Source organism: Hyla sarda, chromosome 4 (genome assembly GCF_029499605.1).
Source record: "Hyla sarda isolate aHylSar1 chromosome 4, aHylSar1.hap1, whole genome shotgun sequence".
In the NCBI taxonomy this organism is placed as follows: Eukaryota; Metazoa; Chordata; class Amphibia; order Anura; family Hylidae; genus Hyla; species Hyla sarda.
In genome coordinates, this window is record NC_079192.1 from 94,026,562 (window position 1) to 94,150,235 (window position 123,674).

Sequence of the window (123,674 nt, forward strand, 5' to 3'; positions counted from 1 at the left end):
AGATCACAGGCATAGCCACCGTAACCAGGAAGTAACTGGAATTTATGAGCTGAATAGCCGGTGAATGGGGGCCGGAAAAAAAATCACAAACATGTCAGAGAGGTGGTAGGTGAATATACTATGGAATGGCTAGGTTTTTTTTCTTTTCTTTGCTGCATAGGATATCTTCTTTAAGGTGAAAAAGGGCTCAGTCCTTAAGGGGTTAAGGACCGAGGGTTTTTCCGTTTTTGCATTTTCGTTTTTTCCTCCTTGCCTTTAAAAAATCATAACTCTTTCAATTTTGCACCTAAAAATCCATATGATGGCTTATTTTTTGCGACACCAATTCTACTTTGTAATGACGTCAGTCATTTTGCCCAAAAATCTATGGCGAAACGGAAAAAAAAATCATTGTGAGACAAAATTGAAAAAAAAAACAGCTGTTTTGTAACTTTTGGGGGCTTCCATTTCTACGTAGTACATTTCTCGGTAAAAATGACACCTTATCTTTATTCTGTAGGTCCATACAATTAAAATGATACCCTATTTATATAGGATTGATTTTGTCGTACTTCTGGAAAAAATCATAACTACATGCAGGAAAATTAATACGTTTAAAATTGTCATCTTCTGACCCCTATAACTTTTTTATTTTTGTGCGTATGGCGCGGTATGAGGGCTCATTTTTTGTGCCGTGATCTGAAGTTTTTAGCGTTACCATTTTTGAATTGATAGGACTTATTGATTTTTTCATGATATAAAAAGTGACCAAAAATGCACTATTTTGGACTTTGGAATTTTTTTGCGCATACGCCATTGACCGTGTGGTTTAATTAACAATATATTTTTATAATTCGGACATTTCCGCACGTGGCGATACCATATATGTTTATTTTTATTTTTATTTACACTGTGGTTTTTTTTAATGGGAAAAGGGGGGTGATTCAAACTTTTAATAGGGAAGGGGTTAAATGATCTTTATTCACTTTTTTTTCACTTTTTTTTTTGCAGTGTTATAGCTCCCATAGGGACCTATAACACTGCACACACTGATCTTTTACATTGATCACTGGTTTCTCATAGGAAACCAGTGATCAACGATTCTGCCGCATGACTGCTCATGCCTGGATCTCAGGCACTGAGCAGTCATTCGGCGATCGGACAGCGAGGAGGCAGGTAGGGACCCTCCTGCTGTCCTGTAAGCTGTTCGGTCTCGAACAGCCCACTGAGCGGCATACTTTCACTTTAGACGCGGCGTTCAACTTTGAACGCCGCATCTAAACGGTTAATAGTGCACAGCACCGCGATCAATGCCGCGCGCTGGGTCCCACGGGTCCCGGCCGTTGTTAGAGCCGCTATAACGTGCCGTGGCCCCGCATTATAGATCGGGAGCGGACACATAACATTCCAGTACGTCATGTGTCCTTAAGGGGTTAACCTCATCAGTCCACAGAACTTGTTTACAAAATTCATCAGGCTTGTCTATATGTTCATTTGTAAAGTTCAAACGCTGATTTTTGTAGTGAGGACATGGTGAGGTTTTCTTCTGTTGACTCTTCCATGAAGACCATATTTGTACAAGTATCTCTTTATAGTGGAATAGTGTACCACAACTCCAGTGTCTGCCAGATCTTTCTGGAGGGATTGTGCAGTCAAACATGGGTTTTGAATTGTTTTTTCTCACAATCCTGCGAGCTGTTCTGTCTGATATTTTTCTTGGTCTTCCAGATCTTGCTTTAACCTCCACTGTTCCTGATGACTGCCATTTCTTAATTACATTCCGAACAGAGGATATTGACATCTGAAAACATTTTGCTATCTTCTTAAAGCCTTCTCCAGCTTTGTGAGCATCAACTATTTTCAGTTTCAGATTTCTAGACAACTGTTTAGAAGAACCCATGGTGCTGATTGTTGGGGCAAGGTCAGATGATTTTGGGCATTTAAAACCTTTGAGATTGACATCACCTGGTCTTCCCAGATGATGATTGAGAACAATCCATGACACTGGCAGGTATGAGCTTTGCAAAGGGGGCAGTGCATGCTATACATTCTGCAGGGTGCCCAAACTTTTGCAGACACCATTTTTTGGTTTTCTGTTATTTTGAAAGTGTAAATGATGGAAATAAAATCTAACTTTTGTTGACATATTATAAGAATGTCTAATCTGTAATTTGATGCCTTTTGGAGATTTTTCCATCTTTCCTTGGCTTCTTTATGCACATTAATTCAAATTTTTACCTGGGGTGCCCAAACTTTTGATTCCCACTGTATACTATAACAGTTATTTTCTCACTGCTGCCCATCAGTAATGACACCCACACATACTATAACAGTGATCTTCTCAATGCTACCTATCAGTAATAGTGCCCACATATACTATAACAGTGATCTTCTCAGTGGTGCCCATCAGTAATGGCACCCACACATACTATAACAGTGATCTTCTCAATGCTACCTATCAGTAATAGTGCCCACATATACTATAGCAGTGATCTTCTCAGTACTGCCTGTCAGTCTTAGCGCCCACCTATACTATAACAGTGATCTTCTCAGTGCTGCCCATCAGTAATAGCACCCATACATACTTTAGCAGTGATCTTCTCAATGCTACCTATTAGTAATAGTGCCCACATATACTATTACAGTGATCTATTCATTGCTGCCTGCTCATTTATTCTTTACACAGTAATAGTTTTGCTCTTAATGCCCCAAACTGTATAAATGCCCCTTTTGTGCCCCTTACAGTGTAATAATGCCCAAGTTCATGCTCCTTACTGTACTACAGATCATGGTGCAAAAAAACGAGCCCTCATACAGCCCTGTATAAGAAAAAATGAGAGTTAACTTATTTTGTTAACCCCTTCCTGCTATAGGACGTATGCATACGTCCAATCATCCAACACGTACGCGCAATTGGACATATGCATACATCATAGCGATCTCCGGCACTGCCGCCGCAGATACCGGAGCCTTGATCGCGCCGGTCCCGGCAGCATTAACCCCATAGATCCCATGATCAATCCTGATCACGGAATCTATGGTGTTGACAGGGGGAGCGCTCTCCCCCTGTTCTCCAACGGCGGCGCCGCGATACAATTGCGGGTCGCTGTTGGTTGCTATGGCAGCAGGAGGTCAGATCATGACCTCCTGTCTGCCTGCTATGGAAGCTTGTGAGATCCAGCCAGAGGCTGGATCGCACAGACTGTAGTGTCTGCAGCTCATCAGGTTATACTGTGCTGCAGTACAAATGTATTGTAGCATAGTATAACCTGTAAAAAGTGTAAAAAAATAAAATAAAACGTTTTTCAATAAAAGTATGAAGTGTAAAAAAAATAATTAAAAATGCCCCTTTCCCAATAAAAGCCCTGTCCCTGTATTATCACCAAAAACACAAATCATATACATAATAGGTATTTCCATGTCCGTAATGATGTGTACTATAAAACTATAATGTCAATTATTCTGTAAGGTGAACGCCGTAAAAAATAACAATAAAAAAAGCGCAAAATTTGCCAATTTTGGTACAAATAGCGCAATAAAAAAGATCAAAAGGTAGCACGTAGCACAAAAATGATGCCATTAAAAAGTACAGCTCATCCCGCAAAAAATAAGCCCCTACTTAATGGCGTCGGACGAAAAGTTGGAAAATGAATGTCAGAAAAAGAATTTTGCTCAGAAAAGTAAAAAGAACATAGAAAGCCATATAAAATGGGTATCGCTATAATCGTACTGACCCACAGAATAAATATAACATCACTTTTACCGCACAGTGTACACCATAAAAAAAATTTTAAAAGCCAGAAATTTTCCATTTTTTCACAATATTTTGACGTTTTTCACAAAAAATGCTTCATGTGTCAACAAAAATGCACCAGTTATATGAAGTACAATGGCTCAGATTTATCAAACTTTGTGAGAGAGAAACTGGAGTGAATTTTCAACAGCAACCAATTAGAGTTCAGCTTTCACTTTACCACAGCTCGCTAACTGAACTACAATTGGCTGCTGTGGGAAAATCACTGCAGTTTCTCTCTCACAAAGTTTCATAAATCTGGGCCAATATGTCACAAAAAAACTATCTCAGAATCGCTCTGCTCAGAAAAAGTGTTCTAAAGTTATTACCATTTAAAGAGATACATGTAAAAATAAAATAAAAAAGAGCCTGGTCATAGAGGTAAAAAAAATGGGTCGGTCCTTAAGGGGTTAAAAAGCCTGAATTTTTTAAAAGCAGTAAAATAATATAAAAGCATATAACATGAGGATTATTTTAATTGTATTGACCTACAGAATAAAGAGAACCTGTCAGTTTTACCATAAAGTGCACAGCATAAAAACTAAAATGCACCAAAATTTGCAAAATTGCAGGTTTTTTTTCAATTTCCCCACAAAATAAAATTCTTTTAAATGAAAAGTGTTATTACAAAATACAATTGATGGTACAAAAAAAGAAGCCATATATGGGTCTGTGGATGGAAAAATATAAGAGTTATGGCAAAAATCTAAATAAGCTGTGTCCTCAAGGGGTTAAAATCTTAAATCAGCCCCCACAATATCTGTTATTGGTTCCACACTGGGTAGGCAGCCATATATGTGATGTAATTGAATATTTAATTACGCAGGAGCTGGATATAAGACAACAACCCAAAACACTGCTCAAAATCTACTCTGGCATTTATGCAGAGGAATGAGTACAATGTTCTGGCCATCCCAATCCCCAGACCTAAATATCGTTGACAATTTGTGGTGTGATGCAAAGCGACCATCAAACCTAACTGCAGTGAAGGGAGGAACGGTCCAAAATACCATGAGGGGTTATTTCTGTTATGGTGCCAAAATTGATGCACCCGTCTACTTTTGTTTTGATGCAGATTGCACATTTTCTGTTCATCAAATAAACCTAATTTCACTACTTAAATATTTCTGTGTATTTCAGATATTTAATTCAAAAATAAATTACTGATCCAAACACCAAATATACATATCACTGTATGTAGGTTAGCCAAGTAGGTAGCTACGTAGGTAGGTACAATAGAGAAAACAGCAGCACTCCAAAGTTTCTGTGTATAACGTGTGGCTTTATTCACCAAACATCACAGGATGCGGCGTTTCAGCCGTCTCACACGGCCTTTTTCAAGCAGTGACTACTACAAAATGCTGAGTATATATAGGATACAAGTGATACGGGATTGGTGGAAATTAATTAGTGATAATTAACATACAAATATTACAAATCATAAGATCATATGTTACATTCGAGTGCAGGTAGGTAGCTATGCAAGTTGGTAGCCATGTAGGTAGCTTTGCAGATTGGTAGCTAGCGCACATCACCCCCGCAACACCAACCCACCTTCCCCTCATACAGATAGAATAAAAATAACAATACTCACTTAGTCCAGGTTCCAATGATGCATCCAGAGGCTCTCCCTTTCCTCAGGTCTGTAGCTTGAGCTACAGTGATGTAATCCTTGGGCCGACATGATGATGTCATGATGACATCATTACGCTGGCCTGCTGGGGGATCGTGTCACTGTGGTTCTTGTGCCTGCAGCGTTTTAGAGTGATAAGTGGTTGGGGTGACACCATTGTAGGATCACTTCTCGCTTAGTGGAGTCACCCTTCTTGGGGGTGTCACCCGATGCTGTCTGCAACTCCCCCCCCCCCCCCCCACATTCCTAGAAATGCTACTGCAAGCTCTGCCAAGTCGCATGGGAGCCATCGGTGGAAGCAATTTTCATGTCTCTTCTGAGATGTTCGATTGGGTCAGGGCTCTGGCTGGGCCACTCAAGGACATTAAAAGTGTTATCATGGCTGTGTGCTTAGGATCATTGTATTCATGGAAGATAAACCTTCAACCCAGTCTGAGGTCCAGAGCACTCTGGATCAGGGTTTTTTTTAATTACGACTATCCCTGTACTTAACTCAATTTTGCTTTTCCTCAATCTTGACCAGTCTCCGTATCTGACCTGCTAAAAAATAGCCCACAGTATGATGCTGCCCCCACCATGCTTCACTGTAAAGATGAAAAATAAACACGAAAAAAACTGGAAGCGGCTACAGTTCACATCCAAAAAAAATACTGAAAAGCTTCAACAGCACAATTTAGGTTTCCAAACTTACACTCTGTGAGTGGCCGATTAGGACCACTCACAACTGTAACGGACATCTTCGATAACAAAATGGAGGAATCTTCGGTTGCTGCTACACTCCTCTCTGGTGGAGATTTTCCACCCAAAAATGTACAAGACTAAAAAAAAAAGGAAAAAATTGGAGGAGCGGACACACCTTTTCCCACAGCAGCTGAAAGCACAGAAAAATTAGTAAGTCAATCCACTTACTTCACTGAGGGGAGCCGAAATTCATTATGCTCCCCTTGTGACGGCAAGCCTGGAGTTCACTTTTTTTCTCAGAAATATATCTCAGGACAGGCTTCACTTTGCATAAGATTGTCGTGCTAATTATGCCCCAAAAATGAATCACTATGTTTAATATGTTTCATAGCATAATAGCATGATGTCGGCCATTTTGTGTATAATCTAAGTAGGCCACAATTCTCAAGTTCTCCCCTAAAAATGTGCCAGTCTGAGGAAAGAATACTTAGATGTCTCCTTAGTTATTTATGGCTGTTTAGATAAAAGGTCTTGTGAATGTTATTCTGACTAACAGTTAATTACCCATTTGACTGGACACATAGACATTTACACATCTGTGTTGGAGAATCATCCATTGTATTATTAACTTTCCCATAAATTTGATAGTGTTGAGAATGTCTAGTTGGTGACTCTATGTCTGGAGAAACCATGGTTTGATTACTTATATGTGTCACACCTATTAATATAGTGCTCCATTCGTCAAGTGTGGAATGTGGGTTTAAGACCAATTATTGACAGTTAACCATTAATGATAATGATGCTAATTATTTATGCAATAGCACCCCCTAGCGTATGAGTAGTTGACATTACACCCACAGGAAAGGCAATATGGGTGATATGCTCAATGCATTCTGGGTATTATGGTGATGTCTTAGTCATTACCATAAGTACACACCCAACCTACATTCATTGGGGAATTCCAATTTAGGAGGGTGTGTCTAACTAATTAAAAAGTCTGGTAAACCAGATGTTAACTGGAGACTGTGCTGTAGACTGAGGGACTGGAGAGAACACAAAGACACAAAGGAAAGAGGTCCACAAGATGGAAGCCATGAAAGCCATGTGAGATCCCAGCAGTCGGACTGATCACACGGTACCAGAGCAATGGCTATCCATGACAATGAGATGGACCGTTCAGTGTTCCTAAGAGCCGAAGCGAGGTTCTTACATAGACTTGGTAAGAGACACAAAAATGGTATTCCATTTAATTAAGACCAATTTGGATAATGTGGATGGAATTATACAATTTGGATTGGCGAATAAATAAATTAAATAAAATAATTAATTATCTCCATATTGAGATTATAGTTTAAGGATAAATAGCAACACTCCTATATTCAGCTCGGAATACTTCCTGGCACTACCTAAATGGTTAACTCCTGGTCGGTGCTAATTTAACTTTCACAGTCCCAGAACCGGCTTTCACTCCTCGTCTCTTGCATTGATGGTGCTACAAGGCATTGATCATCGCTATAGAAGATAGGAAGAACGGAGCACTCACCACGTTTGCAGGCAAATCACGGAGGGTTCTTTATTTGCGGGTTTCATAGGACAACAAAGGGAGGTGCAGACAAGATGTAATGTGCGTGTGACTGTTGAACCCCCCGCACATTCCATCTTGTCTGCACCTCCCTTTGTTGTCCTGTAAAACCTGCAAATAAAGAACCCTCCATGATTTACCTGCAAACGTGGTGAGTGCTCCGTTCTTCCTATCTTCTATAGCGATGATAGTTTAAGGATATTGTGAGACTTCATTCTTCCTGTAGAAGAATCAAGACTCATAATCTATCAAAGCATTACATAATTGCTTAGATATTGATAGAATTCTTACTTGCCAAGCTAAGTGTTATAAGTATATTTCCCACACTGGAAATATACTTATAATAGAGAGATCATAAAACTCTGCTATTTGTCTAAATGTCTTACCAAGATCATGTATAGAAAATAGTCCAGAATGGGGTGGAAGTATTCTTCCATGTTTATATCCTTATGGATTTGCCCATTCTTGGAATCATGTGATGTGTAGTTGGTTAGAAGGGGGCAGGGAGTGTATTTAGCATACCATATTGATGTCTATGATTAGATATTGCCAATCTTGATATCATGAGGTTCCTCTGGATAGAGTGATATGTAACCTTTTTCTTATATGATATTCTTATATGATATTCCTAACCTAGTAGCTTTTGTTTCATTGTTTCAAGTTACTTACTACTCACATGTATTATTCTACTGTATGTAGTCAATTAACAAGTTTATAACGTTTACTAATATATCTAATTGATATTCATTTGCATATATCATTGTGTTTGTTACTCATTTATGTTTATAACCTTATAACCAATAAATCTGCATACTTTATAATACCTGTGTATTATTGTATATTGCAAAACTACATCTTTAAGCATTAATGTCATCCTGTCATAAAAAGAACTTGTTGATATCTGAGGAAAGTCGGACTCAGATGTGAATTGTATTGATTGGCTTTGTCTACAATTCACCAGGTCATAATTTTGATATTTTTAATAATTTTCCTAATTGTTTATTTTTCATAATTAATAATTTTGAAGACCATAATTCATAATTGAGTTATTACCGCACAAAAAGATAAAGACATTTATTGCACATAATACATCCGACGCATTGCGGAGTTGCCTCTTCCTCAGAAGATACCCTGAGGAAGGAGGCAACTCTGCAACATGTCGGATGTATTATTATGTGCAATAAATGTCTTTATCTTATACAAAGTGAAGCCTGTCCTGAGATATATTTCCTAGAAAAAAAGTGAACTCCAGGCACAATACCAACTTTGAAGTATCGGCTGAGAGAACAGTTGGAGGAAGGAGAGTGGAAAAGATAGGCTTGCCGGCACGAGGGGAGCATATGAACGTCGGCTCCCCTCTGTGAAGTAAGTGGATTGACTTACTAATTTTTCTGTGCTTTCAGCTGCTGTGGGGAAAGGTGTGTCCGCTCCTCCAATTTTTTCCTGTTTTTCTAGTCACTGTAAAGTTGGTACTGGGCAGGGGCAGGTGATGAGTAGTGCCTGGTTTCCTCCAGACATGATGCTTTGAATTGAGGCCAAAATGGTCAATCTTGTGTTATCAGACCAGAGAATCTGGTTTCTCAGTCTGAGAGTCGGGTGTTGTTTTGCAAACGTCTGGTGAGCTTTCATGTCTCTTACTGAGGAGAGGCTTTTTTTGGCCACTCTGCCATAAAGCTCAGATTGGTGGAGAAACTTCTAGAATTTTCTCCTACCTGCACACTCAGGACCTTTGAAACCCAGCCAGTGTGGTCACATCTCTTAGGGTGCTTCACACCACGTTTTGGGTATACGGCAGCCGGAATCAGCAGATTTTCAAAACCGTTCAATGGCGTATCCCCGCCGTTCGACATTTACTTCAATGAGCCGGACTGAATGAGCTAGTGACTCCGGTTGGCTCATTTATGAACCATATCAGTTTTGTTGTTGGACATTACGCACATTTTACTACCATGTGAACATACCGTTAGTGGGAAACTATTATCATTTATTCTAGTATTTAGCTTTTTTGGGGGGGAAGGGAGGTCATTTGGCAAAAATTGCCAATGTCAGATGTTTGTTGTCGATACGAAGTTGTTAAACATTCAACAATGCTTTTTCTATTTTTTTTAGATGTTTGTGTATTTTTACTCTTTTTGGCATGTTTGTGAAAACATGGCATGCTCTAGTTATAGAGTTATATTAGGCATGTTTCCATAGAATATATAATATTGCTCTCCTCAGTAAAATACACACTTGCAATAAACCAAGACTGCGAGAAACAAAAAGCCTCCAAGAAGAATATGTAAAAATGTAATATATAAACTCTACAAAAAAAATCTATGATAAAAAAAAGCCTTAGGAGGGTTTTACACAATGCTTTTTGGGAAAATGCTAATGCTTACTGTGTACACAGTTTTTTTGCTCCAACTCCAGAAGTGGATCCATGATTAGGGTAAAAAAAAAAAAAAAAAAAAGATCAAAAACAAAACAAAGAAATAATAGGAATTTTCATATCTAAAGAGAACCTGTCACATTAAAAGCATAGTTCAAGCATCTTGTTATAGAGCCGGAGAAGCAGAGCAGATTGATAGGAAAGTTTGTGGGAATAGTTTCAGGATAACTTGTCATTTGTTCATAACCCCTTAAATGGGCACTGTCAGATATAAAAACTTTTGATATGTTATAAAGCATTGCAAAACAATATGTTTTGCAATTGCTTTCATCAGAAGATTTTTAGAATTTCATGTAGAAAAAGCCAGTCAAAAAACTGGCCACTAGGTGGTTCCTCCTGCCTTCTGGGACACATACCATTCTGCTACGTCCTGCTCATCACTTGAGGGTGCGTTCACACTGACGAATTCAAGAGGAATTCATGAGGAATAATTTCGGTCAGGAAAGTGTTGCCTTCTCCATCAAGCAGAATTTGAGCGGAATTTCCATGCGGAAATGAAGAGGGAGGAGGCTATTTAATTTACATTTCTGAATTCCGCTTGAAACCGATGTCGCGAGGAGCAGCGCGCACATACACATCAGCAGCATCAGAAGCATCCTGAGCAGCAACCTAAGACCAGGAAAGTTGTTGGTATGTGTATGTTGTAGGGCTGCAATGGCTAGGCTGCGCCTCACTAACACTCCTGCAGCTGCTGCTTCTCCCCTCCCCAGCACACTTCAAACTGTAAAATTCAAACTCTGTTCTTGATGAGTGCAGGAGATTGCACCTGTGTAGTGTAACCATGGTGACCATACCTGTGTATGTGGAGGTAGGCTGTTTGGTCTATGTTTATGTTTGATTGTGTGTATGCAGCAGAGTTAAGTGTGTGATTGTGTGTATGTAACAGTGTTGAGTGTGTGTGTGTATCTAGCAGAGCCGAGTGTGTGTATGCACAAGAGTTGAGTGTGTGTAGCAGAGCTGTGTGAATGAGTATATGTAGCAGAGTTGAGTATGTGTATGTAGCAGAGCTGAGTGTGTGGATGTATGTATGTAGCAGAGTTGAGTGTGTGTGTATGTAGTAGAGCTGAGTGTGTGTATGCAGCAGAGTTGGGTGTGTTATGTGTGTATGTAGCAGAGCTGAGTATGTGAGTATGTAGCAGAGCTGAGTGTGTGTGTGTGTATGCAGCAGAGTTAAGTGTGAGATTGTGTGTATGTAGCAGAGGTGAGTCTGTGTATGTAGCAGAGCCGAGTGTGTGTATGCAGCAGAGTTGAGTGTGTGAATGTGTGTATGTAGCAGAGCTGAGTGTGTGAATGTGTATGTAGCAGAGCTGAGTATGTGTATGTAGCAGAGCTGAGTGTGTGAGTGTTTATGCAGCAGAGCTGAGTGTGTGTGTGTGTATGCAGCAGAGTTAGTGAGTGATATATATATCAACGTATATAAGTATATAAATGGCCCATACAAAAAATATGGAGAAAAACTGTTCCAGGTTAAACCCCCCCAAAGGACGAGGGGGCACTCCCTCTGTCTGGAGAAGAAAAGGTTTAGTCTAAAGGGGCGACACGCCTTCTTTACCGTGAGGACTGTGAATTTATGGAACGGTCTACCTCAGGAACTGGTCACAGCAGGAACAATTAACAGCTTTAAAACAGGGTTAGATACATTCCTGGAACAAAATAACATTAATGCTTATGCAGAATTATAAAACTACATCCCTTCCCCTTATCCCCTTACACCCTTCCCTTCAATCCCTTGGTTGGACTTGATGGACGTATGTCTTTTTCAACCATACTAACTATGTAACTAAGAGTGTGTTGTGTGTATGTAGCAGTGTTGAGTGTGCGTATGTAGCAGAGCGGAGTGTGTGTGTGTGTAGCAGAGCCAAGTGTGTGTATGCAGCAGAGCTGAGTGTGTATGCAGCAGAGCCGAGTGTGTTATGTGTGTATGTAGCAGTGCTGAGTGTGTATGTAGCAGAGCTGAGTGTGTGTATGTATACATGTAGCAGAGTTGAGTGTGTGTATGTAGCAGAACTGAGTGTGTGTATGTAGCAGAGCCGAGTGTGTGTATGCAGAAGAGCCGAGTGTGTGTATGCAGCAGAGTTGAGTGTGTTATGTGTGTATGTAGCAGAGCTGAGTGTGTGATTGTGTGTATGCAGCAGAGTTGAGTGTATGTATGTATCAGGGCTGAGTGTGTGATTGTGTGTATGCAGCAGAGCTGAGTGTGTGTGTAAATGCAGTAGAGCTGAGTGTGTATCTAGCAGTGCTGAGTGTGTGTGTGATCATGCTTGCACATAATCACACATTCAGCTCTTCTCCATACCTATGTTGCACACTAATTTCTGCTACCAGGGTGCCTCCAGCTTTTGCAAAACTGCAACTTGCAGCATGCCAAGTTTTGCAACACTTGGAGGCATTCTGGTTGGTAAACACTGATATAGAGGTAAGGGGATAGATTGTCCAGCAAAATTACATATTTTTTAAACCCAGACATTGCTCTGCACATACCCCCATGAGTATAGCAGTGTGTGTGTGTGTGTGTGTGTGTGTGTGTATATATATATATATATATATATATACACACACACACTGCTTTACCCATGGGGGAATGTGCAGAGCATTGCACCCTTGTGTCTGTAGTACAGACACTAGGATGCAATGCTCTGCACATGCCCCAGTGGGTAAAGCAGTGTGTATGTAGTACATATACACTGTTATGCACATGGGGGGGGGGGGTGTGCACAGCATTTGCACCCTAGTGTTTGTAGTACTACAGAGTCTGTACTACAGACATGGGTCAGGTGCAATGATCTGCAGTCTGCACATACCCCCATGTGTATAGAAGTGCTATATAAAAAGTGTAAAGTTAAAAAATAAATTCTCCCAATAAATTCTCCCAGTCTCCCAATAAAAATTAGGTCTCCCTTTTCTTGTTGCTACACAAAAAAAGTAAAAAAAATAATGTTTTTACATATCCGATACTGCCACATGGGTAACTGTCTGGACTATTAAAATATTAGTAAATCATTAACATTTTAATTTAATAGTTCAGACAGTTACCCATGTGGCAATATCAAATTTACGCTGGTTTCTGTACAGGATCATCAATAATGATCCTGTACAGCAAGCGGTGTAAACGTAAAATAAAAAAATTAAAAAAGTCAAAAATTCCTGCTGTTTGGTCACATCACATGCTAGAAACTTTTAATATGGCCACTGTACATAATTTTTCAAGTTGAACCCCTTTTTTGGCATTTTGACGTTTTTTTCAGATTAATCGATTAAATAATCGGCAACTAATCGATTATTAAAATAATGGTTAGCTGCAGCCCTAGTATGTTGCGGTCCCCCGGCAGTGTTGCAGTCCCCTGGCAGTCTTGCGGTCCTCGGCAGTGTTGCGGTCCCCCGGCAGTGTTGTGGTCCCCCGGCAGTGTTGCGGTCCCCCGGCAGTGTTGCAGTCCCCTGGCAGTGTTGCAGTCCCCCGGCAGTGTTGCAGTCCCCCGGCAGTGTTGCAGTCCCCCGGCAGTGTTGCAGGATGGAAAGGCAGCCTAGAGTGCTGCCCACAGGAACTGTCGACCCCCGGACATCGCCGCTTGCGAGAACCCGGAGTAGCGGGGCAGGCATTGTGGGCGGACGTTTAGGGTACAGTAAACTCTCAAACTATAACTCCTAACATGTCCTGACAGCCTGTATATCTGTCAGGGCATGATGGGAGTTGCAGTTTTGAAACAGCTGGAGGCACCCTGGCTGGGAAACAGTGCTCTCCATAACCTGTCACTCTCTGAAACTACAACTCCCATCGTGCCCTGACAGATATACAGGCTGTAAAGACATGTTAGGAGTTGTAGTTTTAGAGCGACTGCAGATTGACTGTGGAGGGATCATATAAAACTACAACTCCTTTCATGCTCTGACAGATATACAGGCTGTCAGGGCATGATAGGAGTTGCAGTTTTATAGCGGCTGCAGAGTGACTGTATGTGGAGGGATCATATAAAACTACAATCCCATCATGCCCTGACAGATATACGGGTTGTGAGGACATGATAGGAGTTGTAATTTTATATGATCCTTCCACATAAATTCAATCTGAAGTCGCTCTAAAACTACAGCTCCTGACATGTCCTGACAGTCTGTATATAGCATAAAACCAGTAAAACCAGAGAAGAAAGGGTTACAGATGAGACTTCTGTACTTGGCTGACTGCCAGGCTCACTCCCAGACCAGTGACTCAAAGCAGAGAGAGGGAGGGGGAGGAGGGGGCGTGGTTATCACACTGAGGAGAAGAGGGACACTCCCCCTACTTTTTCTGAACACATTTTACAGTGAGCAGCATATAAAAGGTAATTATAAGAGAAATAAAGGCCGTATACTCATAAAAATTACATGTACATGATCAGGATGAGGTACTGAGCAATATAGAACAGTTGTTTTTTTTTTTGGCTGATATGACAGGTACGCTTTAAGGACACAGCCCATTTTGACCTTGCATTTTGGTTTTTTTCTCCTCGCTTTCAAAAAATCATTGTTTTGTGCGTGACCAATTGTCCTTTGTAATGACATCACACATTTTACCATAAAATGTATGGCGCAACCAAAAAAATGTTAACTGGTGCCAGAAAGTTAAACAGATTTGTAAATTACTTCTATTTAAAAATCTTAATCCCTCCAGTACTTATGAGCTGCTGTATGCTTCGCAGGAAGTTGCATTACTTTCTGGAATTCTTTTCAGTCTGACTACAGTGCTCTCTGACACCTCTGTCCATGTCAGGAACTGTCCAGAGTACAAGAAAATCCCCATAGAAAACCTCTCCTGCTCTGGACAGCTCCTGATACAGACAGAGGTGTCAGCAGAGAGCACTGTGGTCAGACAGAAAATAACTATACAACTTCTTCAGTAGTATACAGCAGCTGATAAGTACTGGAAGGATTAAGATTTTTAAATAGAAGTCATTTACAAATCTGTTTAACTTTGTGGCACCAGTTGAAAAAAAAATTCCACCAGAGTACCCCTTTAAGGACTCTAAGGGTCTATTCACACTAAGGGTATGTTCACACTGAGGAATTGGGGCGGAAATCACGCTGAAGATTTCCACCCCAAAATACTTTTTTTATTTTTCCGCTCAGAATTAGCAGCGATTTTGCACGGAAATCGCGCGGAATTCCGCGCAGAAATGCAGGTTTCATGCGGAGGAGGAGAAGAGGAGGAGTATCAAGAGTGGGAGGAAGAGTGGGAGGAGTTCCAGTGGCCATTTCCACAGACTGATGTTCAGGGGCGTTTCCACTAATTTTTGGTGAAAATTTTTCCTCAGAGAGAGAGATTATTCACAGACTCTGAATACAATAACAGAATCAGAAATGAGAATCTCAAAATGTCTGCTGAATAAAAAGTGAGTGGAGAGTGGGCGTAATATATATATTTTTTTTATTCATAAATACTCCTTTTTTTTCATACGGAAATTCGGGGGGAATTCCGCGTGGAAATGCTTCTGACTGAAAAAAAAAAAACATTGGTCTCTATGGGTCAAGTGGAACATACTTCCTCGTCAGAATTCTGCTTGAGGAAATTCCTCAGTGTGAACTGAGGGGCAGAAATTCTGTACAACTCTATGGGGGTTTTCACTGCTGAATGATTTGGAGAGGAAAAAGCGAGCAGAATTACTCGTGGAAATTCCTCTCCAATTCCTCAGTGTGAACATACCCGTACAGTATTCAGCACAGATTTGATGTACAGGATTTCATGCTGTGTTCAGTCATTCAGTTTACATTGTAATCTGCAGCAGAAAATCCTACACATCAAATCTGCGCAGAATACTTTACAGTGGGGATCAAAAGTTTGGGCACCACAGGTAAAAATTAGTATTAATGTGCATAAAGAAGCCAAGGAAAGATGGAAAAATCTCCAAAAGGCATCAAATTACAGATTAGACATTCTTATAATATGTCAACAAAAGTTAGATTTTATTTCCATCATTTACACTTTCAAAATAACAGAAAACAAAAAAATGAGTCTGCAAAAGTTTGGGCACCCTGCAGAATTTATAGCTTGCACTGCCCCCTTTGCAAAGCTCATACCTGCCAGTGTCATGGATTGTTCTCAATCATCATCTGGGAAGACCAGGTGAGGTCAATCTCAAAGGCTTTAAATGCCCAGACTCATCTGACCTTGCCCCAACAATCAGCACCATGGGTTCTTCTAAGCAGTTATCTAGAAATCTGAAACTGAAAATAATTGACGCTCACAAAGCTGGAGAAGGCTATAAGAAGATAGCAAAACGTTTTCAGATGTCAATATCCTCTGTTCGGAATGTAATTAAGAAATGGCAGTCATCAGGAACAGTGGAAGTTAAAGCAAGAACTGGAAGACCAAAAAGAATATGAGACAGAACAGCTCGCAGGATTGTGAGAAAAACTATTCAAAACCCACGTTTGACTGCACAATCCCTCCAGAAAGATCTAGCAGACACTGGAGTTGTGGTACACTATTCCACTATAAAGAGATACTTGTACAAATATGGTCTTCATGGAAGAGTCATCAGAAGAAAACCTCTTCTACGTCCTCACCACAAAAATCAGTTTTTGACCTTTGCAAATGAACATATAGAGAAGCCTGATGCATTTTGGAAACAAGTTCTGTGGACCAATGAGGTTAAAATTGTACTTTTTGGCCGGAATGAGCAAAGGTACGTTTGGAGAAGAAGGGGAACAGAATTTAATGAAAAGAACCTCTGTCCAACTGTTAAGCATGGGGGTGGATCATTTGGGGTTGTATTGCAGCCAGTGGCACAGGGAACATCTCACGAGTAGAAGGAAAAATGGATTCAATAACATTTCAGCAAATTTTGGATGCTAACTTGATGCCATCTGTGAAAAAGCAGAAGTTAAAGAGAGGGTGGCTTCTACAAATGGATAATGATCCTAAATACACCTCGAAATCCACTGGGGATTACATCAAGAGGCGTAAACTGAAGGTTTTGCCATGGCCTTCACAATCTCCTGACCTCAACATAATTGAAAATCTATGGATAGACCTTAAAAGAGCAGTGCGTGACAGACAGCCCAGAAGTCTCAAAGAACTGGAAGACTTTTGTAAGGATGAATGGGCAAAGATACCTCAAACAAGAATTGAAAGACTCTTGGCTGTCTACAAAAAGCATTTATAAGCTGTGATAATTGCCAAAGGGGGCAGTACAAGATATTAACTCTGCATGGTGCCCAAACTTTTGCAAACTTTTTTGTTTTCTGTCATTTTGAAAGTGTAAATGATGGAAATAAAATCTAACTTTTGTTGACATATTATAAGAATGTCTAATCTGTAATTTCATGCCTCTTGGGAGATTTTTCCATCTTTCCTTGGCTTCTTTATGCACATTAATACAAATTTTTACCAGGGGCTTAATTTTACCAATCTGTTTAACTTTCTGGCACCAGTTGATTGGGAAACCTTTGTTTTCTACTTGTTTCCACCGGAGTTCCCCTTTAAGGATTCTGTCTGACCACAGTGCTCTCTGCTGACAGCTCTGTCCATGTCAGGAAATATCCAGAGTAGGAGTAAATCCCCATAGCAAACCTCTTTTGCTCCAGACAGTTCCTGACATGGACAGAGGTGTCAGCAGAGAGCACAGTGGTCAGACTGAAAAAAAAAAAGAAAATAACTTTCTCTGTAGTATACAGCAGCTGATAAGTACTGGAAGGATTAAGATTTTTAAATAGAAGGAAGTTACAAATCTGTTTAATCTGTTCTTTCTGGCACCAGTTGATTTAAAAAAAAAAAAAAAAATTATTTTCCACCGGAGTACCCCCTAAGTGATTTTAAATACAACAGTATTGTCTGCATACCATTTGATGACTGCAGCCTCAATAATACTGATCACATTATATATGTGGATAATCCCTCCACCAATATATTTATGTGCGGCAATACACTTGATTTTAAACAATTTGTTGTCACAATTTAATAATAGAATAAAAGTTACGTTTTAGGGGAGTTTCTCTAAAGGATTTTCTGTGTCTTGGGCTGCGGCTTAAGGTTATTGTAATTGGTGATTAATCAGAACTTTGGCTCATCCACTTTTGTTTTGTTTTTTGCAGCTGTCAGTCACACTTCAGGCCAGTCACAATTCAGCTCTCAATTACACTTTAGCCCCACCTCCATACAGTTGTCAATCACATTATTGCCCCCCCTACATTCAGCTGTCAATCACACTACAGCCCCACCTACATACAGCTGTTAATCACACTACAACCCCACCTACATACAGCTGTCAGACTACAGCCTCACCTACATACAGCTGTCAATCACACTACAGCCTCACCTACATACAGCTGTCAATCACACTACATCCCCACCTACATACAGCTGTCAATCACACTACAGCCCCACCTACAGAAAGCTGTCAATCACACTACAGCCTCACCTACATACAGCTGTCAATCACACTACAACCTCACCTACATACAGCTGTCAATCACACTACAGCCACGCCTATATTCCACTGTCAATCACACTACAGCGCCACCTACATACAGCTGTCAATCACACTACAACCTCACCTACATACAGCTGTCAATCACACTACAGCCACGCCTATATTCCACTGTCAATCACACTACAGCGCCACCTACATACAGCTGTCAATCACATTACAGCCCCACCTACATACAGCTGTCAATCACACTACATCCCCACCTACATACAGCTGTCAATCACACTACAGCCCCACCTACATACAGATGTCAATCACACTACAGCCCCACCTACAAAAAGCTGTCAATCACACTACATCCCCATCTATATTCCGCTGTCAATCACACTACGGCCCCACCTACATACAGCTGTCAATCACACTACAGCCCCACCTACATACAGCTGTCAATCACACTACAGCCACGCCTACATTCCGTTGTCAATCACACTACAGCCACGCCTACATTCCGCTGTCAATCACACTACAGCCACACCTACATTCTGCTGTCAATCACACTACAGCCACGCCTACATTCAGCTGTCAATCACACTATAGCCCGCCTACATTCAACTACTTGCAATTGTAAACATTAGGAGAAACAACGCTGTACTTTTTCTTTCACCCCCGTCGCCTTTCTTTGAATAATAAAAGTCAATAAAACAAGTGAATTGCATCAGAGGATCTATATAGCAATTAGGCCACGTTCACACAAAATACCGCACTCGACTGACAAAGACGCACACCGCGGCCTCATCGATCCTAACACGTGCTATTAAGTCGAAGGGCTCGAAAGCGCCTTTTTTTTTTTCTTACGAGACAACCACGTGACTCTCACGTGTTCTCCCCAAGATGGCGGAGCGCAGTTGCCACACTGCCGGTGCACTGTTCCCGCCCTCCGCCCTGTCATGCACAGGAAGTGCTTCCTGACACCGATCCCAGCAGCTGTAGATTCCCAAGCCACTACTCCACCGAGCAGACGCCTGTGTACATCTATATAGACTATTTTGGGAGTAGCAAGATGGCGCCTGCGGCCGCTGCGCTGGGTGGAGTGACGCACTTCCTGCGAGGGGCCCACTAGTCCTGAGAGTACTGCGCGGTGAGTCAGTGAGAGCCGGAGCGGCAGCGGGAAGACATGGCGGAGACCGATAGCTGGGGTGAGAACACAGAGACTTTCCTGTATATTCCCCCTGCCTGGCACACCTCATGGTATCAGCCGCTCTCCGGGGCCGGATGGACGCACGGTGCACACCAGTCCTCCGGCTCCTCCATATGGCCCCTTATCTCCTCGTGGATGGGGCCGCCCATCACCGGGTCAATTCTAGAAGCTTCTATGGGGTGAATGTGGGTAGAGCTGTGCTGTATGGAGGGAGACAACTTATCTATAGTGAGGCCTCACCTACAGAGGGGTGATCTGCCATCCCAACCTGAGTGCCTCCAGCTGTTGCAAAACTACAACTTCCAGCATGCTGAGTTGTAGTTTTTCAACAGCTGGAGGCACCTGGGTTGTGACTGATATATTCATGAGATCAGTGATAGGCGGTGTAGAAGTGTGTTCAACCGTAATCCCAGTCCTTGTGATCTGCCCTTGATCTACATGTTGTTCTGTCATTAATATGTCAGGACCAAGGCCCAGTGTCACATGGACTTATACATTTATTATCTTTTTTTTTTTTTTTGCAGATCAGGAATAGTTAGGATTCGTTCACATTACGTAATTTCTATGGCGGAATTATGCGCGGTGAACTTTAACATCAGCGTGAATGAGACCCGTTCACACTGAGCAATTTCAGTGGTGGAAAATTCTGCCGCTGAAATAGTTCCATGCAAAGAATTAGGGATCGACTGATTATCAGTTTGAGCGATATTCACAATATTTTTGAAGTTATCGGTATTGGCAATTACATTGCCGATAATCTGATAATGCCCCTTGCCTCCACCATCCCCGCTTTTATAATTACCTGTTCCCGGGGTCCACGCTACTCCTGCTGCGTCCTGCGCAACGACGAGTGACGTCCTCAACGTGACGTCACTGTCAGTGCACACAGTGACCGCTCAGGAGGACCCCGGGAACAGGTAATTATAAAACCGGGGATGGGGGAGGCAATGGGGCGGTCTCTGGCCTGGGCGGCGCGGTGCGGTGGCAGTGAGAGGACTCAGGACCCTCGGACAGGCAGGGGGAGAGAAGCGGGTGGCGGTCTCTGGCACCGCAAAAGCCGCTGCAGTTCATTGATTTAAAGTGCCCTCTTTAAATCAATGATGTGCAGCGGGCGGGGGGGGGGGGGAAATAAATAGCCGATAATTTATACCGGAATATCGGTATAAGTTATCGGCCCTAACCTCCACAGAATATCGGTATGGGCCCTAAAAAAATCGATATCGGTCGATCCCTACAAAGAATGAATATGTTCATTATTTGAGCGGAATTCCGCAAGCTCTGCATAGCAGTCTATGGTGACAGCGCTGTGCCGTGTGGTCCTACCGACACATTTCAGCGCCAGCTGCCAGACTGAATCTCCGCTCGCTGAATTTCGCAAGTGGAGAATCAGCGAGTGTTACTCATTGTGAAGGCACAAGTAGAAGTGTGTTTCAGGGGGAAAAAGATGTTTTCAAACCAGCTTGAACCGGAAGGTCACATATTTGTAATTTACTTCTATATAAAAATCTTAAATGGGTTATCCGGTGTGTTTTTATCAACTGGTGCCAGAAAGTTAAACAGATTTGTAAATTACTTCTATTCAAAAATCTTTACCCTTCCAGTACTTTTTAGCAGCTGTATGCTACAGAGGAAATTCTTTGCTTTTTTTTAAATTTCTTTTTTTCTTGTCCACAGTGCTCTCTGCTGACATCTGATGCCCGTATCAGGAACTGTCCAGAGCAGGAGAAAATCCTCCTAGCACCTATGCTGCTCTGGGCAGTTCCTGACACGGACAGAGGTGTCAGCAGAGAGCACTGTGGACAAGACAAAAAAGAAATTCAAAAAGCAAAGAATTTCCTCTGTAGCATACAGCTGCTAATAAGTACTGGAAGGATAAAGATTTTTTAATAGAAGTAATTTACAAATCTGTTAACCTTTCTGGCACCAGTTCATTAAAAAAAAAAAAAAACATTTTCCACCATAGTACCCCTTTAATCCCTCCAGTACTTATCAGCTGCTGTATGCTACAGTAGAAGTTGTGTTGATAATATAGGGTTTAATTGGGAAAGAGGCATTTATTTATTTTTACACTTTGAGAACTTAGATTTTTATATTTTTACAGGTTTCTACTATGCGTCAGTAAATCTGTACTGCAGCACAGTATAACTGTCAGTATACACTGACATGCAGCCGATATATCGCTGTGGAACAGGGGGTGCCCTCTACCCCTGTCAATAGCATAGATGCTGTGATCAGGACTGATCACTGCATCTAGGGGATTAATGCTGCCGAGACTGCCTTGATCCCGGTCTCAGCAGCTGCGGGAGGACCCTGGCTGTGATTGACAGCTGGGTCCTGCCTGCGTCCTCCTGCTTTGCATTGCGCTGAGCAGGATATCGCCAAGACATATGCATGCAACCTGGGGCGGGAAGGAGTTAAAGGGGCCGCAGCGCTCCTGTGCACTCTGCCGGGTCAGTGTTTACTAGTGCTTATGCCTGTTCCACCATACTATTAGCACCGGTGCAAGTTACTTCAGCATTGTCCTGTTCATTTGAATTGGACAGAAAATGCTGTAGTACTGTGCGTTCCGCCACTACTAAAAGTACGTCAGTTCAGGTACAAGCGCTGGTAAACATTGAAGAGGCTGCACCACTCCCACAAGCATGGTGGACCCTGTGAATGTCTGACTTGTAGGGGTGTCAGGAGTCCGATCCTGGAAGTATAAGTTGATCACTTATAGCAGTGTTTCCCAACCAAAGTGCCTCCACCTATTGCAAAACTACAACTCCCTGCTTCGGCTGTCCGGGCATGCTGGGAGTTGTAGTTTTGCAGCAGCTTGAGATGCCTGGGTTTTAGCTGTCTGACATGCTGAGATCGGCCCACACCTTTAGTGTGTGGCCAGTTTTCTAATGAATTGAAGTGCTGAACTTACCCCACCACAGAACCATATGGTGGCCTACACTTGGTAGCACCATGCTGATTCTGGGGTTGGTGCATCACAGGTTATTTGCTATGTGAATGACAAGTCTGGTAACACCTGACACACAGCTGATCTTACTGGTGAAAGTGTATGTAGTTGTCTACTAATGTCCTCTGCAGCGGCCACTAGAGGGAAGATATGGTATTACACGGTGGGCATTCAAACGAATGGTTAAATGGGTACTCCGGAGTAGAGCTGGGTGGTATGACCAAAAATGTATTTTTGTAAATTATGGTGGTTCCACGGTATTTCCCCCCCCCCCCCCCCCCCCCGGTTTATCAACCCACAACTGCGCTGTCCCCCACATCAGGGGGCTAATCATATGCACCCGCTGCGCTGTACTGTACTCTGTATTCCTGTGCCCGGGCTGCAAATATTACAAAACAAACTTTAACTTACCTTCTTCCTACGTTCCCCCGTTGCTCCGGAAACGGCCTCAGTCCCTCCGCTGCTCTTGCTTCTTCCTGGGGATGGTAACGTCACAGAGCCGTTAGCCTATCACCGGCAGCAGCCCTGTCCTGCCTCGGCTGGTGATGGGCTGAGTGCATTGTCATGTAAGAAGCCGGCTGGCTCCTTACATGACAGTACGCTCAGCCTATCACCGGCCGAGGCAGGACAGGGCTGCTGCCGGTGATAGGCTGACGGCTCTGTGACGTTGCCATCCCCAGGAAGAAGCAAGAGGATTGTGAGGCTGGTACCAGAGCAACCGGGGAACATAAGAAGAAGGTGAGTTAAAGTTTATTTTGTTTGTTTTTGAACCCCGGGCTAAGGATATGGGGAGAGAAGCGCTGGTGGGTGACACATGATTAGTTGCCCGATGTGGGGGACAGCGCACTGCGGCTGATAATTCATTAATTTGAGGAGGGAGGGGCCCAACTGGTATTGCGGTATGGGAAAAATTCATATCGTGCAGGAAAAAAAATTCGGTATTCTGTATGAACTTGTATACTGCCCTGCACTACTCCGGAGGAAAACATTTTTTTTTTTTTTTTTCATTTTTTATTATTTATTTATTTTTTTTAGATCAACTGGTGCCAGATTTGTAAATTACTTCTATTAAAAAATCTTTACCGTTCCAGTACTTTTTAGCAGCTGTATACTACAGAGGAAATTCTTTTCTTTTTGAATTTCTTTTTTGTCTTGTCCACAGTGCTCTCTGCTGACACCTGATGCCCGTATCAGAAACCGTCCAGAGCAGGAGAAAATCCCCATTGCAAACCTCTCCTGCTCTGGAAAGTTCCTGACAGGGACAGAGGTGTCAGCAGAGAGCACTGTGGTCAAGACAAAAAATAAATTATACGTCTTTATTTACACAGCGGAATACAGCAAAAAAAAATTCCACTTAAAAATGGAAATTTCATAGCAGCAGAGTGTCACTGTTTTCAATGGGATTTTGCTTTACCGTGCACATGGCAAAATTTGTGCGTAAATTTTGGTTCCAGCCTCCACAGAAAGAATTTGCATGTAAATTCTTTTTATAGAATCTCCTCGGAAATCATTGCCTTCTATAAAGATGGCACATTTCTGATTGGTCCTTGGGCCGGCATGTTCTGCCAGCGTCCACTGTCTGCGGAATTTTTAGGCGAGCATTCCACTGTCTGAACAAGACAACTTAGTAAATGAGGGCCAATGGGCAAATTTTTCACGAGTGTTGGGTTTGTCTTAGTGTGAATTGTTGATTCCACTTTATTTACTATGGGGATTCACTAGTCGGGGAAAGTTTTCTTACCTGCTGCTTCTTCTTGGTGGAAATTACCAGCCACTGTGAATCCAATAGTACTGTAAATCAGTCGGGTTGTGATACCACGCCCTCTTTTTGTGTTTGTAGGTTTATTTTGGTGCAATGTGTCCAAAAATCTGGCGCAGACACAATTTGTATCGCACTGCACCACATTTTGGCGCACAACCCGACAAATCGTGTTGGGTTTGCGATAGTAAATGAGGGCCAATGTGTAATGCTGGAGCTGTGGCTCTGCAGAACGGTGGGGAGGCTGGGTGTCGGCACCTCACAGATTAGACATAGATGGCCTATCCTGAAAATAGCATTTTCCTCCATAAAAAAATGATATTGAAGTTTAATAGTTTCTTGAAGCATGCAAAAGTTATTGAGGGGAGAAAAAAAATACACTAAACTTAAACCATTTTTTTTTTTTTTTGCTGAAATGGGGAATTCTTTGAAACCCACCCTGCATGTATTGTCCATGTTGCCATTGTTTTGCAGGACAATGTAGTGGGAGGTCACCTTACATAAGGGAGTGCCTGTCATTCATAATGCCTATAACAAGCTTGTAATAGAGTGCTGCTTCAAAGCAGAGCCCTAAACTAGACTCATCCAGGTCTGAGACCTGCTACACTGAGGCCGGGTTCACACTACAGATTTCTGCCAGAGATCCTGCGGGCAGTGCTAGGACGGCATTGCTGTCCTCATAGACAGAAATGAGTTTCTGAGCTGACCTGCCGAAAGATCTGCTTCAGAAATGCATTGCAGTCTATGGGGAGTTCTGTCCGGAGATTCCGCAGTGTGAACCCGGTGACTTGAAGAAAACAGCCTTACTTGGGGCTTAGAACTAGGTTCCACCTTTTTTTTTTTTTTTTTTTCTATTCATTTATATATTTATCAGTGGTCTTGTCGTCTTTTCTTAATGTTTACAGAGGTAGACGACTTTGAACCAGAAGAACCTGTTCTAAAGGGTGGTCCGATAACTGTAAAGGATCGCTGGGAAGGCGAGGATGAAGAGGAGGATGTTAAGGTCTGAAGAAGTTTAAAATAAACCTGTTTATTACAGTTATGTATGTGACATGGACTTTCTTGCAGAGGTGTTTGTATATACCAGTGTTTTCCAACCAGGGTGCCTCCAGCTGTTGCAAAACTACAACTCACAGCATGCCCAGACAGCCAATGGACAGAGTTGCCCTAAAGCGACTTAGTCAAGATATTCAAAGCATTAGGGGGGATTTTTCACTTTTTTCAATTATTATTATTTTTTTTTTTTTACACTTTACTATGTACAGAAATTATTTGATTGCTAATACTGTTCAGTGCTATGCATAGGACATAGCGCTGATCAGTATTATCGGCTATCTCCTTCTCTGGTCTGCTCGATCTCAGACCAGAGCAGGAGACGCCGGGAGGTGTCCGGAGGCAGGTGAGGGGACCTCAGTCCGCCATTACAGATGATCGGATCGCCATGGCAGCGCTGCGGGCGATCCGATCATCTATTTTATCATGCGCATTGCAGCAGTTGCTGTGATCTGTACAGATCACAGCATCTGAGGGGTTAATAGTGGACATCTGCATGATTGCGGATGTTGGCCATTACGGCTGGTCCCCGGCTGCTGATAGCAGCTGGAACCTGCCGCGTATGATACGAGCACTGCTCCGATGCTCGCAGTCATATACAGGGCGTAAATGTACGTCCTGGTGCGCGAAGTACCGCCAGACCAGGACGTACATTTACGTCCGTGGTCGTTAAAGGGTTAAAAAATGTTTTAACTATCTTAGAAATGCTTTTTTGTCTACCTGGTAGTGTTCTCACTTACCAGGCAGACTTCCCAGACAGGCGCGACGTCACTGATGCCTGCAGGGGGCTGACTTCCGCCCTTAGGTCATCTATACAGGATGCCTCCAGCTGTTTCACCACTACAACTCCCAGCTTGCCCTGACATCTATTGGCTGTCAGGGCATGCTGTGAGTTGTAATGGTGAAACTGGAGGCACCCTGTGTTGAAAACTATCTTTGTTACGGTCGTGGCCGCCACAAAGCCCTCTACCCGGCCGCACATCAGGCAGGGAGCGAGTGCAGGCTGACTGAATTAGGACCAATTGCCTGTCCGGCATCGGTCCTAATTCAGTCATGACGTCACGGCAGGCTGCAGCCGGCCACTAGGAGGGAGACCCCTAGTGGCCGATTTTCAAATATAAAATACAATATTTTAATAAAAAAATAATAATAATGAAAGTATATTAGAGAGATGTTGTAGTACATCATATATAAAAAAAGTTGGTGACAGTGCCCATTTAAATATGCCTTTCTGAATGTTTAAGCAAACTGATTCCGTGAAGAAGAGAGCTGTTAAGAGATTATGCGTACTTTTCAGGCAATGTCTTGTCGTCAGATTTAGAAGTGTCTTTTCTCTTAGGATAACTGGGATGATGAGGAGGAAACGGAAAATAAGGAACTTGAAAAAACAGGTAAGAAATAGCATCAAAGTGTGTCAGTATCCAGGATAATTGGCTTGACTCAAGTGCCGTCACTAATAGCTAGCACATGGTGATCTTCACTGCCGACTGTTAACCTTCTAGATTCCGCTGTCATAGCTGATAGCACAATTTAAACGCCCTTTATTCACTTCCTTGTTGGTGCAGTGATTCAGATCCGCTCCCTGCATTGTGTTTATGTGGGAGCTGATCTGTTGTAACAGCAGCCCATGGCTTTTGCTACCACTTAACTTTTTAGTGGTATAAACAGGTCTGACTAAAGATCTATTAGATCTAGTCCCAGAATTAACCTGTTGGGGGCAGAGGGCATACCTGTACGCCCTCCGTATTTCCGATCACCGCCACTCTCCGGATGGTGATCGGAACAGGATGCCTGCTGAAATCATTCAGCAGGCATCCTGAGACATGCCGGGGGGGGGGTCCTGAGCAGCGATATCTGTGATTGGACGGTCAATAACAGCTTTTCCGGGCTGATTGGGTCTCTGGTGACCCGATTGTCTGGAAAATAAGAGTGATCGAGGCTGTCAGAGACAGCCCCTATCACCCTGATGAATAGGAGTGCCACCTCCTCCTATCCCCTGCTATTAGTCAGTTGAGAGCAACCGACCAATAGCAGGCAGGGGCGGAACTTTTGTTTAGAAAGGCCCCTCAAATCCACTTCAAACTGAACTGGTCCCTTTAAAAAGTTTTGATTTTGAATTGGAAAATTGCTGCTAAAGCCCTCGAATGTCTTCAAAAAGTAAAAATGTCAACCTTATGATGCAAACATAAAGTAGACATATTGTATATGTGAATCAATACTGTATATCATTTATCTGGCATGTCTATTTTCCTTACAAGCAGAGTTTCAAAGTTAGATAAATGCTTAATTTCTAAATTTTTATGAAATTGTGGAATTTTTCACCTAGAAATTATGCAGGTATCGATGAAAATTTACCACGGACATAAAGTAGAATGTCATGAAAAAACAATCTCAGAATCAAATTTATAAGTAAAAGCATCCCAGAGGTATTAAAGCATAAAGTGACAGAGGTTGGATTTGCAAAAAATGCTTTCGTCCTTAGGGAGAAAATGGGCTTCGTCCCCATGGGGTTTTTAAAAGTAAGCAAAACTATTCTGAACTACGGAGTCTAATATTGCAGGCATCCTTAGCTGGTCACATCTGCTTTACATTCACTTAATAAAAACTCCCAGGCAATAATTTATCTATGTCATCTTCTATACTGTTTGAACCAACTAAAAATGTGCTCACTCAGAGGTAGATAATTTTTTTTTTTTTTTTTTTTTTTTTTGGACCCCCACAGTAGAACAGAAAGTCCCTGAAAAGAAAAAATTATTGGAAAAAATAAAAGAAAAAGAGAGAATATCTAAAAAGAAACAAGAGGAACTGAAAAAGAGGGTAAGTAATCCAGAACCCTATTATGTGAACACTTTGTGGAATACCACATTACATTTTGCGTTATTTTTTTTGTGAAGTTAGAGGAACCTGAAGAACCTGTAAATTTGTCACCAGAAGAACAATTAGCAGAGAAACTTCGACTAAAAAAATTGCAAGAAGATGCAGACTTAGAGTTAGCTAAAGAAGCTTTCGGTAAGTCCTTGCTTTGTACTCCATAGATATGTGTAACATCAGTACGCCTTTCCTTATTAACTGTATGGTTACCATTGGCTTGTCAGTACAGTTTGTTTTTACAAATTGTTTCCATTACACCCTCTTCCCTTTCACATAGGTGTAGGCAGTGTTACAGGAATTGATGCCATGAATCCATCATCACGAGATGACTTTACAGAGTTTGGCAAGTTGCTGAAGGAGAAGATCACACAATTTGAGAAATCACTTTATTACCCCACCTTCCTAGAAACACTTGTGCGAGATATATGTATCTCATGTGAGTTAAGACTGTGGTAATGTATTGGAGAATATATATGTATAACATTTATGTGACCGTGTGTGTGTGTGTATATGTATTTATTATTTATAAAATCAAGTTTGACATAGGAAGTTTTTTTGCTTTCGTCTTGTAGTGGAGCTTGAGGACTTAAAGAAGGTATCAAATTCCCTAACAGTTCTCTGCAGTGAAAAACAAAAGCAAGAGAAGGTGAGACTGAGTTTTAAGAGCCATACGTTAACATAACATTGAGCACTCTTTTAAAAGTGTTTTATTTATTTATTTATTTTTTGGGGGGGGGGGGGGAGGATACTCATGATCAATGGGGTTCAGCCACTGGGATCCCTGCTGTCCACAAGAATGGGGATACTTTTCTTTGTATTAAGCAGTGGTTGGACATGTGTGCTGCCATGCTATTGGGGCTGACAAAGATAGACAGCTGTACTATACCTTTTACATCAGTCCTGTAGACTTTGAAAGCAGAGGACCGTGCATGCTCAACCATCACTTTATTCATAGTCAACCTCTCTTAATATTATTTTTTAAATTATAATTCACAAAACTCTAAATTCCGTTCACTATCAAACATTTGCTTAAACAGCCCTGCCCCTCTTTCTCGGTCGCTCTTCATTGGGGGATACCTTACAGATTGGTATATGCTCTTGCCACTAGGAGGCGCTGACACTAGGAAAAAGTCTGCTCCTCTCTGGCAGAATATACCCGCCCACTGGAAGTGAGGTAACCAGTTTTAGCTAGTGTCAGCAAGGAGGCAAGACACAGGTCTGGGTGCTCCCCAGACCATGTCTTTTTTGCTTTTCTTCCTAGTTTGTCTAAAGTTTAGTTTTTCTCTCCTTTTTTTGTTTTTTCTAGCGTGGGGCGACTGGAGCATGGCGCTGCCTGATCCCCCAACTTCGAGCTAGGGGCACGGTGCATTGCTGGATGGGCCGTTAACCCCTCCTCGCCAACAACCAGCGCCTGGCAGTGTACCCTGGGTCCGGGTCCCCCATTTGGCTGCTGAGCTGGCTTAAGGCAGGTGGCCCTAGCTGGTCGAAGTCTTCGAGGGTGAGTATGTGGCAGCTGGGTGAGTATACAAACTCAGTTTCTGCCGATGCCGCGGCTGCAGTCCTTTGTCTCTCTTCCAGCTGACCTTCCGTAAAGTTTATCTTTGTGAGTTCATGGGACCTTTTCTACCTGTAAGGTCCAACGGTGTCTGCATGTTTCCTGCTCCGCATGCATTCTTTCTCTTGATTCTGCAGTCTTGGTGTGTGGCACCATTAGTAAATCAGTTATGTTTTTTTTTTTTTTTCTGCAGGCTCCAGGGACTTTCTCAGCCACAGCAGCATCACTCTGTTTCCCTTCCTAGGGTTGCAATGTTGGTCTGCTAGAGGCATACCTCCCTTCCTGCAGGTCCCTTGGATGTCTGCGGTTTCTTTCATTTCGGCAGTCTTGGTACCCCACTTCTATCGTGCGGTACCCATGTCTGTGTCCCTCCATATGATAAGGCCACTCTGTCAGTGTAGAGCCCATCTTTCCTTCTGTTCGGTGGGGTGTGCCTCTGGGCTTCCTGGGATTTTGTTTCCACAGTTCTGTTGAGCACTTCGGTCCTGGCATGGTGCCTGCTGGGGCGACAGTCAGTTCAGCCCCTCCCTGTACTCCCTCTCCTCTGTTGCAGTTTATCTTGTATGGCCGTCGACAGCTGGTCTAGCCACAGTCTGTTGTTCGGGTCCTGCCATTGCTTTTCTCCTCCCTGCGCACTCTCTCTCTGGAAGGGTGTGTTCTTCCTTCCTATCTGTCTGTCAGTTGTACTGCACTGTCACCATAGTCTTCTGGAATAACTTTCCTGTGCCCAGAACCTGAGGGTCCTGGCTGGGTCCTCCTTTTGTTTCCTCCTCTGTTCCCGCTCTGGCAGAACGTTTCTTCAGAGGGCTCTAGTCCGCTCGGACCACTGGGATCCAAGACCGGTTAGTCCTTGGCTTGGTCTCTGTCCTAGGATGCTGTGGCGTGCCTTCCTTTCTGGCGGCTCTTCCGGCCCTTGGGCCTTGTTTATGGTTGAGCTCTCGGGCATGTGTAGTGCTTCAGCCCGGGCTCCTCCACGATCCCTTTTTGTGGTGTGATCGTTCTGTACTTCACTTCTTCGCTCCTTCATTTCCTACAGGGAAGTTTGTCGTCAGAGTTTTTGCGGGATGTCTGATTTCTTTACTTTTCACGTATGAGTCTTCCAGGTGACTCAGGATCCACAATTTCCCATATCGGCCACTCCTTTGTTCAGGGATGTTCGCTATTGGGGTGTTCCGCTTGTTCCTTGGCTGTTTTAAGAGTTCGTCCTCCGGGTCAATCAGACTTCTATAGTTTCCATGTCGTCTCTCTGGTGCCCGGGATGCCCCTTTTCTGGGTGATTCGCTCTTTCTTCGTTCGGGATTCATTCCTCCCGAGTTTGAGGGCGTTCCTGTCATCTGGATTACACCAGCCCGGCTACTGTCTCCTTCCGGGTACTCATGGTGGGCCCCCTGGGACAGGGTTTTGAGTCTGCAGCCGTTTAGGTCTTTGTTCTCATGCACCAGACCTTTTCTTGTCTCTTTTTCTGGCCCGTGGATGGGGGCTCTTCCGGGAGCCCAATTTCTGGGCCTAGTTTGTCTCTGGCCTTGGGACTTGTCCGCAAACCTTGTGGACACGTGGGTTATGTCTCGACACTGATTCCTTTTCTCTGGTGGTTGTTTTTCCCACCCTAGGGGACTGCTTTGGTACATCCCATCAGTAAGGTGTCCCCCAGGGAGGAGCAGATTTTTTTTTTTTTTTTTTTCCTAGTGTCAGCGACTCTCAGTGGTAAGAGCATATACCCCCATCAGTAAGGTGTCCCCCAATGAAGGTTACGAGAGAGAGATTTTACAGTGAGTACAAAAAAAATCTCCTTTTTCCTGGATTCATAAACATGCCTGTACAACACTTTCCCAACCGGGGTGCCTCCAGCTGTTGCAAAACTACAACTCTCAGCATGCCCAAACAACCAAAGGCTGTCCAGGCATGCTGGGAGTTGTAGTTTTGCAACACCTTGAGGCACCCCAGTTGGGAAACACTGCTGTACACAGTAGGAGTAGGTTTGTATGGACAGTAGCATAGCTGCAATGTCCTTAGCTGTTCCCTGTGCTCTAATAGTTGCTCAACCTGGGATAAAGTCCTGGGTGTGTTGGCTCCTGTATATGGTCATGCATGGCTGAGATATTGGGTTTAGCAGTGCATGAAAACCACACAATGCTTTTCAAGAAGAAGCACATGGGAAAATCTAAAACATTTTTTTTTCTTTCTGTTAGCAAAATAAAGCCAAGAAGAAGAAAAAAGGAGTGGTTCCTGGAGGTGGTCTAAAGGCCAATATGAAGAATGATCTGGCTGATTATGGAGGCATCGATGAGTCATATGGAAGAGAGTTTGAGGACTTCATGTGACACTCATTCAATACTCACGACTCTGAATGTGAGTGCCCTCTCCCCTCTTCAGGACTCTGCCAAATGCTACAGTCAAAGAATTTACGCCCTTCACCCTGCCTGAACATCAGGACGGGTACATCTGGATACAACAGGGTTAATAAACCCATATTACACCCTGCTTACATGCACTATATTTCCTGGCCTGTGATCTCTACCGCTCTGTTTGTGGCATACATGTAAACTTGTGCCATGTTACAAACAGAGTGGTCTGTGCTTCCCACCCACTTTCCTACCCACTTAAAAGTGCTGGTCTCCTAGTAAGCATCCTCTCTCCTCATTGAATATTTGCTTATATGGTTCTGCCCCATTAGGTTCTACATGGCAGTTACTGAGCCTTGTACTTAGCTCTGGCTTGTGCTAAGACTCTCACTCTTGACGCAGCACAGTGCTTTTTTTCATATGTTCAAAATAAAGACTTAAAACCACATGGAATTATCTTGAACTCTGCTACCATGAACATACAGGAACCACAGATGCCTCCAATTCTGGGGTCATTTACTGGTCCTCGGAGAGAGACTTAAGCTACCATAGTGAATCTGCGTGCCACGTGTGATGCCCATGCTGAGAGATCACAAATTGATGGGTCTTTTAACTTTTCGTTTTTTTTTTAATTTTTTTTTGGGGTGGCTTGATATTTATTTAGTAGCTGAATATTGCCGTGGTTTCAATATTGGTTAGATGCTTTCTGACTCTCGCTCAGAGGTGCAGGGTCCGACCCTTTCTCTCAAATTCTGCTCACTTAATGGATGATGCTTTGCAAGCAGGTCCTTCCATGGGAGAATTGTTATATTAACAATGAGACTGCAATGTTTGTTTTATAAGACAACTAATTTAATAAATTCATCCTTGTGACAAGGTGGCTGCTGTACTTTCTGGTTTAGTTACTGGGAAGGCTGTCCCATATGTTAAAGGGGTATATCTAAAATTACATTGGTGGCTCATTGGCTGCTAATAGGGGAAAAAAATGCTCAAATACATTACATTAGCAATACTCCAAATGTAAATTATATGAGGCAATGAAACATTATACTCCCCTTTTTATACATGCTTTTCATTACTACTTTAGACTACCTTCAGAAGTTCTTCTCTTGCTGTTAGTGACCAGAATCAATCTTGTTTTGTCTTTTTAGCTCCGAGAATCTGTGCCTGTGTGGTGGTCTTGGAGATGACCTTGCCAAACATTCACAGGGAGCAGGTCAGCGCTCTCCTAGCTTAGCCTGTCAGTTTGTAAAGCACTTGGTTCCTGCATCCACAACAGAGCGGCCCATAGACAGAAGTCTACACGAGTTAAGCCTTGTGAGCAGAGCTTGTGAGCTTCCCATCTTAGATTATGTGCTGCTTGGCTGTCGGAGCAGAAGCTTAGCAGCGATTAGTCTTAACAGATTGTAGTTTCAGTAGGGCTTCATACTAAGAGCATACTTGCACTCTTGGGGCTTAACTACCTAGTGGGAGAAATTCCTATGTACTTGGGGTACCTATCATTCCTCCCCCCCACTATGTGGGGATCAAAAGAGGAGGCTCTGTTCCGGTTTGCAATTCTCTTTGCTGTTCCAAACATAGCACTCACCCTTCCATTTGGTCGAAGAAGCTTTATTGAAGAATAAACACTACTGCACATGGATCCACATCATGGGAAGAGAACAAACAGCCCCCCTGCTTGCAGTGGTAAATATCTTTGTTTCCTCACATAGGCCCTTCGTGATGTCATGCCCTCCATTCATGTCTATGGGAGGGGGCATGACTGCTAGTACACAGCTGCCACATCCCCTCCATTCATGTCTGTTGGAGGAGGCATGATGGCTTTGTACTAACTGTCACGCTTCCTCCAATAGACATGAATGGAGGGGATGTGGTGGCTGTGGAGGGGGCGTACAGTCGACACTACACGCATTAGCCGCTCTCACAGAGCGGCAGTGCCAGGGCCCATTAGGGAGATCGCGGGGGGGGGGGGGGGGGGGGGGCGAGCGATCCAACACTTATTCCCTATCCTGTCCTGCCAATGTTATTTTTTTTTTTTTTTTTTTTAAAGTAGCCATTTCTTTGATGGTAGACTTACTAATAGACAGGTGTTTTTGTAAAGCAGTCAACCTGCACCCTGGCTTGTTTGGTGAGAAAACTTGAAGGGGTGCTCCAGTGTTCTGAACATTCTTGTCACGACCATAACTCTTGTGACGTCGTGCCACGCCCCCTCCATTCATGTCTATTGGGTGGAGCATGTCTGCTATCACAACTCCTCCCAAAGACATGAATGGAGGGGGTTTGGCGTGACCTCACGACCACTGCCACCGGAACCCAGCATTTTAGAACGCCAGGTGCTGCAGGAGATCACGGGGGACCCCAGCAGCGTGACCTTTGGATATGGGATAAGATGTTGAACAGCGGAGTACCCCATAAAGTGAAAATAACCTTTTTTAAATCAACTAATGCCAGAAAGTTAAAAAGATTTGTGAATTACTTCAATTTAACTCCTTAACGACCACGGACTTATTTATGTCCGTGGCCGGCTCCTGCTATCAGCAACCAGGACCGATGGCTAATACTGACATCACTGATCGGGCTAACGTATATCCGGGACCGCCGCTGTGAAATCGCGGCAACCCAAACAGCTGAGAGGACACTTACCTTCCTCCTCGCCATCCGATCGGTGTCCTATTGCTCCAAGTCTGCCATGCAGGCTGAAGCAGCAGAGCACCGATTACACTGATCAATGCTATGGAATAGCATTGATCAGTGTATGCAATTTAAGGATTGGATGTAATAGTCCCCTATGGGAACAAAAAGTGTAAAATAAACAAAATACTAAATGTGATTTAACCCCTTAAGTAATAAGTTTGAATTACCCCCCCCTTTCCCATTTAAAAAAAATTTAAACTAAACGTATTATCGCTGCGTCCGAACTATAAAATGTCAGAACTATAAAAATAACAATAATTAAACTCGTGGTCAATAGCGTATATATGAAAGTGTCCAAAATTGCGTATTTTGGTCACTTTGTGTACCCTAAAAAACTGTATAAAAAGCAATAAAAACTTTAGATCACAGCGCCAAAAAAGAGCCCTCAACATTAACGTTTTAATTTTGGTGCATGTATTTATAATTTTAACCCCTTAAGGACCAAGCCCATTTTCACCTTAAGGACCAGGCCAATTTTCATTTTTGCACTTTGTTTTTTTTTTCCCTCCTCCCTTCTAAAAATCATACCGCTTTCAATTTTGCACCTACAGACCTAGGGCTTGTTTTTTGTGCCACCAAGTGTACTTTGGAATGACATCAATCATTTAATAACAAAATATACCGCAAAACTCCAAATTATATATTTGTGGGGTGAAATTGAAGAAAAAATGCAATTTTGTAACTTTTGGGGGCTTCCGTCTCTACGCAGTGCAATTTTCGGTAAAAATGACACCTTTTATCTTAATTCTGTAGGTCCATATGGTTACAAGTAGAGATGAGCCAACTTACAGTAAATTCGATTCGTCATAAAATTCTCAGCTCGGCGGTTGCTGACTTTTCCTGCATAAATTAGTTCAGCTTTCCGGTGGCCTGGAAAAGGTGGATAAAGTCCTAGGAAAGAGTATCCTAGGACTGTATCCACCTTTTCCAGCCCACGGGAGCACCTGAAAGCTGAACTAATTTATGCAGGAAAAGTCATCAACTGCTGAGCCGAGAAGTTCGTGACGAATCGAATTTACTGTAAGTTCGCTCCTCTCTAGTTACAAGGATACCCAATTTACGATACCCAGTTTTATTTTACTACTTAAAAATAAAAATAAAAATCCTAACTCCATGCACCAAAATTAGTATGTGTAAAATAAAAATCTATAACTTTATTTTTCCCCCCATACGGGGCTATAGGAGGGCTAATTTTTTGTGCTGTGGTCTGTAGTTTTTATCGGTACCATTTTTGATGGGACTCTGTTTGCTTTTTATTTTTATGGTATATGAAGTGACCAAAAAATGCACAATTTTGGACTTTGGTATTTTTTACGTGTACGCCATTAACCGTGCGGTTTAGCTAACCTTTATATTTTAATAGTTCGGACATTTACGCATACATAAATTTATGTAGGAAAATTGAAAAGAGAACCACAATTTAGCAAGTTTTGGAAGGTTTTGTTTTCACGCTGTACACTTTTTACGGTAAAAATGACATGTTTTCTTCTGTGGGTCAATACGATTAAAATGATACTCATGTAACATAGTAACATAGTTCATAAGGTTGAAAAAAGACTAGAGTCCATAAGGTTCAACCTATAACCCTTAAGTCCCTGTTGAGTTGAGTTGATACAGAGGAAGGCAAAAAACCCTCATACTAAAGGTAAAAATTATTTCTCGACTCCAAATATGGCATCAGAATAAATCCCTGGATCAACCTTCTGTCCCTATAAATCTAGTATACATAACCAGTAATGTTGTTGCACTCCAAAAATGAATCCAGACCCTTTTTGAACTCATGAGAGAATTCCAGTGTCACTGCTCTTAAAGTAAAGAACCCCCGTCTGTGCTGGTGTAGGAACCTTCTTTCCTCTAGACGCAGAGGATGCTCCCCTTGTTATTGATACAGTCCTGGGTATAAATAGATCATGGGAGAGATCTCTGTACTGTCCTTTGATATATTTATACATAGTTATTAGGTCTCCCCTAAGCCTTCTTTTTTCAAAACTAAATAACCCTAATTCTGATAATCTTTCTGGGTACTGTAGTCCTCCCATTCTCCGTATTACTCTGGTTGCCCGTCTTTGAATCCTCTCCACCTCCACTATATCTTTCTTGTACACTGGTTCCCAGTACTGTACACAGTATTCTATGTGTGGTCTGACTAGTGATTTGTATAGCGGTAGAATTATTTCCTTGTCATGGGCATCTATGCCCCTATTGATGCACCCCATGATTTTATTAGCCTTGGCAGCAGCTGCCCGACACTGGTCACTACAGCTAAATTTACTGTTAACGAAGACTCCTATGTCCTTTTCCATGTCAGTCGTCCCAAGCGTTCTCCCATTTAATACATAATCCCAGCCCGGATTTTTCTTCCCCATGTGCATTACCTTACATTTATCAGTGTTGATAAATCTGCCTCATCTGCCACTTCCCAGCCCAAACCTCCAACCTATCCAGATCCATTTGTAACAGTGCACTGTCCTCTCTAGTGTTTACCGCTTTACAGAGTTTAGTGTCATCTGCAAAGATTGATACTTTACTATTCAACCCCTCTGCAAGGTCATTAATGAATATATTAAATAGGACAGGACCCAAGACGGACCCCTGTGGTACCCCACTAGTAAGTCACCCAAAAAGAATAAGTACCATTAATAACCACCCTCTGTTTCCTATCATTGAGCCAGTTACTTACCCACTTACACACATTCTCCCCCAGCCCAAAACTTCTCATTTTATGCACCAACCTTTTATGTGGAACCGTATCAAATGCTTTGGAAAAATCCAGATATGCGACATCCAGCGATTGCCCCTGGTCCAGTCTGGAGCTCACCTCCTCATAAAAGCTGATCAGGTTAGTTTGACAGGATCGATCCCTCATAAATCCATGCTGATACGGAGTCATACATTTATTTTCATCAAGATATTACAAAATAGCATCTCTTAGGAAACCCTCAAACAATTTACATACAACCGAGGTTAAACGAACAGGTCTATAATTCCCAGGGTCACCTTTTGACCCCTTCTTAAATATTGGCACCTCATTTGCCATACGCCAGTCCTGGGGGACAGTCCCTGTCACTATAGAGTCCCTGAATATTAAAAATAGGGTCTGTCTATTACATTACTTAATTCCTTTAGAACACGGGGGTGAATGCCATCTGGACCTGGTGATTTGTCTATTTTGATTTTTTTGTAGGCGGCACTGTACTTCTTCCTGGGTTAGACAGGTGACATGTAACACATGTATCACACTGTATTTCACCTGGCATTTCATTTTCCTCAGTGAATACAGTGGAGATGAATTTGTTTAATAGATTTGCTTTTTCCTGATCCCCGTTTATAATTTCTTCCTCATCATTTTTTAAATCCTTAAGGACGCAGGACGTAAATGTACGTCCTGGTGCGGTGGTACTTAACGCACCAGGATGTATATTTACGTCCTGTGCATAACCGCGGGCATCGGAGCGATGCCCGTGTCATGCCCAGCTGATCCCGGCTGCTAATCGCAGCCAGGGACCCGCCGGCAATGGCCGACGCCCACGATCTCTCGGGCGTCCGCCATTAACCCCTCAGGTGCCGGGATCAATACAGATCCCGGCATCTGCGGCAGTGCGCGATTTAAATGAACGATCTGATCGCCTGCAGCGCTGCTGCGGGGATCCGATCATTCAGAACGCCGCACGGAGGTCCCCTCACCTTCCGGCTCCCGGCGTCTTCTGCTCTGGTTTGTGATCGAGCAGACCAGAACAGAAGATAGCCGATAACACTGATCTGTTCTATGTCCTATACATAGAACAGATCAGTATTAGCAATCACGGTATTGCTATGAATAGTCCCCTATGGGGACTATTCAAGTGTAAAAAAAAAAAAAAGTGAAAGCCTCTCCCCCAATAAAAAAGTAAAACGTCCGTTTTTTCCTATTTTACCCCCAAAAAGCGTAAAAAAATTTATAGACGTATTTGGTATCGCCGCGTGCGTAAATGTCCGATCTATTAAAATAAAATGTTAATGATCCCGTACAGTGAACGTTAAAAAAAGTCCCAAATTGCTACTTTTTTTAATACATTTTATAAAAAAAAAATTATTAAATGGATTAAAAGTTTTTTATATGCCAATGTGGTATCAAAAAAAAGTACAGATCATGGTGCAAAAAATGAGCCCTCACACCGCCGCTTATACGGAAAAATAAAGTTATAGGTCATCAAAATAAAGGGATTATAAACGTACTAATTTGGTTAAAAAGTTTGTGATTTTTTTTTAAGCACAACAATAATATAAAAGTATCATTTTAATCGTATTGACCCTCAGAATAAAAAACACACATCATTTTTACCGTAAATTGTACGGTGTGAAAACGAAACCTTCCAAAATTAGCAAAATTGCGTTTTTCTTTTTAATTTCCCCACAAAAAGTGTTTTTTGGTTGCGCCATACATTTTATGATATAATGAGTTATGTCATTACAAAGGACAACTGGTCGCGCAAAAAACAAGCCCTCATACTAGTCTGTGGATGAAAATATGAGTTATGATTTTTAGAAGGCGAGGAGGAAAAAATGAAAGCGTAAAAATTTAATTGTCTGAGTCCTTAAGGGGTTAAAGGGCCAACACTTAAATTTTTGACCTTTTTGTTATTTATATAGTTAAAGAACATTTTGGGGTTAGTTTTACTCTCTTTGGCAATGAGTCTTTCTGTCTCTATTTTTGCGGCTTTTATCTGTTTTTTACATATTTTACATTTTTCTCTATAGCTTTTTAATGCTTCTTCGCTTCTCATGTTATATGCTTTTCTATATCTTGTACCACTTAAAAAAAATCTCAAACAATTTTAACAAAATTAGTATGTTTGAAATTGCCCTATTTTGACCACGTATAACTTTCAAATTTTTCCGTATATAGGGTGGTATGAGGGCTAATTTTTTGCGCAGTGATCTGTAGTTTTTATGGTTATCACTTTCTTGTTCAGCTCCATTGGGGGACACAGGAACCGTGGGTATATCTTGCTGACACTAGGCATAACAAAAAAGAAGTCTGCTCCTCCCAGCAGGATATACCCGCCTACTGACTCACTTAGTTTTAGCTTAGTGTCCTAGGAAGCAGGCACAGGTCTGGGTTTCTCCAGACCTGTTCTAATTTTTATTATTTTCTGGCTGTTAGAGTTTAGTTTTTCTCCTTTTTTATTTTCTAGGTAGGGGCGACAGGAGCATGGCGCTGCCTGATTTCCCCACATGCGACTGAAGGGCACGGTCCATAGAGTATGGTCCGTTAACCCTTCCTCGCCAACGACCAGCACCAGGTTGTACCTTGGGTCCGGGTCACCTATTGCCTCTGCTCGCCCCACTTATTGAAGCCTGGTATGATGCAGTTGGCACAGACTGGTTGAAGACTTCTGGGGGGAAGACTTCCAGGGAGGTAAGTATAACATCCTTTAAGGTGAGAATATTAACCCCCTTTTCCCATTTCCCTTTTTCTCCTCACCCCCCCCCCCCCCCCTCACCCTTTTTCTCCTCTCCCCCCTCTCTCTGAAGGGGGCACTCAGGGACATGTGAAGAGGGCATGCGTAGTTTCCTTGTAGGAGAGGGCACCTTTTTGGGTTCTGCAGCTGTTGCAGCAGCTGCACCGGCTGTAACTAGCTGGGGGGGGGTGCCACTGCGGGACAACTTCTGCATAGTTTTACTCCCGGCAGCCGTCCCCACCGTCCTTTCCTACCTCCGTGCGCCCGGCGGTGTTCACGGCCGTCGGGCCCGGGTTCGGCCGCAACTTTAGTCCGCGGCTTTGGCCTGGTCCTGGCCGTGCGTTAGCTCCGCCCCCTTTTTGTTCGCGCTTGACTGCACTCCGATCCCCACATGGTGCGCTGCGGGGGTCCTCAGTCTCCTCACTTTGTCCAGATCATGTGACGCGCCTCTGCTCCGGAGTCCAGCACTGCTACCACACAAGCTGCTGCTGCAATCTGCTCCTGTGGCTCTCCTTCTCCGGTCTCGGCTGCTCCATATCTGCTGCAGCAGCTTGGAACTTCTGCTACCTGGTGCTGCAAGCTGTTCCTGTGATCCTAGCAAGACTTCAGCGACTGCAAGACACAGGAACCTGGGTGAGCTTGTTCCTTTTTCTTTCTGTCTTGGGTAGCTGACTTCTGCGTAATTTTTGCAATGTTTGCCCCCAGCTTTGAACCTTCTCTCAGACAGGCGACCGCTTCGGTCACTTACTATTAGAGATGAGCGAACTTACAGTAAATTCGATTCGTCACGAACTTCTCAGCTCGGCAGTTGACTTATCCTGCATAAATTAGTTCAGCTTTCAGGTACTCCGGTGGGCTGGAAAAGGTGGATACGTTCCTAGGAAAGAGTCTCCTAGGACTGTAGCCACCTTTTCCAGCCCACCGGAGCACCTAAAAGCTGAACTAATTTATGCAGGATAAGACATCAATTGCCGAGCCGAGAAGTTTGTGAGGAATCGAATTTACTGTAAGTTCGCTCATCTCTACTTACTATGCTTGCACGGGGTGTAAAGTTAAAATGCCAGGGGGTTCGGCTGAACCCACCTGTTCTGCCTGTTCTTCCTCCTGCCCTAAACCCCTCACCCAGGATAGCCCCCCGCAGCGCGTGGCCCCTGACCCTGCCCCGGTTTGGGTGTCTTCTCTCTCCCAAACGATCTCTGAGCTGGCGCAGGTTTCCAGGGAAGTGGCTACGGCCTTAAAGCTGTCCTCCTTGCGTCCTCCTCGGGAGACGAGCTAGGCGTCTTTGGACCGTCGACGCTCTCACGGACGTCCCAGGGTGATTTATTCTGACTCCTCCCCTGAGCAAAAGGTCTTCCCGCCGCTCGCGCTCCAGGTCCCCTCCTTCTAGGCAGCTCCCTTGGTCACGTGGTCGCTCTCCTAGGGGCCGTTCCCTATCCCCGGCCCACCATACCAGATCCGTGTCGCCTAGATCCAGAGCTTCCACTGCCCGGTCTCCAGGGGAACTGATGGACTCAGACTCGGCTCCGCAATCGGATTCTGAAGAGCTGTCATCCATGTCAGACTTGGTGGACAACTTGGTGTCAGCTGTCAGGGACACCTTCCATCTACAGGACCCTGGAACTCTGGACCCTACTCCTGGAGTTTCCTTTACACGGACTCATTACTCCCCCAAGGTCTTCCATCCTCATAAGAAGTTTGATGATCTTCTGGAGAACGCCTGGAAGCTTCCGGAGAAGCGCTTCCAAGGCACTATCTGTCCGTTTTCTCAGGAGCTTGTCTCTAAATGGACCGTTCCACTGTTGGTGGACCCCCCCAGTCTCCCATTTATCAAAATCCACCAACTTGCTGTTGGCGGATGCCGCTTCCTTTAAGTATCCCGCGGACAAGCGGGTGGAAAATCTGGTGAAGTACACCTTCGAGGCGGTTGGGTCCTCCTTGCTTCCGGCTTTTGCATCGACTTGGGTCTCAAAGGCCTTATCAGTTTGGGCTTCTTGGCTCCGCCAAGGGGTGCTGTCCGGGGCCCCTTCTGATGATCTGGCTGATATTGCTCTCCAGATCTCCAAAGCAGGTGACTATATATGCCACGTTTCCTTAGAGTCGGCACGCAGAGTGCTCTTCTGTCGGGTGTCCGCCTCTTGAGACGCCAACATCATGTGTCCATTCGCTCCTGCATGGCAGTTCTGGGCAGCATGGTGGCAGCCATGGCGGCGGTTCCGTTTGCACAGTTTTGTTGCCGCCGTCCCCACAGGAGCCCAGTCTTCCCATCAATGTCCTGGAGATCCGGGCCATCTTCCTGTGTCTCCTGCACTGGGAGTCCCTTCTCCGGGGGCCGCCCGGTCCGCATTCAGACTGACAACGCCACGGCCGTAGCGTATGTCAACCGTCAAGGGGGCACTCGCAGCCGTGCTGCCATGGCCGAGGTGTCCAGGATCTTGGTCTGGGCGGAGCGCCTGGTTCCCTCCACATCCCAGGGGTGGAAAATTGGGAAGTGGACTTTCTAAGTTGCTCCTCTCCCGACCCCGGGGAGTGGTCTCTTCACCCGGAGGTGTTAGTCCATTTGCGATCACTGGGGGATTCCGGACGTGGACCTCTTTGCGTCCCGCCTGAACCGGCAGGTTCCGACCTTCGTGGCAAAGTCCCGAGATCCTCTGGCACTGGCCGCGGACGCTCTCGTCATTCCTTGGTCTCGCGTCGCTCTCCCTCTTCTGTTCCCGCCACTTCCTCTTCTGTCCGAGTGGTGAGGAAACTCAAGGCGGAAGGCGTCTCGGCCATTCTGGTGGCTCCGGATTGGCCCCGACGCTCTTGGTATGCCGACGTAGTTCGGCTCGTGGCGGATGTTCCTTTTCGGCTGCCAGATCGCCTCGATCTTCTTTCTCAGGGTCCACTTTGCCACCCGAATTCTCTGCCGCTACGTTTGACGGCGTGGCGGTTGAAACTGCGGTATTGAAGGTCCATGGTTTTCCCTCCGGGGTTATTCACACCATGCTCAAGGCGCGTAAGCAGTTCTCGGCTAGGATTTATCACAGGACTTGGCGGGCCTACTTTCGGTGGTGTGAGGCCCGCTCTCTCTCCGGTTCGTTTCTCTCATCCAAACCTCCTGGCGTTTTTGCAGTCAGGTCTTCAAACGCGTTTGGCTCTTAGCGCCGACACTTGACCCTTGAGGGAACTGTGTATTCTTTTTCAGCCACCTCTGGCCTCCGACTTCGGTTCGCACTTCCTTCAAGGGGTGGCTCATGAGTCCTCCTTACTGGTCTCCTACTTCCCCTTGGGACCTGACTTGGTCCTGAGCGACATCTACCTTTGTTTCCTTTCTTGGAATTTGGCCTTTCTGTTTGCCATGACCTCCATCTGAAGGGTGTCGGAATTGGCTGCTCTATCTTGTCAACCCCCCCTTCCTGATTCTTCATCAGGATAAGGCTGTGCTGCGGCCAGTACCTTCTTTTCAGCCAAATGTGGTTTCTTCATTTCATCTGAACGAGGATATCGTTCTTCCCTCCTTCGTCTCATCCTAAGGAGCATTCCCTCCACAACCTGGATGTGATCAGAGCATTGCGGGTTTACCTTTCGGCCACGTCTTCTTTCAGACTGTCTGATTCGCTGTTCGTCCCTCAGGAGGGCCGACTCAAGGGTCTGCCGGCTTCTAAGGCCACCATCTCCAGATGGATCCGGTCTGCTATTTCTGAGGCGTATCGTTCTGAGGGGAAGAATCCCCCCCCCTTCTGGGTTACGGCTCACTCCACTCGCTCGGTGGGGGCCTCTTGGGCGGTCTTTAACATGATTTCCGTCCTACAGGTGTGTAAGGCATCCACTTGGTCTTCGGTGCACACGTTCACGAAATTCTACCAAGTGCACACTTCTGCTTTAGCCGACGCCAGTTTGGGGCGTAATGTTTTGCCTGCAGCGGTGGCTCTGCCGTCCGCTTGATTCCGGGTTACTTTGGTTTCCCACCCCCAGGGACTGCTTTGGTACGTCCCACGGTTCCCGTGTCCCCCAATGGAGCTGAACGAGAAAAGGAGATTTTTTTCCACTTACCGTAAAATCTTTCTCGGAAGATCCATTGGGGGGACACAGCTCCCACCCCCTTGGTTTTTAGTTTGTTGTCTGAGGGTCGGTCGCCTATCAGTCTGTTGGTTCCATATTTTGACTGGGCTCCCTTCGGACTCTGTAGTTTTTCAGTTCCTCCTATTGCTCTGGGACTCAGTAGGCGGGTATATCCTGCTGGGAGGAGCCGACTTTTTTTTGTTATGCCAAGTGGCAGCAAGATATACCCACGGTTCCTGTGTCCCCCAATGGATCTTCAGAGAAAGATTTTACGGTAAGTGAAAAAAAAATCTCCTTTTTGCTTACGTTGTACTTTTTTTTTTTTTTATAAAATGTGAAAGCAACAATTTTGGACTTAATTTTTTTTACGTTTACACCATTCATCGTAGGGGATAACAATATATTTTGATAGTTCAGACTTTATACGCACATGGCGATACCAAATATGTTAATTTTATACACTTTTTTGGGGGTAAAATGGGAAAAACGGATGATAAAATTTTTTATTGGGGGGATTTTTAAAACTTTTTTTTTAACACTTTAATAGTCCAGCAATCATTTGATTGCTAATACTGTTCATTGCTATGCATAGGGCATCGATCTCAGACCAGAGCAGAAGACCCCTGGAGTTGGCAGGTGAGGGGACGTCTGGCTGCCATGCTGGATGATCGGATTCCCGTGGCAGAGCTGCGGGCGATCAGATCATCCATTCAAAACACCGCAGATGCCATGATCTGTATTGATCATGGCATCTGAGGGGTTAATGGCGGACATCCGCGTGATCGCACATGTCTGCCATTACTGACGGGTCCCTGGCTGCTGATAGCAACCAGGACCTGCCGTGAGCAATGGTCCAGTGCTCGAGGTCATGGCGGAGCGTAAATGAACGTCATGATGCCGTAAGTACCACGGCACTATGACGTACATTTACTTCAATTTGTCGTTAAAAAAATTCGAAAAGGGGGTTGATTTTATTTATATTTTCTTTTTAGGCTAAAACATGCAATGTTATGCCATAGCATTGATCAGTGCTACCGGTGCTCTGGGGCTCTAGCCTGCTACGCAGGAATGAAACGGCAGATTGCCAAACGGATGACGAAGAGGCAGGTGAAGGCCCTCTCGTCGTCCGGTAAGCTGATCAGGACATTGTGATTATGTCGCGATAGTCCCGATCAGCCCAGCTGAGCTGCTGGGACAGCGTCACTCATTTTAGACGCCATGATCAACTTTAATTGCGTCATCTTAAGGGTTAATGCCTGGTATTGGCCCGATCAGCAGTGCCTGGCATCAGCTGTGTGTGTCCTGGCTGCCCATAGCAACCGGGACCCAAGGGGTTTAACCCGCAAACAAGGAAAAAGGGCATACCTGTATGCTCTCGTCCTAAGTATCAGGACTAGAGATAAGCAAAGTTACAGTACTTCAATTCTGCACGAACCTCGCAGCTCGCTCGTTGCTGACTTTAGCCTACATAAATTAGTTCAGCTTTCAGGTGCTCCGGTGGGCTGGAAAAGGTGGATACAGTACTAGAAGAGTCTCCTAGGACTATTGACCTTTTCAGGCCCACTGGAGCACCTAAAAGCTGAACAAATTTATGCAGGCTAAAGTCCTCAACCACCGATCTGCAAGGTTCGTGCAGAATTGAAGTACTGTAACTTTGCTCAGGATTTCAGGGTGTACCTGTACTCCCTGTGTCCTAAAGGGGTTATGTAATAAAATAAAATCTATAAAAATTTCCTTGTAACCATATGGAGCTACAGAATGAAGATAAGGTGTCATTTCTTTTTTTACTGAAAAGTGCACTGCGTAGAATCAGTTGCCCCCAAAAGTTAAAAAGTTTTTTTTTTTTTATCCAGTTTTTGCCCAGGTTTTTCCCCCCCTGGTTTCTCTGTAAATTTTGTGGTGAAATGGTTGAAGTCATTACAAAGTAGAATTGGTGGTACAAAAAAAAGCCCTCATTTGGGTCTGTAGATGTAAAATTGAAAGTGTTCTGATTTTTAGAAGGTGAGGTGGAAAAAGTGGATTTTTATACTGTAAAATGGGTGATATATGCTGCTTGCCGCTAGGAGGCTGACACTAGGCAAAAAACAAAAAGTCTGCTTCTTCTGGCAGGATATACCCGCCTCTTGGCTCTGAGACACAGTTTAGTCCCAAAGGAGAACTGACCAAGAAGGGAACCGACCGACCACACACTCACACTCAAACCAATGGGCAGGTGCTGACAAAGGAGAGAAATTCTAACTAAACGCTGAAACTATGAAACAAACAAAAGAAATAAGACCAGGTCTGGAGCACTCCAGATCTGTGCCTACCTCCTGCAGGTTTTATCCTGCCGGGAGGAGCCAGCAAACCGCGCAACCCCCCCCCGACATGGACATAGGTGTAAGCAGAGAGCACTGTGGTCATACTAGAAAGAATTCCAGAAATAAAACTTCCTCTGGAGTATACAGCAGCTGATAAGTACTGGAAGGATTAAGATTTTTAAATAAGTAATTTACAAATCTGTTTAACTTTCTGGCACCAGTTGATTTATAAAAAAAATAATAATAAATTCCAGCAGAGTAGCCCTTTAAGTGCTTAATTGATTTATTGCTAATTTATTTGATCGTTAGGAGCATGACCCATTTATTTTTAATTTTTATTATTGTTGCCTACAGACAAGAATTATCATTGATTATTTCGTATCTTCTGCCTGGTTACTCAATTGTTTTTCTGTGCTTCCTACGGACTTATGGAAAAAAAAAATTCACAGCAAGTAAATTTGGTCTACATACAGATGTTGCAAGAACAACAAAAAAAAATCACCAACCTCATCTGCTGAGATGGGAAAAGGGATGATTTCTGCCAGCTGCCAACAGAATGTCAATTGTTATCTTTAGGCTAAAAAGGTAATTTTTTTTTTTTTTTTTTTTTTTTTTTTTTTTTTTTTAGGTAGAGGGCCAAAGGCATCCAGGTATGGGATCACAATGAATCCCATGGCTGGAAGGAGCACCTTAACCCCTTAAGGACACATGACGTTCTCATACGTCTCCATTTCCGAGTCCTTAAGGACACATGACGTATGAGAACGTCATGTGTTTTACCGGCCCCCCGCAACCATCTGGAGCGGAGCCGGTCCCCGATGCCTACTGAAATCGTTCAGCAGGCATCGGGGCATATCGCCCAGGGGGGGGGTCATTATGACCCCCCATGTCGGCGATGGCCGCAGATCGCTGGACAATTCAGTCCAGCGATCTGCGGCGGATTCCGGGTCAATCGGGTCTCCAGTGACCTGGTGACCCGGAATTATTGGCTGATCGGGGCCGTCAGAGACGGCCCCGAACAGCCAGAGCCAGCAGGGGTGAGGTGGCACTGGTGCCACCTCGCGATCGCCCTGATTCGTCGGCCGGATTACCGGCCGACCAATCAGGGCGCCTGCTGCGGGTGTCACTCCCGCAACCCGCTCCGCCCCTCTTCCGGAGGACGTGAGCGGGTGCGGGACGTGCACCCCGGGTGCTGGGGACCCCGATCCCCGGCGCCCCTGTTGGGATCGGGGCCCCAGGAGCAGCGGCGGCGGCGGAGACGACGAGGGACTGACCTGGTGCAGCGAGGATCGTTGGAGGTGAGTGACAGCCTCCTGCTGTTGCTTAGCAACAGCTCCCAGCATGCAAAAAGGGCATGCTGGGAGCTGTAGTTATGCAACAGCAGGAGGCAGACCACCACAACTCCCAGCATGCCCTTATGGGCATGCTGGGACTTGTAGTTTTGCAACAGCTGGAGGCACATTCTTTCTATGGAAAAGTGCACCTTCAGCTGTTGTGTAACTACAACTCCCAGCTTGCACAATCAGCTAAAGTGCATGCTGGGAGTTGTAGTGGTGCATCTGGTGGTTGCATAACTACAACTCCCAGCATGCCCGTTGGCTGTCGGTGACTGCTGAGAGTTGTAGTTTTGCAACAGCTGAAGGCACACTGAGTTAAGTAGCAAACCAGTGTGTCTCCAGCTGTTGCATAACTACAATCCCCAGCATCCCCAGCCAAAGTAGTATGCCTCCAGCTGTTGCATAACTACAACAACCCAGCATGCCCTTCCGCTGTCCGTACATGCTGGGGGTTGTAGCTTTTGCAACAGCTGAAGGCACACTGGTTGCAAAACACTGAGTTTGTTACCAAACTCGGTGTTTCACAACCAGTGTGCATCCAGCTGTTGCAAAACTACAACTCCCAGCATGCACTGATAGACCGTACATGCTGGGAGTTGTAGTTTTGCAACAGCTGGATGTTCCCCCCCCCCCCAATGTGAATGTACAGGGTACACTCACATGGGCGGAGGATTACAGTAAGTATCCGGCTGCAAGTTTGAGGTGCGGCAAAATTTCTGCCGCAGCTCAAACTGCCAGCGAGAAACGACTGTGAACCCCCCGCCCGTGCGACTGTACCCTAAAAACACTACACTACACTAACACACAATAAAATAAAAAGTAAAAAACACTACATATACACATACCCCTACACAGCCCCCCTCCCCAATAAAAATGAAAAACGTCTGGTACGCCACTGTTTCCAAAACGGAGCCTCCAGCGGTTGCAAAACTACAACTCCCAGCATGCACTGATAGACCGTACATGCTGGGAGTTGTAGTTTTGCAACAACTGGATGTCCCCCCCAATGTGAACGTACAGGGTGCACTCACATGGGCGGAGGATTACAGTAAGTATCCGGCTGCAAGTTTGAGCTGCGTCAAATTTTCTGCCGTAGCTCAAACTGCCAGCGAGAAACTACTGTGAACCCCCGCCCGTGCGACTGTACCCTAAAAACACTACACTACCACAAAATAAAATAAAAAGTAAAAAACACTACGTATACACATACCCCTACACAGCCCCCCTCCCCAATAAAAATGAAAAACGTCTGGTACGCCACTGTTTCCAAAACGGAGCCTCCAGCTGTTGCAAAACAACTACTCCCAGTATTGCCAGATAGCCGTTGACTGTCCAGGCATGCTGGGAGTTTTACAACAGCTGGAGGCACCCTGTTTGGGAATCACTGGCGTAGAATTCCCCTATGTCCACCCCTATGCAATCCCTAATTTAGGCCTCAAATGCGTATGGCGCTCTCACTTTGGAGCGCTGTCGTATTTCAAGGCAACAGTTTAGGGCCACATATGGGGTATCGCCGTACTCGGGAGAAATTGGGCTTCAAATTTTGGGGGGTATTTTCTGCTATTACCCTTTTAAAAAATGTAAAATTTTTGGGAAAACAAGCATTTTAGGTAAAAAAAATATATATTTTTTTACATATGCAAAAGTCGTGAAACACCTGTAGGGTATTAAGGTTCAAATTACCCCTTGTTACGTTCCCCGAGGGGTCTAGTTTCCAAAATGGTATGCCATGTGTTTTTGTTTTTTGCTGTCCTGGCACCATAGGGGCTTCCTAAATGCGGCATGCCCCCAGAGCAAAATTCGCTTTCAAAAAGCCAAATGTGACTCCTTCTTTTCTGAGACCTGTAGTGCGCCAGCAGAGCACTTTTCACACCCATATGGGGTGTTTTCTGAATCGGGAGAAATTGGGCTTCAAATTTTGGGGGGTATTTTCTGCTATAACCCTTTTTAAAATTGTAAAAATTTTGGGAAAACAAGCATTTTAGGTAAAAAAAAAATATTTTTTTTTACATATGCAAAAGTCGTGAAACACCTGTAGGGCATTAAGGTTCACGTTACCCCTTGTTACGTTCCCCGAGGGGTCTAGTTTCCAAAATGGTATGCCATGTGTTTTTTTTTGCTGTCCTGGCACCATAGGGGCTTCCTAAATGCGGCATGCCCCCCAAAAACCATTTGTCGCTCCTTCCCTTCTGAGCCCTCTACTGCGCCCGCCGAACAATTAACATAGACATATGAGGTATGTGCTTACTCGAGAGAAATTGGGTTTCAAATACAAGTAAAAATTTTCTCCTTTTTACCCCTTATAAAAATTCAAAAATTGGGTCTACAAGAACATGCGAGTGTAAAAAATGAAGATTTTGAATTTTCTCCTTCACTTTGCTGCTATTCCTGTGAAACACCTAAAGGGTTAATACACTTACTGAATGTTTTTTTGAATACTTTAGGGGGTGTAGTTTTTATAATGGGGTCTTTTATGGGGTATTTCTAATATGAAGACCCTTCAAATCCACTTCAAAACTGAACTGGTCCCTGAAAAATAGTGAGTTTGAAAATTTTGTGAAAAATTTCAAAATTGCTACTGAACTTTGAAGCCCTATGGTGTCTTCCAAAAGTAAAAACTCATAAATTTTATGATGCAAACATAAAGTAGACATATTGTATATGTGAACCCAAAAAAAATATATTTTGAATATCCATTTTCCTTACAAGCAGAGAGCTTCAAAGTTAGAAAAATGCAAAATTTTCATTTTTTTCATCAAATTTTGGGATTTTTCACCAAGAAAGGATGCAAGTTACCATAAAATTTTACCACTAAGTTAAAGTAGAATATGTCACGAAAAAACAATCTCGGAATCAGAATGATAACTAAAAGCATTCCAGAGTTATTAATGTTTAAAGTGACAGTGGTCAGAATTGCAAAAAACGCTCCGGTCCTTAAGGTATAAAATGGCCTGGTCCTTAAGGGGTTAAGGCCCGTAAGAATGCTTCACATGTCAGAAATCAGAAATTCCACATAGAGATGCAGAATTCTGGCCAAATGATCAGGACGCAGAATTCCGCATCTTTCTGCATTAAAGCAGAATTTCTGGAGAATTCATGCAGAAATTCAGCATGAATTCTCAGTGTAGGGAAAATGTGGTTTTCCTTCACTGCTTTGGTTAAAAATGGGCTTCCGCATCAGAATTCCACAAAAATTTATGACAGGACCTTTCTTTTTGCGGAATGCAGAATTTTTGTAGCTGAAAAACCGATTCAGAAATTCTGCAGTGTGAATGAAATTTGATAAATCTCCCCCAATGATCCTGAAGGTATAAATAAGCCACAAAGCAAACATGCGCAAAAAAGAAAAATGATAAATTCAGTCAGAAATAGAACAAATATGACATTTTATTGAGCTGAGATATGAAGCTCAGCCCAGACCTTATTTACAGAAGCAAGTATTGGCTGCAGCAGCAGCTGACTGACACACAACCCACACGATGGTCTATAGTACAAATTGCACTTAAAGTCAGAATATAGTTTTGGTTCTAGAATAGTTTACATAGTCGACCAGAAAGGGTCGTAAGGGCTTATTCCACATTAGGTATCTGTCTATTGAAATTTTGTTCCACTTTGGCAATAAATTATAGAGGGGATGACACAGATGAATCTGTTCCTGTAATCCAGCCCTTAGTGCAAAATCAGCATAAGGCCAAATTCACGTGGGAGTAATACAGGCGTATTTCTGTGAACAAGGTACAATCGCAAATCCTGGCCCGACCGTGGTTCTCATTACACTAACAGCATTACAAGGGCCTATGATGCTGTTAGTTCTGGTGATCAGATCAGCAGTCAATATGCAAGTGTAATGCCGGAACAGAAGTACACCCGTATTTAGCGTGTGTGAAATTGGCCTAAAGTGACATACAGTGCTGCAGTCTAATGAGAGTGCAGATGATTCTATAATATAGTCTAATACAAAACCTTTTAAGCCTCCAGAAAATACTACACGTAATTGTTCCTTATACAGACACTTGGAGCAGCTGTAGCTCCCGAGTCTGGTAGAAAGTAACAGACATAGAAAAATGCTGCTTATTCAGCACAATTGTCGGGTGCAGCATTCTGTTCGGGTCTCTTATCGAGAGAGCATATCTGTCAGGCAGCACCGCGTCTGCGAGTCTCTCATCAGGACATCTGTGATGTCATAGAACTTGTTCTCGATAGCCAGTTTATACCGTGTGTTAATGTCCTCGCAATAACTGATCACTCTCTTAAGGTTCTGTAGTCCTGTGGCTCCAGGCGAGTTTAGTTTACATCTGAAAATAGACAAGATATGATTTAGATTACAGAAAGTTTACATACAAAATGCCAGGACCCACAACTAGTTACCTGGGGCCTAGTGGCATCACCCTGCCTGCACCAGTTTTATGCTGCCTGCAGTTTGACACATTCCCTTTAAAGGGGTACTCCGGTGAAAACCTTTTTTCTTTTAAATCAAGCGGTGGCAGAAAGTTAAACAGATTTGTAAATTACTTCTATTAAAAAATCTTAATCCTTCCAGTACTTATTAGCTGCTGAATACTACAGAGAAAATTCCTTTCTTTTTGGAACACTGATGACATCACGAGCACAGTGCTCTCTGCTGACATCTCTGTCCATTGTAGCAACCATGCATAGCAGATGTATGCTAAGGGCAGCATGGTGGCTCAGTGGTTAGCACTGCTGCCTTGCAGTGCTGGGCACTTGGGTTCAAATCCCACTAAGGACAACAATAAATAAAGCGTTATTATTATAATAACGTCAGCAGAGAGAATTGTGCTCGTGATGTCATCAGAGAGCATTCCAAAAAGAAAAGAATTTCCTCTGTAGTATTCAGCAGCTAATAAGTACAGGAAGGATTAAGATTTAATAGAAGTAATTTACAAATATGTTTAACTTTCTGCTACCAGTTGATTTAAAAGAAAAAAGGTTTTCACCGGAGTACCCCTTTAACCCAGTGTTTCCCAAAAAGGGTGCCTCGTGCTTTTGCAAAACTACAACTCTCGGCATGCCCAGACAGCCTAAGGCTGTCCGGGCATGCTGGGAGTTGTAGTTTTGCAACAGCTGGAGCCACCCTGGTTGGGAAACACTGCTTTAACCCCTTAAGGACAATGGACATAAACGTACGTCCTGATGCATGGGACTGAACACACCAGGACGTACATTTGGACAACTTCATTCTTTCATAAAGTACCTAAAGCAACCACACCCCATTTGCCTTACATCTTAAAGTGCTGTCTTACTTGTTAGACAACTGCTCGAACACTCCACTGCTAAGAAGCTGGCGCTGCTTGAACTCCTCTAGGTACTGAAAATCTCCTCCAACAATCACTTTGCTATACAGGATGTCTGGCCAGTCTGGCTGCAGATCATATGCTTCAGTAACTATAACAGCCTAAGAAAAAGATGGTAACATTAAGACAAAGGCTAAATAAACATATAAAGGGTGGTTGTATTCACATAAAAAGTATAATAATATTCCCTAAGGACCCAAAGTTTTACCTAGCTTATATTATCTTTCTCACTATGGAAAGTAAGAGCATATGGTTAAAATATGCTATCCCTCCTTCATTGGGGGAGGGTGGCTGGTGGAACCCCCATTTACTATCCAGCAGCAGGATATGTTTAAAATTCACAGGATATCGTGTAGCCAGAGACTTTACCCGAGATGAAATGATCAGGACACATGTCAGGAATTCCCATAGACTTGCATCTCGTGGTATGTCTTAGAGATTGCCCGGGAGTTTTAAACATATCCTGCTGCCGGACATTATGACAGGTACATTTTAAAGGGGTTTTTGCATAATGATAACTTATCACCTAGTCACAAGCAGGGGAGAACTAAGCGTGTCGCATGGATGTCAGGGCTCGGGCCATGTGACACAAAGAAAGGGGCCCTGCTGCAGTCTCTGTCACCCGTCTGCACCATTCCACTCCCCACTGTGGGTCACAGAACTTCTCCCTGCACTTTCACAGACCTCTCTCCCACATGTTCACTATGGCCTCAGATCCCTTCCTCTATAGTTGGAACAGAAAAGGAGTAGTAGTGGCAGGGAAGAAAGAAGAGAGCTGTCTGAGAAGACGACCTGCAGGATAACAGGCTGCTTAGAATGTGTGTGTATGTGTGTTTAGTACTGTGGACGTATCTGTATAAAGTGTGTATATGTATGTAATGTGTACAATGTTGTGTTGTGTGTATATGATGTATGCAATATGCCCATGTGTATAATCCAAGCACATAATGAAGCAGGTGGTTTTAAAGGCCCCCCTTGAGCACCTGTTGACTGCATAGGCATCCTCAGAACACCTATACTCTTAAAGGAGTACTCTAGCGCTGACTATTAATCCTCCATTGTGCCTGGGCAGAAAAAAATTATATAAACTTTCACTCACCTTCCTGTGTTCCCCCTGATCTCTGCTACAGCTGATCGGTCCTTCAGTCCCGTCTTCTTCCTGTGCACGGATCCTGGCCCTCAGCCTATCACCGGCCACAGCGATGTCCTGTCTCGGCCAGTTATAGGCTGAGCCCAGTGTGACTATCCGTGCACAGGAAGAAGGAAGATTGGACTGGAGGACCAATCAGCAGGAAGGTGAGTGAAAGTTAATTTTCCTTTTTTTTTTTTTTCAGCCCAGGCACAATGGAGGATCAACAGTCGGCGCTATAGTACTCTTTTAAATACTTTGGGACATGTGGGTAAGCAGCAATTTTAACTGTAAGCATGTTCTAAAAAGTGCTGCTTGTTTTCTGGTTCTGCAGCCAATACCTACCATTGTGTATTGTTTGTATTCAGTAGTATTGGAAACATTTTTGTTGTGGCTCTCCGGATATGAAACCACAAAAAAAAGAAGGCTCCTCTGAGTACAAACAGGGAAATGTGTTCCTAGAACAAAATCTCCAACAATAGATACTTAGTTTTAAGGGGGATGTGGTACACATAATATATACATAGGACCAGCATCTATTAAAAACAGAAACATGACTCCTCCCTGAATCAAGGGGGAATCCTCATCTCCTACAATGGTTGCTCGAATTGGTGAAGTGGTACATAAAATGAATACACAGGACCAGCACCTATTAAAACAGAGACAAGTCCTCCCAGACAAGGAGGAAAACACTACAAACCTGCCTATTTTCATATAAAAAAAATTTGTGTATTGTGCTCCATAAGAATTTTACAAATTTTGTCTTCACACTTAAAACACATGTCCGAAACCAGAACTTATAGGTGGGAACACCCAATTTTTAAAATGTGAACAAAAAAATTAATAAATGGATCATTCATAAACAGTAGGATTTGTTTGAGCATGATGATAATACATGAGTCATTGTAACACGCAAAAAATAATGTGCCATTACCACCAAATAGTTGTCCGTCAACCATTAGCAAACCCCATTAATATTCTCGGACTAGACTCTGGCATATTTAATAAGACAGTAGTAATCCACGATTTGGGGGTGCCCCTCTATATAATCTCTCTGATATTACCCCCATGACTAAAGTAAGAAATAATAGAAACACATTCCTTATCAAAGTGTCTGGTTTTGTATATGGTTTTGCTTGAAACTAATGCTATATGCTTTACTACTACGTAACAGAAAGCCTTGGCCACTTTGTAGTATTCTACTATACCCATCTCTGCCAATGCTGCTGTGCAGCCACAAGAAAAAACATAAAAAACACAAGACTAAAGATAAACTGAAACTTGTAAAACACTTCTAGGAACTGAGGTCACACCTGATAAAATCTTGGAAGGGCTAATATGGGCTCACTTAAGTTCTCTCTTTCCAAGTTTATAAGCTTTGTTTGGTGGCCATTATTCAACAGATGAAGTTGTAGGGTCAGAAGACGGGTGAGACGGGCACATCGTAGTGACTGGCGAACACATGAATCCTGTACGGAGACAAGGAAAATCAGAAAATGACAGTAATAAGTGAGAGTTTTTGGTCTACTGCATTCTAAGCAAGTATTTCTGCACACACTGAAGTGAAGGAAGACGATCCTAACTTCAACATAAGATTGTTGTCATTCAATCATTTAAGTGGTATTCCAGTAAAAAACATTGTTTTTCATATCAACTGGCTTCAGAAAGTTAAACAGATTTGTAAATTACTTCTATAAAAAAAAAAATCTTAATCCTTCCAGTACTTATCAGCTGCTAAAGTGGAGTTGGTCTTTTCTGTCTGACCACAGAGCTCTCTGCTGACACCTCGTGTCAGGAACTGTCCAGAGCAGGAGAGGTTTGCTATGGGGATGTTGCTCCTCCTCTGGGCAGTTCCTAAGACAGACAGAGGTGTCAGCAGAGAGCACTGTTGTCAGACCGAAAAGAACAACTCAACTTCAGCAGCTGATAAATACTGGAAGGATTAAGATTTTTTAATAGAAGTAATTTACAAATCTGTTTAACTTTCTGGAGCCAGTTGATATGAAAAAAAAAGTATCTGAGTGGTAATATATTGGTGAAGGTACAACTCCTGGCACTTTCACCGATCATCTTTTTGACAGGCTTGTGCAAGCAATGAAGCTTCTTCCATGTTTATTTCTGCTTGTTCCTGCACTGCCATACTAGAGAGGTGGAGCAAGGTACTGCGGGTCATCATCTTGACTTAAAGGGGTACTCCACTGGCCAGCGTTCAAAAGTAAATGTTCCAAACGCTGTTTTTGCGCTGCGGGGGTCGGCCACGCCCTGGGCGTGGCCGACCCACGCAGTGCAAAAACAGCGTTCGGAACATTTAGTTCCGAACGCTGCCCAGTGGAGTACCCCTTTAAATGGGACAACACTACAGTACCTTGTAGTGCTTTTACTATCAACCTAAATTAAAGCATATAAAATACAAGGATATTATATCAAATACTATAAAGTATTACCATAGTGGCACCTGTATATTGTATTGGCTCTGTAATGTGAACTCTAAACTGACATATAAATTAAGTTTGGTATATATGATGTTTACTATCAGTACAGCAATGCAAGAATGAGCAAAAGTAAACACTGAACATTATGCAACATTAGGGCCGAGTCCCCTTATACAGCTGACTGGAGGGGGTACCAGGATTCAGACCTCCTCCTCCTGAAGATAGGGCTGGAGAACCCCTTTAAGTCAGCCATCACTCTCTCTCCTTTACACTTTATAGTAGCTCACCTTTTCATGACTTTTTTCATGCTGTTTCAGTCCAGACCCTCTCTTCCTATTCTGTTTATCTCCATTCAGTTATAGGACTTCTTCACCAATTAAAGGGGTATTCCAGGCAAAAACTTTTTTTTATATATCAACTGGCTCCGGAAGGTTAAACAGATTTGTAAATTATACAATGAAAAAGAGGTAGCGTGCACTCACCGCGGGTAAACAGCTGCAGGCCCGAGGTCCGGGATCACCACGACATAGACGGAGACGATAAGGGGCGCTCAGATTTGTAAATTACTTCTATTAAAAAATCTTAATCCTTCCAATAGTTATTAGCTTCTGAAGTTGAGTTGCTGTTTTCTGTCTAACTGCTTTCTGATGACTCACGTCCCGGGAGCTGTGCAGCTCCTATGGGGATATTCTCCCATCATGCAAGGGATATTCTCCCATCATGCACAGCTCCCGTGACGTGACATCATCATTGAGCAGTTAGACAGAAAACTTCAGAAGCTAATAACTATTGGAAGGATTAAGATTTTTTAATAGAAGTAATTTACAAATCTGTTTAACTTTCCGGAGCCAGTTGATATATAAAAAAAAGTTTTTGCCTGGAATACCCCTTTAAGATGCTGACCCCTACTTTTACCAATCTGTGTGTCACACCTAATTTCTTCACCCCACCCCCACATCATCATACAAGAGTGTACCGGTGTGAAGGAAGAACAAACAAAGTCCATGACCACAATCATAACAGGCAAATAGAAGAAGAAAAGGCTGGGGTAAGGTATAGGATATTCTATAGTTAAAGGGGCACTCCGGTGGAAAACAATTTATTTTAAATCAACTGGTGCCAGGAAGTTAAACAGATTTGTAAATTACTTCTATTAAAAAATCTTAATCCTTCCAGTACTTATCAGCTGCTGTATGCTCCACAGGAAGTTTTTTTCTTTTTTAATTTCTTTTCTGTCTGACCACAGTGCTCTCTGCTGACACCTCTGTCCGTGTCAGGAACTGTCCAGAGCAGGAGCAAATTCCCATAGAAAACCTATACTGCTCTGGACAGTTCCTGAAACGGACAGTGGTGTCAGCAGAGAGCACTGTGGACAGACAAAAAAGAAATTCAAAAAGAAAATAACTTTTTCCTGTAGTAAACAGCAGCTTTTTTAATAGACGTAATTTACAAATTTGTTTAACTTTCTGCCACCAGTTGATTTAAAATACATTTTTTCCACTGGAGTACCCCTTTAAGGGGCTGAGGAAAGTTAATGCACATTATATATGAATAAATTATATCAGAATACATTTTCTGCGATGCGAGAAGCCATTTACATCAGTATGTAATCTGATTACCTTAGAGTAACTCTCAGCAGCATCTATAAGAAGAGTGAGGGCCTTCATAATAGAGGATCTCAGCTCCCCCAGGTCAGACATCCAATATTCTGCAGGAGATAGCACATAACACATATTCTTCAATGGTTATATGTATGTGAGCATTTCAGAAGAGAATATACACTTATCATTACTCAGCAATAGCCCCAACCCAGATCTGTTTATATCAAACAAAGCATATACTGTATTTTTCGCAAAAACTGGGGGGGGAAAAGTCTGTGCGTCTTATACGGCGAATACACCCCTATCGCGGCGGTCCCTGCAGCCATCAACGGCTGGGACCCGCGGCTAATACAGGACATAACCGATCGCGGTGATGCCCTGTATTAACCCTTCAGACACGGCGATCAAAGCTGACTGCCGCATCTGAAGCGAAAGTGACACTAACCCGGCTGTTCAGTCGGGCTGTTTGGGACCTCCGCGATTTCACCGCGGCGGTCCCGAACAGCCCGACTGAATAGCCGGGTTAGTGTTTACAGGACACCGGGAGGGACCTTACCTGCCTCCTCGGTGTCTTCTCCGTTCAGGGATCCCCTGTATGGCCGGCGCTCTCCTTCCTCGTCATCACGTCGTTGCGTATGTGCGTCGGCGTGCGTAACGACGTGATGACGGTGACGGAGAGCGAGGATACCCGGCCGGCAGCAGAGACGTTCCGGCGCGACGGGGACACGGTGACAGCGATGGAGCGACATCCAGGGCAGCGGTGACGAGTGCGGAGCGGCGGGGACACGTGAGTATTACCTCCTATGCAGTGGTCTTCAATCTGCGGACCTCCAGATGTGGCAAAACTACAACTTCCCGCATGCCCGGACAGCCAACGGCTGTCCGGGCATGCTGGGAGTTGTAGTTTTGCAACATATGGAGGTCCGCAGGTTGAAGACCACTATTGGGTTCAAAATCTTTATTTTTTTTTATTTTGCACCTATAAATTGGGTGTGTCTTATACGCCGGTGTGTCCTATAGGGCGAAAAATACGGTATATGGTATATAAAATCTTAGACCACTTACCCCAGGGCCTGGACTGGATTAATCGGAGCTGGATCTTTGCTGCATGCTCATGGTTGTGGCCAATATCCCGATGTAGACTGAAACAGAGTGCAGTCATGTTGTGCTTCTCGCTGTCACCTGGGTGACAGCGCTTAATATATTCCAAGAGTGCAGTCTGCAATCCACCTTTCTAAACACGGGGTATATAAAAGTAAGCTATTATCAGAAAATGTACCATTCTTTAGCCCTTTAAGGTATGCACACTAATTTTATTCTCGCATTTTTGTTTTTATCTTATCACATATTAAGAGCAATAACCCCTTTTAGGGTAGGTTTATATGGGCATATTTCCTGCTGATTTTCTGCAGAATATTTGCTGCAAAAGTTCTGCAGCTGCCATATATTTCAATGGGTCCACAGAAAATCCCCAATAGTGTCAGATTTGTCTAGCACAGACGTTAACTTTATTCTTGGGTCAGTACAATAACAGCAGTACCCAACATATATACTGTAGTTATGTTAAACAAAACAAAAAATGAATTGCTGTAAATTTTCTCTTTTTTCTGTGAGGGGCTTATTATTTGTGTATTAAGCATATTGGTAGCATTTTGGTAGATAGAACTTTTTGATCGCTTTTTTATTCAATGTTTTGGGCTGTGAAATGACTATTACAATGCAATTCTGGGTTTGGGAGCTAGCTCCAATGGTAGCCACTGACCACCAAGTGCTGATAACAGCCAGAAGCCATTGGATATGTAACGAGTCCGCTCCTGAGGGTTAAATCAGGTTTTTATTATAAACAGTTTTTTAATGTTTTTTTTTTCTTTTATGTAACATATTCATCTGTAGTTGTCTATGAGATTTCTCTGTCAATTAACTCCCAAATACTGAAGGCCCCCTGCTGCTCTGTCTATACTGACAATGTCCCTCCAATAGGCCGCTCCTAGGGAAGTCTATACCAATAAAGTAATAGCTACAACAGATAACAAAAAACGCACACACACAAATTATTAAGATATTCTTACACCATCTAATGTCATACTCACTGTATCAAGATGTTTCCTCAGCAGAACCTCAAAGTGTTGGTTTTTATGTAAGATATCAAAGACATAAACCATGTCATTATATCGACCAATACCTGACAGGAGTCTAACCTGAAAGGACAAAACATAGACACTTATAAACCAACACAACCAAACAAGGGATACATAGAGCAGAAAAGGAGCCAAAATACCATGAGGCTATATTCCTGGTTGGGAGCCAAATGCATCTCAGTCAGGTGGCGACATGCTTGAAGAACGCGCCGTATCCCTTCTAGGTGGCATGTCAGACTGAAACAATCGTGTGCCGAGATGAGGATCTCAATTACTACAGCAAAAGAAATAAATGTTATAGAAGTCCATTCAACAAGAAAAGTGGAGCCTGGCACTAGTATATAGTGGTAGATAGATGTCACATCGTCTTATAATAAGACTGCGCTAGGAGGTAATGTGCCTGCTGTGGGTGGTGCTCACACAATGCGGTGTAGTCCATAAAGTGCAAATTAGAAGAAGGAAGAAACGGGAGCGACTCACCCGAGAGGTTAACAAGGTATATTCTTTATTCCATAAAGTGCCAGTGCATATGTAGACCACGAGAGGCAGATGTTACAGTGGGGGAGCAGCAGACAGCGGCGGGCCACGGTCCGTATCGTGCTATCAGGATCCTGACGAAGTGCTTTGATAGCACGATACGGACCGTGGCCCACCGCTGTCTGCTGCTCCCCCACTGTAACATCTGCCTCTCGTGGTCTACATATGCACTGGCACTTTATGGAATAAAGAATATACCTTGTTAACCTCTCGGGTGAATCGCTCCCGTTTCTTCCTTCTTCTAATTTGCAAAAAATTTTATAGTATCTCAGCATAAAGCAATAAGACAAAGTGCAGAAATATAGTATGTTAGATAGTATGTTAGAATTCCAGGTACTGACTGCAATGCAGCTCGGCCAGAGGAACAGTCTCCAGATGATCCAGTAAATATAACCCCACCAGAGTTGGATCAGGACACAGCTTTGCAAGTTGAAGAAAGTTGGATCTTTTCTCAGTAACATTATAAACCTCAGACTGGCCTGCAAAAATGTATATATATTATTAATCATGACTGACAAGCTTCCATGTCCCCCCTCCCTTTTTTCATATAGTCTCTAGTAAATCTGCCCGAGTCCATCACCAACCTCCTTCCTTGTTTAATGTCTTCCATATCTTCAGGCTACCTTCAGCTACAATCTGTGCGACAGTTTCAGGGGAAAGGCCATGTGAAGTGATAACTGCCTGTGCCCTGTCACACAGCTTAGGGCGATGGCTGGACAGCAAGGTACGCAGGACATCACTTGGATCTCGGGATGATACTTCTGAGAAGGGACAGCCAAGATCCTAAAATATGGCATCAACAGGCAAATAAATGAGTATGAGTAGCCAATAATGAAGAGACTACACTGTTTTCACACTGTCTGTATAAAGTAAGCACTGGGATAGGTCCCAACGGTTATGTTAAATGGATCTATAGACCCTAATACACAGACATTGCTAGCGCAGTGTATACTAGGCCTAAAGCAAACTTTGGCCTTTTATGCCAGTTTCAGACAAGTGTGATTGTATGATGACCCAACGGTAGGTTTAATGACCCAAACCGAAAGCATCATAAAGATATGATGCTGTAAGTTCAGATCATTAGACACACGATCAGGCCGGGACTTGCACCTACATTTCAGTTGCATAACCGTGTATTACATTAATTTGAAACTGGCCTTACACTTATTTCATAATGTACTTCAAGGCTTTTTACGTACCTGACTAAGCTCATACATACAAAGCAGCTGTCTGCAAAACGTCTTTCCATGAGTACAAGCATCTTTGAGGACCTCCAGATATGTGACAACAGGGTTAGTGGGGGTCTGAGAACATGTGGAATCCACACTGGATGCTGCAAGCAAAAGATTTAAAGTCAATCAAAACAATATGTAGAGTTTTAGCATTAGATCATTTACCATATCTAAGAGTACCCAAACTAAAGATGGTCTCATAACTTGTACTTTTTAAAAGCCTCAATGCTGATGGATGGAAGAAATTTTAATGACCCCAAATCCTCTTTTACCAACTGCTAAATAATGCCCAAGGTTTACAATAATAATGTGTATAATTGCCCCAATATGACTTAATGACTTAGGGACTAAGAAACTGTACCGCCCCGCATGTCCAGCATCTCTGTGCGCCAAACGCGGCAACACTGAAGGGATTGATCAGTATTTTTATCCATTTTTGTGCTCTGTATGTCCAGAGGAAACATAATGGAAACTTTTATACTTCGCCTTCTTAAAATCTATTGATCTGGGCTTAAAAATAGATGAAAAATATTGATCTAAGTGTAAAGGAGTCCTTTAATGAGTGATCTGATGATACTGATCTAGACAATTCTTTTCACTCACAGCTTTGTAATCTCTTCTGACGGTTCCATGTCTTTTCCTGTGCATCCATACCCTCAGTAATGACATTCTGGATATCAGGATGCAGTTGTTGTATTGTCAGTTCCCCAGATGCCAGAGCCCGGCAGCTCAACACAAGCCATACATCACGGTGAGAGAGCTGGAAGTACCTACATACACGGCTGGCTTCATGTACCTTACTGTCATCTAGTAGTCTGTCTATAAGACCACACAGTATACGGGAGTTTACACTTTCCCTTGTAGGTGGATTTACACTATGCAGTGGAGGGAGACTGGAGACGTGTAGAAGCTGAGGAGAGTTGAGTGCGGGCAGACCAGAAAATGAAAACTCTGAGGCAAAACCAGTAAAAGCAGACAGAGAGGATAATAGCCTTGATCCACCAGTTGTATTTAATATTTCCCGCTCAATGCGATACTTCCAGATCTGCTGTTCTAGTTCTTCTAATGTCCTCAGGGAAGAACATTTGTCAAGAGAAAGCCAGTGCCCTGCAAGAGTGAACAATAGCTCTTGTTCTGACAGGGCCTCCATCTGCTCTACTATTAGGGTACTACTTGCAGTGTGCTGGGAAGCCTGAGACTGAAAGAAATTAGATGCAACAGGAGGGGAGAGCTGGTTGGTGCAAAAGGTGACATGACACTTCCTCCAATACTGTGCTCGGCTCTGTGGGCAATCCCATTGCCCAATCTCTTGTAGAAGGCTTTGTTCCTGCAGAACCTACAGGAAAAAAATAATCAAAAATTATATAAGCATTGATCAAGACATTTTAAATAGGCATTCCATACAAATATAACTTTGTACATGTCAAAAGATTAGAAAACAAATGGGGGTTACATGAGCTCAGGCCTACAATTATTCCCAAAAATGAAAGAGGTTGTCCTGAGAATTATTATTTTTATTTGTGATCAGGGAAGGATTAAAATACACTGCTCAAAAAAATAAAGGGAACACTTAAACAACACAATGTAACTCCAAGTCAATCACATTTCTGTGAAATCACACTGTCCACTCAGGAAGAAACACTGATTGACAATCAATTTCACATGCTGGTGTGCAAATGGAACAGACAACAGGTGGAAATTATAGGCAATTAGAAAGACACCCCCCAATAAAGGAGTGGTTCTGCAGGTGGTGATCGGTGACCACAGACCACTTCTCAGTTCCTATGCTTCCCGACTGATGTTTTTGTCACTTTTGAATGTTGGCCGTGCTTTCACTCTAGTGGTAGCATGAGACGGAGTCTACAAACCACACAAGTGGCTCGGTTAGTGCAGCTCATCCAGGATGGCACATCAATGCGAGCTGTGGCAAGAAGGTTTGCTGTTCTGTCAGCGTAGTGTCCAGAGCATGGAGGCGCTACCAGGAGACAGGCCAGTACATCAGGAGACGTGGAGAAGGTCATAGGAGGGCAAAAACCCAGCAGCAGGACAACTACCTCTGTCTTTGTGCAAGGAAGAGCAGGAGGAGCACTGCCAGAGCCCTGCAAAATGACCTCCAGCAGACCACAAATGTGCATGTGTCCACTCAAACGGTCAGAAACAGACTCCATGAGGGCCAGACGTCCACAGGTGGGGGTTGTGCTTACAGCCCAACACAGTGCAGGACGTTTGGCATTTGTCAGAGAACACCAAGATTGGCAAATTCTCCACTGGCGCCTTGTGCTCTTTACGGATGAAAGCAGGTTCACACTGTGCACATGTGACAGACGTGACAGAGTCTGGAGACGCCGTGGAGAACATGCTGCTGCCTGCAACATCCTCCAGCATGACAGGTTAGGCGGTGGGTCAGTAATGGTGTGGGGTGGCATTTCTTTGGGGAGCTGCACAGCCCTCCATGTGCTTGCCAGTGGTAGCCTGACTGCTAATAGGTACCAAGATGAGATCCTCAGACCCCTTGTGAGACCATATGCTGGTGCGGTTGGTCCTGGGTTCTTCCTAATGCAAGACAATGCTGGACCTCATGTGGTTGGAGTGTGTCAGCAGTTCCTGCAAGAGGAAGGCATTGATGCTATAGACTGGCCCACCCATTCCCCAGACCTGAATCCGACTAAGCACATCTGGGACATCATGTCTCGCTCCATCCACCAACGCCACGTTGCACCACAAACTATCCAGGAGTTGGCGGATGCTTTAGTCCAGGTCTGGGAGGACATCCCTCAGGAGACCATCCGTCACCTCAGGTGTTGTAGGGAGGTCATACCAGCACGTGGAGGTCACACACACTACTGATCCTCATTTTGACTTGTTTTAAGGACATTACATCAAAGTTGGATCAGCCTGTAGTGTGGTTTTAATTTTTGATTTTGAGTGTGACTCCATATCCAGACCTCCATGGGTTGATACATTTGGTTTCCATTGATCATTTTTGTGTGATTTTGTTCTCAGCGCATTCAAGTATGTAAAGAAGAAAGTATTTCATACGATTAGTTCATTCAGATCTAGGATGTGTTATTTTAGTGTTCCCTTTATTTTTTTGAGCAGTGTATATATCTTCATCTATTCACATGCCGCTTATTCCCTGGTGATGCAGTTTTTCACTTCTCATCTCTTGACAAGCAAATAATGACCGTTCAGACAATCACCGGGATGAGACAGGTCATCACTGCTACCAATGGTTTGCTGCATAGGCATTTCCTATGCTTTGAGACGAGAATGGGAAGTGCTAAGCAGGAGGGACTGGCACCATAAGAACAGGATGGCAGGAGAAGAGGAATTTTTTGAGAAGCTGATTAAACATAGAAATAGTTTTCTCGACAACCCCTTTAGGGTCTGCAGCAACCAAGCATTTTTGATTATAAAAGATAATGAAGTCAAAATCATAGAAAAATGTAAGAGAAACAACCATCAGCAAGCTAACCACTTCGGAAACAGTCTGTTGGCTAGGTAAGTCATGTAAGAGACAATCACATATGAGAGAATAAAACAGACAAAATTACATTCTGGAATCTCAGAAGCATTTACCTCCTTTATAACCAGGTTGTCGGTGGGCAATTCTGCTAATTCAGCAACCTTATGAGCCAAGGCAAAGTGACGGCCTTCTAGCAGAGTCTGCAGTAGTCTCTGGCATTCTACTTGTAATGCTGCAGGACTACAGTCCTTTAAAAGCTGCCTGCTAATGACAACAGGATGACCTTCTAGGATCTGACAGAGAGTACTAAGTTTGTGCAGATCCAAACCTGCAACAAAAAACAGAAATATTACATCTGGTTAATAATTTGTTTTATTGAACGGAAAACTTGAAGCGATGCAAAAAGTCAATAAAAAGATACAATACAGAGTTATTGTAATGTATCCTCTGGCCAGCTTAGTGGTAATGATGCTAGCCAATCAAAACCTAGGAGTGGTTACACCTAGCATTCTCAGGCCTTCAGCCTGGCTGCTGATTTTACCTTGTTCCAAGTTTGGATCCTGTCTCATCTTGTCTGAGCCTTAGCTCACATGCACTATGTGTTGCCATGACTTTTTTTTCCAGTGTTAGCTTTTAGCTTTATTCTGATATTCTTGTTTCTTGTTATGTATTCTCTGTTGGTGTGTATTCACACCTGCTTCTGTGAGTCTTGAATCTTGACCCCTGTTCAGACCTGTTTGTGCATTTATGAATCTGCTTAGGATCTGTACTCGTGTTTAGATGTGTTTTGAATTTTGAGTTTCCTCAGAGTATAGATCCTGTCTCACACAGTGGTGTGCCCTCTAATTCTATTTGGATTTGGTATTTTGTGTCTCTCCATACTATTGGAGTTTGGTGTTTGCAAGTTATCAGGTTTCTCCTAGTGTTAGATCCGTTTTCTGAGCTTCGCTTTGACCATAACATAGGAGTCCGTTTGATTTGTCTTTATTAAGTTATATAGTGTCTGTCTTCTTTCTAACCTTGTTCATCCCCTGCATCCCTGGATATATCTCACCGTATATAAATCCTAGTTTATCTGTCTTGTTCACATTATCATTTTTGCCGTTTATCTTGTTTTGGTTCTTAGGTTGTATGCTATTTTCCTGATACAATGTTTCCCTGATGTCTGTTTTGTGTTACTTTTTATTTCTGCTGTTATTCTGTATTCTGGTTTCTTGACTATGTGTCCCCGACCTGTACAGTTCTTGTTTATTGTTTTGATTATGATGCCCATGCACCTTCGTTAGTGAAGGGACTGGCACCCAGTTGTGACGATTATGACAGTTTTGCAAGTAGGCAGGGAAAGCGGTTCAGGGTCAGCTTAAGGCTCACTCTTTCCTGCCCTACTTAACACATATCCTTTACAGTTATAAGTACAGACTTTCCTGGTATATAGGATACATAAATACATCATATGAGTGCATATAAAATGGATACCCCAGACAAGGGTTTACAGTAGATTCTGCAAGTAGTCAGTTCTAGAATATACAACATTAACAGTAAAATACCATGAATGGGTGCAACACATTGTCATAAACCTTTGCAGCATTTGCTATTTCTATAGACAATCTGCTCACAAATATAATTGTATTAAAGGGGTATTCCGGTTAAAAACATTTTATCCCCTATTCAAAAGATAGGGGATAAGATGTCTGATCGCTGGGGGCCCCCCCCCCCCCCTCGATCTCCCTGCAGCACCTGCATTCTATGCGGGAGCTGTGTCTCCAGTTTTGGAAACCTCCGGGTTTCCGGGACTGGGGACGTGACGTCACGCCATGCCCCCTCCATTCATGTCTATGGGAGGGGGTGTGATGGCCATGATCTATGGCATCTTGTATAAAAATGACCCATTTTATCTACCTATTGTGTTAAATAACTTTGATGTAATACGTACAAAGTCTACCAGCTTATTGTTTGCCAAGGTGGAAACATGTAGATGTGATTTTAGGGCATCCTTCCAGTTTTCCTCAGTAATAGAGGGAATAAAGGAATTTTTAGTCTGCCTCTATTGGTAACTCCGTAAATGCCAATCCAGAGCTTCCAAAAGATGAGTATACAAAACAGACCCCATAGCACCCAGTTTAAGATTACTGAAGGACACAGAAAGAGAGCCTCTGCATTGACACTTCCCAAATATAAAAATACTGTAAGTACAGAGTCAGAAGCATGTTGTACCAAATATATTATTACACATATAACATATTGTATTTACCTCCACACAAATTCTGGCAGCCACTGTCACAAAGAAGCTGCAAAACCTTCTGCAACTCATAAGGAGTCCGGCTCTGGAGAAGCAGCAGCTGCAGGAGATGAGAAGCCTGGGCCTGCATCCACAAGACAGGGATAGGAGCAGTGGAGGAGCAATCCACAGACTGGAGCTGTAAGATGGCATTTGTTTTACACATTAGTCATCAATGCAACAACACCATATATTATATATGCATATATATATATATATATATATATATATATATATATATATATATATACACACACACACACACACACACACATACATCCACATCTAAAAAAGACAGATTATTTACATTTGTCAAGATGCTCTGGAATTCCACTACTTTATGCTGGGCCTGTGAGTAATTCTTGTAATGCAAACAAAGCTCATACATTTCAAGCAAGATCAGCAACGGGGAGTCCTAGAAGACAGGGTCATAAAAATAAATAAATATCATAATTCTGTAAGGGTCTCTTCACCTTGATCATTACTTGTAATGTTCATCCCCTGCCCACTTCCTATATTACCCAATTACATAAGTTACCTCCATAAATATACTGAATGCATTAAGCAGGGCGCTGCTGTTCGTCCTTGTAAGAAGAATATCCCAAATCTGCACAAGATCTTCCAGGCTCCACTTATGATCAATAGAATCAGACACTTTGTGTGTGATCTCTGTATATGTAGCAGCATCCACAGAAGTCACAATCCAGGCACATAGACAGGAGATGATGTCTGTGTCCTAAACGGCAGAAGGGGGAACAATTCTACGTTAAAGAACTAGACAGGACGACCGATGGAACTTCTTCAGTACAGCAATACCTTCTCTAGTAAGTTTTAGTTTCAGTATTCAGTTATGTTAACCTCTTTTTACATCAAGTGTCAGAGCCAATATCCCCCCTCAGCCTTTGTAGCTAGGGTAATCCAGAGTAGCAAAAAATAAAATAAAAAATTGCTTTATGGCACCAAATATTTCGCCAGGGTTTTATGGCAACATGCCCAGGATCTAGCTCAGTGAAAGGATTAATGTCTGAATCCCAGGTAGCCTAGGGAAGAGAAAAAGTTAACAATGCCATCCCTGATGGTCTAGGTCTACTGTACAACATTCCTGGTGGCCTAGGGCAGTGAACTAGTGGTCTAGCATAGAGAAAAAGGTTCATGTCTAAATCCCAAGAGGTCTAGGGCAGAGAAAGAGTTAATGTCAAAATCCCTAATAGGCTAAGGAAGAGAAGGGGTTGGTTTAAGGCTACATTCACACTGGCGGTTGTCTCCGGCAGTGTGAAGCCCCCTTATTTTAGGATCGAGAATAGCCGGAGAAAAAATAGTGCTTGCATCAACTTTTTCTCCGGCTTTTCTCTCTGAAAATAATGGTGCCCGATGGACCCCATTGACTATAACGGGGTCCATCGGGACCCGTTATTGGCCGTTATGACCAGTTAAAATTACAACCGTCACACTTAAAAAAAAAAAAAAAAGGGGGCGTTTGACAGCCATATTTGACAGGGCATAACAATAGTGTGAAAGGGACCTAAGTTGCCTGAGACAAGGTAAGTGTTAATGCTTTTAACCTGGGATCTAGTGGGTTTCTCAACCCTCCAGTGTTGTTCTGTCTGTAACACTTGGATAAACAGTGATCAACCGGGCTCCTGTTCTTCCCATGCACGGATCATGAGGATGAATGCAGGGAGGTGATAGAGAAGACTATGCAACTGTAACTCTACAGACAGTTATTTTTATCAATGATTCGGCAGATTGGCCGAGCAGATGTTCCCTGAGCAAGAGAAGTTTTCTGACTACACAGCCTACCCCTTTGCACACCATGGTATACACCAGTGTTTCCCAACCAGGGTGCCTCCAGCTGTTGTAAAACTACAATCCCCAGCATGCCAGGACAGCCAAAGGCTGTCTGGGCATGCTGGGAGTTGTAGTTTTGCAACAGCTGGAAGCACCCTGCTTGGGAAACACTGATATACACGTATGTCACAGAATGCCTTGAGTTAAAGGGGTATTTCAGGAAAATTTTTTATTTGACTATGCTACAGGGGCTGTAAAGTTAGTGTAGTTCATAATATAGTGTCTGTACCTGTGTGTGACGGTTTTCTCACAATTTTTCTGTGATTTTCACTCCAATTTTTTAACAGCATACAAAATGACTGTTGTCTCAGATTTTTCCAAGCTTGCAATGCGGCCGAGACCTGACTCACTAGTCAGCTGATGACAGGGAGCCTGTCTGCTTCAATGGGTGGAGAGATCAATCTGCAACTAATGCAACAGCTGTAGGCACCCTGATTGCAAACCACACTAATTTTAATGGATGCAGCTCATTTATGTTTCAATGGGTGGGGTGGCTGATGTGTGGGAGGGAGGAAAATGGAATTGTGGGATTTGCAGTTAAAAAAAGAAAAGTCAAACAGGAAATACTAGTTCACAAAAAGCTAGCCACAGTGTTATGGTAATATCATGGAATAGGCATTTAGCCCCAAGACAAGCGCAGATCCTTCCTAAGCATGTCCATTACTGTCTGGCAGGTATGTACTAAAATCACCTTATGGTGGATAACCCTTTTAAGGCACAGAAGCTGCGATCACTGAGGAAGGCCAGAGGTCAGTGACAGCCAATTTCCCACTGCAAGAGCTGGGTTCAGTTAAACCTCTAATCCCAGCAGTATAACTACTGTAACAAACACATGGCAGGTGTCTGAGAGGAAGGGTCCCTTCTGTTGGCTCCTTTGTTGATTTGCAGTCCCAGTACCATCTGGAGCACTTACCTGGGTAGAGGCAGCCAGTATGCTGAATAGTGGCACTTTCCATCGCATACACTCCATTAGAAGCATCTGTCCTGGTTCTCCCATACTAAGGCATTTTAGCAATACATGGTGGATACTGTCTGAATTTGTGTCACTACCAATTCCTTGTGAGGAACAATCATTGGATACTTTGTCTTGTAATGCTAGGGAGATATGACTACACAAAACTGGATTCAGGTCATCTAAGACATAAGAGACCTAGAGAAAAACAGATGAAAATGAAGATAGAACTAGACAGAATACTGGGAAACATGGAAAAGATTGGCTCTGAGTGAACTGACCTGTTCCGGGCTGTTGGTATGCACCAGCAGCTGCAGCCAGTCCTGTCTTTGTGCGTAGTACTTCAAATAGCTGGTGCTCATAGGAACACTATGGAGGAGGCAGAACTGCAACAATGTGAGCCGCAGACCATGAGGAGGGAGTGGACTGCAGGAAAAACTTTAAAGGAAAAAGGAAATTTATATTGTAATTGTATATGTCTTATTCTCCCTAATTATTATTGGTCTATATAGGTAAAACCCCTGACTTCCATAAAAAGTCCCAAAAGTAAAAGCATTTTACTCTTCAAGCCAATCATACACACAATATAGCAATCGTTTGACAGCTCTCTCTCCCAATACCCCCACAAACATACACAACGTTCAGCCAAGTCAACATGTTATCTCAATCAAGAGAGGGGAGAAAACTGCTGCCAAACATGAGAAGCAAAAGGTCAGCCAGTTGCAATCCAACATGCCTAATCTTTCTCTATCTCAATCTACAATCGAGGAAAGTCAGGGGGCACCCCCATACATATTAGGTGGACGTCCGGTCACATCGAAATCAGCAGATTTGGCCAACACTTAAGTAATGTGTATGGCTAGCTTTAGTCAGAGAAATACACATAATTTCTTCATGAACATACAGGGGGGGAATTTACAAAGATCGGTGTTTCATACACTGATCTAAAAGAGTTACCGTCATTTATATAAGACCGTCAAGAGCAACCTGAAGACCCATCTATTCAAGCAAGCCTATGACCTTCAATAATCCTCACTGCACTATGAATGGCTACTCCCCCACCTATTCACAGATGGCGATATAACCCACGTTGTGATTAGGGAGCTGTAATTCAATTCTTACGGACATCCATAATACAATGCTGTTGCCACAACGCTGTTGCCAGTGCTTTAATATCTCGTGGCATGAAAGGGAGGTTAAAAAACACATTTTGACACAAATTTCTCTGGAAATCAACAACAAATATACAATAGTGTTTAGAAGTTTTAATTTTGCTTGTGTTTTTGAAGTATATTTGAAGCACATTTTGTGAATTCTGCCCTAAAATACACATGAAAGACTTTTGTGTGAACATAGCTGGGCATATTATACCTTTCTTCCTGCGGCAAACTTGCATCCACCACCTCCTCCAAGCTAAGTAACAGATCTTTTGCAGCCTCTACTTCATTTTCCACTAGTCTTGACAATCTCTGGGCTGGAAAAAAAAAAATCAGGTGGTATATTTGACATGTATAAAAGGTGCCTACAAGCCAATCATCATCAATACAAAAGCTATGCCATACAAAAGCCTTTTTAAAGCGTACCTTTCATAGTGGAAAAAAAAAAAAAAAGGGATAAGTTACTCAGTACCTAATCCTGATCATGTACATATCATTTGTATGTGTCTAGGACCTATATATCCCTAACAAATAGCATTTATATGTTGCTCAGTTGCTTTGTGTTCTTGCCCTATGGAGGGGGCGTGTACATCTCTCTCCCTCACTGTGGATGACTCATCTACTCTGAGTCTGGGAGCAGCCTGGCAGTCTGCAAATCAATGCACAGTACTTTTTATGCATACATTTTCTATCTGTTCCTAGTAAAGCTGGATGCTAATCAACATAGCTGTCACTATGTGTGTCATTCAGCTTTCACAGATTCCTGAATGTCTGATCAGCTTCTTTGTCATTCAGGAGTCAGAGAAAGCTTTGGCTGTTCATGCATGCTGGGAGTTGTAGTTTGCATTGCAACAGCTGCAGTGTTTATAAAGAACTGTGTTAGAGCAGTGTTGCCTTTAGCTGTTGCAAAACTACAACACCCAGCATGCCTGAACATCCTTTGTCTGTAATTTTGCAAGAGCTGGAGGCACACAGCTGGAGAAAACACAGCTCTAACAAAGTTTTACAAAGATTGTACCCCCAGCTGTTGCAAAACTACAACTCCCATCATGGGAGTTGTAGTTTAGGAACAGCTGAAGGCTGCAGTGGTGCAATGGTGATTTCCTATACTGGATACAAACACACTTTACGGACTGTATCCAGTATGCTGTAAAATACAGAGTAGTCTGTCTGCATAAAGATAGATGACCCCTAGTGGCGACTATTTTCATTTTAATTTTTTTAATACATGTATGTTTAAAAAAAAGTAATCTTATCAGTAGTACTACAAAATATAAAAAGTTTTTCATAATAACAATGCCTCTTTAAATGGGCACTGTCACATCCAAAAACTTTTTATATGTTGTTACTGATGAAAATTAAAAACCTTATGTAATATGGTTGTTTAAAATGTTTGAATATTTAATTAAGAAAAGGAAAATTCCACGACTAGGGGTCCCTATACCCAATGGGATACTAACCAGTCCTGCAGCAGCATCAGGCTTGTCCATGAGCAATTCGTATAGTAAATATAGGCGATAGAGGCATAAAAATGAGATGTCCAAGGTAAGGATTAGATTCCAACCTATCTATGGGATGTTAGCCAAAGGCCTTATTGACTTTAGAGGATCTCTAAAAACACCATTATTGATGTAACAGAAATGAAAAAGCTCTATAACTCTGCCCAAAAGAATTTTCAGTCATCTAAATTTAGACTTTAAAGCCAGTGTTCAAGATTAATATCCAGAATCAATCTACATAATATTAGTTGTAACACTCCAAATAAAACAAATATTATTAATTCAATGATCACACCTAATGTCTGTACGTGGGACTTGTGTCCTGCCTCTTCCTGGAGAGATGAGCTGTGTCGTAAGATCACATTGGCCACGTTTACATCCACGCGAAGTTTGTAACTACTAAGACCGAGTAGCTCAAGAAAGCAAACACAGGAAGAGATGACAATGGGAACATGAAAGCATGACAAGGCTAGTGAATATACATCCTCGGCAACCTGGTGAATTCTGAAATATAAAGTAATAAAAGAAGAGATAAAGAGTAAGAAATGGATATGAAGTAGTGAGAAATACATAATGGGAGAGGGGTCACAAGGCTATAAGTTTGGGGACAGTCATTCAAAGGTGGCGACATTAAGTCATGGGAGGGGAATATAAAAAATGAATAAGGTAAGTAAAAAGCAAAAACACTTCACCAACAAGAAGATAAACCACTAAAATCTGCCATATTGCTAATAGAGGAACTGTGGACTTACAGCTGCTTGGGAACCTTGCTTTTCAGGAGATAATGCACAAGGAAAGTGGAAAAGGCGACAGCTGGACGACCGCTGCGTAAATAGAAGAATGTATCCAGCTGCTCCACTACTGATAGTTTTTTGACCAGCTTTGGGCAGGAGAAGTGAGGAAGAGCAGAATTGGTATCTGTAAAAAAAAAAAGCATGTTAACAACTGCAACAGGTCAGTTGTCTTTGCTTGTCATGTACCAGGTTACTTACCACTTGCTGCCAGAGAATTTGTTGGCTGCCATGTGAAGAAGTGTGCAGGGTGGAAGGGTGCCAATTCCTACAAGAAAGAAGGAAATACCAAGGTAAAATAGGAACCTTTCTTTATCTTTTGGTGGCTAAAGCCTGACTGCATCCTCACTACAACGGAGGACATGACCAGATCTCCACAAGAGGAGTGAAGAGACAGCATGTTACCTCTGGCAAGTCAGTTGTAAAAGCTACAATGCAAACACACACGGCAGCCCCGGTTTTGACATTTAGTTAAAATATTTTCACCACTGACATCAACATGTCAGGGCTTTTAAAGAAACAACCCCTGCTACGCAATACACTGTTCAAGAGCTGTGGGCCCAGCATGTCCATGTATTTCATGTTGGCCAGACAAGGATTTCCCAACAAAAAGCAGGTAATTGACCAGAGGCTAGTTAAAGGGGTATTCCAGGAAAAAACTTTTTTCAACTGGCTCCAGAAAGTTAAACAGATTTGTAAATTACTTCTATTAAAAAATCTTAATCCTTTCAGTACTTATGAGCTTCTGAAGTTAAGGTTGTTCTTTTCTGTCTAAGTGCTCTCTGATGACACGTGTCTCGGGAAACGCCCAGTTTAGAAGCAAATCCCCAAAGCAAACCTCTTCTAAACTGGGCGGTTCCCGAGACACGTGTCATCAGAGAGCACTTAGACAGAAAAGAACAACCTTAACTTCAGAAGCTCAAAAGGACTGAAAGGATTAAGATTTTTTAATAGAAGTAATTTACAAATCTGTTTAACTTTCTGGAGCCAGTTGATATATAAAAAAAAGTTATTTTCCTGGATAACTCCTTTAAGCCCAACCTGCAGTGATCAGAATATTGGAGAGCTGACTTGTTTTGGAATAGAGACTGTTTTGGAATAGAGATTATTTTTTTCCTCTGGCTAAAAGAAGAGTTTTAGAGGGGTACTCAACCGCTAGACATCTTATCCCCTATCCAAAGAATAGGGGATAAGATGTCTTATCCCTCCATGCGATCTCCCTGCTGCACCTGTCATCCGTTTAGCACATCGGGTTTGTGGCCACATCAGGCTTGTGGCCCCGCTAATAACGTCATGGCCACGCCCCCTCAATGAAAGTCTATGGGAGGGGGCATGGCAGTGTCACACCCCCTCTCATAGACTTGCATTGAGGGGGCGTGACCGTAGTGTCACGAGCAGGGTGTGACCGTGATGTCACAAGCCTCCGCCCCGCATCCCCAGTCATCAGGCACAGAGCGAAGTTTGTTCCATACATCGGATGTCTGGGATGCCGCATCAGAGATCACGGCGGTCCCCAGTGGCGGGACACCCACAATCAGACATCTTAAACCCTATCCCTGGGATAGGGGATAAAATGTCTAGGGGCGGAGTACCCATTTAAATTCTGAATTTCCTGACAGGATGTTTAAAAATGAATGTTACATACATAAATGTCATCATGTATACAGCATGAAAATGCTTTCTAGTTTAGGATCGGACTTGCACTGTACCTGCAGAAGATGATAAAGATTAATGTCAGGAGGTGATCCACAGTTAGATGGGTGCTGGGAGAAGAGAGCTGCTCTAAGCTTGGGGTAGGGGGTCAATGCCATCTTTAATAATGGGAGGTCCACATTCCACTGGCAAAGGCTTGGCTCTTCACACTGCTTCAATATCTGTTGGGAAGCATCAAGCAGTATTAAAAAGTGTAATGGAGTAAGCCAGGTCTTAGAGAAGGAAAGAATATGTAAAAGTTATATGAATTACCCCATCAATTCCTCCAGGAGCAAACATGATTGTCGCAAGAGCAAGCAGAGTATGCCCATCCAGAAGCATATTGTTCACACTAGGCTGGCAACCAGGCATCAGCATGTGAGCGTTGGCGAGACTGACCTGGAACATCCGATCAGCATCTATTGGTTGAGAAACACAACCTTTTAGGTAGGAAACACTACAATCACCAGTACTAAGTCAAAACCCCTGGGAGAACATCTCTCTCTTGTACTTTTTATTGAAGATTAAATAAACAATATGAACAAATGCACAACCATCATGTATACTTTTTAGGTTTTTATTTGACAACATATCCCTTACCTTTATTATCACTAACTTGTCGAATACGCACCAAGAACCCAAACCATGGGTAAGCCTCATGTAAGGTTGTGCTGGCCAAAGCAGAACATGTTTCTGGATTTAGTCTGTGAATATCAGATCACTAAGTAAGCTGTGACATAAATACATGCGGTCTGTAGCATCAAAACTGCATAGTGATGGTTAAAGGGGTACTCCGGTGAAAAACTTTTATTTTTTTAATTTTTTTTAATCAACTGGTTCCTAAAATGGACAGAGATGTCAGCAGAGAGCACTGTGCTCATGATGTCAGCAGACAGCTCTGTGTTTCAAACGGAAAAGAATTTCCACTGTAGTATTCAGCAGCTAATATGTACAGGAAGACTTAAGATTTTTTAACAGAAGTAATTTACAAATCTGTAACTTTCTGGCACCAGTTGATTTGAAGAAAAAAAATATATAGTTTTTCACCGGAGTACCCCTTTAAGCTAAATCTTTCTGCAACTGTTTCTATGGAAAACAGCTGACTGCATATAATAAAAGCAGGGAACATTTATTCTATTTAGGTATTAACTAGTCAGTACCTGTGACAATCCAGATAACTGTATAACAGGTACTGGAGCCCACGCTCAACACATAAGACTACAAAGCGGCCATGAACATCTGTAAGTTCTGGAGAAGTGTCTGCTGGTTCCATCAATCTCCCACTAATCGATAAACATTCCACTAGACGCTCAAAATTATTTATTTCAGAGGGTGTAAAAATGTTCCTCCTGTAAAAAGAGCAAAAGATTAGTTTTCTGCAAAAAAGGTTTATGGCAAGTAAATTTCAACTACATTCATTAAGTGACTTAAACTAGACTAATACATATAAAAGAGAAGTGTTAATTTAAAGGGGTATTCCAGGAAAAAACTTTTTTTTTTATATATCAACTGGCTCCAGAAAGTTAAACAGATTTGTAAATTAGAAATATGGACAATAGGATGTGTAGCTCACTTAAAGATAAAGGTAAGGAGAGTGTTTGCAAGTCAGACGTGTTACCTTACCTTACTGTCACTGAAGAAAAGGCCTGCAGGCCTTGAAACGCGTCTGACTTGCAAAAGCACCTTATACCACTTCTAAAGAGACTATATCCACACATTTTGGCTAGCAACTGCTGGATGCTCACAGAACTGGGACCACTGCAACACGCGCGCAGCTAGCGCATCATTCAGACACGCAGCTGCTCCCAGATCTCCATTCACAGCCCTGGACGGCAGAGTTCCTGGACACGTTCTCCCTAGGCCGGACGCCTCCCCGTGCCAGCCCAGGATACTTACAGCCTACCGGAGAACCACTCACCTAGGCTACGATCCAGACCGGCAATACAAACAGCTCTTATCACCTACAGGACATCGCGGTCTGCCGAAATCGCTACCTGTGAACATCATTGCTTGCCGGGATCGCTAACAGCCGAGAAGGAGGGCGAGTGGTGCTGTGCACCGATACTCTACAAACTACTGCCATAATTGCTACAACTGTTGCTATTATCGCCACTATTGCTATATTTGGCTACAGTATCATAGGAGTTGATTACTGAACTGTGACTCTTAATTGGATATCCTTGGACTTAACTGTGACCAAGAGTGACTACTAACCAAAAGAGACACGTTGCTAACCACCGTAGTGGACATTGGTGCATTTCTGCTATATTATTTTTATCTGCATTTTCATTTGCATTTTTATTTATATATTAATTGATTATTACCAATTCATTCCTGCAAGGGCCCTGCAGAGTGATATACATATATTAATAAATCCTTATTAGATCCACTATTTTCTTTCCTCTTTATTCTACACATCCCTAGTGTTCTTGAGGACTGGTACATACATATATTTTCCCAGATTTGTAAATTACTTCTATTAAAAAAATCTTAATCCTTTCAGTACTTATGAGCTTCTGAAGTTAAGGTTGTTCTTTTCTGTCTAAGTGCTCTCTGATGACACCTGTCTCTGGAAACGCCCAGTTAAGAAGAGGTTTGCTATGGGGATTTGCTTCTAAACTGGGCGTTTCCCAAGACAGGTTTCATCAGAGAGCACTTAGACAGAGAAGAACAACCTTAACTTCAGAAGCTCATAAGTACTGAAAGGATTAAGATTTTTTAATAGAAGTAATTTACAAATCTGTTTAACTTTCTGGAGCCAGTTGATATATATAAAAAAGTTTTTCCCTGGAATACCCCTTTAAGTACAAAGTTATTTATTCGTTATCTACAAAGCTGGCTCTTAAACCAAAAAAATTGCCTATAATTCTCCTTATTGGGAAACTGGATGTAAATGGATTTCATTAGAGCAAACCAGCAAATATACCAAGGATGTATTGGTGATCCAAGACCTCATTCACACATGCGTATTGTGGTTCCATGCACTACGGAGCAAGTAACATAACATCAACAAAGGTGCTTTGGGCCTTATGATACCACTGTATACCTCTCTAAGTCTTGCACAAAATAGGTTACAAAAACATATTCTCTACTAGAATCATTGCTTCTACATTTGACTATCTTACATATGTCATGATGGAACAGCATACAGCAGTGTTTCCCAACCAGGGTGCCTCCGGCTGTTGCAAAACTACAACTCTCAGCATGCCCAGACAGCCGTTGGCTGTCTGGGCATGCTGGGAGTTGTAGTTTTGCAATAGCCGAAGGCACCCTGGCTGGGAAACGCTGGCATACAGAGCATCTACCAAGGCCTAAATTTCAATTTTGCATGAAGTAAAAAAAATAAAAAATAAATACACTAAATAAAAACAGAACTATACAGAAAAAACATACAAAGCTCATAAAGTACTAAAAATTACCATTACCTATGTATCTAAGCGATACACAAGCAAAATAAGTGCAACCAGATGTTCACCACTAAATGGCCTAAACTGCTTGTCCAGCAGCTTTACAGACCTAACAGTAAATAGTCATTGGGAGATCTGAACCACCTTCCAGATATACAGTTAATGGTGCAAAGTCAAAAAGAAAGAAATGCTCACTCTGTATGGATGGAATACTGAAGAGTATGTGTGTATCTATACCAGCTTTGCCATACTTTTTTTTTTTTTTTACAGTAAGATGCAACTGTTTACATGATCACTATACGGTTCATCAGCAGATTTAACATTTCTATACAAACCTTGATAACGTATCCAATATTTTCTCCTTTGTGTAGCTGCAACATAATGTATCTTCATCAATGACTCCTGGGCTAATGAGAGGCCAGAGGGGGTGCTCACTGTCTCCCATTGCCTGGCACTGTCCAGAACTTCCAATCCAAGGCGCAATCCGTGTCCAATCATGCCACAGAGTTAAATGGCGCCAAAGGATTTTGGGTGTGACATCAGACATATCTGCAAAAACAGAAATGAGAATTGCAATACACGAGCATCTCCCACTAAAGTCAACAAACTATAAACCTCTGACACATCCTGTTGTAGGAGGTATTCTATAGTTTAAGTGGTATCAGCTTAGGCTGCCTTCACACCACGATCTGACCTTCCGATGAACAGATACGATTTCGGAAGCTCAAAACGCCTGAAACCATATCTGTGCATGGACAGATACGGAGCCATTAACTATTATGGGGCTGCGGACCCGATCTTAGTCAGCTAGTGACTCAGAATACCCCTTTAAGTTGCTGGTATGTTTTTGGAATATTGCATCCATAGAATCATAGAAGATGTCCATTTTCTGGACCTCAGGATACTGTGGCTAAATGCAGTCATGCCCCAATTTTTTTTTATTTTTAAAGGGGTACTTGGGTGGAAAACATTTTTTTTTAAATCAACTGGTGCCAGAAAACAGATTTGTAAATTACTTCATATTTAAACATCTTAATCCTTCCAGTACTTATCTGCTGTATGCTCCAGAGGAAGTTGTGTAGTTCTTTCACAGTGCTCTCTGCTGACACCTCTGCCCATGTCAGGAACTGTCCAAAGCAGGAGCAAATACCCATTTCAAACCTCTCCTGCTCTGGAGAGTTCCTGACATGGATACAGTGATCAGCATAGAGCACTGTGGTCAGACTGAAAAGAAATTCAAAAAGAACTTCCTCTTTAGCATACAGCAACTGATAAGTACTGGAAGGATTAAGATTTTTAAATAGAAGTAATTTACAAATCTGTTTAACTTTCTGGAGCCAGTTGATATATATAAAAAAGTTTTTCCCTGGAATAACCCTTTAAGTACAAAAAGTTATTTATTTGTTATCTACAAAGCTGGCTCAAGTTGATTTGATTTGAAAAAATTGTTTTCCACCGGAGTACCCCTTTAAGTAGACTAGGGGTTTTAAAGGAGTTGTTTTATTTAGAGAATCCTTTGCTGCAAGATTGTTAAGCGAATTACAGGATGTCCTGCAGCCAGCACCTAAGCAGTCATCAGTAATCTGTGAAGTAACATGGCAGCAAGCTTCTCACCCATGTCTCTCTTCCAAGGCAGCAAAAGTGACTCTTGTGTCTCAGAGTCCCAGTCCTTAGCCCAGTGAAGAAGCAAAATCTCTGGCTCATCTCTTACATCAGTCAGTGCTTCCTGCAGTCTCTTTACCTCCAGAGATGTGGCACAGATTCTCCATAAAAGCCTAAAATAGATAGGATACATTTAGACGCATTATCGCTACCATCACTTCGTCAGGAAGATTAACTTCGTCATAATGCTAGAGGATTTACAGGATGCAGTGGGGAGGATGGCCAAGGACAAAGGTACTGGGGTGGATGGTCTTCCGGTGGAACTTGATAAAGAGTATGCAAAGGAACTGTTGCCTAGGATGTTGGAAATGTTGGAGTCTGGCATTGAGTGTGGAGAGCTGCCACAATTTATTGGAGAGGAAATTATAGTAGTTGTACCAAAACCTGAGAAGATTGGTTTTGGCATTCAGACCTACCCAGGTGGTCACATCTGTGGTCCATACTGACCAGGCAGGATTCATGCCATCTCAAGCCCAACCTAAATCTTCAGCATTCGTTTTCTAAACGTACGTCATCATGCAACCCCACGTGATAAAGTAGTAATGCGTTAGAATGCCCACAAGGCCCTACTTGTGGACAGTCCTGAAACAGTTTGGAGTGGGTCCCAAATTTAAGGCATTGGCCAAGTTGTTGTATAAAGCATCAACAGTCAGAGTACATTTTAATGGGAACTCTCGGGAAAGTTTATGGTTAGGCGTGGCACATAGCAGGGATCTCCCTTGCCACTGCCCTCAGAATTAACACATAATACTTGTACTGCAGGGGAGGGTGGCTTTCCCTATGGTGGGCTGGTGTCCCTTCCCATTCTGATGAACATAACAGAATGGTTTGGGGTACACTTCCTTTGGATTGATTAAGGATTCAGTTTAAGTGAGGTCTCAGGTTATTTACACAGAGAGGCTCTTCAAATATCTGGGCATAATGATCAGGGTGGATGTAAGATAGTTTATGAATCTCAAGCACTCTTAGATAGGTCAAAGGAAAAGAAGACTTGGATTAAACTGTCTTTCGGCCTTGAGACGCACAAACCTTATAAAGATTATTCAGATGCCCAAGATATTGTATATAATCCACAATTAGCCCTAATGGTTCTGAAGTACCAAGTGGCAGTCCCAGTAATTTGGGTGCATTTTTGGCTTTGCAGTTCCAACACTTAAGGTTTTGTGCCTTGTAGGCAACTTGGGGATCAAGGGACAAAATCTCTAACAGAAAAATTGCACCTTATATCTTCTATAAAGCATTAAAGAGACGTTTTCCAGCCCCACATCAGTGGCGCAGTATGGCATGCCTTACCAGTCCTTCCCCTCTTCCTCATCATTTAATATGCTCGGCTTTGCTTTGTGCACGGAGCATCGCATCCATGTCTCGCACCTGTACAATTGATTCAATGGGCGGCGCATAAGAGGTCCATTTTATAGCATCAGGCACTAACCATGAGTTTGCCACTCTTTGACTCAACGGTACAGGCGCAAGAATTGGATTTGGCCGAGCTATGCATCTTATGCAGAGGTACAGTTTTGTTATTCTATTCTGTTTTGTTATATGGAAAGTGAGTGTACATGGATGGGGATATTATACCTTTTATATTGTTTGTAAAGTATATTTTATATATATATATATATATTTCTGTGTGCACACAATAAAGAGATCTGATTAAATAGATATGATAGTTCACAATGTTATGGTTAGAATGTACCATAGAGCAGAACAAGTATACTACCTAGATTTAACCACATTTTTCCTCTCTCTAGTGGTCTGGCGCATAGTACTACTTAGTTCCTCAAGTTTGTACACTGTCTGGATCGCTTGTTGTTGCTGTGCTGAAAAGAGACCTTCTTTCTGCAGCAGATTAACCTAAAAGGAGACAGATTCAGGTCAGCCATCCTCAAGCACAAGCTAGCAAAGCAGAGTAAAACATACCCACCAATAGTGTCCGTATTCCTGGGTCTGAAGTGTGCAGACATATACGATGAAGTTCATTCCATATGGAAAATCCCTAGAATTATGATTTTAATATATTGTTAGGCATACCCAGATTTGACATCCTGCAAGCCTTTAGCCATATAATGGGAAGGTTAAGCTCTTTACCATGTTCTGGAGGAGCTGGCAGGCCTCTGACACACGTGTCTCTAGTAGACATCTATAAACAAGTTTCAGGCCTTCTCTTCTTAACCAGGTCAAGTTGTAAGGGTGATGGCCCTGCCCTCGGAGGAAGGTTTGGGCTTCAGGGATGCAATTTTTCATAATGGCATCAGAAATGATATTCTATGAAAAGCATAATTGAATATAACAAAGATTACTCAAGAAAACAACAAAGATCCAAGTAAACCATCTATTCCCCCTGTAGTTTTTAGATCCTCTCACAGTCACTTTACCTCTACAGACATATTCTCCCATGCTCCATGTCTTCTCTCAGCAGGTGGGGCCTTCACAGGAAGCGGCTGCTGGTGAAACCTCTTCATAAACGGTCGAAGCTTTGTAATGTAACCAGTCAGAATTCCCACACATTGTTCTAGAGCAGGGTCTGGATCTATGCAAAAAATAATAATAAAAAAAAACAATATCACCAAAACATTATAAGTTTTCATACACAAAGTGAACTTTGAATATATGGAATATTTTTGATCGAATTACTGCTATTTTTACTATACATGCAAAATTTGTGTGTTTTTTTTTGCGTTACAGCCATAGTGGTGTAAACTTTTTTATTTTAAATTTGTTTTATTGAAGATTGAACAACCATCGGCCATGTGGCCTTATATAAGGCATAAACATACATATAATACATTAGGTGCAGGAGCACCCACACACAAAAGTAATAGTGCAGTAGCAGGTTAACAGTTTCAGGTAGACCGGACCACATGGACCGAGACAAAATAAACCAAATAAAACCAACAAAAGAACACAGAAAAATTTTACTTCAGCAGGCGACGGCCAGCCGCCTACATCGTATATCAGCAAAGTCTCCAGCAGTTCTCTGAGCCTCAGTAAATAAAAGCATGAGGAGAAAAAGAGAAAACAATCCACAAAGAGGACAGGTACCGACATAAATCTAAATACATAGAAATAAGGCAAAAAAGTGAGAAGAAAAAAAAAGGAGGGTGGGGGGGGGGGGGGTGGGAAGGAGGAAAACCCTCCATATAAATGGCAGTTTAGGCGTTTTGATGTGTAGTCATGGAATATGAACACTGGGTTAAGGGAGAGGAGCACCAAGCACCCCACACTGAAAGAAATTTGGCTGGACATTTCCTATTTTTGTACACTAGATGAGAAAAAGGAATCACCACATTTACCAACGCCCACCCCTGAGACATGGTAGGGGGTCTCGGGTCCATCCACCTAAGAGCAATTGCCTTCCTAGGCAGGAACAGTGTTTCACGTAAAAAGGTGCGAGTGTGATGTATCCACACTTCTTCATTTAAAACACCAAAAATGCATATCAGGGGTCAATTGGATGAGGGAGTTGTACAAGGGTGGCTAGAAGTCGGAGGACATCGTTCCAGAAGGCCGCTATATGTGGGCACGCCCAAAGGAGGTGCCAAAAATCATCCCTGGCTGCACCACAGCGGTGACAACATCGGAATCAGATCTACCCATTCTATACAGTCTAGTGACATAACTATAATGGATAATATTCAATTGGATGAGTTTATTATTTGCAGCCGGGGATACCAGCATATGAGAAGATAAAATCTCCTCCCAATCATCATCTGTGAGGTTAGGAATATATGACTGCCAATATTGTATAGCGGGCAATAAAGAGCGCGAGTTCTTGGCATGGATAAGTTGCGTACAAAGAATGGACACAAGACCCCTGGGATTTCAGAACCCCATTCAACGGGAATGCAGAGATCGGAGGTTCTCCCACCGGAAACTGATCATTAAGGGTGTGGCGCAACTGCGGGTACTTAAAGAAACATTGTCTAGGAATGTCGTGGTTAGACTGCAGTTGGTCAAATGAGCACAGTACATTATTAGTATACAATTGTTTCAAAGTACACACCCCAGCAGTCAGCGAAAATATCGGGTCTAGATTACCATCAATGTGCGTAAAGCTCGGATTGAGCTACAGTGGAGTATCTGAGGGTATGTCAGTATAGCCATGAACTGCCTTAGCAGCTCGCCAAACCTGTACGGCCAATTTGTGAAGTGGCAAGAATGTGCGGCCTCCCAAAGTAGGACTCTCAAGAATGAGCCGCAGTGACAAATTGGGAACAAATCTAGAAAGAGATTGTTCAGCATCCGGCATTGGTTCATCTATAATCCAGTGATGGATATAGCGGAGCTGACCCGCCAAATAATACAGGAAGAGGTTCAGTAAAGACATGCCAGCCTCCAATTTTGGGCATTGTAGGGTAGTAAGACCAATTTTAGGTCTGTTAGGACCCCAGATAAAAGGGGGAGAAAAGGGAATGTAGTGTGTTAAAAAAAAGGACTTGGGAACTGGGATCAAGCATGTTCCAGAGCATATAAACACTTGGGTAAAATAATAAGTTTGATGAGAATGAAACGTCCAGAGACCGAGAGCGGTAATGTCGCCCAAATCCTAAATTTAGTTTTAATATAGGGGACAATGGAGAGACTATTGGTATTCAGGTCTAACATCGGATTCCTATTTACGTATACCCCCAGATACTTGAATTCCGACACCACCGGGAGGCCACACATAAGGCCAGTTATGATTCAAGAGCGGCATAAAAGCCGATTTGGTCCAGTTAATAAATAAACCTGAGAAGTACCCAAATCTATCCGATAAGTCGACCACATAAAAGGTAGCATACGGGAAGGATTGGAGAGGAAGAGCACTATATCGTCTGCATACAGTCAAATACGTTCCTCCCGGCCTCACATAGACATGCCAAGGAAGTCAGGGTCCTGGCGAATGCGCAGTGCAAGGGGCTCCACCACGAACAGGAGCGGAGACAGGGGGCACCCCTGACGCGTTCCTCTGCCCAAGATGAACAGGAGAGCAAATTCCCGGGCCCCGGGGGTGCCTTTAGAGGATAGAAACCAATTTAATTAAACTAGGGTCAAAACCAAATCTAGAGAGGACCTCGATAAGGTATCCCCATTCACCAGAGTCAAATGCCTTGGCGGCGTCTAACGACGCCAAGGCCCAATCACCTCCCAAAGCCCCTCCCACCTGGACAACCATTTGAACTCGACGGATGTTGTCTGATGTAGATTTGCCTGGCATGAAACCAGTTTGGTCACTATGAATAATAGCAAGTATAACACGATTCAGCCGGTTGACAAGAATTTTGGTTAGGATTTTTTAATCCAAATTTAGCAAGGAGATTTAGCCAAATTTAGCCTATAGGAGCTGCATTCCAAGGGGTCTTTATCTGGTTTCAATAATACAACAATGGTCTCCTCATAGAGTGAGTCCGGGAGGACCCCTTCCTCAAATGCGGACTGATACATAGTTAAGAGGGGAGGGAGGATCATGTCTGAGGAGTACCGCAGATAAATCTCCAGCGGAAGGCCGCCAGGGCCCGGAGACTTACCCTTGGTCATTTCAGTGATAGCCTCTTGTACCTCCTACAACGTAAGGGGAGCATTCAGAAAACCCCTGTTCTCCACAGATAAAGTAGGAAAAACAAAGGCATTTCCTATTTACTTTTTCATGAAGATGTAACAAGAGCCATGCAATCTTGTTAGCCTCAGATGGATCCGTAACATAACGGGCCTCCAGATCCGAGCAGCTCTGCGCCAATTCCTCCTCCCTCCTAGAAGCGGACTTCTTAATGTAGGAAATAGTGGACTGCAGGCAACCCCTCAGATAAGCTTTTAACGTCTCCCAAACCAGCGCAGGCGACCCCCCTGGTAAATTGGACTGATGGAAGACCTGAAGCTGATCCAGGATCCTGTCATTAGGTCCAATCAGGTCCAACCAAAATGGGTGAATCTTCCAACGACTCGGTGTACCAGAATTGGCCATGGAGATATCAAGCAATAATAGAGAATGATCCGAGATAGCTCGAGGCTCATAGGAGACATCCGAGACCTGAGATAGGAGGAGCGAGTTACCACAAGCAAGGTCAATTCTGGACAGCACATTCCTACCAAATGACATGAATACTGTTTAGTCAATGGATATCAAGATCTAAAAATGTCAACCCACAGGGCCTCCACAGGGGCATTGAGAGAGGGCAGAGGGGGTCAAGCATAGAAGTTGCAGGGTAAATTTAGGGGGAGGTGTAGGGGGGGAGGGAAATAAAAGTAGGGGTGAGAAAGGTATCAGGAACAGGGGACACGGGAGTTGAGGCAGCAAAGCGCCCACAATGGGCTCTGGAGAGTACAGTAAAGGAGGCAAGTGGGGCTAGGGGGTCCTTCACAATCAGGAGTCCAGAGTCAGGGGAAAGTACTGGGCAGGGGATCAAGGGGCCAGGGAAAGAGAACACTAGCCTCCAGGAGTATACACAGTACCTGACCCATCGGGCTCAAAGTGCTCCATAGGGACACCTCCAGAACAGTTCCACCTCCATGCAGAGAAGGTCAGCGAGGGAGGCCTGCGTCAGGCTCCATTAAAAAAAAATGGGGACACGTAGCATGTCACTTCAAAGATCGTCCATTGCATGCTCCGTGGCTAGTGCTGATCAGCCGCAGAAACATCACTGGGCCCGTCGCCTCCTTTTCAGCCAGTCATCAGCCTCTTGTGGTGTTGAGAAAAAGATAGCTCTGTCTCCGTCCACTACTCGCAGGCGAACATGGTACGCCATTGAATAGTGGACTCCCTTCTTCCTCAGCCGGGCCTTAATGGATGTAAAAGGTGGCTCTACGGCATTGTAGGCCGGAGGACCTCCCGCAAGCCTATCACCCGGATGTTATTCCAATGTAGTCTGTTCTCTAAATCATCATTTTTCTGTCAGGCTAGCTCGAGCTGCTCCTGCACGGTGTTAAGAGAAGCCGTGAGGCGGGCCACAGTGTCCTCAATGGTGGATATGCAGGTCTCTCTTTCCACCACCCGGTCACGGAGGTTCAGTAGATCCTGCTGCAGGAGGCCCACATCGTTAAGGACCTGTTAAGGACCCAGGGCGTACCTGTACATCCTGAGTCCGCTCCCGATCTATAACGTGGGGCCACGGCTAATAGCGCTATTAACCCTTTAGACGCAGCGTTCAAAGTTGAACGCCGCGTCTGAAATGAAAGTGAAACCATGCCGGTTAGCTCAGGGAGCTGTTCGGGATAGGCGCGGCGAAATCGCGGCATCCCGAACAGCTTACAAGACAGCTGGAGGATCCCTACCTGCCTCCTCGCTGTCCGATCGCCGAAAGACTGCTCAGTGCCTAAGATCCAGGCATGAGCAGTCAAGCGGTAGAATCAGCGATCACTGGTTTCTTATGACAAACCAGTGATCAATGTGAAAGATCAGTGTGTGCAGTGTTATAGATCCCTATGGGAGCTATAACACTACAAAAAAAAAAGTGAAAAAAAACTGAATAAAGATCATTTAACCCCTTCCCTATTAAAAGTTTGAATCACCCCCCTTTTCCCATAAAAAAATAAAAAACTGTGTAAATAAAAATAAACATATGTGGTATCGCCACGTGCGGAAATGTCAGAATTATAAAAATATATCGTTAATTAAACCGCACGGTCAATGGCGTACGCGCAAAAAATTCCAAAGTCCAAAATAGTGCATTTTCGGTCACTTTTTATATCATGAAAAAATGAATAAAAAGTGATCAAAAAGTCCTATGAATGCAATTGTACCGCTAAAAACTTCAGATCACGGCGCAAAAAATGAGCCCTCATACCGCCCCATATGTGGAAAAATAAAAAAGTTATAGGGGTCAGAAGATGACAATTTTAAACGTTTACATTTTCCTGCATGTAGTTTTCATTTTTTCCAGAAGTACGACAAAATCAAACCTATATAAGTAGGGTATCATTTTAATCGTATGGACCTACAGAATAAAGAAAAGGTGTCAATATTACCGAAAAATGTACTGTGTAGAAACAGAAGCCCCCAAAAGTTGTAAAATAGTGTTTTTTTCAATTTTGTCTCACAATGATTTTTTTTTTCGTTTCGCCGTAGATTTTTGGGCAAAATGACTGACGTCATTACAAAGCAGAATTGGTGGCGCAAAAAATAAGCCATCATATGGATTTTTAGGTGAAAAATTGAAAGAGTTATGATTTTTTAAAGCTAAGAAGGAAAAAACGAAAATGCAAAAACAGAAAAACCCCGGGTCCTTAAGGGGTTAACCTCCTCCAGCTTCCCGGTAAGTGAGGTCTTGCAAGCATGTATGGCCTGTAGAAGGGTGTCGCTTACCTCTTTCAGCGTTAGCTCAGGAGAATCTTGCAGTCCCTCCAGTGAGGAAGCATCTTACGCCACAGCAGCTGAGGTAGAGGAGTGAGCTGCAGCCTGCCCGGAACCATCTTGATTATCAGAGCAGGCAAAGCCTTGGAGCTTTTCAACTGCTGTGCGGTCCTTTCCTTTAGTGGAATCTGTTTTAGGGTCCAAATTACGGGTCCTAAGACGTGTAAGCGGCGTCAGGGACTCCATTTTTATTTTTGAGGTGTACAAAGAAAGCAGATATGGGGGGCTTTCATGCCTGTCCCTTCGCTAATATAATACCCATCTGCACATGATGATTGGGGTTAAGGGAAAACCAATGGAGGTTATAGGTCTTCTATCAAACCTCTTAGCCAACATAGTCATTATGACATCTAAGTGGTTAAAACAGCAGGATTGGAGTTTTCACCATATGAGGGCTTATTTTTTGCGCCACCAATTCTACTTTGGAATGACGTCAGTCATTTTACACAAACATTTATGGCGAAACGGGAAAAAAAAAATCATTGTGCGACAAAATTGAAGAAAAAACACCTTTTTGTAAATTTCGGGGGCTTCCGTTTCTACACAGTACATTTTTCGGTAAAAATGATACCTTATCATTATTCTGTAGGTCCATACGGTTAAAATGATCCCCTACTTATATAGGTTTGATTTCGTCGTAGTTCTGGAAAAAATCATAACTACATGCAGGAAAATTTATACATTTAAAATTGTCCTTTTCTGACCCCTATAACTTTTTTATTTTTCCACGTACAGGGTGGTTTGAGGGCTAAATTTTTGCGCCATGATCTGAAGTTTTAATCGGTACCATTTTTATTTTGATTGGACTTCTTGATCGCTTTTTATTCCTTTTTTTATGGTATGAAAAGTGACCAAAAATACGCTATTTTGGACTTTGGAATTTTTTTGCGTGTACGCCATTGACCGTGCGGTTTAATTAATGATATATTTTTATAGTTCAGACATTTACGCACGCGGCGATACCACATTTGTTTATTTTTATTATGGTTACATATTTTTAATATGGAATTTGGGAAAAGGGGGGTGATTTAAACTTTTAATAAGGAAGGGGTTAATGTGTGTGTTTTTAAACTTTTTTACACTTTTAGTCCCCTTAGGGGATTTTAAGGAGGAATCATTAGATTCCTCATACAGATCATTGTGGTTTCATAAAACCCCAATGATCTGTGTGCTCTGCGCTCGATTGATAAAGCCTGGCACTGCCAGGCTTTATCGTTCAGAGCACCGAAGCCGCCGCAGCAGGAGAGGTAAGCCCTCAGGCTACCTCAGTAGTGGATCACTCCCGCGCGATCGCGCTGCGGGGGGGCCATACACCCCACTGGACCACCAGGGACTGTATACAGGCACCTTTAGACGCCGCTGTCAACTTTGACAGCGGCGATCTAAAGGGTTAATAGCCGGCCACGGCGATCGCCGCATGTCGGCTATTAACGCCGGCCCCCAGCTACAGGAATCAGCTGGGGGCTGGCCGGTATGACGCGGGCTCGAGTCGGGAGCCCGCGTCATACCCCGGTAATGGCCATTGGACGAGTATAGACGTCCATGGTCGTTATCGGGTTAAAGCATTATGGAATAAAAATTTGAATTTTTTAACTACCATTTTTTGTGGAGCTGGAGCCCTTGAATATCGATTTGCCATATAGTTTTAACAGTGTAAACATTGTAAGAGATGTAAATAGCGACAACAGAACATGGTGGAAACTTTTCACACCTGTTAGGATGTTTCCAGCGGTCTGTTGCTTGTTTCATTACGTGCAGTAGACCTTACACTGTGAAACCTGCAGCACATACCTAACTGGTAGAGACTAAACCTGTGCTCATTTGAGGCCACTACCCTCGCCCACCTGGTCATGACTGATAGAATACTCCCTGTTACTGCGCATAGGATGAAATCTGTCAATCATGAGCAGGTGGCACCCTACTTCAACAAGCATGCACTGCAAGCTTCACAGTGCAAGTTCTTCAACAGTGTTTTTATTAAAGGGGTAGTCCAGTGGTGAAAAACTTATCCCCTATCCTAAGGATAGGGGATAAGTTTGAGATCGCGGGGGGTCCGACCGCGGGCTGTCGGGGCTCCGTACAGGAGATCGCGGGGGGCCCCAGGGGTCGGACCCCCCGCGATCTCAAACTTATCCCCTATCCTTAAGATAGGGGATAAGTTGTAAATCACTGAGTCACCACTGGACTACTCCTTTAAGGTCGTAAAGATATTACTATAGCAAAGTAAGTGTAAGTTCTAATAAACTACTTTATGTTTTGGGTCAAGTGTCTGAACCCTGAAATAGCCCGTTAATTACTTAATTATGCTGTCTCAGTGGGGCCACACAAATAAAAATATAGAATTTCTAGAATGTTTTGAATTTCTGAGCAGAGGAAGATGTCTCACATACACTGCTACATTATTGGAACAAATGTCTTTTCGTAGTCATCCTGTAAGTGCAGCCTATGCATATAGGAAATACATTATTTATAGTGTTATTGGTAACAGATGAAAAAATAAACAGTCCTTTACAATAAGACAATCTTTAAAGATTTCTGATATTTCATAAATACAACATACCAGACAGCAAGTTGCAGAGAGTCACCAGCTGAGCATTGAGGAAGATGAGTGTCAGCTGCAACAGTTGTTCTGAGAAGTGTTTACTTTGAGTCTCCTGATCTGTGCCGTGGATGTAAGAGTAGAGCATCTCCAGGGCCGGCACAAGGTCCTGCACATCTATGGGAAAATGGGAGAGAGTGGGAGATAGTCTGGACTAAAAGGGAATGGAACATAAAATAAGCAGAATTATATAGGAGCTGAATTACAAATGCAACTCTAGCCTTCAAGAAGCACTTTACCTCAAAAGCAATGTATCATTATAAAATGACATTACTTAATTCAGATTTTTATGTCTTTAATTATGATTAAGTTTTCTTTTCTATCCATAAAAACAAATTCTTGAAATGTTTTACTTTTCACACTGGAAAGCAGACAATCATTTGACATTTTCTGGTATTCTGAGGCTCATCTGTCAGCTTTATTGAGTAGACCATGGTTTAGGGTCAGTTCTATTAAATGATATTATACACTCAGATAAGGTTCTGTATGTACTCAATCTCCCCCCCACCCCCACCCCGTCTCCACAGACAATGAAGGAAGGAAGTGTGTGACTCCAGCCTGACTGCTTCACAGATGTCTGAAAAAAAATATCATTATGTCTACAACATTAAAAAGGAACACACACACATTCACAACTTACATATAACGAAACAAAAAACAGATAAATAAGACATTCCTAACAGCAAATACATTATTTTTCATGGCCACTGTGCTTACTGCAGAGGTAGAGGTTAGACTGAACACCACCATCTTCAGAGCTTAAAGAGCTCAGGAGACTTTCTTTACTCTTCAGGAAAAAATCAACTGTATCCAATTGCCTGTTGTCCAACCCAGCCTGTAAGAGGATAGAAAAAGAAAAAAAGAAAAATTGGATAAAATGCTATCCCAGAGACTGAAGCTAAGTTAAACTCTCTTACCTCCAATGTATGGATAGGTACAGAACAGCGATCCCAATTATTTAGGTGGCACAGTGTATCTGCAGTACTGGCACTACCATGAATCATTAACCGGGTCAGAAATTCATTTTGTGTCACCGAAAAAAGGATAAGAGAGAGGCCATGATCTGACAGAAAAAGATGCAAAGAAATAACGGTAATTTTACTGCAAACTATAAATGTAAAGGTTTACATTTGCATTCGTTTTTAACAGGCTCTGTAGCTTAAAAAGGTGTTCCACCATTGAAGGAGAAATGCGGCGCTAAACTTTTAACTTTCCCTGTGCCTGGGCTGCAAAAACTAAAAAAAACTAACTTTAAAGGGGTTGTGCGCTGCCCTGACTTTTGTGCGGGCTTCCGTGTTCGCAGCCGCCAGGCGTGACGGCACGCCCGCCCCCTTCGTGACGTCTCGCCCGCCCCCTCGTGACGTCTCGCCCGCCCCCTCGTGACGTCTCGCCCGCCCCCTCAACGAAAGTCTATGGGAAGGGGGCGCAACCGCTGTCACGCCCCCTTCCCATAGACTTTGGTAGAGGGGGCGGGCGAGACGTTACGAGGGGGCGGGCAAGGGGCCGGGCGTGACGTCACGCCCGGCGGCCGCGAACACGGAAGCCCGCACACAGCGTTCGGAGTAATGAACTTCCGGACACTGTGAGCGGAGCTCTGAAAATTACTACATTCCCCCATTGTGCCGGTATTGGCGTCCCATTCCTCCAGCTCTGCTCCCTGCTTCTTATGCTCGGAACACAATCAGTGTACTGCCGGCCACAGCGATGTCCCATCTTGGCCGTTAATAGGCTGAGTGCACTGTCATGTAAGAAGCCTGCCCGAGCTCCTTATAGGACAGTGGGCTCACCCTATCACCGGCCGAGGCGGGACATCGCTGCGGCCGGCAGTACGCTGACTGCAGTGTGACGTTCAGAGCCTAAGAAGCAGGGAGTTGAGCACTGGAGGAATGGGACCCGGATAACGGCGCAATGGCGCAACAGGGGAACTTAGGAAGGCGAGTTAAAGTTTTTTTTTTTTTTTAGTTTCTGCAGTCAGGGCACAGGGAAAGTTAAAAGTTTAGCGCCGCATTCTCTCTTAAAGGGTTTATGCAGTGAAAAACAACTTATCCCCTATGCATAGGAGATGCCCAAGTGCAGCACTCAGGTCTCTTCTGTGTTCCCATAGAAATGAACAGAGAGAGCCAGGGTCCCGTTCAGGTGATCGTGGGGAGTCCCAGCAGTCAGACCCCCACAATAAGACACTTATTCCCTATCCTGTGGATAGGGCATAAGTAGTCTTTCACTGAATAACCCCTTTAAAATAATCCCTTTACTATAGGATGGGGGATAAGTGTATGACTGCTGGGACCTCTTCTGGTCTTGAGAATACGGGTCCAAAGTCTCCCATTAGAATAGAGCAGTGGTCAGGCCTGTGCACCACTGATGTATTCACTACCTACAGAACTGCTGCAAATAAATGGGTGCTGTACTACTAAAGAGAGTAAATAGAGCAGCAGTGTGCATGTTTGACCTCCACTCCATTCCAATGGGACACTTGGGACCCCCAATGGGGGTGACTTCCCCAAGATCACACACTTATTCCCTATCCTCCAGATAGGGAATATGTCTTAATGGTGGTACAAGCCCTTCAACAGTTAGAACAGGGTAACATGCTGTGCCAACCAACCCCATTAGAAATTAAACAAAATGACGCCTTATAGACCAATTATAAGTCAAAGCAGGATGTGGAGAGCATGAGAATAACTAAATATTGCCAGCATCTTGTATTTTATCTGCCCCTTGCCCCTTTACTTGGTTTACCTGTGATCACCAAAGAAGCTTCATCATCTGGAGAATAAACACACAAAGCTTTTCCCAGAGCATAGTAAGTAACACCCTGTGTGTCCATGTTCCAGTGTACCAGGGTGGCACACCCATCTTTTTGTAGAACATAGAATAAAGCACTATATGGTGACACAGACCAGATGTGAAGACTTAAAGGATCCTCTATCTCATCTGTGAGGGTTTTCACCCAACCTTCCCCAACTACTGTCCAGGTGAAATGTGCTCCAGAAGACATGTTCCTTGGTGGTAGACCAGCAGCCGGGTGACACACAGGAAAGTCTGAGCAGCTCTTAGTCTTGCAGAGAAGTGATAATAATGTAGCATCCCAAGACCTTTACAGAGAGAAAATAAGAGAACAGTGAGGTAATGGAAATGCATTTTCTAAATGCAAATATCAAATATTTAGGTATAAATACAGTGGGGCAAAAAAGTATTTAGTCAGCCACTAATTGCGCAACTTCTCCCTCTTAAAAAGATGAGAGGCCTGTAATTTTCATCATAGTATACCTCAACTATGAGAGACATAATGAGAAAAAAAATATCCATAAAATCACATTGTCTGATTTTTAAAGAATTTATTTGCAAATTATGGTGGAAAATAAGTATTTGGTCAATAACAAAAGTTCATCTCAATACTTTGTTATATACCCTTTGTTGGCAATGACAGAGGTCAAAAGTTTTCTGTAAGTCTTCACAAGGTTTTCACACACTGTTGCTGGTATTTGGGCTCACTCCTCCATGCAGATCTCCTCTAGAGCAGTGATGTTTTGGGGCTGTCGCTGGGCAACACGGATTAACTCCCTCCATAGGTTTTCTATGGGGTTGAGATGTGGAGACTGGCTAGGCCACTCCAGGACCTTAAAATGCTTCTTACAAAGCCTCTCCTTTGTTGCCCGGGCAGTGTGTTTGGGATTATTGTCATGCTGAAAGTCCCAGCCACGTGTCATCTTCAATGCCCTTGCTGATGGAAGGAGGTTTTCACTCAAAATCTCATGATACATGGCCCCATTCATTCTTTCCTTTACATAGATCAGTCATCCTGGTCCCTTAGCAGAAAAACAGCCCCAAAGCATGATGTTTCCACCCCCATGCTTCACAGTAAGCATGGTGTCCTTTGGATGCAACTCAGCATTCTTTCTCTTCTAAACACGACGAGTTGAGTTTTTACCAAAAAGTTCTACTTTGGTTTCATCTGACCATATGACATTCTCCCAATCTCCTTCTGGATCATCCAAATGCTCTCTAGCAAACTTCAGATGGGCCCAGACATGTACTGGCTTAAGCAGGGGGACACGTCTGGCACTGCATGATTTGAGTCCCTGGTGGCGTAGTGCGTTAATGATGGTAGCCTTTGTAACTTTTGTCCTAGCTCTCTGCAGGTCATTCACTAGGTCCCGTGTGGTTCTGGGATTTTTGCTCACCGTTCATGTTGACCGATCATTTTGACACCACGGGGTGAGATCTTTCGTGGAGCCCGGGATCGAGGGAGATTATCAGTGGTCTTGTATGTCTGTCATTTTCCAATAATTGCTCCCACAGTTGATTTCTTCACACCAAGCTTCTTGCCTACTGCAGATTCAGTCTTCCCAGCCTGGTGCAGGTCTACAATTTTGTTTCTGGTGTCCTTTGACAGCTCTTTGGTCTTGGCCATAGTGGAGTTTGGAGTGTGACTGTTTGAGGTTGTGGACAGGTGTCTTTTATACTGATAACAAGTTCAAACTGGTGCCATTAATACAGGTAACGAGTGGAGGACAGAGGAGACTCTTGAAGAAGTTACAGGTCTGTGAGAGCCAGAAATCTTGCTTGTTTGTAGGTGACCAAATACTTATTATCGACCATAATTTGCAAATAAATTCTTTCAAAATCAGACAATGTGATGTTATGGATTTTTTTTCTCATTATGTCTCTCATAGTTGAGGTATACCTATGATGACAATTACAGGCCTCTCGTCTTTTTAGGTGGGAGACCTTGCACAATTGGTGGCTGACTAAATACTTTTTTGCCCCCCTGTACATTGCCGGGATGCACCCTACCACTGTACATTTGTGACAATGAAAGGCTTCCTTACATTAAATATTTTATACAAAGAAAACTTAACGATTTAATAAGAACAAAGTTCTTAATCTGAGACCCATATTAAATGTGAAAAGGTTAATGCTACTGTTGTTCAGTGAAGACATGGGGGGAGATTTATCAAAGGATTTAGACAGGTTTTTCCCATCTAAATTTGTCGCACAGAAAGTCGCAGTCTAAATATGTGCGACTTTTGCTGTAGAGGATTTTTAGAACATGATGCATTCTCGTCTCTTTTAGACAGAAAAATGCATTGGTGCTGAATTTATCAAAAGCGACTTTTCAGCAACAAGTCGCATCGGCTGAAAGTACGCCAAAATGTCAGACCACGCTGGAGCAGGTGTAAATACAGTCTAAACCGTAGATGCTGAAGTCTGTGCACAGAATTTATCAAGAGCCGTACGCCTTTTGATAAATTAGGTGCACAATAGACCGGCCAACCCTCTGTAGTTTGGTCTATATTGATGCGGGACATAGACAACATTGATAAATCTCCCCCATGGTCTATTGAGGCATATGGACATCATAGAGGGGAGAATACTCCACTGCGGACAATCCTCTACGAGTCAGAAAGTAGAGCAGCTCTTTATCAGCAACTCCTCCTGTTCTGATGGGCATGAATCAATCTCTTCTTCATCTAAATCCCTGCAGGGAAGGTTCCTGACTGCCTGTATTTCCAGTTTTTCGGATGGTGGGGGAAGGGGGTTGCTGAGTGTGGGACCCAGATAGGTTTATCTGGTTTATAGGTTTGGTGGTTGCCAAACCTATAAAATTGCCTTTTTATTTTAGAAGACAAAGTGGCAGGGAAAATTAAGCATAACATACTGACTGTTCAAATAAACGGCTGACCATGCAAAGCATAGAAGTAGCAGAGCTGGGGCCCCACCTACAGAGTCACCCTGCTTTCTAATGGTGGTGTGGGGCTGTTGGACTAGAGCGGGGTCTATGACATCTATATCCAGCATATTAGGTGAACCTTAAACCCATAACCCTTACCACTGTTGGGTTTAATTTTGTCAAGTTTGACAGCAATCTGCCTTTTCTCACTATGCAGCTTCCTCCTCCCCCCCACTCCATGGACTTGGAAAACATTTTTTTTTTTTAAATCAACTTGTGTCAGAAAGTTGAACAGATTTGTAAATTACTTCTATTTAAAAATCTTAATCCTTCTAGTACTTATCAGCTGCTGCATGCTCCACAGGATGTGCTTTTCGAATTTCTTTTCTGTCTGACCACAGTGCTCTCTGCTGACACCTCAGTCCCTGTCAGGAACTGTCCAAAGCAGGATAGGTTTGCTATGGGGAATTGTTCCTGCTCTGGACAGTTCCTGACATGGACAGAGGTGTCAGCAGAGAGCACTGTCATACTAAGTACTGGAAGATTAAGATTTGTAAAAGTAGTAATTTACAAATCTGTTAAAATTTTTGACACCAGTTGATTTTAAAAAAAAAAATTGTTTTCCAAAGGAGTACCCCTTTAATGACAAGTTTAGTAGGGAAAAGTAGGAAAAGAGTCTAAGCGGAGAATAAGGCGTTTTCCTTTTATTAGGTACTTTGAAAGGTTTCTCATTCTCTCATTTTATTGATTTATGCAAAGTTTGTTGAATGATTAGTGACTATTAACCTTTTGAAACATCTCTATGCACCGCTCACATTTATACGTAAATTTGGGGCTACTATTACTTTTTTTTAGTTCGCTATACTATATGTAAGACATAACAGGGCTGGCTCAGTAGTTAGCATTGTTGCTTTGAAGCTCAAGCATCCTGGGTTTAAAGGGGTACTCCACTGGAAACCATTTTCTTCTAAATCAACTGGTGCCAGAACATAAAACAGATATTTTTAAATTACTTCAATTAAAAATCCTTCCAGTACTTATCAGCTGCTGTATGTTCCACAGGAAGTTCTTTTCTTTTTGAATTTCCTTTCTGCATGACTACAAGTGCTCTCTGCTGACACCTTTGTCCATTTTAGGAACTGTCCAAAGTAGGGGCCAATCCCCATAGCAAACCTCTCTTGTGCTGAACAGTTCCTGACATGGACAGAGGTGTCAGCAGAGAGCACCGTGGTCAGACAGAAAGGAAATTCAAAAAGAAAATAACTTCCTGTGGATTATACAGCAGCTGATAAGAACTGGAAGGATTGGGATTTTTTAATAGAAGTAATTTACAAATCTGTTTAACTTTCTGGCACCAGTTGATTTAAGAGAAAATGTTTTCCAGTGAAGTACCCCTTTAAATACAACCAATGACAATATGTCTGTATGCTGCCACCCCCATATTCTCCTGGGTTTACTCATGATTCTACAGCTACATCTTACACTATAAAAACCAACTGGCAACCCAAACAGCTTCCCATGAAATTCACCCCAATAGGTATGGTGTGTCTAAGATGGGGAATCAGGAACATATGTGAAAGATGAGAATCTCCTGAAAGAGCTCAATGTAGTCACCTGTCGGTCTGAGTTTCATTCCACAGAGACATCCCTGAGTGCCGCCCATTGCGCCATGTCTGCAATGCCAGTAGCATATTCCCCCTGCAAAAGAAGAGTAGTCATTTAATATTGCTCCAAATGCTTAGTTCCAACAGATTACATAGACCAGAGATTTACCTTAAATTTTCACTTATCCTCAAGGGAACAAAACAAGAACTGCTGGAGGAGACAACAATTAGTTCTAGATTTGGAGACACACAAATACTTTTCAGTGGTTCTGATGTTTCAATGTCAATCATTGAGGGAAGTTCAATGTCAGCCACTAGGGACCCATCAAGGGTGTCAAAAACATCTGAGAAAACAAGTCAAGGGAACAAAACCACTACTGAGCTTCATGATAAGATCAGAATTAATACAAGGAATCAACTCAAATTGTTGGCATGAATATAAAATATCCTGTGCCCTTAATTCCGAAGGTACCTCTTTGTCCAGATGGGGTGTGTGGTTTGAGAGCCGACATAATACAGTGCAGATATAATTCAATCAAATAAATGTACCAATGTTAGATAGACCTTTCCGGATTTACACACTCGCATTGTACACCTTATAAGGAGCGAGCACGATAATAAAGTTTTGTTTAATTTCTGTTTTATGTTTAAATATGTAATTTACTCAGCATTATCATATGGATATGTATTCATTCATGTAACCTTTGTATACTTGGTCACAAAGTGACTTATTTCTATATACCATATTCCCTTTAGATGTACTATTTTTAAATCTGTTACTTTTCTATAGAAATCTTGAAATAAAAATTTTCATGTAAAAAAAAAAAAAAAAGATCAGAATTATGGTTAGCTGTCCCACAAGAGGGGAACTACTGTACATAAAGGATACAAATGAACCCTGAATTGTCCAGTAGAAAAAGAATGTCATGTCTGAAACATGCATCTGAGATGTGCTCCACGGTCTCTGGGTCCAGGTCCACACAAAAACAAGACACAAGGCTTGGGTTCTGGTCCTTCTTAGAGTAACAGAGATGTACAAAGATGCTACCGCTGAGCAAAATAGAAATGTCATCACCATGAAGAGACAGGAGGCGAACTGAGGACAAGGAAGGAACACCTGAGGATAAGGAATATTACTGGTTAATGGAATTACAAGGTAAACGGAGTTCTATGGAATAAGAATAAAGTCTGTTCTATTTTAGAATCTGTTGCACTGTTGTCCATGGGCTGCATTTAGAATTGCAGCTCAGCAACATTCAAGTGAATTGTCTGTAATACCAGGCACAGCATATGAACAAGGATGGCGCTGTTTCAGAAAAAAATTACCCATAAGAGCCTTTTTTTTCTGATCACATACAATGCCTTTAAATCTGACGTGTTAGCTGGTTTCCAGGGTATATAGTAAGGGAATATAGGTATAGCTGTATAGAACTTTTGACCATGAGAGGAATGCCCAGTGGGCTTCAAAGCCTAATCTGCATGTCTTTTATTAAATCTGATATCTCACTGCTGAAGGGGTCAATTAACTATTGCCATACTCTTCCTTTATATCAGTGTTTCCCAACCAGGGTGCCTTCAGCTGTTGCAAAACTACAACTCCCAGCATGCCCAGACAGCCGTTGGCTGTCTGGGCATGCTGGGAGTTGTAGTTATGCAACAGCTGAAGGCACCCTGGTTGGGAAAACACCAACTTGGGGCATTCGGGTTATGTGTATATAAAAAGTAGTCAAATATTTGTTTGACTATAGATGATATGCATGACATGTAGTCATGCTGGGAAAGCAACAGGCTTTGAAGGGGTTTTTAAATATTGGTGGCCTATGTGCCATTGTTCAGTGGGGAACTAAGATGCCCAATATGGACCCTGCTCCTCTCACCCACTCCTCCATGACTTTTAACAAGTCTATATGAAATAGTGTGATTTGATTAAACAACATAACTCTATTCAAGATTAGTATAAAACTATTTTTGTGAGGACTCATACTCACAAACATGATTCTCTGCACAGAGTTGCCTCAATCTGTCTTCATCACAGCGACAGAGAGTAGTCAATACCACCTGCCCATCCTCCGTACAGACTTCCCAGGCACATAAATCATTGTTCTGTCCCAGTGTCAAGAGACGTGGGTTTTGGTGCAGCATGGTCTCGCTATGGTTCTCATCTTCCCACTGAAATCTGGGACAAAAACATTACAGGTTATAGGTGACAGCAGAAAATAATACAGGTCAGGGCAGATTAAGTAATATTACCTTACAAATGTGCTGTTATACACAGGAGAGACGAATTACAGAGCTAGCATCTGTGTATACTGAAAATAAGTGCAACACATACACAGCCTAATGCCTCGTGTCAGTCTTCTAACATGTGCATCTGTGTAAGTCATATTACTACCTCTACAAGCAGAAGAGATGTTGGTAACAGATGACAGCAGACACAACACCCTACAGGTGAACACACATTCGTCACATATACAGTACAGACCAAAAGTTTGGACACACCTTCTCATTCAAAGTTTTCTATATTTTCATGATTATGAATATTGTAGATTCACACTGAATGCATCAAAACTATGAATTAACACATGTGGAATTATATACATAAAAAAAAAGTGTGAAACAACTGAAAATATGTCATATTCTAGCTTCTAGCCACCTTTTGCTTTGATTACTGCTTTGCACACTCTTGGCATTCTCTTGATGAGCTTCAAGAGGTAGTCACCTGAAATGGTCTTCCAACAGTCTTGAAGGAGTTCCCAGAGATGCTTAGCACTTGTTGGCCCTTTTTTGCCTTCACTCTGCGGTCCAGCTCACCCGCAAACCATCTCGATTGGGTTCAGGTCCGGTGACTGTGGAGGCCAGGTCATCTGGCGCAGCACCCCATCAATCTCCTTCTTGGTCAAATAGCCCTTACACAGCCTGGAGGAGTGTTTGGGGTCATTGTCCTGTTTAAAAATAAATGATGGTCCAACTAAACGCAAACCGGATGGAATAGCATGCCGCTGCAAGATGCTGTGGTAGCCATGCTGGTTCAGTATGCCTTCAATTTTGAATAAATCCCCAACAGTGTCACCAGCAAAGCACCCCCCCCCCCCCCCCCACCATCACACCTCCCCTCCTCCTCCACACCAGCACACCTGTGAAGGGAAAACCATTTCAGGTGACTACTTCTTGAATCTCAACAAGAGAATGCCAAGAGTGTGCAAAGCAGTAATCAAAGCAAAAGGTGGCTACTTTGAAGAACCTAGAATATGACAGATTTTCAGTTGTTTCACACTTTTTTGTTATGTCTATAATTCCACATGTGTTAATTCATAGTTTTGATGCCTTCAGTGTGAATCTACAATTTTCAGAGCAATGAAAATAAAGAAAACTTTGAATGAGATGGTCCAAACTTTTGGTCTGTACTGTATATACCACCAGTAAATCTAAGCAAAAGGACTTACTGAGTAAACAGTCCATCCAGTTGTGTACGGTTGCCATGCGCTGTTCCAGAGGTGAAGACTGTGAGAGAAAGGCGTCCTTCTGGCAGGAGGCTACATAAAGTGAGGTTTCTGAGCCTGGTTAAAGACACCTTTAGTGGCAGCTCCGTCCAGTCTTTTAAATTAATAGAAGGATCCAAAAGGACACTTAGTTCCATTTTCCCACTGAAAATCTAAAATTATGCAAAAAAAAACTAATTAAAAAAATCTTTATTTAATAGTTACATATCTATGCATATCTGTCAACAATAGAATAGATAGTGTCAAAATGGTGCGCCTGGTGTTCTTTTCATTTCCTTTCAGAATTACCTCCTAACGTGTCAAGCGCTGGTGTTCACACATGATCAGTAGCTCAGTCGCTTCACTTGGATCCTCTTGTACACAGGCAGCGCAGTGATTCTTGCTTTTGTGCAGGAGAGCCAATACGATCAGTGCACTAGAAGGGGAACCAAAAAATTATCGAGGATGCCACAACAACATTTGTCCACTCAGGAAGCAACACTGATTGACAATCAATTTCACATGCTGTTGTGCAAATGGAACAGACAACAGGTGGAAATTATGGGCAATTAGCAAGACACCCCCAATAAAGGAGTGTTTCTGCAGGTGGTGGCCACAGACCACTTCTTAGTTCCTATGCTTCCTAGCTAATGTTTTGGTCACTTTTGAATGCTGGCAGTGCTTTTACTCTAGTAGTAGCATGAGTCTACAACCCATACAAGTGGCCCAGGTAGTGCAGCTAATCCAGGATGGCACATTAATGCTGTGGCAAGATGGTTTGCTGTGTCTGTCAGCGTAGTGTCCAGAGCATGGAGGCGCTACCATGAGACAGGCCAGTACATCAGAAGACATGGAGGAGGCCGTAGGAGGGCAACAATACAGCAGGACAGTTACCTCCAGCAGGCCACAAATGTGCATGTGTCTCACGCCCCCTCCCATAGACATGCATTGAGGGGGCGGGCGTGACGTCACAAACTTCGGTTCCGTGGTCGGGACCCAGACCCTCCAGCGCTTCCAGAGCAGAAACAGGTGGATGCCGCATGCTGTATTGCGGGGGTCCCCAGCGACGGGACCCCCATGATCAGACATCTTATCCCCTATAACTCATGCACAAACAGCAACAAGGGCAAGAAGCCACGGCTGGTCCACTATCAAATATCAATACCAACACATTAGAACCAGATCATGCAAAATATCAATATCTTTATTAAACACATATGCACAAAGTACACATACAGATAAGGAAACGAAAAAAATATAAAATAAAATCAAGGCACTAAAATAACAGCCACAGAAGATGGAGGCAGACAAGATGTATGGCACAACTTCATGGAATACAAGGAAATCCAGGTGTACAAGAAGATACAGATGTTAATAAGTAATCACTGAATGCAATCCATAGAATATGCAATCAAGTATAAAGAATAAAGGGTGCATCAGTGAAAAACCAAAACATGTCCTAAAATTTAAATAAAGTGGACAGAAATAACATAGGAAAAAGAAATGAAAAAGACACCATAAGGTCCTCCTGCCATGCAGCCACACACCTGCCTCCTCCTACCCCAACGTACGTTTCGCCTGTGCTTCATCTGACGAAGCACAGTCGAAACGTACGTTGGGGCAGGAGGACCTTATGGTGTCTTTTTCATTTCTTTTTCCTGTGTTATTTCTGTCCACTTTATTTTCATTTACAAATCTGTTTAACTTTCTGGAGCCAGTTGATATATAAAAAAAATTCCTGGAATACCTCTTTAAACAACTTTCTAAACAGTCTTAATTACAAATTTCCTAAAATTATGCTGTTGTAGGGCGGTGTTTCCCAATCAGCTGTTGTAAAACTACAACTTCCAGGATGTCTGGGCAGAGTTGTAGTTTTGTAACAGCTGGAGGCACAGTGGTTGAGAAACCCTGCTGTAGAGTATGTACAACTCCAGTACATAGCTGTCTGTCCTGCTTCTTCTGACATGGATTAGACAGCAACCTGTTCTCCCCCTTCCTTATGAAGGGGAGAAAGAATAAGTTGCATATGGGAGATTAGAGTGTGGAGAGGGAGGAAAGCATACAGGGAGGGCTACTGTATGTTAGTAGAAAGATAACTTTGGAGGAAAGGGAAGGGGGACATAACAACCCCCTCTACATCAGTGTCTGTCAGCGCAAGGAAGAAGGGATCATGCATGGGCTGTAGAAGAAGAAATAAGCTCTGCTGATACATGACAACTAGTGAAGGCGCCAGCATCCTGGACACACAGACATTGTGTTCACACAACCATTATGAGGTATCCACAGGATAAGTGATATCCAACAGATGAGCGTATCACAAAGTGACAGCGTGCAAGCTCGCCAACCGCGCCATACACTGCAGAGTTCATGGAGCAGCTGCTGAGTAAGGGGCTGTTGCTCCACTGGGTCCAAGGGACCTGTAGTCATGTGATCAGATCACATGACCCCAACGATACTGTGTATAGAGCAAGATTTCTCAACCAGGGTGCCTCCAGCTGTTGCAAAACTTCAACTCCCAGCATACCCTGACAGCCGTTGGCTGTCCGGACATGCTGGGAGTTGTAATTTTGCAACAGCTGAAGGCACCCTGGTTGGGAAACATTGGGATATGGCAGTGGTCTCCAACCTGCGGACCTCCAGATGTTGCAAAACTACAACTCCCAGCATGCCCGGACAGCCGTTGGCTGTCCGGACATGCTGGGAGTTGTAGTTTTGCAACATCTGGGGGGGCCGAAGGTTGAAGACCAATGGGATAGGGCATAGCCACTGGGTAACTGTACCACCTAGCATCTCTCCATGTAAACACTAGAGATGAGCGAATTTACAGTAAATTCGATTCGTCACGAACTTCTCGGCTCGCCAGTTGATGACTTATCCTGAAAAAAATAAGTTCAGCTTTCAGGTACTCCCATGGGTTGGAAAAGGTGGATACCGTCCTAGGAGACTCTCTCCTAGGACTGTATCCACCTTTTCCAACCCACCAGAGTACCTGAAAGCTGAACTAATTTATGCAGGAAAATTCATCAACTGCCGAGCCGAGAAGTTTGTGACGAATCGAATTTACTGTAAATTCGCTCATCTCTAGTAACCACCAATAATAGGCAACCTTAAAAGACATGATGAACTGATGCAGTCTACCAGTTTACATTGTCATACAAAACCTAAAGGCTTCATTATCTGAAACTGCTGTACGGCCCCTTTAAATTTTTCCAAGTATGGGAGAGAGGAAAGGTAGTATTAAAACTAATGACTAGGAGAAGGAGAAGCGGCTCCGGTACACGTCAGTCACCTCCGCTCACTCACCGTCCAGTTTTTCCTTAGTTACAGTGCTGCCTGACTTGCCCAGGGCACCGCCATCTTTCCTTCAGATCACATGATCGAGCAGGTCAGGCGGAACCGTGACGTCACCGGCCGCTTGTGGTTGGCTGTTATGGGACGTCACGTCACGCGGTGGGCGGGGTTGGCATGGAGTTGCTGTCCGGGCTGCTGTCAGCTCTCCGCGGGGGATCCAAGGGACGGACCCGGGTCATGGAGGAGCGCGCCCTGGAAGTGTATGGTAACCGGCCGCTGGAGGGGGTGACAGCAGGGGGCGGGCTCGGGTCACCCCCAATACTACAGTCACGTGATCTATTACGCCCCCTTGCCCACCATGTGATTTGTGTGTTATATATGAATGTGCATCCTATACTGTATATGTTTCTATCAGCATTGTACAGATCCTGCCCCTATGTAACCGGATTCACACATGACGACCTCAGCCATGTCATGGTGTCATGTTCTCTTCCTGCTTTTCCCACACTAGCCCTATTGTTATATATAAGGTCCCCTACAGCTAAAGCCAGGGCCCCAAACAGGTCAACCTGCAAATAAATATGAAACTTCAGCTGCCACTTTAGTGGGTAAGGCATGCTGGGAGTTGTAGTTTTACAGAAAACAGAGGTCGTACAGGTTGCAAAAAAAAAAAAACGTATTTTCTTGTCATTCCTCAGCTATTCCCCCTGATGGTTGGCTGTTACCATTCCCCTTGTCAGTAGGGTGTAGCGCTATGTATTGTGATGCCGTCAGTACTCCTACTGTATAGAACAGTGGTCTCCAAACTGTGGACCTCCAGCTGCTGCAAAACTACAACTACTATCATCCCTTGACAGCCGTTGGCCATTTGGATATGCTGGAAGTTGTTGTTTTGCAACAGCTAGAGGTCCACATTTTGTTTTCCACTGGTATAGAATATGACCTATGGACAAAAAATGGTAACACCCTGTGGCCATTTCATTATCATACCAGGAGGAATAACAGAGGAATGAGCCAATGAATAGTTGTAATAAAAGTTGCTCCAGCAAAGGTTTTTTCTTAACGTGCCCCTGTCATAAAAAGAAAAAAAAGAAAAAACGAACGTGTCAAAAGTTTTGATTGGTCAGGTTCTCAGTGCTGACACCCCAACTGATCTCACTGCACGTAATAGGGCCGATGGACGAATATTATTGTGATCTGAGGAGGGAACACGCTACCATGTGCTTCTCCTGCTTGTTCTAATAATCGGCAATGATCTCACCCTTGAGACCCCGATCGATCAAAACCTTTAGCATATCTCTATAACATGATAATTTTTTTTTTTTTTTTTTTTGAGGGACTCTTTAAGCAAAAATTACTGATTTACTGAAATAGACACTTTGGGAGAGCATGTTAAAGACAAAACAGAAGCTATACTCATCTACCCTGATCCCCTTGCAGCTCTTGGTTTAACATCTCCCGATCCCCACTCATCACCAACTACTTCCTGGTTCCTGTTGATGCTTCATCTCAGCAGGACCTGCCCGCTCAGGATACAGCTGTGTCCTGCCTCAGTCTGTGATTGGCTGAGCGGGCAGGTCCTGCTGAGATTACACATCAACAGGAACAAGGAAGTATTCAGTGTTGAGTTGGGAATGGGAGATATTAGACCAGAAGCTGCAGGTCTTGTTATAAAAGCTGTGTTCTTATTATTCCCCCAGATATAATCCGGAGTATTCGGGATCCGGAGAAGCCGAGCACATTAGAAGACCTCGAGGTTGTGTCAGAGAGTTGTGTAACGGTAGAGGAGCTGGATGATGAATGTTTCCTGGTGATCATCAAGTTCACACCAACTGTGCCGCATTGCTCCCTGGCCACACTTATTGGTAAGAGAGCTCTTTACAGTGTTATACCAAAGAGGTAAACCAGCTATGTATGCAGTACCAAAGAGGTAAACCAGCTATGTGTGCAGTGCCAAAGAGGTAAATCAGCTATGTGTGCAGTACCAAGGAGGTAAACCAGCTATGTGTGCAGTACCAAAGAGGTAAACTAGCTATGTGTGCAGTACCAAAGAGGTAAACCAACTATGTGTGCAGTACCAAAGAGATAAACCAGCTATGTGTGCAGTACCAAAGAGATAAACCAGCTATGTGTGCAGTACCAAAGAGGTAAACTAGCTCTGTGTGCAGTACCAAATAGGTAAACCAACTATGTGTACAGTACCAAAGAGATAAACCAGCTATGTGTGCAGTACCAAAGAGATAAACCAGCTATGTGTGCAGTACCAAAGAGGTAAACTAGCTCTGTGTGCAGTACCAAATAGGTAAACCAACTATGTGTGCAGTACCAAAGAGGTAAGCTATCTCTGTGTGCAGTACCAAAGAGGTAAACCAACTATGTGTGCAGTACCAAAGAGGTAAGCTAGCTATGTGTGCAGTACCAAAGAGGTAAACCAGCTATGTATGCAGTACCAAAGAGGTAAACCAGCTATGTGTGCAGTATCAAAGAGATAAACCAGCTATGTGTGCAGTATCAAAGAGATAAACCAACTATGTGTGCAGTACCAAAGAGGTAAACTAGCTCTGTGTGCAGTACCAAAGAGGTAAACTAGCTCTGTGTGCAGTACCAAAGAGGTAAACTAGCTCTGTGTGCAGTACCAAAGAGGTAAACCAGCTATGTATGCAGTACCAAAGAGGTAAACCAGCTTTGAAATAGCATAGCCAATGTAAAATGTCGCAAAAGTTAGCACATTTTCTGTGCCAAACAATAGTTGTAGTGTTGTCATAAATCTTGTGTGTGCAACTCATATAAATGTGCCTCTATATGTCTTGTATACAATCTGCAGGTGTAGTAGGGTTTTCATATGCTTCTCACCTTTTTTTTATTGGGAATTTTATATCTCTCCTGACCTGCAGGTCTGTGCCTGAGAGTCAAGCTGCAGAGGTGCTTATCATTCAAGCACAAGGTAAGAGATCATTGTACTATACCGGTCCTGGACATATTATGGGATGTTTATTTTTTATTTAAATTTTTTTACGTGAATAGTAGACGCGTTTTTACAGGGGTTATAGGAGATTTATCAAGCTGTCTTTGGATACATTCACAAATGGAGGATTTGCTGGAGACGTAGGGAGGAATGTATTATTGTATTTATATTTTTCTGTGTACATTTAAATGGGCACTGTCAGAAACAAAAACTATTTATATGTTGTACATCTAGGCAAAACACTAACTTTTCTAATATACTTCATAAGAATTTTTTATTTTATTTTAAAATCATGGCTTTGTCCAAGCTGAAGCATAGGCATGGACAAAGTCCAGTAAGTGAGGGTCGGCTTGCACTCCTCTGTGCCCTCTCCTGTCTGATAGCACTCCTCTGTGCTCTCTCCTGTCTGATAGAACTCCTCTGTGCTCTCTCCTGTCTGATAGCACTCCTCTGTGCTCTCTCCTGTCTGATAGGACTCCTCTGTGCTCTCTCCTGTCTGATAGGACTCCTCTGTGCTCTCTCCTGTCTGATAGCACTCCTCTGTGCTCTCTCCTGTCTGATAGCACTCCTCTGTGCTCTCTCCTGTCTGATAGCACTCCTCTGCGCTCTCTCCTGTCTGATAGGACTCCTCTGCGCTCTCTCCTGTCTGATAGGACTCCTCTGTGCTCTCTCCTGTTTGATAGCACTCCTCTGTGGTCTCTGCTGTCTGATAATACTCCTCTGTGCTCTCTCCTGTCTGATAGCACTCCTCTGTGCTCTCTCCTGTCTGATAGCACTCCTCTGTGCTCTCTCCTGTCTGATAGCACTCCTCTGTGCTCTCTCCTATCTGATAGCACTCCTCTGTGCTCTCTCCTGTCTGATAGCACTCCTCTGTGCTCTCTCCTGTCTGATAGAACTCCTCTGTGCTCTCTCCTGTCTGATAGCACTCCTCTGTGCTCTCTCCTGTCTGATAGAACTCCTCTGTGCTCTCTCCTGTCTGATAGGACTCCTCTGTGCTCTCTCCTGTCTGATAGCACTCCTCTGTGCTCTCTCCTGTTTGATAGCACTCCTCTGTGGTCTCTGCTGTCTGATAATACTCCTCTGTGCTCTCTCCTGTCTGATAGCACTCCTCTGTGCTCTCTCCTGTCTGATAGCACTCCTCTGTGCTCTCTCCTGTCTGATAGCACTCCTCTGTGCTCTCTCCTATCTGATAGCACTCCTCTGTGCTCTCTCCTGTCTGATAGCACTCCTCTGTGCTCTCTCCTGTTTGATAGCACTCCTCTGTGCTATCAGACACAGATAAGTGCTAGCCCACCCTCACTTACTGGACTTTGTTCATGCCTGTGCTTCAGCTTGGATAAAGCCATGATTTTATAAGCCATGATTTCTATAAAAAGGAAATAAAATTTTCTTATGAAGTATATTAGAAAGGTTAATGTTTTGCCAAGATGTACAATATATAAAAAGTATTTGAATCTGACAGTGCCCATTTAACTTTAGCCCTTTTGCAAAATGTGCACTTTATAAAGTCACATGTTTTTGCTTTTGCAGTGGTTACCAATTTATCATATGCAACTGTTTAAAAAAACAAAACAAAAAAAGCACAAAAATGACCAACATCCGAAATTTTTGGCAAACTCACTCCAGGCCAGACAATACTTTGAAACTTAGATCAACGCTATTTCTTAAGAAATTTTTTGATACGTGACGATTAACACATATGATAACTGCAACATCGAAGAGGGGATTTATCAATGTAACTAAATGGTTGAACGCCGCTTTAAGTCTGCAGTAGATCCTGTGCATCTGAATATACCCTAATAGTAAGATTCTCTTTGTTGCCCCTAGCAACCAATCACAGCTCAGCTTTCATTTTACCAGATCAATAGGAGACATGAAAGCTGAGCTCTGATTGGTTGCTATGAGCAACACATAATTTTCCAATAAGACAGCTTAATAAATCTGCCCCAATGTCTTACTGATTAGTATGGGGAGTTGTCAGTTGGGCACCCAATCTCTTGTCAAATCTCTGTTGTACCCCATGAGAAATTCTCTTGAATTAATTAAGGATGTTCCCCATTACAAAGGGGTATTCTACACTCCCACCCATGCTAGGTGCAGGGAACAATAAGGACCCATGTACACTGAGTATTTTCTTTGCTGAATTTGCTCAGTGGATCTGCACCACTCAGAATTGATGCTTATTTTGTGCTGAATTTCACCACAGAAATAGGCATTGGAAATCAAAGTCCCATTGACGAATGACCTTTTAGAAGCAGAGTCCCCCGAATGACATGTTCATTCTATCGGTATAGCCTGGAATTTCCATAGTGTGTACTGAGCAGTAGAATCCTATTGAGATCAAAATGATTGTGCAGCAAGTGGATTCCGCTCTGATTTTCCTCTTGGAAATTGTAAGCAGAATTTACTCAGTGTGCATGGGCCCTAACACTGCCACATTTAAGAACTCTAAGCACCTATGCACACTAGGAAATTCAGCAAGTAATTTCCTCACTGAATCAGTTCCATCCAGAATCAGTGCTTATTTCTCTTGGATATCTCTGCACATGCAGTGCAGCAAATTCATAGCCATCATATATAACACACACATCACATGGTGGGGAGAGTAATAGATCACATGACTGTAGTATTGGGGGGTGACCCGAGCCCACCCCCTACTGTCACCCCTTCCAGCGGCCGGGTACCATTCACTTCCGAGGCGCGCTCCTCCATGACCCGGGTCCGTCTTTTAGATCCCCCACGGAGAGCTGACAGCAGCCCGGAGAGCAACTCCGTCCACCGCGTGACATCACGTGTCATTCGGTGCAGCGTCGCATGACCCACGACAATAAATATTCATATTGAGCAGGCATGCCCGCCTCCAGCACGCACTTCACTGAAGATGGATGTGGCTTTTCGGAGGGACAGATCTCCGGAGTGCAGGTATGTATTTAACCCATTAACCCCTCATCTGTCTTCTGTTCACCCACACTATAATGTGGAATGGTTTTAGTGTGGGTGAACAGATTACCATTTTCCTTTAACTTATAAGCTTTTTCAGGTGGATTCTGCCAAAAAGAATGAATATGTTCATTATTTCAGCAGAATCTATATCCATGTTGAAGGTTCTGCTATGGAATTTCCATAGTTTGCACTAAGCAGCAGAATCCTATTGAGATCAATGGGATTCTGCTGAAAGAGGATTCCTCTGAGAATTAATTCCAGGCGCAATATACATAGTGTGCATGGGCCCTTAATAAGAAAACACAACTCTTGCCTTTATTATTTTAAAGGAAAGTGCTTCTTGGTCATGTATATAGATAAAAGGTAAGTATGGGGAGGGAATGAAACTTAACTTTTACTCAAAGATTAGATAAAAAAAACACACATAGGTAGTGAGTGTTCCATAGGTAATGTCATGTAGTATATTACCATCTAATATGACGCCTTACAAAATTACACAAGCTGTTAAACTCATACATGTGTGTGTATATATATATATATATATATATATATATATATATATATATATATATATACATGAAATGCAATACAGAGATAGTCACTATCCCAGTGTAACTTGTCTCCAGCACTACCCGACGCATTTCAGACACTGTTAAATTGTCCTCCTCAGGGGCTAAGGGGGAGACAGTGACCTAGAAGGAAACCAAATTCACTGTTGCATATATTTGTTTCATATTAGCTGAGGAGTTGCTGATACAGTAGCGGCTCCTAATGAGAAATCTTGTGCTTAAAGAGTATCATAGGATTTTAAAAGATTGCACAAGCATTAGTGAGCAGGAATAGCCTGTGATCCAGTCAGATGACCTGTTAGGCGTATTTGCGTCCGTGCTCCTGTATGCGCATACACTCATAGGGGACTATTCATAGCAATACCATGATTGCTAATACTGATCTGTTCTATGTATAGGACATAGAACAGATCAGTGTTTTCGGTGATCTTCTGCTCTGGTCTGCTCGATCTCAGACCAGAGCAGGAGACGCCGGTAGCCGGACAGAGGCAGGTGAGGGGACCTCCGTGCGGCGTTCTGAATGATCGGATCCCCGCAGCAGCGCTGCGGGCGATCCGATCATTCATTCAAATCTGTATTGATCCCGGCACCTGAGGGGTTAATGGCGGACGCCCGCGAGATCGCGAGCGTCGGCCATTGCCGAGGGGTCCCTGGCTGCGATCAGCAGCCGGGATCAGCCACACATGACACGGGCATCGCTCCGATGCCCGTGGTTATGCACAGGACGCAAATGTACGTCCTGGTGCGTTAAGTACCACCGCACCAGGACATACATTTACGTCCTGCGTCCTTAAGGGGTTAATGTATGCCCTCTTCAGGCATGTCCTCTGTACAGACCCAAGAATAATATCTGACACTGGTAGAAAAGTGTAGTACACAGACAGTGTCATCATTTACACATAACTGGGATATGTATGTTCCTTTTGGATTTTTTGCTTGATTTTGTACAGGGGAAATTGTATTTATTTATTTATTTTTTCCCTTTATTATGCTTTATTGGGTATACAAACCATACACTAATTAGCAAGTAGTGTAAACAATAAGTTTCATACAATAAATTGCACACACCCCCATAAATCCAAAACAACTACAAACCCCCCTCCCCCCAGCCCGTCCCGTACCCCCCCCCCCTTCCCCCCTGCCCCTACACACTCCCCGGGGAATATTGAAAAGATGAATAGAAGGAGGAAAAAGAAAACACCTCCTCGTACTCAAATGCTGCAGACCATCTCTATGAATAGAGACATCTGTACAAATGTATTTAAAGTTTGTGTTTAGTTTTATTTTTTTGCAATGGAATGTCAGCATATAGCAGTGTCAATGTATAAGAGCAGTGTGGTCCGGCACTAAACGCAACTAGGGAAAGTCCGCTGTGGGAGTTAGCAGCAGTAAAAGCTTACAAGCAATGGATATGCGGTGGTGCAGTATCCGTAGTGGCGAATGGCAATGGGACAACAAATAGAAGAGACGAGACAGCACTCACCATCCAAGTAGACTTTATTGCTCAGTGTTTGGAGGCATCCGAAAAAGACACAGGTTGAAGCGGGGAGCACAGCCGGGACAGACTGTTTCACGTGATTAGCGCTTCCTCAAGCCGGTGTACTTGGATGGTGAATGCTGTCTCGTCTCTTCTATTTTTCCCACCAGCATATAGCAGTGTTGAGCTGAAATGCCGTACGTTGGGAACACAGGTCTATAGGATGCAGAAATTACCGTACTATATTTAGTGTTTTGTGTCTGCATATTCCTAAGCAGAATGCATCAGTCATCATCTATGGGGCCAACCTAGAAGAACTGATTACAGAACTTAGGCTCTGTTCACATATGCTAGAGGTTGGGAGAGTTTTCCAGTGTACACCGAATGGCCACTGTATTAGAGATGCACATCTGCCAGCAAGTTGGACCTCCTTTGGCCTTCTAAGGTTCATAGATTCACATTTCATATTCCAAATTCTGACCTGGTGCAACTGGATTCATCTGACCAGACACATTTTTTGTGTCTAGGCTTCTCATATACTTGTAATATGAGAAGCCTCATTTTTTGTGTTTAGGCTTCTCAAATATTTGTAATATTTTATATACTGCAAATTTGGTAAATTGTAAATATATCTTAAGTCTGTCGAGAGTTCTCTGTTTAGTCAATAATCTCTTTGTAGCCATGAATAAAATTTAACCGCTCCAAATTGCCTGCAATGATACAGGCTGGCCACCAGGTGGCAGCATATTTACATATTGTTATGGAAATTCCCCTTGGTGTGGGACATGCCATTTCTGTGCTGAGTACTTTTAACCTTTTAAATGCTGATGGATTAAGCACATTGCAAGGCAGAGGAATAAATTACAAATCCTGGTTTCACACACCCACAGTCCTGGCATCGTCCTTTGGACCGCAGGGATATCTGGCAGGTTGTCTGCATTCTTCACTCTTCCAGACACTCTGGTAAAGTCCTGACCTGCAGTTTTGCAGTGTTTTTTTATGGGAATATGGGAAGCTAGTGTCATATAATCCACTCGCAAACAATGTAATACATTGTGCCAGACCTGTACCTGCCATCATGTTCTGCTTCTTTGATCCCACACTGCTACAGTGGGTGAGTTCATGTCCTTCTTCTGTTTCAGCTGGAGATCTATATTTCCGAAGGGACGCACTCAACAGAGGAGGATAGTAAGTTCTTGCTGCTTTTGCCAATCAGACAAACTTGCTGAAATTGGGATATGAGTTTAGGACAGAGTTTCCCAAACTGGGTGCCTCCAGCTGTTGCAAAACTACAACTCCAAGCATGCCCGGATAGCCAAAGGCTGAGAGTTGTAGTTTTGCAACAGCTGGAGGCACCATGGTTGGGAAACACTGGATTAGGAGAATGTTGCTTTCTACAGATGATATAGTGTAAGGCCCCTTTCACACTACCGTTGTCACCCTGCAAAAACTCCTGTTGTGAACTCCTATCTGAAAGTCCCTAATACGGCCGTCAAAAAATCCCATTCATATCAATGGGATTTTCTGACCATCCTGCAGCACCAGTTATGTCCCGTTATGAATGACAGCCATTATTATTGACGGCACAAAAGAAACATAGAATGTGTCGGCAGATGAGAACCATTTGGCCCATCTAGTCTGCCCAATATTCTGAATACTATTAATAGTCCCTGGCCCTATCTTATATGAAGGATAGCCTTATGCTTATCCCATGCATGCTTAAACTCCTTCACTGTATTTGCAGCGACCACTTCTGCAGGAAGGCTATTCCATGCATCCACTACTCTCTCAGTAAAGTAATACTTCCTCATGTTACTTTTAAATCTTTGCCCCTCTAATTTAAAACTATGTCCTCTTGTAGTTTTTTTTTCTTTTAAATATGCTCTCCTCGTTTACCGTGTTGATTCCCTTTATGTATATAGAATTTTCTATCATATCCCCTCTGTCTCTTGTTTCTTCAAAACTATACATGTTAAGGTCCTTTTAACCTTTCCTGGTAAGTTTTATCCTGCAATCCATGTACTAGTTTAGTAGCTCTTCTTTGAACTCTCTCTAGAGTATCTATATCCTTCTGGAGATACGGCCTCCAGTACTGCGCACAATACTCCAATTGAGGTCTCACCAGTGTTCTGTACAGCAGCATGAGCACTTCTCTCTTTCTACTGCTTATACCTCTCCCTATACATCCAAGCATTCTGCTAGCATTTCCTGCTGCTCTATTACATTGTCCTCCTACCTTTAAGTCCTCTGAAATAATGACTCCTAAATCCCTCTCCTCAGATACTTAGGTCAGAACTGTCATATATTCTGCCTGAGGGTTTTTATGCCCCAGGTGCATTATCTTGCACTTATCTGCATTACATTTCAGTTGCCAGAGTTCTGACCATTCTTCTAGTTTGCCTAAATCCTTTTCCATTTGGCAGATCCCTCCAGGAACTTCAACCCTGTTACATAACTTTGTGTCATCAGCAAAAAGACATACCTTACCATCGAGACCTTTTGCGATATCACTAATGAAGATATTAAACAAAATTGGTCCCAGTACAGATCCCTGAGGTCCCCACTGGTGACAAGACCTTGCTCTGAATATTCTCCATTGACTACAACCCTCTGTTGTCTGTCACTCAGCCACTGCCTAATCCACTCAACAATATGGGAGTCCAAGCTCAAAGACTGTAGTTTATTGATAAGTCTTCTATGTGGGACAGTGTCAAAAGCCTTACTAAAATCTAGATATGCGATGTCTACTGCACCTCTGCCATCTATTATTTTAGTCACCCAGTCAAAAAAATCTATAAGATTTGTTTGATATGATCTCCCTGAAGTAAACCCATGTTGTTTTTCATCTTGCAATCCATGGGATTTTAGATGTTCCTATACTAATCCTATACAGATTTTTGTCCCTTCAAAATTAACTGCCATTAAAATTTTAAGGATATGGGTGACGGATGTACACAAATGACATCCCGTAGCACCCGTTATTTTAACGTCCGTTATGATCCGTTATTTGTACTGCGCATGCTCAGAACATGGAAATAAAATAACTGACTATAATGGATGAAATAACAGGTAATAACGGATGGAACATGTCTATTATTTTGACAGAATGCCTGTTAAAATAGCGGACATTGGTCATCCGTTATGTTCAGTTACATTATCTATTTTTTCATGACCTCTTTCTGCAGAAAAACGGCTGTTAAAAAACCAGGGACATGACGGTAGTGTAAAAGAAGCCTAAGGCCTATAGGTTACTGCTAAGTACATATTACCCATGTTATTGGCTCAACCACTTTTCATTGTCATCACTAGACTCCAGTCCTCAGGAACTATATAGAGTCTAGTTAAAAAAAAAATTTGGCCTTCTGCATAGTTATTGATCCATTTGCTCTAATACAGGGTTCAATGTGCATTATGTAGAAGGGTAGTAAAAAGTCCTGACATACGCTGTTCTGCAGAGTCTGACACTACAATAATAGAGAAAAGTGCACGACTGTGCCCCAAATATCCCCAAGGGTCTACATATGTGTTGCTGCCTCTTATCTTATTGATGACGCTGATTATTCAGCAAAATATGTAGGAAGGAGGGGGGGGGGGGGCAAGTTTCATGTTTTAGATCAGCCATTCCTGTGTTACCAGTCATGCCCCAGTCATTTTACATAGGTTTAGATTCTGATTCAGAACGGAATATTATTTTATCATTATTATTTATTTATTTATTTTATTTTAATCTTGGAACTATAGATTTTATTTTACTGTAACACGAAAATTATATTTTAGCGGTGGATACTCAGTAGTAAGGGTTTTGTGCCCCAGGCTTTTGACCTGAGTATTTGTGTTTATTTATGTATTGGGACTCCCTGCCCACCTTCCTTTTGAAGATTTTGTTATTTATCATATTCTGACCTCAGGGCAGATTCATACATGGTGTACTTTTTTTACCGTTTAGGCCATAATGAATACTCTGCATGTGTTGCATGTACGTTTTTCGCCAACTTGCCTCAGATAATACCCTTTGCAATGCAGACAGTAAAATTGGCAGCTTATCTACATGTAATACAGGCAGGATTTTAAGCAGATCTGGACCAGCCAAATCCATGGCAGAGAAAAACACATGTAAATCCCTTTAAGAGAGCCACTGTCTTCACTGCCGTTACGGGACTTTAAAAGGGTTTGTAATATTAAGGTGTCTTCATCTGATGTCTTTACCGCTCTGTCTGTAACATGCCCTCCGGGGTGAGGTTGCATGGAAACAATGATGACGCAATAATGCATCATGTGATCACCACATTCACAGGAACAAACTAATACAATAAGGGTGCATTCACACCATGTCTCCAAGATTCTGCTGCCGGATTCGGCTGCCGGATCCGGCAGCGGACACTTTTGAGGTTTGTTACTATGAATGTGGTGATCACATGATGCATTATTGCGTCATCATTGTTTCCATACAACCTCACCCCGGAAGGCATGTTACAGACTGAGAGCAGACTGGCACTGAATCTCATTCATTTAAATGCGCAGACCGGAGTCAGATAGTGACTCGGATCGGCTAATTTTTGCCAATTTTTTGGGCGGGACTGAAAACCACAATATACCACGATTTTCAGTCCGGCCCCAAAACCGGATATAGGGCAAACATGAGCCGACTGGAGATACTATCTTACTCTGGTCGGCTCATTTAAATGAATGAGATTCAGTGCCAGTCCGCTCTCAGTCTGTTTGGTGCTGGTTCTGAAATTTCCTAGCCGGATCTCTGAAACGTGGTGTGAATGCACCCTAATATAGTTTGTATAGTTAAAGAAAAAAGACAAGAGGCCATCGAGTTAAACCTTAGACCCTACTGTGTTGATTCAGAGGAAGGCAAAAAAAAACATGAGGCTGATGCCAATTGCCCCATGACAGAGAAAAAATTCCTTCCTGACCCCAATATGATATCAGAATAAATCCCTGGATCAATGTTCTATCCACATACCAAGTCTGCACATGTCAGTTAGGCTAGGTTCAGAATACGGAATCTCCGGGCAGAAAATTTCCGCCTGGAGATTCTGAGTTCCGCCTGCGCCGAGTGAATTAGTCGGCGCTAGGACCGCGCGGACACTGCAGTCTCCTATAGACTGCTATGTGTTCCGCTAGGATTTCCGCCTGAAGAAAGAGCAACCCCTTTCTTCAGGCGGAAATTTTCTAGCGGATTTTTCATTCGGAATTTGTGAAGCGGAAAACCATTCACTACACTATGCATTATAGTAAGCGGAATTTCTGCAGGAAATTTCAAAGCGAAAATTCCGGCAGAAATTCCGTAGTCTGAACCTAGCCTTACATTTACAAAGTTGCAGTTTTTCCTTGTGGGTTTGTTGCTTGCCATCCTTGTATTAATAAATCACATTTTATATCTACAAGTTAATAAACAGATAAACGATAAGGAACGAGTCTCGGCAGCAATGGAAAACCCAAATCTGCGAGAGATAGTGGAGCAGTGTGTTACTGAACCAGATTAGCTGGAGGAGTCCACCTTGAGGGGTACATGAAGATCTGGAACAAAGGACATGGACAATGAGATCTCTCCATGGAGACAGAATCATTGGACGTGCAATATCCGGGCAATTATTCATTTGCTCACTCGTGGACTGTAGCCTCGCTGGTCTCTGGGATGCCATGTTTTTATATGACCAGATGCCACACTCCATTATGCTGGAGCCTCTATCCATGGACTAGTAAATGGCCGGCATACCTAATAAAGTGGTAAGGAAGTAGTACATTATGAGCCTGGAGACCCGACTCTACACTGTGCGGACACAAATCAGAAATAAATCTGTTTTACATGCTTGTGCCTTATTAATGGAGCCGGCCTTCACATACATGAACGTCTGCAAATATTTCTCCTGTCAGCATGGCCTCACAACTACCAGTTTTGGGATTACTCACTTCTCTATAGAGCTGAAGCTGTGTATTTAACAAGTGACCTGTTTACTGACCCAAAGGGAACTCTGACATTAGTCTATGAGGTCATGACCTCTGGCCACAAGAACACAATATTGTTTCACAATGGTGGGGGTGAGATGAGCTTGTTTGAGGCTGTGAATCCATATGTCAACTAAAGGATGTCAGTTTATACTTTTTGTGGGCTACGTGTTCCAAGCAGGAGATCACAGTATCACAGGAGATCACAGTATATGGGGAGAGTGTACTTTTGTTCACAAGTAAATAATCAGCTGCGGATTGTATTGCTACCCATTGACTTCAACAGGTCCATTGCAAATCTTCAAACCCTCCACTACTATTGCTGATTTTCTGCAGACCGATTAAAGTCAATGGATACCAAAAATCCAATGAGGATTTTCCACCCAGAAAGTTTGCAGCAAATGCGTACATGGGAACGTACCCTTAGGCTACATTCACATGGGCAGATTAAGAATCGAAATACAGGCTTAGGGAAAGGGTGGGTAGGAACTATTGCTGTATAAACGTCAAACAGATGTGTACTTAAATTGAGGATAAACTGGCAAATACACAGCCCCTGAAGAGGTATGCAACGGGGGTGCAACATCCAATAACGGAAACAATCCATATAAACCATACAGTAGATAGCACTCACCCGGTCATGTAAAAAACAGTCCTTTATTCGTAATCCATTAAAAGTGCTTGCCCGATGAGGGAAGGGAGATCTGTGGTCAGCACTAGGCTGAGTGTAGGTCCTCCAGGAGATCTGTGGTCAGCACGAGGCTGAGTGTAGGTCCTCCAGGAGATCTGTGGTCAGCACGAGGCTGAGTGTAGGTCCTCCGGGAGATCTGTGGTCAGCACGAGGCTGAGTGTAGGTCCTCCGGGAGATCTGTGGTCAGCACGAGGCTGAGTGTAAGTCCTGGATTTTTCGCTGCGGGAAACCCGTGACGGCTCGCTGCAAACTTGCTTCTAAAAGACCTTTTGTGAACATAGGGTTACAGTGGATTAGAGAAGCTATACCTGAGATGTCATGTGTGATGTGACGTGTAGAGTCCTAGGTTACTCAATGTATAATATTTCTCATGATGTGGAGCTGTGATCAGAATTCTTGCAAAATGGTAGGTAGGTCACAGGACCCCATCTCAGATCTTCTTGACGGGTGTGCTATTTAAAGGGGTTATCCACCATAAAGTGATTTTAGTAGTACGTACCTGCCAGAACTGGGTATTTCCTGTTGAATTTCGTTCTCTATACTACACATCCCATAGTTCCATAGTTAGTAAGTATGAGGTCACTTCCCTCCCTCTAACACATCAGCCACCCCACCCACTGTGGTCCCTTCAATGCAATAAACCAGTGTTTTCTAACCAGTGTGCCTCCAGCTGTTGCAAAATACCTCTCCCACCCAGCAGTCGCTCCACCCATTGAGGCAGGACAGACTCCCTCTGATCACCTGACTAGTGATGCCAGGTCTTGAAGCACTGCAACTTGGGAAATCCCGAGACATGAGTCATTTTGTATGCTGAGAAGAATAAATATTAGGGCGATAATCACATAAGAATTGTGAGAAAACCGTCACACACAGGTACAGACACTTCATTATGAACTACAGTAACATTACAGCCCCTGTAGCATAGTCAAATAAAGAAAATTCCTCGAATACCCCTTTAAACTAGTGAAATGCTACAAAATTGGTAACAACACAGATTATACAGTGAAAGATCACCTTGTTGCGTTGCTGCATCGCTGATGGTGAAATTCGAATGAAGTGACATTCCAACCTTCAAGTAGCTACAACTGGAAGTCTGTCTTGGATAGATTTCTTCAAAGTAAGAATAAAAGACAGACAAGATGCGCAGCTATGTGCCGTTACTCCAAAAACAATTAAATGAATAGGGTTATGTTAACCTTTTGATGTTGTACTAAGAGCACAACATCTAATAAAGTGTCTCACACAACTAGGTAGGCAGGTAGCTGGGGTGCAGCCGGGAGCTATCCTGTCCGGAGGAAGCCTTGGGTCGGTCAAGAGATGCTTGGGATAATCCCACGAAAGTAGGTAGGAAAATGTACTCCTTCAGGCGCTTCACCCGTAGTCATAAGGTCCTTGATGGAAAAGCTGTGCCATATGGGCAATACCAGGGGCCAGTGGCCAATTACAGCAGCATTAGGTCTGACACAGCCTGCTCCCAGTTCACTCCAGTGTGGCCAAGCATAGATTTCTGGTGCCCGTGAATCTTGTTCGTGGCCATGCACTTTCATTAGCGGCAGTGCAGCCTGACTCATCAGGTGATAGGTGGGATTAGACAGTCAGGGGGTGTGAATGTTGTACATTGAGGAGTGTTTATGCCCAATACGCACCTCCTGACTATATAATCCCATCCATCACCTAATGGTCACTCCCATTTTTAAAATTGTTTCCCTGAATTGTCGGACAAAGTATAAATCTTCATATCTCAGGAATGGAAGGGCATATCAAGAAACTGAAATGGTGTGTGATCAGGGCACCCTAATCTATTGGAGGGTGACAGTCATTTTTGGGGGGCTGGCCACAGGTCTTTTTAAGAAAACTTAAACTCATCAGATGTGTATGTGCTTCATTATGTACATATTTTTTTAAGACTATATGAAGGGCTTTACACCCAGTATTAAAATTACACTGTTGACCTGTGTTAAAAATTCACACCAAAATCCACAAGGAAGCCTGTATAAATTGGGTGCGTCCCTGCAGTGTATGGCCTACACAGTCTGACACTTGGCACTGACTGATCTCATTCCTCATCAACAATAATACTGTCCACAAAGTTGTTAATATAAACACTGCCAGGAGGAATAACAAAGGAACACTACAATGCAGGCATGGATTACACACAGCATCTATGTGCCTGTTTGTGCATTTATTGTAGTGCAAAAAACTCTTAAGACCCGAAGACCACATCTGTCAATAAAACTGCTTTTTAGTTTACAACCGTTTTTTGCATCTTCTACAGTTAAAGAAAAAAATGATGTTAAGGGTAGGGTCACACATGCCGGATTTTGCTGCACATTAGCCGCTGCGTATTTTCTTACCCATTGAAGTCAGTGAGTTGCAAAATCAGCTGCTGATCATATACAGTAAAATACAGCACGTGTGTCCCTACCTTTAACATATTTTTTTTCTTTTACTATAGAAGATGCAAAAAAATGTTGTCAACTCAAAAGCTGTTTTATTTACAGATTTGGCATGTGACCCTGCCCTTAATCTGCATGAAAAGAACAGAAATTGAGTATTCTTACAAGAATCGTAAAGTGTTTGTTCATCTTTGAAGTGGATAAAATTATGAAAACATTGCACTAGGTAATTGGCCAATTTTTAAATGTTATTTTCTCATTTATAATTACTATTATTGTTTTTAGGACGTGTTTTCCCTAACTCCCTCTTATTATACTGACATGGCTTTGCAAGCTGTCATTTCTATGAGAAAATGGATCTATAACATGGTGTATAATACTGATAGTGACGCATGCATGTAGTAGAATACGTAGAGGGTTGTAGTCAGTAACTATGGTGCCGAAGCTGGTGGTCATAGACTTGTATAGGAGCTGTATACACCACAGATTAGGCATTTCTTTAATCAAGACTATTTTCAAAGTTCAATGAATTG

General features: G+C 43.0%; 3 protein-coding genes across 5 annotated transcripts; 2 read left to right on the plus strand and 1 right to left on the minus strand.

Annotated features, from left to right (window-relative positions):
• The first annotated feature begins 19,364 nt into the window (after nucleotides 1-19,364).
• On the plus strand, nucleotides 19,365-33,099 carry EIF3J (eukaryotic translation initiation factor 3 subunit J). Its single transcript, XM_056571573.1, has 8 exons — nucleotides 19,365-19,694; nucleotides 25,308-25,405; nucleotides 26,795-26,846; nucleotides 28,178-28,272; nucleotides 28,350-28,464; nucleotides 28,604-28,762; nucleotides 28,899-28,972; nucleotides 32,071-33,099. The coding sequence occupies exons 1-8, from the start codon at nucleotides 19,673-19,675 to the stop codon at nucleotides 32,200-32,202; spliced, it is 747 nt and encodes a 248-aa protein (XP_056427548.1). The 5' UTR covers nucleotides 19,365-19,672; the 3' UTR covers nucleotides 32,203-33,099.
• Nucleotides 33,100-51,405: 18,306 nt separating this feature from the next.
• SPG11 (SPG11 vesicle trafficking associated, spatacsin) lies at nucleotides 51,406-106,277 on the minus strand. The gene is made up of 42 exons (XM_056571574.1): nucleotides 106,155-106,277; nucleotides 103,161-103,287; nucleotides 102,816-103,024; nucleotides 101,361-101,548; nucleotides 100,262-100,489; nucleotides 99,542-99,716; nucleotides 99,383-99,466; nucleotides 94,834-95,189; nucleotides 93,012-93,157; nucleotides 92,812-92,929; nucleotides 92,056-92,211; nucleotides 83,545-83,699; nucleotides 83,258-83,434; nucleotides 83,094-83,165; nucleotides 82,890-83,023; nucleotides 81,122-81,282; nucleotides 79,843-80,056; nucleotides 77,261-77,449; nucleotides 76,701-76,804; nucleotides 76,374-76,519; nucleotides 76,118-76,282; nucleotides 74,610-74,676; nucleotides 74,370-74,535; nucleotides 73,913-74,121; nucleotides 72,333-72,435; nucleotides 71,243-71,399; nucleotides 70,923-71,159; nucleotides 68,700-68,897; nucleotides 68,469-68,576; nucleotides 68,135-68,300; nucleotides 65,997-66,211; nucleotides 63,021-63,753; nucleotides 62,385-62,518; nucleotides 61,770-61,968; nucleotides 61,527-61,664; nucleotides 60,789-60,922; nucleotides 60,601-60,708; nucleotides 59,576-59,744; nucleotides 58,529-58,617; nucleotides 55,791-55,946; nucleotides 53,298-53,449; nucleotides 51,406-52,331 (listed from the first exon to the last, which is right to left on the minus strand). The coding sequence occupies exons 3-42, from the start codon at nucleotides 103,007-103,009 to the stop codon at nucleotides 52,151-52,153; spliced, it is 6,981 nt and encodes a 2,326-aa protein (XP_056427549.1). The 5' UTR covers nucleotides 103,010-103,024; nucleotides 103,161-103,287; nucleotides 106,155-106,277; the 3' UTR covers nucleotides 51,406-52,150.
• On the plus strand, nucleotides 106,175-119,915 carry CIAO2A (cytosolic iron-sulfur assembly component 2A). Of its 3 annotated transcripts, none has more exons than XM_056571577.1 (5): nucleotides 106,210-106,402; nucleotides 107,843-108,007; nucleotides 109,037-109,086; nucleotides 115,239-115,284; nucleotides 119,494-119,915. In XM_056571577.1, the coding sequence occupies exons 1-5, from the start codon at nucleotides 106,225-106,227 to the stop codon at nucleotides 119,589-119,591; spliced, it is 537 nt and encodes a 178-aa protein (XP_056427552.1). In that variant the 5' UTR covers nucleotides 106,210-106,224; the 3' UTR covers nucleotides 119,592-119,915. The 3 variants fall into 3 exon arrangements, with proteins under 3 accessions (XP_056427555.1, XP_056427552.1, XP_056427553.1); XM_056571578.1 differs by having other exon boundaries at nucleotides 106,273-106,407; XM_056571580.1 differs by lacking the exon at nucleotides 115,239-115,284 and having other exon boundaries at nucleotides 106,175-106,402.
• Nucleotides 119,916-123,674: the final 3,759 nt, after the last annotated feature.

Bases quoted from the DNA above. Each gene is read 5' to 3' on its own strand.
- EIF3J (XM_056571573.1), top strand. From the start codon at position 19,673: ATGGCGGAGACCGATAGCTGGG. The intron at 19,695-25,307 runs GTGAGAACACAG...TAATGTTTACAG, and splicing joins GGCGGAGACCGATAGCTGGG to AGGTAGACGACTTTGAACCA. The intron at 25,406-26,794 runs GTCTGAAGAAGT...CTTTTCTCTTAG, and splicing joins ATGAAGAGGAGGATGTTAAG to GATAACTGGGATGATGAGGA.
- SPG11 (XM_056571574.1), bottom strand. From the start codon at position 103,009: ATGGAACTAAGTGTCCTTTTGGATCCTTCTATTAATTTAAAAGACTGG. The intron at 68,898-70,922 runs GTAAGTGCTCCA...TCTGCCGTTTAG, and splicing joins TACTGGCTGCCTCTACCCAG to GACACAGACATCATCTCCTG. The intron at 61,969-62,384 runs GTACGTAAAAAG...GCCATATTTTAG, and splicing joins GTATGTATGAGCTTAGTCAG to GATCTTGGCTGTCCCTTCTC.
- CIAO2A (XM_056571577.1), top strand. From the start codon at position 106,225: ATGATCGAGCAGGTCAGGCGGAACCGTGACGTCACCGGCCGCTTGTGG. The intron at 108,008-109,036 runs GTAAGAGAGCTC...CCTGACCTGCAG, and splicing joins CTCCCTGGCCACACTTATTG to GTCTGTGCCTGAGAGTCAAG. The intron at 115,285-119,493 runs GTAAGTTCTTGC...TATATCTACAAG, and splicing joins GCACTCAACAGAGGAGGATA to TTAATAAACAGATAAACGAT.